Genomic DNA, 120,932 nt, shown 5'->3' with positions numbered 1-120,932 from the left:
GTAGCCCCTTGGTGTAGGTTCACCCACAGTGCCGTTAGGGAGGGAGTTCCAGGATTTTAACCCAGTGACAGTGAAGGAACGGCGATATATTTCCAAGTCAGGTTGGTGACTTGGCAAAGAATTTCCAGATGGTGGTGTTCCCATGTGTCTGCTGCCCTTGACCTTCTAGGTGGTAGAGGTCACGGGTTTGGAATGTGCCTTTGAAGAAGCCTTGGTAAATTGCTGCGGTGCATCTTGTAGATGGTGCGCACTGCTGCCACTGTGTGCTAGTGGTGGAGGAAATGAATGTTTAATGTGGTGGATGAGGTGTCAATCAAGCGGGCTGTTTTGACCTGGATAGCGTTGGGTTTCACTCATGCAGACAAGTGGAGAGTATTCCAGCACACTCCTGACTTGTGGCTTGTAGATGGTGGACAGGCTTTGGGGAGTCAGAAGGTGAGTTACTCGTCGCAGCATTCCTATTCCTGTTTATTAATTTTACACTAGCAAAGGCAGATGAATGGGAGCAATTTGCTGCCTAACCCTCTTGGCTGCAGACTGTGGATAAGGCGGGTGAGGTGTGATCCTATGTGGTAAAGAGGAAGAACATAGTATTAAAAAGTAGCAATACTACCCTTTCCAAAATAAAATCTTGAAAAATTGCATATCATAGTTAATCAATTGTCTACTATAAACACTCCTACTGCTTGTTAATGGGTTTTGATTTATGAAACTGTGCATTTTGCTGCATCTTTTAAGACTGGTGATTTGTAACCAAAGTATTGCATTGAGAAAAGAGACCAGTTTTTTTTATGCAAATAGTCATTTGGTAGTTGAGAACTTGAGCATTGCTGAAAAATGAGACATTTTTTTGTCGAAGTTTTTCATGCTGCACTCATCAGGACAATTCGCAAGAATACCAAATAGAAAGGGAACAATAATTTATACTATGAGAAGTGAGTGCTGATTCATTGGCAAGTAGACTCTGATTAGTAGAGCTTTGCCCATGGCAAATGCACCAGTTGATGGTGACTGACAGTTATCTGCCAAGCATCTCATCTAGCATAATTTGTTGCTGCCTTTACATTTGGTATTCTTACAAATTGTCCTGATGAGTGCAAGATGAAAAGCTTTTACAAAAACTGTCTCTTCTTTATGGAGTTGAAACTTGGAGGTCTACATCAATGGGCTTCTTAGGCTAGTTATCAATCATTCATTTGGACTGCTTTCCAGTGACTTTGCTGAGTCTGTGTAATTTACATTTATTGGATTCTTCCAGACCTGCTTAACTAAGAATACATATTTAATAACTATGGAAGCTCTGAGGCATTTTTGGATTTGGCTGGTCGTCATATTAGAGTACTGATGTTCAAATGGAGATGGTCAAAAGTTCTCCAAAGCTCTCCATCACTGGGGTTTTCCTTGTCCCATGACTGGGTCTGTTCTGGACTAATTGGTACCGATTTTAACCCATTCAAAACCCATCCACAAGCCCAGAGTTAAAATCGGGCCCATTGAGATAGATTGCTGTAGCAAATCCATTAAATGTTGTATCATGTGACTACAAGGATGTTCAGAGGGTGAACGAGATAGGCCTCGGTCTTTTTTCATCTAGCGATGGTCCTATTGGAGTTGATCACCTCAGTTGAAATAAACTTGGTGCCATACTGATGTCAGACTGATGCCTTTCATTAAATGTCACTAGTAGATTTAGTAACTAGTACAAGTCGGGGTGGGCCGCGAGTTGCTTTGCTGTGGTTCACTTTTGGGATAAATGTCACCTCAGGTGCAATCCCCATTATAAATGTGAACACAGGGCTCTTTAGCAGAAGTGTAAAAATACAATGTTAGGATCACAGCCGGTGTTCATTGCTGCGCAAACCAAATCCCAAAGAGAAACTTGGCTTATGGGCCACAATCTTTTTTTTTGTATTCTGATAACGAGAATGATAAGAGGTCCAGTAACACATTTGGGTTTTTAAAAAATTAAAAGTAAAAGTTTTATTAACAAAAGAAAATTTAAGTGCACAAGATTACAGTTACACAATTAAGGTGAGTCTTACAAAACATCCTCCCAAAACACTCTACATGGTCAAACTCACCAGTAAACACTTTCCAGGCAACACTCCCTTGTAGCTATTTAAATATGGAATCCGGTAACATCACACAGGGCAGGCTGCTGTAACTTCAATAAAGGTGCAACATATGACCTGTACCCACTTCCATTTTGCTATGGAATTCACTTCACAATAAAACTGCTCAACTGCAGCCCAAGACTCCTCAACAGCTCCAGCTATCTCCAGCTTAATGACTCGACAAGTATCCAGCTCAATAGCTAAAAACCAGCAATTCACAGTAACACTAATATATCCTTTACCCCTTTCATCTCAGTCCCATTGTTCTCACATCCCTTTGAAACTCAAACCCTCCCAAATAGAAGATATTTTATGTCCCCATCTTGTCTTTGCTTTTGGATCAATAAAATATCATGTCCCCACTACTTGTAAACATTTTCCTTTTTACCTCTGACTCCCCTTTGATATACAAAAAACTCTCAACTTACCAAAAAATGCAAATGTTAGATCTAACATATTTACTTGTACCTCAAACTTAACACCTTTGACCTTTTCATGTTTCCAAACCCCCAGACAACCTGACTCCTATCAACTCTGCCCAGCTTAATTAACTCTCTCTTTCTCACTCACACACACACACATCCATCCGCCTTTACAGAATGACACAATATTCCCCCAAACTATTATTAAAAATCCATTCTCGCAACAACAACTTTCATTTATACAGTGCCTTTGACAAGGTAAAACACCCAAAGTGCTTCACCGGAAATTATTCAAACAGAATTTGGTACTGAAAAGAGATACTGGGACAATTAGCCAAAACCTTCTTCAAAGGGGTAGGTTTGATGGAGTGCCTTAGAGGAGAGAGGTGGAGAGGACTAGGCAGGGAATTCCAGAAGTTAGGGCCCAATGAGCTGGGTCATGATCAACAATGGTGGAGAACTGAAAATTGGGGCTGTCCAAGAGGCCAGAATTGGAGGAGCACAAGGATCTCAGAGGGTTGAAGGGGCTGGAGAGCATAACAGAGAGGGTTAGGTGGGCAAGGTTATGGAGGGATTTGAAAACAGAGATGGGAAAGTACTTCACCCACCCAAAGACTGCATGTGCCCTTGCCACTCTGTGGGTAATTTGAACCTTTGGTGATGATGCGAAATGCACAATGTCAATTGGTTAAATGTTATAGACCTTTCCCAATATTTCTTTCCAATAATTGTGATGAAGTACTTTTTAAGTGTAGTCACTGTTTGAGTGTAAAAGTGTGAAGTAATATATTTTAGTAGGAAAAACAAGGAGAGGCAACACAAAATAAAGGGTCTAATTCTAAAGCGGGTGCAGGAACAGAGAGTCCTGGGGGTATATGTGCCCTAATTGTTGAAGGTGGCAGGACAGGTTGACAAAGTGGTAAAAGAGTGTTATGATCCCTGTGGAGATCAACAAACTAAAAGAACCAAATTTACCGAATGACCCCAACGAGAAAACAAATGGGCAAGATTTCACTTTTTATAACAATCAAACCAAGGTCTTCATAAATTTAACATAACTTAACAGGCAAATTGCAGTCAATATAAACTATAAATTACACATTAAATATCAGCTACAACAAAGACAGATCTCAGGGATTTTCAGGCAGTCCACTCAGCATTTATGGCACCAATTTCAGTCACAAAGTCCTTCAAAGCCCTGATCGCCCTCAGGTAGAATTCCTGTTCCTTTTCTTCAAGGATTTAGCTGCTGTTTCTTATCCGACATCAGCCAGAGTTCACTGGGCACTATCTTCAACAAAATGGCGCACTTCTCCAGAACCTCCTCAGTTCTGTTCATGATGGCCTCGATGGCAGGAATCCACCAGAGTTACCTTTATCCAAACCTTCAGTGACTAACCTACGGACTGTACGGCTGGTTCTGATCGATCAGTTCCTTTAAAATAATGGAAACAGCAACAGCAACCATTTTTTGCTTTTCTCATGCCCGCTCTTGGATCCAGCCTTCATGTTTCTTTTTTTTCCCAATTGTGCCACCACCTCCTCCTCCTCTTGAACCTGGTCACGTGGATCGGTTTTCACACCCCCACCCCGGCTCATGTGGACCCATTTCTGCGCCCCTTTTACTTCTGCACGCAGGTGGACAAGGAGGTATCCTTGAAGGCCCGACCAGGTAAGTCTCGCTGGCCTCCTGCAGGGCCATGACAGCCAAGCTCTAGAAACGTGGGTTGTTCCTGAAGTCCCCAGCGACAGCATCCCCCCCCACCCCCCCTGCCCCCCTGTGGCCATGGTAACAGGCCAGCAGTGGTGCAACTTTTTCACGCTGCCCATAGGCTGGGATTCTCTTGGTGGCTAGCTACTTGAGGCCCCAGACTCTGTAAGCCATGGGCTCCGTCACAAAGGTCATATATGAGCCTGGGGCCTTCTATATAGAGGAATAGAGTATAAGAGCAAGGAGGTTATGATAAACCTTTACAAAACACTGTTTCGGGCTCCAGCTGGAGCATTGTGTCCAGTTCTGGACACCACAATTTAGGAAGGATGTAAAAGGCTTCAGAGATGGTGCAGAAAAGGTCTACAAGAATGGTTCCTGGTATGAAGGACTTCAGCTAAGTGGGTAGATTAAAGAAGGTGGGGTTGTTCTTCTTAAAGAAGATTGGAGAGAGATTTGATAGAGATGTTCAAATTCATGAGGCATCTAGACTGAGTAGATAGAGAGAACGAGAGGACACTGATTTAGGGTGAATGGTATTGGAGCCAAATGCTGTATGAGGAGAATCTTTTTTTTAACGCTGCGAGTGGTTAGGATCTGAACTGCAGTGTCTGAGAGTGTGGCGGAGACAGATTTTTTTTATTCGTTCATGGGATGGGGGCGTCGCTGGCTGGGCCAGCATTTATTGCCCATCCCTAATTGCCCTTGAGAACTGAATGGCTTGCTAGGCCATTTCAGAGGGCATTTAAGAGTCAACCACATTGCTGTGGGTCTGGAGTCAATCCTGATTTCAGAAGTGAGTTGGATAATTATGTGAAGAGGAAAAAAATTGAGTGCTGGGGTAAAGGACAGGGCAGTGGGACAAGCTAAATTGCTTTTGCAGAGAACCAGCATGAAATTGACAGGCTGAATGGCCTTCTTCTGTGCTGCAACCATTCTATGATTCAAGGAAATGCAGCTGCCAATCTCTGAACTGCAAACCCCCACAAACAGCAGTGAGATTATATTCAGATAATCTGTTTTGGTGTTGTCTTCTGTTGACAACATTGACAAAAGTTATCATGGCCCTCAATGTGTACAACACTGCAAATATTGACCGTAAAATAAAATTTGCTGCTCATAAGCTGTGAGTTGGACATTATTTTATTCTAAATAAGAAATTGGAGTATATTTTGCTTCATTGGTTCCATTTGTTTAAATATTGTAATATTGCAGTCTTACCTTTCAGTACAATAGTGTTGAGTTGCAGTATTTTCTCCGACACTGCGATGCTGTTTGGCTTCATGCATTAATATAACGCCCAGTGTCACTCTAGCTGAAAATGAGAAACACATGCAGGAGCCTGCCACCTGGCACTGTCCATCCCAGAAATTCTCACCAGCAGCAAGCAAGGAAAATAATAAACCAAAGACCAGGAACAGCGAATTGCTTTCAAGACTGTCGGCTGTGGTTCTGTGGGTGGCAGCCCTGGCTTTGAACTTGAAAGTTGATGTTTCAACTCCTGTTCCAGAGAATCTAGGCTGACACTCCCAGCTGTAGTGGTGAGGGAGTACTGCACTGTCAGAGGTACAGGCTTGCAAAAAAGATGTTAAATTGTGACCTGTCTATCCTATCAGGAATGGGTGTAAAAGATTACATTGCATTCTGAAGAAGTGCAAAGGAGTTCTTCCTAGCATCATTTATTTTTCATGGAATGTGGTGTCGCTGCAAGGTCAGCATTTGTGGCTCATCCCTAATTGCCCTTGAGAAGGTGATGGTGAGCCACCTTCTTGGACCTCTGCAGTCCATCTGGCGAACTATTTGGAGCCTGGGCCATTATTTATCTTTCAGCCAACATTATGAAAACAGATTATGCGATCATTTATCTCATTGCTTCTGTAACTTTGCTGCATGCAAACTGGCTGTCATGTTTTTGATTAACAGTGACTTATACTTCAAAAAGATTTCATTAGTTGTAAGGCACTTTGGGTCAGCTTGTCATATAAGGCGCTACGGAAATGCTGGTTCTTTCTTTCCCTTTGGTTTCTGTGCTGGACACTTGCACAAGATATTGGAAGTTCCCAGCACCTGGATAATCATTCTCTGCCATGAGTCAATGCATTCCGCTTTATCTATCTCAAAGTGTTAAGGTGCTACTAACTGATAACACACTGCAACCTTCATGAGTACACAGGGTCTGATAGCCTCTTGTATCATCCTGATAAATACTGATATTACTTCATTAATATTGCCTCTTGTGATTTGATTACAGGAACTCGCTCTCCATTGGCATCCAACATGGCACTGGGAAAAGAAATACTTCCTGCAATCTGCACCTTTGATAAAATCAGTCTGAGTGTGTTTGCAGGCAGTCATCAATCTTTGATAAACTGACCAAGCTTTGCTCTCATGGTCTTCATTTATCATCCTCAGCCAGAAATGTGCTACTGCCTTGGAATCCACTCCATCCAGTCTATACATTGTTCAGTGAATATTGATAATGAATGACAGTGATATCGCAGTCAGTGATTCAATAAGCAGTCAACTGACACTATATAAATTCAAGGATCTGACAGCAAACCCAGTGGTTTTACACTGTGCAGATCCAAGGGTTTAACACAAAATTAACCCAAGAATTTCACACTAATTAAATCTAAGGCTTTCACATTATGTAAATCCAACCGCTTTACACTATTTAAATCTAAGGCTTTTGTATGTGAGGGTTTTACATCATAAGAACTTCAGGTTTTATAGCAACTAAAAGCAAGGGTTCTAGTTAAATCCAAAGGTGTGGGTAATTATCAGTAGTTGGAGCATCAGGAGGCAAAGGTGAGGCAAATTGCATTTTGGTACATTTCCTCTGTATACTCAAATCCACATTGTGCTAAGTTTAGCGGGATGAATATTTGCCTCACTGTGAAGTTTCCTCTCAAATATTTTCCTCCTCTCACTGTTCAAGGTGAAATGGAATCTGAGAAGCCCTGCTCACAGTTTTAACTGGTTACTCTTTCATTGTGTTGTGTGTAACATTCCAACCACATTTGCCTGGTGGTAACAGTGACTGTACTTTGAAGTAACTCATTGCTGACGAAACACTTTGGAACGTTTCTGAGAGATAGAGTCATAGAATCGTTGCAGCACAGAAGGAAGTCATTTGGGCCCAATGAGTCCATGCTGGCTCTCCGTAGAGCAATCCAGCCAGTTCCATTCCTCCCGCTCTATCCCTACAGCCCTGCAAGTTTATCTCCTTCAAGTGCCCGTCCAATTTCCTTTTGAAGTCATTCACCAGCTCTGCTTCCATCACCCTCGTAGGCGGCAAGTTCCAGGTCATTACCCACATGCTGTGTAAAATTGTTTTGCTTCACATCCCTCTGGGATAAAGTGCTGCAACTTTTCTCTCGTCCATTGCAGTCAATGAAAGAAAGAAAAGGTTATCGTGGACAGAAAAAAGAGAAAGAACTTTCATTCCTGTAGCACCTTTCATGACTTCACAGATCATGAAGTACTTTGGTACTGTTGTGTTGTAGGAAATGCAGCAGCCAAGTTGTGCAAAGCAAGCTCCCACGACTGCAATCCAATAATGATCAGATAGTCTCTTTTATAGTGATATTGGTTGAGGGGTAAATGTTGGCAAGGACATTAGGAATAACTTCCATGCTGTACTTTGAAACACATCCATAAGCGAGCAGACATGGCCTCTGCTTAATATCTCATCGGAAAGATGGCACATCCAACAGTGCAGCACTGCCTCAGAATTGCAATGGAAATTTCAGCCTCGTTTTTGTCCTCTGGTTCCTGGAGTGGAACTTGAACGCACAGCCTTTCTGACTCAGAAGCAGGAGCGCTACCTACTGAGCTGACACAAAACAAAGAGGACAACACTACAATCATTGGATAACCCACACCCAAAACGATCTGTAGGACTCGAAACATCTAAGTAAGTCTGAAACACATATCATTCATTTTTAAAAATTCATTTATGGGATGTGGGCATCGCTGGCTAGGCCAGCATTTATTGCCCATCCCTAATTACCCTTGTTCAGAGGGCATTTAACAGTCAACCACATTGCTGTGGGTCTGGAGTCACATGTAGACCAGGCCAGGTAAGGATGATGGATTTCCTTCCCTGAAGGACATTAGTGAACCAGATGGGTTTTTACAACAATCGACAACAGTTTCATGGTCATTAGACTTTTAATTCCAGATTTTTTATCAAAATTCAAATTTCACTACCTACCGTGATGGGGTTCAAACCTGGGTCCCCAGAGCATTGCTCTGCGTCTCTAGAATATCAATCTAGCGACAATACCATTATGCCATCACCTCAACCAGCATATAAGCAACCTTATAATGAACGTAACAATAGAGACAGACAGAATCATTTCAAAAAAAACAATACGATGTTGAGGAAGAGTAGTGAAACAATAAAACTCCAAAGAAAATGAAGACCTATTTTCATGTAGCACCATGACCTCGTGACATTCCAAAGTGTTTCGCAGTCAAATGAAGTATTTTTCAATTTAAAACACAAGCTGTTGGAAAAACTGGTCCATCAGAAGAGTTCCGAGGAAGAGTCACATTCAACTGAAAGGTTAATTCTGTTTCTCTCTCCACAGATGCTGCCAGACCTGCTGAGTATTTCTGTTTTTATTTCAGATTTCCAACATCTGCAGTATTTTGCTTTTATTGAAGTATTTTTGAAATTGTTGTAATGTAGGAAACACAGCAGACAATATACATACAGCATGCTCCCACAAATGATGTTGATTGAAGAACAAATATTGGCTAGAATATTGAAGAGAAATCCCCTATTTTCCTTCAACTCATGCAATGGCATGTTTTAAGCCCCACCTGGGAGGTCAGATATGGCCCCTGTTTAATGTGTCATCTGAAAGAAAGTTCCCCCAAACATGCAGCACTCCCTCAGTACTGTATTGGAGTGTCAGCCCAGCCTTTGTGTTCATGTCCCTAGTTTGAGGCTTGAATTGGAAACCTAACTCAGATACAAATATGCTACCCATCGAGCCACAGTTCAGGATATGAGGGCATGATAGTAGACTGAACCAATTGTGGGCCAAGTCTTTTATTACCCACCCAACCAGCAACCCCCCCACCCCCCTTCCCCCCACACTCCCCAACCCACTCCCCCCCTCCCCCCCACCCCCCCAACCTTGCTCTTCTGATGCTAATAAAGCAGGCCAAGGCAGGAGAAAATAAGGGTGACTTATTTTCCCATTCTTTCCATCACCAAATCTCTGGTCTGTATTTAACACTTTATACTTGACAGTATAGCCAGTGATCGAGACATACCTGCTTGGGGAATTGAAGACACACACAAAGATCATGTCACTCAATGACACACAGATTGGAGATCTAGGGTACTGTACTTCTGTGGCATTTTGTATTTAACTGAGAAACTAAATTTGCCTGGTCACCAGTGCTTGAGATGGGCATGTGAAAATAATGCGGGACAAGGAACCAATTTGTGAGTATTGGGCCCTTTTACTCTTGTGTGTGAGCACATTTTACAGGATTAAGACTGCTGCTTAAATTATTTAACCAACCTTCATTAGCAGTACTTAACGGGGGTGAAATTTCTGCAAACATTGCTCAATTATTTTGTTATGTTATTGAGCTGACAACTTTAAGGCTTGTGAGCCTTGCCATAATATCTACCCACTGCCTTAGAAATTAAACATTTAAGACTAGCTTGAGTTCTGAGGCTCCAAATCATTTGAATTTGCCATGGTTAATTCATTTTATGCTTCCTCCATTTTTGTCCCTTCATCTAGTAATCTTTTGAGGTATGGTTCTATTGGTGCAAGCAGTTCCCTGTTATCTCAGGCAAATGCTATTCCTTTTGTGGGAAGACCAATACTTGGGGATCTACTGTGCTTCCCACTGATTTTTTTAATTCATTCATTCATGGGATGTTGGCATCACTGGCTAGGCCAGCATTTATTGCCCACCCCTAACTGCCCTTGTTCAGCAGGCATTTTAGAGTCAACCACATTGCTGTGGTCTGGAGTCACATGTAGGCCAGACCAACAGATTCCTTCCCTAATGTCAGTGAACCTGATGGGTTTTTACAACAATCAGCAATAGTTTCATGGTCATCATCAGTCTTTTAATTCCAGATTTTTTTTTTTATTGAATTCAAATGTCACCATCTGCTGTGGTGAGAGTTGAACCCAGGTCCCCAGAGCATTACCCTGGGTCTCTGGAATACCAGTTTAGTGACAATACTACTCTGCCACCACATTCCCATCATCCCACTGGGATAATGCTATCTGGTTGGGCCTGATGTCCAGTGGAAAGAATCCTAATCCACAGGTATGCCACTCCATTTCCCATTCATGATCCAGGTTCTCTAGCCAATCATCAAAAATACTTCAGGATAATGTGGGTCTCTAGCAAACAACCAGCACAGACATAACAGGGGAATGGCCTCCTGTGCTGTAAACTTTTGTTCAATGGACTTGTTTGGCTTAGTATCTGATTACTGAGTCTTCCATGGAGGGTCAACCCAGTTCTATTCTTCCATTGCCTGGTGAGTCAACTTGGAGGCAATCTGACTCCAAAGAGACTCTGCCCTACCCCAAGGAGGGTGATCACTTTATGGTCTTAAATAACCGACAAGTGTATGCTTGAACCTTCCTAAGTAGGCATCAGTCATCAAGGATTTTCTTAAGAGCCATGCTGAGGAGCACAATACAACATAACATATATGAGTGTATTGCCATGATCCTTCTGAGCAGTGTAGGTAGGTTTCTACAGAGCCTGATGTTATCGCACAAGATTGCCATAAATTGCCAAGGCTAAGGCCAGCTAACTTGATATAAACTGGGGAACTGAATCTATGGCCTTCTGGATTGCATGGCTTAGTCCTACAATGGAACACTGCATTCTTGTATTCAGCCATACAGAGAGCTCTGTTTGTTTATTTCTGGTCTAGACTGCTTGACATAACCTTCCAGCATTTATTGGCCTGTTTTTGGAGGAGAGGACGGGGAGGAAGGATTAAACTGACAAACGTTTTGACCATTTGCCATGCCAGCTGAAGGTGGCTTGTGGAAACGAGCAGCTTGATGATGGACCAATAAAGGCATTGCAGATTGGGGAAAGGATAAAAATGGCAGGAAGGGGAAATGGGGTTGAGGGGGTGGGGACGAGAATGGTTTTAAATTTGTGCCATAAAGTATTTGATCTTCATCTACATGACTGGCTATAAATTAATTCATGGAGAGCCAAATTTCAAGTGGTTAGCTCATTTAATTAGAATTTTGCAGATGTCTTGACAAATGTTAGGAAGCTGCTGTCTGCCTCTTTTACAAGAAAGTCTTGGGAAATAATGACAACTTAGCGGATTTTGCAATCAACTGTTAACAATTCAAATTACTTCATTCCTGCTTCAGCTATTACCCAGCACAACTGGGCCGTAAAGCAGCAATAAATTAAGATGAATTCATTTCAAGCATGGAGTCATAGAGGTCTACAGCACAGAAAAAGGCCCATGGACCCATCGAGTCTGCACCGGTCAAACAAGTACCTAACTATTCTATTCCCATTTTCCAGCACTAGGCCCATAGTCTTGTATGCCATGGCATTGCAAGTGCACATCCAAATACTTCTTAATGTTATGAGGGTTTCTGCCTCTATCACTCTTTCAGTGAGTTCCAGACTCCGACCACCCTCTGGGTGAAACAATTCTTCCTCACATCCCCTTTAAATCTCCTGCCCCTTACCTTAAATCTATGCCCCCTGGTTATTGATCCCTCCACCAAGGGGAAAAGTTCCTTCCTGTCTACCCTAACTATGCCCCTCATAATTTTATACACCTCAAACATGTCCCCCCTCAATTTCCTCTGCTCCGGGGAAAATAGCCCCAGTCTATCCAATCTCTCCTCATAACTAAAACTCTCCAGCCCAGGCAACATCCTGGTAAATCTCCTTTGCACCCTCTCTAGTGCAATCACATCCTTCCTATAATGCGGATTCCAGAACTGCATGCATTACTCTAGCTGTGGCCTAACCAGCATTTTATACAGTCCCAGCATAACCTCCCTGCTCTTATATTCTATGCTGCGGCTAATAAAGGCAAGTATCCCATATGCCTTCTTAACCACCGTATCTACCTGTTCCGCTACCTTAAGGGACCGGAGGACATGCACACTAAGGTCCCTTTGATCCTCGGTACTTCCCAGGGTCCTACTATTCATTGCGTATTCCCGTGCCTTGTCTCTCCTGTCTAAGTGCATCACCTCACACTTACCCACAGCGACCGTGCCTCTTTTTCTGCTTCTGTTCTTTGTTAAAGGAACTTTTAAAAAATTCATTCATGGGATGTGGGCATCGCTGGCTGGGCCAGCATTTATTGTCCATTTCTAATTGCCCTTGAGAAGGTGGTAGTGAGCTGTCTTCTTGAACCGCTGCAGTCCATGTGGTGTAGGTACACCCACAGTGCTGTTAGGGAGGGAGTTCCAGATTTTGATCCAGTGACATTGACAGTGTCATTGCACCATTTTTGGCCATAATAAGAGTCTAAGTGCAGAAGGCAGCGAGGATATTTTTGATTTTGGCCTTGCCACAACAGCGGTGGTATTGAATTAATTGCCTATTTTGTACAGCACCTGATTTTTCCCTTTCCATTGAAATCAATGAAAGGAAAATCGAGTGGGGTTTAAATCAGCCAACCAATCCCATATCCCCCATTTTATATCATTGGCTAAGATTGGATAAATCCCCAGTGAATGGCTGTCAAGGTTTCTCTCCGAATTCATTGAAGCCAAATAGAGAAAGAAGTTTCAGAACAGATTTTTAGGAGTTTGTTGCAATTGACGAAATTCTTTCTTGTCACAGCCCCCCTTTATAACTCCCATTTGGAGTGCAATTCCATGCAGTAATGAGGAAACTACATTGGTTTCTTGCGTCTAACCTTGTGATTAAATATGGGAGCCAGTGGTATAACTGAGTGATTAATAAATGGCAAATGCCATTTGGTTTACTCTTGAGGCTCTCACCATTCCTGATAATTGTCATATTAGTTGACTGCAGAATTGTCTGGAAGTGTGGTGGAGGCAGGTTCAATAAAGGCATCCAAGAGGACATTAGATGATTATTTGATTGAAACAATGTGCGGGGAAAAGGCAGGGCAATGGCACTATGTCATAATGCTCATTTGGAGAGCCGGTGCAGACATGATGGGCCGAATGGTCTCCTTCTGTGCCGTTAAGATTCTGTGATACAGGGGTGAATGCAAAAGCAAAATACTTCGGATGCTGGAAGCCTGAAATAAAAACAGAATATGCTGGAAATACTAAGCTGGCCTAAAATCGTATGTGAAGAAGGAAACACAGTTTCAGGCTAATTACCTTTTATCACCCAGAGGACCAATCTTTGTCAGTCAAACAACGACTGTCAAAGATCAAGCAATGGTGATTTCAGAATAGCACAAAGCAAGGATGCAGCTCGACCCCTGTGGACAGTGAATGTAAAACAAGGACAACTCTTCAACTGCCCGCCCAATATCAAGACCTGGAAGATCCAAAGTTTCCTCCAGCTCAATTTAAGCCAAACCGTGTGGAGGCCCGAACAATCCCCATCCACCACTACTCTCCTCCGTCTGGCTGAACTTGTTCTCACACTGAACAATTTCTCCTTCAACTCCTCTCACTTCCTCCAAATAAAAGGTGTGGCTATGGGTACCTGCATGGGCCCCAGCTATGCCTGTCTCTTTATGGGGTATGCGGAACATTCCTTGTTCCAGTCCTACTCCGGCCCCCTTCCACAACTCTTTCTCCGGTACATCGATGATTACTTCGGTGCAGCTTCATGCTCTCGTCGGGATCTGGAAAAATTTATTAATTTTGCTTCCAATCTCCACCCCTCCATCATTTTCACGTGGTCCATCTCTGACACTTCCCTTCCCTTCCTTGATCTCTCTGTCTCAATCTCTGGTGATAGACTGTCCACCAATATCCATTACAAACCTACCGACTCCCACAGCTACCTCGACTACAGCTCCTCACACCCCGCTTCCTGTAAGGACTCCATCCCATTTTCTCAGTTCCTTCGCCTCCGTCGCATCTGTTCCGATGATGCTACCTTCAAAAACAGTTCCTCTGACATGTCCTCCTTCTTCCTTAACCGAGGTTTTCCACCCACGGTCGTTGACAGGGCCCTCAACCGTGTCCGGCCCATCTCCCGCACATTCGCCCTCACGCCTTCTCCTCCCTCCCAGAAACATGATAGGGTCCCCCTTGTCCTCACTTATCACCCCACCCAGCCTCCGCATTCAAAGGATCATCCTCCGCCATTTCCGCCAACTCCAGCATGATGCCACCAGCAAACACATCTTCCCTTCACCCCCCCCTGTCGGCATTCCATAGGGATCGTTTCCTCCGGGACACCCTGGTCCACTCCTCCATCACCCGCTACTCCTCAACCCCCACCTATGGCACCTCCCCATGCCCACCACCTGCCCCTTCACTTCCTCTCTTCTCACCATCCAAGGGCCCAAACACTCCTTTCAAGTGAAGCAGCATTTCACTTGCATTTCCTCCAACTTAGTCTACTGCATTTGTTGCTCCCAATGCCGTTTCCTCTACATTGGAGAGACCAAACGCAAACTGGGCGACCGCTTTGCAGAACACCTGCGGTTTGTCCGCAAGAAAGCCCCAAACCTCCCTGTCGCTTGCCATTTTAACACTCCACCCTGCTCTCTTGCCCACATGTCTGTCCTTGGCTTGCTGCATTGTTCCAGTGAAGCCCAACGCAAACTGGAGGAACAACACCTCATCTTCCGACTAGGCACTTTACAGCCTTCCGGACTGAATATTGAATTCAACAACTTTAGGTCTTGAGCTCCCTCCTCCATCCCCCACCCCCTTTCTGTTTCTTCCCCCTTCCTTTTGTTATTTATTGGAAAAAACAATTATATAGATTTTTCTTTTCCCACCTATTTCCATTATTTTTAAATCTATTATGCTCCCCCAACCCCCACTTGAGTGCCCTACCATCCATTCTTAATTAGCACATTCGTTTAGATAATATCACCAACTTCAACACCTCTTTGTTCTTTTGTTCTGTTGTCTGTGACATCTTATCTGCTCCAATCACTGCTTGCTTGTCCCTACAACCACACCCCCTCCACTTCTCTCCCCCACCACCCCCCCCCCCTTAAACCAGCTTATATTTCACCCCTTCCTTGGATTCACCTAGTTCTGTTGAAGGGACATGAGGAGTCGAAACCTTAACTCTTTTCTTCTCCGCCGATGCTGCCAGACCTGCTGAGTTTTTCCAGGTAATTCTGTTTTTGTTTTGGTGTGGAGGGAGGACCTGGTGCTCCTCCAGGGCGACAGGGGGCGCTGTGACGGGCCGGCTGCACAATAGTGTTTGTGGTGGGAGGACTGGTTGCCCCTTAAGGGTGGCAGGTGGCGCTGTGACGGGCAGTTTGCGCAATGCGTGTGTGGGGTGGGAGGTCATGTGGCTCCTCCGGGCTGGCAGGTGGCGCTGTGACGGGCAGTCTGCGCAGGCGCACTGACGCCGGTCGTGCTGTGTTTACATTCGAGGTCGCTGCGGGCGCCGCCTCCTGAGGGCAGGTCGCTGGCTGAAGTATAGATGACAACAGGGGACTCCGGAATAACGGGGTTCATGCATCGAATCCGAGCTTCAGCGGAGGAGAGAGATGGACACGAGCGAACTCTTCACCAGCTGCAGGAAAGGGGAACTCTCCAGAGTGCGGTGAGTGAGGCCCAGGCCCAGGCTAAATAGTGAGGCAGATTGACAGGCAGGACAGCAAAAGAGTGGAGTGGGCATGGCGGGATGGAGTGGGGGAAGGAGGGGGTGGAGGTGGGGGGAGAGGGAAGGAAGGAAGGGGGGGAGGGGGAAGGTGGAGGGGGAGGGGGGAGGTGGAGGGTGCGGGGGGAGGGGGGAGGAGGGGAGGGGAAGGCGGGGGCCGGGCGGGAGGAGAGTGAGGGGGGGGGGGTGGTGCTGGGGGAAAGGAGGGGGCGGGTGGGTAAGGGGGGGGGGGGGAAGGGGCAAAGGAGGGGGGCGGAGAGGGAGCAGGGGAGAAGGGGAAGGGGAAGGAGGGGAGTGGGTGGGGGGTGGAGGAAGGAAGGAGAAATGAAGTGGGGGGAGGGGGTGGAGAGGGTAAAGTGGGGGAGGGGCAAAGGAGGGGGGCGGAGAGGGAGCAGGGGGGAAGGGGAAGGAGGGGAGTGGGTGGGGGGTGGAGGAAGGAAGGAGAAATGAAGTGGGGGGAGGGGGTGGAGAGGGTAAAGTGGGGGAGGGGCAAAGGAGGGGGGCGGAGAGGGAGCAGGGGGGAAGGGGAAGGAGGGGAGTGGGTGGGGGGTGGAGGAAGGAAGGAGAAATGAAGTGGGGGGAGGGGGTGGAGAGGGTAAAGTGGGGGAGGGGCAAAGGAGGGGGCGGAGAGGGAGCAGGGGGGAAGGGGAAGGAGGGGAGTGGGTGGGGGGTGGAGGAAGGAAGGAGAAATGAAGTGGGGGGAGGGGGTGGAGAGAGTAAAGTGGGGGAGGGGGAAAGGAGGAGGGGGAGGGGGACTGGGGAGAGGTAAGGGTGGAGAAGGAGAGGGAAAAGAGGAGGGGGAAGGGTGGAGAAGTAGGAGTAAGGGGGGAGGGTGGTAAGGAAAAGGAGGCGTGGGTGGGGCGAGGGGGGGAAAGGAGTGGGTGGAGGGGGAGAGGAGATGAGGTAAGGAGGGGATAGGTGGTGAGGGGAGGGGGAGTGGGATGTAGGGGAGAAGAAGGAGGGAGTGGGATGTAAGGGAGGGAAGCGGGATGGTGGGGCAGTGAGAGGAGGGAAGGCGCATGGTGGAGTGGTGGTAGGAGGGTGGATGGGGAGGAAGGGAGTTGGGAGAGGGTCGGGAGATGATTACATAACCTGATTTAATAATGTTGGTTAAAGGATAAATATTGAGCAAGGCACATTTTTTTTTGAGTGAGGTTCATGACCACATGTGCTGATTCCAAACTGAACTCTGCTGAAAAGCGATTATAGATAAAAGAAAGCTGCATTTTTAAATTAATGTGATTAATCATTTTCAGCTTAGTGTTATAGAAAGTACCGATACAATAATGAGGAAATGGAAGGAATATATGGATATGATTAAGATGCAACTTCTTATTGCAGAGGATTTTAACTGCACCTATTTCAAATTGATGATGCTGTGCACAACCCGCACGTTTCAGATTATGTGCTAATTATCACAATTCCGTCTGTGAGGTATTCTCTGCACAAAGTAGGCCATGGTGTTTCCTACTTCACAACAGTAACTCTGCTTCAAAAGTATATAATTGACTGTAAAGCACCTGGATGTCCTGAGGTTGTGAAAGGCTCTACAGAAATGCAAGTCTTTCTTTTCTGCATTTTAAAAAATGCCAATTGATCTTTACATTAGGGGTTACAATTTGCAGTTCCTTCCTTTTGATGCTCATAAGTGTCAAGCATTAACACAATTCGTGGGGCGGTTAATAGCTCCCTCTTATGTGCACATCCTGGAACTCATTATTATCCTTTTTGATGATTCATCCTTTTTATGGCTCTTTTTTTGTTTGCATTCCCAGTTTCTTCCCAACCCCTCAGTGTACTGACTATGCTAGGATGTAGTTTCGCAGGTACCAGCAACCCTGCAGCACCTTGTTTAGTTAGTGTCAGCAAACTATTTGAGTTTGGGTGGTGTTGCAGCTGAAATTTGATTCCTATATTGCCTGACAATCTCACTCAATGCACATTCGGATATATTATAGAATGATACTACAGCTCAGGAGATGGCCATTTGGCCCATTGTGTCTCTGCCAGCACCTTTGAAAGAGTTATCCAATCAGTCCCGTTCCTCTACTCTTTCCCCATTGCCCTGCAATTTTTTCCTGTAAATTTGCCACCAGCTAGGAGCAGGAAATGTGGCTGAATTGTTTTACTGTTCCTTCCCTGAGGCCCATCATAGCACCTGAATGCTGTTTTCTGTTTCACTCAAAGAACAAAGAAAAGTACAGCACAGGAACAGGCCCTTCAGCCCTTCAAGACTGTGCCGATCACATTGCCCGTCAACTAAAACATTTTGCACTTCCGGGGTCCGTATCCCTCTATTCCCATTCTATTCATGTATTTGTCAAGCTACCTCTTAAACACCACTATCGCACCTGCTTCCACCACCTCCTCTGGCAGCAAATTCCAGACACTCACTACCCTCTGTGTAAAAAAACTTGCTCCGCACATCTCCTTTATAGTTTTCTCCTCTCACCTTAAATTTATGTCCCCTAGTAATTGACTCTTCCACCCTGGGAAAAAACTTCTGACTATACACTCTGTCCATGCCACTCATAATTTTGTAAACTTCTATCAAGTCACCCCTCAATCTCCGTCGCTCTAGTGAGAACAATCCGAGTTTCTCCAACCTCTCATAGTTAATAACCTCTAGACCAGGCAGCATCCTGGTAAACCTCCTCTGCACCCTCTCCAACGCCTCCATATCCTTCTGGTAATGTGGTGACCAGAATTGCATGCAATATTCCAAGTTTGGGCTAACCAAGGTTCTATACAGCTGCAGCACGACTTCCCAGCTTTTATACTCAATACCCCTGCCAATGAAGGCAAGCATGCCTTTTGCCTTCCTGACTACCTTATCCACCTGCGTTGCCACTCTTTCTGGGATGATGGCATGTAATGGTAACTCTAGTTGCAGTGTACTAGATACTTGCGTTTTTGGTGGGAGTGTGCCTGGCATTATGGTCATGTAGTTCTTAATGATGGGAAATCCAGAAGTCAGGAGTTCAGATCTGAATTCTTTTTTTTTTCTGTTTCTAAAAATTCTTGTGAATTTCAGTATTCTGAGTCAATCATTTCTCTGGTGTTGTTGTACCATGGGACTAAAATTTGGAACTGTCATTTTCCCCTCAAAAATCAGAAAATGAATTTGGAACCCTTGCTTCTGCTCACAGTCTTGTTATAATGTCTCTGGTGTTTTCCTTGCTGCGGGTCTTTGCAGCTGTCCATCTAGCGAAGGCATCCTGACTTGAGAAAGTTTGCATGCACCCATGACCCCCAAGTGAAGGACCCTGTGGGAGCATAAGTACTGGTGGGACTTCCCAAAACTAAACAAGTCAAAAGCCAGATGTAAGGCCAGTCTGTCGTCCCTTTCTAGTAGGGCTGAGCAATGTGGGAAAAAAGTCCTCTGGTTATGGAAACAACCCAGAGATCAGATGAGCCTGTTATAGACCTGCAGATATAAACACCAGCTGCAGAGAGCTGTGACCTGTTGAATGTAAGGCAAGATGATCCTCTGGTTGAAGCCAATTACCTCATAGCGGAAAGACTGTGAAGGGGAGAACAGGTTACCTCATGCCTTGAAGAGCAGGAGAATCTAACTACACTAATGGGCTGAGAATTGTGGAAAATGCACACCTGAATTTCTAACGGTATTGCTTAAATTCACTGGTGATCAATGTGAACTTGGAAAATTATTTCGGGTGTGTTGTATCCAAAGTTGTGACTACTTGTAGTGTAAGGACAGTACAAATGACATGAGAGCAACTGACGCGACCACAGCTGCTTAGAAATGATGAGTTAAGAAAATCTAACCTCTTTTGGGTTGATGAGGTGAAAGGTTAAGGGTTGGATGCGTTCCAAAATAATGAAGCAAATTGATAATGGGACAATAGGACAAAGAGGTATTTGCACTGAACATATGTTTAATGAAAGGAAAGACTTGTATTTGTGTTGCGCCATGACTTCAGGATGCCCCAGTGTGCTTCATGGCCAATAAAGTACTTTGAGTGTAGTCACTGTGCAATGATCCCAGCGGATGTTAATACTGGACAAGTCAGATCCCAGAGTGAAACCTGGCTTGATAGATCCTAACTTTTTGGTTTGAAACTGTGAAGGAACGTTACTGAACAAATTCACAGGAGTCTGCTGATGAATTTTTTACACAAAGAATAAAACATGCATTTAAACAAGAACAATGAACTATATTATACTAGACAAAAAGGTCGGAAAGATCTCAATACACACACAAGAAAATGATTCAAATATTCACTATCCCTTCACCCCAGCTATATCTTTACAGGGGCACACACAAATTAGGAAAGATATAACAATTTTCCATATCTATCTTATACTCGGGGTAATGCAATGCATGTGAATTAAGAGGTGAGCTGTAGTCAGACTAACCACATTGCAAAGTAAAAGACAGATGCAATCCTACAGAATCCATGGCTTTCTCAACAACTGTTAGGGGGAAATTAAAAATGCTAAAAGAGAATACAGTAAGAATTAACTGAAAAACCCTTAAAATCTCCAGGCAGACATGGCTGCTAAATATATTAAGAGTTGAAGATTACCAGATTAGCATTGCACAATCTTGAGAGTCAGACTGGAGACAAAAGCTATGACATAAGTTAGATTAGGTGTACTCCCTTCTCACATAGGGAAGGGGCAGATGGTTTTAGCTTAGATATGGGAAGACATACAATGGACAAAGATGAAACACAAACAGTCTTGAGTTATGAGAACCAAGGTCTTTGCGTACGTGTTTTAATTTTGATTGGATAATATAATTATGTTTACATCCTTTAGAATAATTGGTTAGCAAATTTGTGTACTCAATAGGATAGTGTAGCATGGGAATGGTGTGTCAGTTACCGATTGGATGTATTCAAATGTACCCAAATGTATTATGATAAGAAAAAGTACAAAAGTAATGAAATGTAATCAACCCGGGAGCTGGGTCTTCATTCTTAGGAATCATTGTGGCTCCCTTGCATATGCTTGAATAAAACCGGTTAAAGGAAGCCTGAGTCTCTGTGGTCGCTGTGTGATTGGGGATTGTAACAACTTCTCTTCAACTGGTCTGTGTGGTTGTTGCAGGATTGGAGGGAGTACTTTCTTCAGCAACCCATCTAGGATCTTGTCATATTGTGAGCCCACAGGTCTCACTGAACCTCTGACTTTTCCATGAAGGATTCCAATCTCCACATTTGAAGAACTTGCCTCAGAATTCTCTCCAAACGTCGCTCCCACTCAGATGGCTTCAACAAGGATCCACCTCCAGGTTTTCAGTCCCGCCTTCTGAGATTCCTATCCCTTGGATCTCCATGCTCTCCTCAAGCTCCACCTTCCAAACACGATTCAAGATTCTCAGCCATGCCAAGCAGAACACCACTGCTCCAAAGGGTATTTTTTACCCTATGGCCCACATCACAGAGTCACCAACCTTTGGCTACTCTCTTGGACCTTCTGGTCTTCTCTCAAGACCATCTTGCTTCAAGCCTGCTCCTTGTAGCTTTCTCTTCAACTTAGAGACTATTTCTCTGCTCTTTGCTCTCAACTTTACAGAATCTGTTTCTGTTCTTGTCCTTGCCTGGGACCCTCTTGTGGGACTTATTCCTGTCCTACTCCATGGTTTAGGGCCTTCTTCTTGGTTTGGGACTTTCTCCCTGTCCCCCTCCCTGTGTTCTGCTTCTTGGAACGCAATCTGTACAATGGTGCTGCAGTTCAGGTCATCTGGCCTGCAGTTTGACACCATCTCCTGACTGGCGCATGTACAGAAAGCCCCAAGATTGTAAAAAGACATGAACTGTGCATGTGCTATCATGCGCACAAGTCCGGAGGCTTGCCGGGAACTGTATGATTCCCCAGACATCACTATCCCTGGGTATGCTCTATCCCACTAGCAGGCATATCCAGCAGAAGTGGTGGCATGGTGGTATACAGTTGGGAGGGCATTGCCTTGGGGGTTCTTGACATCAACTCTGGACCTCATGTAGCCTCATGGCATCAGTTCAAACATGGGCAAGGAAACCTCCTGCTGATTACCATGTGCCGCCCCACCCTCAACTGATGAATCAGTGCTCCTCCATGTTGAACACCATTTGGAAGAAACACTGAGGGTGGCAAGGGTGCAGAATGTACCCTGGGTGGGGGACTTCAGTGCGTATCATGCCATGAGGCTCCACAAATAACACCATCCTCAATGATGGGGGAGCCTAACACATCAGTGCAAAAGATAAGGATGGAGCATTTGCTATAATCTTCAACCAGAAGTGCCGAGTGGATGATACATCTTGGCCTCCTCCAAAGGTCCTCTGCATCACATATGCCATTCTTCAGCCAATTCGAATCACTCCATGTGATATCAAGAAATGGCTGAAGGCACTGGATACTGCAAAGGCTATGGTGCCTGATAACATTGCAGCAAGAGTAACGAAGACTTGTGCTCCAGAACTTGCTGCACCCCTAGTCAAGCTGTTCCAGTACAGCTACAACACTGGCATCTACCCATATGGGAAATTGCCCAGGTATGTCCTGTACACACAAAGCAGGGCATATCCAACTCAGCCAATTACCACCCCATCAGTCTACTCTTGATCATCAGTAAAGTAATGGAAGGGGTCATCAATAGTGCTATCAAGCAGCACTTGCTTAGCAATAACCTGCCCACAGATTTCCGGTTTGGGTTGTGCCAGGGCCACTCAGCTCCTGACCTCATTACAGCCTTGGTTCAAACATGGGCAAAAGAGCTGAATTCCCAAGGTGAGGTGAGAATTATTGCCCTTGACAATCAAGGCTGCATTTGACCAAATGTGGCTTCAAGGAGCCCGAGCAAAACAGGAGTCAGTGGGAAACTGGGGAAAACTCTCTGCTGGTTGGAGTCATACCTAGCACAAAGGAAGATGGTTGTGGTTGTTGGAGTTCATCATCTGAGTTCCAGGACATCAGGAGTTCCTCAGGGTAGTGACCTCGGCCCAACCATCTTCAGCTGTTTCATCAATGACATTCCTTCCATCATAAGGTCAGAAATGGGGATCTTCTGCTGATGATTGCACAATGTTCAGCACCATTTGTGACTCCTCAGACACTGAAGCAGTCCATGTCCAAATGCAGCAAGACTTGGACAATATCCAGGCTTGGGCTGACAACTGGCAAGTAACTTTCACGTCACACAAGTGCCAGGCAAAGACCATCTCCAACAAGAGAGAATCTAGCCATCATCCCTTGATGTTCAGTGGCATTACCATCACTGAATCCCCCACTATCAACATCCTAGGGGTTACCATTGACCAGAAACTGAACTGGACTAGCCTTATAGATACTGTGACTATGAGAGCAGGTCAGGAATCCTGCGATGAATAACTACCCAAAGCCTGTCCACCATCTGCAAGGCACAAGTCAGGAGCGTGATGGAATGCTCTCTACTTGCCTGGATGAGTGCAGCTCCCACAATACTCAAGAAGCTTGACACCATCCAGGACAAAGCAGTCTGCTTGATTGGCACCACATCCACAAATATTCATTCTCTACACAGCAGTATCAGCAGTGTGTACCAGTGTGCACTGCATGGATTCACCAAGACTCTTAAGACTGCACCTTCCAAACCCACGGCCACTACTATATGGAAACCCAAGGGCAGCAGATACATGGGAACACCACCACTTGGAAATTCCCCTCCAAATCACTCACCATCCTGACTTGGAAATATATTGCCGTTCCTTCACTGTTGCTGAGTCAAAATCCTGGAGCTCCCTTCCTAACAGCACTGTGAACATACCTACACCACATGGACTGCAGCAGTTCCAAGGAGGCAGCTCACCACCACCTTCTTGAGGGCAACAGTGATGGGCAATAACTGCTGGCTCAGCCAACGAAGCCTACATCTCAATTTTTTTGTGTCATTCATTTAGGAGAACCAAGGTAAGCATCGGATTTCTTTACAATTGTATTGTGGGAAATGTAGCAGCCAATTTACATAAAGCAAATTCACAAATGTAGCAATGTGACAATGTCAGGGTCATTTGTTTTTCTATTGATGACGTTTGAAATAATCTATTCACGGAACACCGGGAGAACAGTCCTCCTCAAATAGACCGAATGGATCTTTTACATCCATCTGAGTGGGAAGGCAAGGCCTTGGTTTAACCACTTGTCCAAAAGACTGCACTTCAGACAGTGCAGCGCTCCCTCAGTACTGCATTGGGAATGTCAGCTTGGATTTTGTCCTCAAGCCCCTGGAGTGGGATTTGAACTCTCAACCTTCTGACACCTAGGTTAACAGCTGAGCCAGTGCTGACATGCCATAGCATCGTAGAACAGTTACAGCACAGAAGGAAGTTATTTGGCCATATTCATGTCAGCTTTCTACAGGAGCAGCTCAGCTAGTCCCACTCCACCATTTCTCTGAAGCCCTGCAGACCTTTACTGTTTAGATAATTATTCAATTCCCTTTTGAAGTCCACACTTGAATCTCTCCCCGGCCACACTCTGGATGCATTACAGATCCTAACCACTTGCTGCCTTTTAAAAAGAAGTTTTCCTCATGCAGTCTCTGGTCCTTTTGCCAATCACTGATATTTTCTGATTTGCAACTGTTCCGCGAATGAGAGTAGTTTCTCTCTCTCTACTCTGTCCAGACCCTTCACAATTTTGAATACTTCTGTCAACTTTCTCTTCTCGAAGGAGAGCATTCCTAGTTCCTCCAATATAATACAAAAATAAAAATACCTGGAAAAACTCAGCAGGTCTAGCAGCATCTGCGGAGAGGAACACAGTTAACGTTTCGAGTCCATATGGCTCTTCAACAGAACTAAGTAAAAATAGAAAAGAGGTGAAAAATAAGCTGGTTTAAGGGAGAGGGTGGTGGGATAGGTAGAACTGGATAGAGGGCCAGTGACAGGTGGAGATGGACAAAGAGGTGTTGAAGGTGGTGATATTATCTAAGGAATGTGCTAAATAAGGGTAGAAAGCAGGACTAGCAAGGTACAGATAGCCCTAGTGGGGGTGGGGTTGGGGGGTGTGAAGGGATTGAAATAGGCTAAAAGGTAGAGATAAAATAATGAATGGAAATACATTTAAAAATATTGGAAATAGGTGGGAAAAGAAAAATCTATATAAATTATTGGAAAAAAAAAGGGGATCGGAAAGGGGGTGGGAATGGAGGAGAGAGTTCATGGTCTAAAATTGTTGAACTCAATATTCAGTCTGGAAGGCTGTATAAACTGGATAGACCTCCAATATAATACATTACTGAAGTCTCTCATTCTTGGAACCATCCTTGTAACATTTTCTGCATCTTCTGTAAATCCGTCACTCCTTCCTAAAATGTGTCCAGAACTGTGCACAATACTCCATTTGTGGCCGAACCAGTGTTTTATAAAGGTTCACCATAATCTCATTGCTTCTGTGCCCTATGCCTTTATCGATAAAGTCCAGGACTCTGTTTTATTAACTAATTTCTCAACCTATTCTGCTTCCTTCACTGACTCATGCACATATACCCCAGGTCCTTCTGCTCCTGCACCCACTTCAGAATTGCACCCTTTATTTCATATTGCCTCTCCTCATTCTTCCTATCAAAATATATCACTTTACACTCCTTTGCATTACATTTCATCTACCACCTGGCCACATATTCCGCCAGCTAGTTGGTGTTCTCTTGATGTTTATCATTATCATCCTCTTAGTTCACAATACCTGCAAGTTCTGAAAATTTTGAAATTGTGCCTTGTACTGCCATGTCTCAGTCATTACTGTACATATCAAGAATAGTAGTGGTCCTGGTACTAAACCCTGGGGAACTGCTACTGTATATCTTTGCAAAGATGGTGCAAAACAAACTACTGGCAATATTTACCAGTTTTACCTACTCTGATATACTTCTAATTCAGTACCACTGGCATAGTATCAATGCTGAGGACTACTGGACTTTTTTCATAAAACTGAAGGAAAATTTAAAAATAGTTGTATTTGAATGCTCAGTTTATTCCTTATTTTTAAGCTATGTCCTTGAGTTTTGAAACCCTAATTGACCTGAACACCTTCTTGTAAATTTTGTGAATCTGCTTTATAATTGTGAAAATGTTGCAAAAATTTCTCAATCACACTTTCAAATGACAAACTAATGCAACCTAATCTTTCATAATATGTGAGTGCTTATATGTCGCAATTGTTTATCTAGAATATCTGGCATTTTCAAATATGATATCCTTGAAAATGTTACCCAAGCAGAAGTTTGTGTCACAGTATATACTTAAATCATTGAAGGTGACAGGACAGGATGAAGGAGCAGTTAGTAAAATAAATGGGACCTTGGGTTTTATAATTAGGGGCACAGAGTACACAAGCCAGGAAGTTATCATAAACCTGTATAAAACACTGGTTCAGCCTTAGGGTATTTCATTCAGTTCTGGGCACCACAGTGAGGGCATTAGGAGTGCAGAAAAGATTCACGAGAAAGGTCCCAGGTATGAGGAACTTCAGTTATGTAGAAAGATTGGAGAAGTTGGGACTGTTTTTCTTGGAAAAGAGGAATTGAGTGGAGATTTGATAGAGGCATTCAAAATCAGGAGGGGTCTGGACAGAGTAGATTGGGAGAGACTGTCCCCACTGAGGGAAGTGTTGAGAACCAGAGGACACAGATTTAAGGTGAATGACAAAAGAAGCAACGGTTACACGAAGAAAACTTTTTTTTATGCGGCAAGTGGTCAGAATCTGGAATGCACTGCCTGAGAAAGTGGTAGTGGCAGATTCAGTTGTGGCTTTCAAAAGAGAATTGGATCATTATTTGAAGAGGAAAAATATTGCAGGACTGCAAGGAAAAGGAGGGGCTGTGGAACGAGATGAATTGCTATTGCAGAGCACCTGCTCAGACACGTTGGGCAAATGGCCTCCTCCTGTGCTGTAACTGTTCTGTTCTATGATTCCTCCAGTCCGAGAAGCAACCATTCACCACTGCTCTGTTTCCTGTCACTCAGCCAGTTTTGTATCCATGCTGCCACTGTGTCTGTCTTCCCATAGGCTTTAAGTTTGCTGGCAAGTCTATTATGTGACACTTTATCAAATACTTTTTGGAAGTCCATGTAGCACATCAATTGCGTTAACCTCTTCAAAAAACTCAATCAAGTTAGTTAAGTATGGCTTGTCCTCAACAAGTCTTTGCTGACTCTCCTTAACTAATCCACACTTGTCCAAATGACTGTCAATTTTGTCCTGGATTATTGTTTCTAAAAATTTTCTCAGTAATGAAGTTAAACACATCAACAGGTCAGTCAATTTAATCTTCAGCTTTCGTTTTAAAAAAAATGGTGAAACATTTGCAGTTCCCCTCTCTGGCACTAGCCCTGTATCTAGGGAGGATTGGAAGATTTCCATAATCTTCCAGTGCCTCTGCAATCTTCACCTTTTGCATTCTTCAGGATCCTCGGATGCATCCCAATCATTCGGCTGACTTATCAACTTTAAGTACAATCAGCCTTTCTAATACCTCCTTTTTTTTTATCAATTTTTAGTTCATCCAGTATCTCAACTACTTCCTATTTCACTATGACTTTGACAGCAGCAGTGATGACACACCAAGGCACAGCTGAGCCATAGGTTCCGGAAATCTGTGGGACATAAATGTTGAAATAGAAATTGCTGGACATCCAAGGTGGGTGAGAGCGGAAAGCTAGATCTTGTTATGACACAGTAGTTGGTAAAGGCTGAGTTGTTTAAGTCCCAGACAGAAACTTGAACAACTGTCATAACCTACATTTTCAATTGGCATGTTTAAGATGCAGCTCTGAAATCTGAAATAAAACGACCAAGCCTCCAGAGTTTTTTATATAAACTAGGTTAAACATTTATTAATTTAATAATACTTTTAAACACATATATCTACAAATTACTACCATAATAACTTCTAAACAAATCCCCAAATTACTCACTTCCAGGTAAATCTTCACCAAAGTAACATTAACCCATAGACTTTAAACAGACACCAAGCAAAAATAATTCAAAATGAAGTCCCTTGAGTTTGGTTCCTTTGCAGACACAATTATATGGCTTACAGGCTGCTTAGATCTTACATGCCCCTGAACTGCACACACAAACTCCTCTCGGGTTATACCTAGTTTTCCCTTTGAATGTGAATTCTCATGGTATCCCTAGGTCTTTGAACTTATCCTTTTCTAACAATAAAATCTCTTTTGTAGCACCAATTTTATTAGTAATATAAACACATTGCTTGGTGTCTCCTAGCTAGGTGCAAGATTTTACTCCCTTTTGAATGGTTTATTCAACAAATGCAAATGTACTCTTTACCTTCTAGCCTTCCGTTTATCTAATTAACATCTCAAACTACTATACATCAAAGCACCCAGACTGGCTGGCTTTAATCCAGTTAAGCCACACACAGACCCTACTACAAGTCCAAATTAAAAATAATTTCCAATAACATTATACACATTAATATCACTTCATGACAGTCAACCTTCAGAAGCGATGAAAAATTACACCCAAAGTGTTAACTTGGCTTTCTCTTTTCATATGTACCCAACCTAACACATGTTTCCAGTTTGATTTGGCTGGTACCATTGCTCTCTGACTCAATATTTTAGGCTCTTGTATCCATCAGGACTTGAACAGAGTATGCCAGATGACACTCCAGTGCAGCACCGAAGGATACTGCATTGCATGGGGTGGCTATATTAAAATGAAGCATTAAGGAGTGTGTTTGTTCCGAGGGTTCAGACATAGGTTAAAAGTCCCATGACTCAATTCAGTGACGAACAGAGGGTTCTCCTCGTGTCCTGATCAATGGGCATCACCAAAACAGATTAACTCATCATTTATGTCATTGCTGTATTTGGAAAGCTGTAGATTTGTGGTAGACACTGTTTCAAAATAACTCATTGTATGTGAAACACATTGTAGTGTTACTAAGATTAATTAGGCTTCAATTGTAGCATCTGTGCAAAACATTCTCATTTTGCGGTGATGTACAGGCTTAGAGTAAATATGGTGGCCGTTGCTGATCAGACTCTGGAACAAAGTAGAGATTCATTCTGGATTCAGACCAACACTGGCTCTGGATTTATAATATAGCTTTAGCATTGGTGACAAGTGCAAACTCTTTATGCTGCCTCTGCAATTGCAGGATAAATAATGACACAATTTATAAAAGTGATTTTTATTTTTCCTTCTCTGCTTTTATTTCAGATTTCATGGTCTTTATTGTGTCTCTTACAAAATGCTGTCAGTTGAGGGGTTAATTCCTAATGTAACATATAGTGGGATGAGTAGATGGAGTAACTGTGCAGGAAACATGAAGAATAGCCACCCAAATCTTAAGTCAGAATCCTGATGGAGTGAATTTATAGATCAATTGGCTTTTTCTTGTTTTAATGTTTTATCACTAGAATTTTAGTGAAGTGCGATCAATGGCAATGTGAGATTTTGTCTAAAGCATAATGATTGGCTATGTGAAACTCGCATACCATGAAGCAGATACAGCAATAGGCAATCTTTTTGTGCCCCATCAAACGTGTGTTGTTATCTCCAAAGAAACATCTTAAACTGCATAGACTCTACTTTAATAGAGTCTGTAATTAAGGATAGATTGACTGATCAGCTTAAATTTTCAGCTGATTAGAGAGACTCTGCAAGGATTTGTAAAGAGGAGATCTTGCCTGACAAATCTGATGGAATTTTTTGAAGAAGTGACTAAGATCTAAGTGTATTACAATATTTATATGGATTTTCAGAAAGCATTTGATGCAGTCCCTCATTTGAGATGGTTAGCTAAAGTTGAAGCCCATGGAATTGAAGGCAATTATTGACCAGGTTAGGAAATTGTCTGAGCGGCAGGGACTCTAATTGATTATGTAACTAGCGGTGTCGCACAAGGATCTGCGTTGGTGCCTCAGCTATTCACAATATTTATTCATGACTTAGATGATAGGATAAATAGACATATCTGAGTTTGCCAATGACACAAAGGTAGATGGGATTACAGATAGTTCAGGTAGAAGCATAAAATTATAGAGATGTTAATTGCTTAAGTGCATGGGCAAAACTGTTGCAAATGGATTTCAAGGTAGGCAAATGCTTGGTCATCCTCTTTGGCCTTAAAAAGTATGGAACAGTACTTTCTAAATGGGAAAAGCTAATAACTGTGGAAGTCCAAAGAGAATTTAAGGGGTGTCAAGTACAAAGCCCATTGCAATGTCATGGATAGGTACAGAAAATAATCAAAAAGGCTAATGGAATGCTGGCCTTTATATCTAGGGGGTCAGAATACAAGAGGGCAGAAGTCATTGTTTAGCTAAACAGGGCCCAGTTAGACTACACCTGGAGTTATTGTGAACAGTTCTGGACAACACACCTTGGGAAGAATATATTAACTCTGAAGGGAATTCAGTGTCATGGACTGTCAGTTTGAGCCTAGGGAAGAGGATCAGTGTGAAGGTGCAAAGATTGTTGGTGTAGAGTTGGAGAAAGTGAGTAGTTTCAAGTACCTGGGGTCATTGGTAGCACAAGATGGAAGTATGGCAATGAAACAATGGATTATCTCTGGTTGGAGTAATTGGAAGAAGTACAGTGGAGTCTTAGGTGATAGAAAAGCAAAACTGAAACTAAAAGGAAGTTCTGAGACCAGCCTTGCAAAAACTTGGGCAACGTCAAGAAAAAAGGGACAATGGGTACTAATGAGGGTCGGATGCTGTGATTGATATGTGGAGTAACAATAATGGACAATGAACTACCGCATCAGAGGCTCTGAAGATTGTAGAAAGTAGTTGAGAAGACATTGAAATGGTATGATCATCTGGTGTGGAGAGAGAGGGAGAGAATGTGGTGAGGCAAGTTATGGCAATGGGACTGCCAGGAAGAGGAGGAGGAAGGCCTAAGATCAGGTGGAAGGATATGATGGTGAGAGACTTAAACACAGTAGGAATGGAAGAAGAAAGGTAATTGAAAAAAGAGATCATGGTGAAGGGTGATCAACCAGCAATGTGGCGACCCAAATAAAATGGGAAAAGCCAAAAGAAGACGGACAGCAGCATAGAATAACTGGAATTATACCTGAATTCCAAGGGTTTAAATTATGCAAAGAGATAATGCAGACTAAGCCTCTATTCCTGGAATTTAGAAGTTGGCATGGTTTTTAATCAAAGGTTTCAAGATATATGGGGAAATAGATAGGGTAGATGGAGAGAAAATATTTCTGATGGTTAGGGAGTTTTGGACTAGAGGGCCTAGTCTAAAAGTTAGGACCAGGCTTTCTGAGTGAAGTTAGGAAACACTTCTCCATACAAAGGGTGGTAGACGTTTGGCATTCTCTCCCATATGTAACCATTGCCCCCTGATGTTCAGTGGCATTACCATCACTGAATCCCTCACTATCAATATCCTGGGGGTTACCATTGACCAGAAACTGAACTGGACTAGCCATATAAATACTGTGGCTACAAAAGCAGGTCAGAGGCTAGGAATCTTGCAATGAGTAACCACCTCCTGACTCCCCAAATGTCCACCATTTACAAGGCACAAGTCAGGAGTGTGATGGAATGTTCTCCACTTGCCTGGATGAGTGCAGCTCCCACAACACTCAAGAAGCTTGACACCTTCCAGGACAAAGCAGCCCGCTTGATTGGCACCCCATCCACAAACATTCACTCCCTCCACCACTTGTGCACCGTAGCAGCAGTGTGTACCATCTACAAAATGCATTGCAGGAATTCACCAAGGCTCCTTCAACAGCACCTTCCAAACCCACCACCACTACCATCTAGAAGGACAAGGGCAGCACATAGATGGGAACACCACCACTTGGAAGTTCCTCTCCAGGTCACTCACTATCCTGACTTTAAAATATATCGCTGTTCCTTCGCTGTTGCTGGGTCAAAATCCTGGAATTCCCTTCCTAACAGCACTGTGGGTGTGCCCACACCACATGAACTGCAGCAGTTCAAGAAGGCAGCTCACCACCACCTTCTCGAGGGCAACAAGTGATGGGCAATAAATGCTGGCCCAGCCAGTGAAGCCCACATCCCATGGATGAATATTTAAAAAAAAAAGACAATTGATGTTAAATCAATTGTTTATTTTAAATCTGAGATTGACAGATTTCTGTTAACCAAATGTATTAAGGGATGTAGGGCAAATGTACATGGAATTAGATCATTGCTGATATATTACCTAATTGAATGGTGAAACAGGCTTGAGGAGCTAAATGGCCTCCTCATGTTCGTATTGTGCGAGTTAAAAGAGCTGCTGAAGAGCTACAGGTCTGCCATTGGTAAAGGTGGACCAATTGGAAACGATCAGTTTAAGAGGATCTTACATGAAGAAAGAGAAAAAAATCAGGCATTTAGAGGGAAGGGGCAGCAATCTAGCCTTTTAAAGGGGAGGTAGATAGTCCATTATTTATATAAATCAAAAAGGTTCATATGAATGAGCAGCTAATCTATTTTAATATTCTAGGTTGCAGAAGTACTGTTGACCAAGTAGAATATCAGACGTTTACAACATTGGGTTAAGCACAGTTTTTTGCCTCATACCGTTTTGGCACCAACTTTGTAAATACCCTGAGTGGCCACATGCTCTGTGTTTTGTGGCTGAGTGTTACTAGCTACTGCGTAAGGACTCAAACAATAAGGGAAGGTGTCAGATGTTTCATGTCACATATCAAGCATGCTGCTTGATTATGGTTGTCATAGACCTGCTAATATTTCCATTTTAAGTATTTATCCAATTCCCTTGTGAAATTCTTATTTAATCTGCTTTACCACTGTTTCAGGCAGTGCATTTTTTTAACAAATGTCTGTTCATCTCCTCCCACCCCAGCTTCTTAAATCTGCGTCCACTGGTTATTGATCCTCCTGCGAGTGGAAACAGTTTTTCCTTATTTACTCTATTAAAACCCTGAAAAGTGAGAAGCAGCAACAGGATAATTTATAAAAAATGGCAGATGATTTCAAAATAACCTGGTAGTAATTCTGCGGCTGAGCTTCCAATCCAAAATCCATAAGCCTAGAGATTACTGATGATAATATTGATGGATGGTCATCTAAAGCTTTACTACAGAGTTCCTCTGCCTGATATTTTAGTGGAAAAGATAACCCATTCAAATGTAAAGGTGAATGCTCTGTTTAAAAAGTGGACAGAGAAATGTGATATGAATGCATAGTGTTTTCTTAGGAATATCACCCATAGTAATTCCAGGTCATAGTATTTTGAGTAAAACAGTTGATATTCTTTCAAATGTATTTAATGTTTTGTAATAAGCGTATTGTGTATTACTGCAATTCCTCGGGACTTGTAATATCACCTCTGAGTCAGAAGGTCCATAATATAGCACCTTTTGGCTTACAGCAAAGTATGATTACAGAAAGCAGGGTTGGATACAATTGAACTCATGTTTACTATAGTACAGCACTTCTCAGCTGTAAAACCACTGTCAGCTGTGGCTCAGTGGAGCACTCTCATATCTTAACTTGCTGATTGTCCAACATGCTGGTAGCCTGAAAGCTTCAGGCTGTGGTAACCTGAGCTTATCTCAATCTGTATTCTTTTCTTGTTACAAACTAGAGGCTTTTAAAACCTTGGCTTTGCTGGAAAGGAAGAATTTGTATAGCGCCTTATGTCACCTCAGGATACGACAGCTGCTCTCTGCAGCTGACATTAGCTTTACAGCTGGGAAGTGTTGTATTGTAGTAAGCATGAGCTCAATTGTATTCCAACCCTGCTTTCTGTAATCATAATTTACTGTAAGCTAAGAGGAGTCATACTGTGGAATTTAAGACAACGTTTTCAATTATAAGTTCTGAGGAAATTGCAGCATTACACTATATGTGTATGACAAAGCATTAAATATATTTTTTGAAGAATATCAATAGTATTTTATTCAAAATAGTATGACCTGGAATTACAGTTGGTGACATTCCCAGGAAAATGCTTAATGTGTTCATATCACATTCCTAAAGTGCTTTACAGTTAATGGAATGTCCTTTGAAGAGTAGCTACTGATGTAATATAGTATTTGCGTAAGCAAGCTCCAACAAACAGCAAAGGAATAAATAACCAGATACTCTGTTTTGATGGTTAAATATTAGCCAAGACAGTGGGGGACCCCCCCCCGCCCCTCCGGTTCGTCTTAGAAATAGTGCCATTGGATCTTTTACATTGACGGCACTCCTGACAATGTAACACTCCCTTGGTAAAAACAAAAAAACTGCGGATGCTGGAAATCCAAAACAAAAACAGAATTACCTGGAAAAACTCAGCAGGTCTGGCAGCATCGGCGGAGAAGAAAAGAGTTGACGTTTCGAGTCCTCATGACCCTTCGACAGAACTTGAGTTCGAGTCCAAGAAAGAGTTGAAATATAAGCTGGTTTAAGGTGTGTGTGTGGGGGGCGGAGAGATAGAGAGACAGAGAGGTGGAGGGGGGAGGGGTGGGGGTGGGGGTTTGTTGTTGTAGGGACAAACAAGCAGTGGAATTTCAGTTGAAATCCACGTGGGGTAAGTCGGAAGTTCCACCCATGTTTCGAACCCACCCAGGATTACAGGTATCTCCGGGACATAAAACGTTTCTCGGACTGCTGTTCCCATCACATTCTGAAATCCACTCTCAGTGCCATGCGCCGCCTTATGAACACACTCGACCTCTCCCTCCAGCAGCACCTCCGTACCCTTTTTCAAAGCCGCGCGTGCCCCCAGTTTCATTTTATCCTTCGGCTCATCCGACGCCTCAACAAGAAACTTTTTCTTTTTCTCTTTCTCTCAAGTGCTAAGGAACGCAAGCTCCAACAACTCATCGACACCAACATCCATCTAGGACCCTCCACCCCTGCCTGTCCCTCCGTCCCCACCCCATCTTCCAATCCCAGCCCCAGCTGTGTATTCACTATACCCCCTGACCTTCCCCTCTCCGATGCTGAACGTTCAGTGCTCAGCAAAGGACTTAGTTTCATACCCTTACGCCCTCACCTCAATGAATTTCGGGCTCGGCATGATACTGAACTCTTCTTCCGCCGTCTTCGTCTCCGGGCTCACTTCTTTGGGCAGGAGTCCTCTCCCAGTTCAACGGATCCTTTTACCCATCTCCAATATTCTCCCTCCACCTGGACCCCTCCCTCTGGATTCTTACCTTCTCTCGATCTTTTCATTGAGAACTGTCGGCGCGACATTAGTCGTCTCAATTTCTCTGCTCCTCTCACCCATTCTAACCTGTCTCTCTCTGAACTTACTGCACTCCATTCTCTCAGGTCCAACCCTGACATTGTCATCAAACCCGCTGACAAGGGTGGTGCTGTTGTTGTCTGGCGCACTGACCTCTACCTCGCGGAGGCTGAGCGTCAACTCGCAGACACTTCCTCCTACCTTTCCTTGGACCATGACCCCACCACTGAACATCAAGCCACTGTTTCCAGGACTGTCACTGACCTCATCTCCTCTGGGGATCTCCCTCCCACAGCTTCCAACCTGATAGTCGCCCAACCTCGGACGGCCCGCTTCTATCTCCTACCCAAAATCCACAAACAGAACTGCCCCGGTAGACCGATCGTCTCAGCTTGCTCCTGCCCCACAGAACTCATTTCTCGTTATCTTGACTCCCTTCTCTCTCCCCTTGTCCAGTCCCTTCCCACCTACATCCGTGATTCCTCTGACACCTTACGTCACATCAACAATTTCCAGTTCCCTGGCCCCTACCGCTTCCTCTTCACCATGGACGTCCAATCCCTCTACACCTCCATCCCCCACCGGGATGGTCTGAGGGCCCTTAGCTTCTTCCTCGAACAGAGGCCCGAACAATCCCCATCCACCACTACTCTCCTCCGTCTGGCTGAACTTGTTCTCACGCTGAACAATTTCTCCTTCAACTCCTCTCACTTCCTCCAAATAAAAGGTGTGGCTATGGGTACCCGCATGGGCCCCAGCTATGCCTGTCTCTTTATGGGGTATGTGGAACATTCCTTGTTGCAGTCCTACTCCGGCCCCCTTCCACAACTCTTTCTCCGGTACATCGATGATTACTTCGGTGCCGCTTCATGCTCTCGTCAGGACTTGGAAAAATTTATTAATTTTGCTTCCAATCTCCACCCCTCCATCATTTTCACGTGGTCCATCTCTGACACTTCCCTTCCCTTCCTTGACCTCTCTGTCTCAATTTCTGGTGATAGACTGTCCACCAATATCCATTACAAACCCACCGACTCCCACAGCTATCTCGACTACAGCTCCTCACACCCCGCTTCCTGTAAGGACTCCATCCCATTCTCTCAGTTCCTTCGCCTCCGTCGCATCTGTTCCGATGATGCTACATTCAAAAACAGTTCCTCTGACGTCCTCCTTCTTCCTTAACCGAGGTTTTCCACCCACGGTCGTTGACAGGGCCCTCAACCGTGTCCGGCCCATCTCCCGCGCATCCGCCCTCACGCCTTCTCCTCCCTCCCAGAAACATGATAGGGTCCCCCTTGTCCTCACTTATCACCCCACCAGCCTCCACATTCAAAGGATCATCCTCCGCCATTTCCGCCAACTCCAGCATGATGCCACCACCAAACACATCTTCCCTTCACCCCCCTTATCGGCATTCCGTAGGGATCGCTCCCTCCGGGACACCCTGGTCCACTCCTCCATCACCCCCTACTCCTCAACCCCCTCCTATGGCACAACCCCATGCCCACGCAAAAGATGCAACACCTGCCCCTTCACTTCCTCTCTCCTCACCGTCCAAGGACCCAAACACTCCTTTCAAGTGAAGCAGCATTTCACTTGCATTTCCCCCAACTTAGTCCACTGCATTCGTTGCTCCCAATGTGGTCTCATCTACATTGGAGAGACCAAACGTAAACTGGGCGACCGCTTTGCAGAACACCTGCGGTCTGTCCGCAAGAATGACCCAAACCTCCCTGTCGCTTGCCATTTTAACACTCCACCCTGCTCTCTTGCCCACATGTCTGTCCTTGGCTTGCTGCATTGTTCCAGTGAAGCCCAACGCAAACTGGAGGAACAACACCTCATCTTCCGACTAGGGACTTTACAGCCTTCCGGACTGAATATTGAATTCAACAACTTTAGGTCGTGAGCTCCCTCCCCCATCCCCACCCCCTTTCTGTTTCCCCCTTCCTTTTTTTTCCCAATAAATTATAAAGATTTTCCTTTTCCCACCTATTTCCATTATAAAAAAAAAACCCCACTAGAGCTATACCTTGAGTGCCCTACCATCCATTCTTAATTAGCACATTCGTTTAGATAATATCACCAACTTTAACTTTAACACCTATGTGTTCTTTTGTACTATTGTCGTTGACATCTTTTGATGATCTGCTTCTATCACTGCTTGTTTGTCCCTACAACCACACACCACCCCCCCCCCCTCCACCTCTCTGTCTCTCTATCTCTCCGCCCCCCACACACACACCTTAAACCAGCTTATATTTCAACTCTTTCCTGGACTCGAACTCAAGTTCTGTCGAAGGGTCATGAGGACTCGAAACGTCAACTCTTTTCTTCTCCGCCGATGCTGCCAGACCTGCTGAGTTTTTCCAGGTAATTCTGTTTTTGTTTAACACTCCTTTGGTACTGTGCTGGAGTGTCAGATTATGAGCATTGGTCTCCAAGTGGTACATGAATCCACAACCTTCTGACTTGGAGGCATGAGTGCTACCCACTGAGTTGTAGTTGACACAAATAACTGCTCACACTTTGAGACATAATTTTAAAATTATGCAGATGTTGCTGTTGAAGGTTGATCTATTCAGGATATTTTGAACCATTGTCACAAATACCATTACTTCTAATGTTGAGTTCTCCATCCTTTGAGGAAGGAAGGATGGAGAGAGATGGAGACACCTTGCTATTTTTTTGCCATAACGCTACCCACATCCCATGATGAATTAAAAATAAATAAAAGCAGCAATGTCTCACAATCTTAGTTCTGATAGTAAAGTGCAACCAAAGTGTAACTTTCTTTTTAGGTTTCAGATGAACCTAAGTTTTCTGCTTTTATTTCAGGTGTTCGCTACTTATGTACTTTTAATCTTTGTGCAGGATTCGGTATGGTGGGCTTGTGACATAAAAAGAACTAATGCAATTTTAGATAAGGTTTTAATAGAGTTATATTTTATCTTTTTCAGCTATCTGGTTGAACAGAGGGATGTGGAATTAAATGTAAAAGATAAATGGGATAGTACCCCATTGTAAGTACAATTTATCTATAATGTATTACAAATCCTTTATATGTGCACGCTTCCCAACTACAAAAGCTTGCTTGCTGTTCTATTCATCATGCTTTTGCCAATTTTTCCATTATAAATTCCTATGTACATATTTATAATGGAACCTGTCTATGCAAACTTGTCATACAGTAATTACATCTTTCCAGCGTTGGAGGCACAGTAGTGTCTATTGTCCGCAACACTCTTCAAAGTCCCATGCTCCTCTGTTTCCCAAACTGCTGTTGCTGTACCTTGTTCAATCTAGCTATGAATAACATTGAATATTATTTTATATCAATAATGATGGGATGTATAACTTCAAAATGGGGATTCAGAATTATATCTGCATATGTTAGTTCAATTAAACCACTTGCATTCATGAGAAATATTTCACCTCCCTCACTTTTAAGACTCTCCTTTAAACCTGATCTTTTTGATCAAGCTTTTGGGCATCCCTCCTTAACACTCCAGCAGTTTGTCGTCCCTTATTTCTGATTATGTCTCTTCAGCTGCCTTATGTTTTTCTACCTGAAGGCATTGCATAATTGCAAGTTCTTGCTGTAGAAGGTTATACTTGATCTCGATTTCTCATATATATCGCCAACACGGATTGAATTCCGCATGTATTTATGTAAAAATCCATATTTGTTTTCTCCAGTGCCCGCAGACCTTCTAGTAACACATTCCATGCTAAATCCCGTGAGAATTTTCCTGCTGTTGTGTAGCTGAGATATCCAAGGGAGGGTATTAAAGCTCTTGCCTCTCTCTGCCGTGATGTCACATGCGGTGCAGTGTGCAACTAAGCAGCAAGTTTTTTTAAATTTTTAATATGAAGCTACATGATGTAATTACAATTTATTTTTCCAGACTTTTTCTTCTGATGGTACAGTTCCATGGACAAATGCTGCCCTTCGATATTGTAACCATGTGTGACTCAGTCCAGGATGGTTAGCTCTGAAATCCATTCAATGGCACTTAACAATGGGAGGAGTTCATTGTTCCTGCACCTGCCTCACCTAGCCTCAACCAGTGTTTTGCCCTAATCTTTTACCATCTCTTGCCAGACTGCCATTTTGGGATAGAGTCTGTCAATAAAATGATAATGCCAGAATGCACTTAGTATTAGGCCACAGTGTCAAAATTTTTATTTGAGTGGTTGCTTTTTTAAACTTTATAAAATAACTAGCTATTAATTAGAATGCTGAGCAATCAATCAATTTGTTAGGGAAATCTTTAAACTGAAGCATCCAGTTCCAATTTTTAAACCCACCTTCCAAATCCACGACCACTACCATCTAGAAGGACAAAGGCAGCAGATACACCGCCACCTGGAAGCTCTCCTCCAAGCCACTCACCATCCTGACCTGGAAACTTAACGCCATTCGTTCTTTGTCGCTGGGTCAAAATCCTGGAACTCGCTCCCTAACAGCACTTTGGGTGTACCTACACCACAGGGATTGCAGAGGTTCAAGAAGGCAGCTCACCACCACCTTCTTGAGAACAATTAGGGATGGGCAATAAATGCTGACCTAGCCAGCGATGTCCATATCCCGTAAATGAATGAAAAACAAAATTGATTCCACGATCTTCAGGATATTGGAATCCAAGCTAGAAACATGGAACACAGAAAATTTACAGCATGTAAGGAGGCCATTTGGCCCATCATGCCTGTGCCAAGCAGAAAATTGCTGTCCAGCCTAATCCTGCTTTCCAGTTCTTGGCCTGTGCTCCTCTAAGTTGTAGCACTTGAAGTGCATATCCAAATATTTTTTAAATGAGGTGAGGGTTTCTGTGCTTTTCTTCCTGTAAATTTCAGACTCCAGTTAACGTCTGGGTGAAAAAAAACCTCAATTCTTCTCTAATACTTTATTTCTGTAAAGCAGTAGGACCGGATGAGATACCACTGAAAGAATGGATGTGCCCAGGTGAATATGGGACCCAGGCCCTGAATAGCTACTCAAGTTTGTTATGATAAGAGAGGAAGTTCCAATGGCATGAAGATGAAGCGTTTTGATCTCAATATTTTAAAGGAAAGGGGGACATTCAAGATTGCACAAAAAAACCAAGAAAGTAAACTCCTACGACATAACTTCAAGATTGAGAGAGAGTCATGGATTAGGGACTGAGGGAAATAGTGGAAATCAAAGGAGGTCAATTTGGATTCACGCCTGAAAGAGGCACCACCAATCCCATTTTTTTTTATTGAAGCCAAATCAAGTTACAGCCAAATGCTGAATTGGGGCAAGTTTTTAAATCGATTTTAATTATGAAAATGCGACTAAAAAATAAGAACAACAAAAAAGTTCAAGCAAAAATTCACCAGCAGCATCGCAGCCAACAGCATCACCAGGCAGGTCATTTCCTTGAGATAGTCTATCACTTGAATCACTGCCCTCCATTTGATGCAGAAAGCCTTTCAAACACCTCTTTCCTGAATGCGGCAGTCTTCCTGCTGCATTCTGCACAGACGGTCAAAATCAATAGTCCGCTTGGCAGTGTTTCCACAGACAAGGCATCGGTATCTTTAAAGAATTGGGGAGCCAGTCAGTAGAGTTCATTCAGCTGGAGGCCCCACCCTTTCTTCATCTCAGCTTATGTCTGTTCCTCTAGCTGCCACTGCTGCTGCTTCTCTCCCCCACCAACAGTCCTGGCCCCAAGCTGGGCATTACAGCAGCTTAGTTAGGTTGAGCTTGCTGAGTGAGACATTGCTTCTTGTTCTCCCTTGTCTGAGTCTAGGCACGGTGCTGGTCCATCAATGGAGACTTCGAACCGGATGCACCTGCCAGCCAAGCCCAAGCTGCCCTTGGCTGCTGCCATCATCTCCAGCATCACTGCAAGATGAGCGATGGAGAAATATTGGGAAGACCAGTGCAACGTTAAGACTGTGTTCATTAATCTAATGAAGGCTTATGACTGGGCACTTGGGGAGGAAGTCTGGAGCTGAGTTAGAATTTGTAGAGCCCCTGAGAAGTACATATGACTACCACAGGACATATACAAGGAGTGTCAGACCAGAGTAAGAAACAGTGTGGGGGAGAGTGAGAGCTTTGAAGTCAGCGTTAGATAGCACCAAGGATCGGCACTTCCTCCCTTCCTCTTCCTGATTGTCATGGATGTTCTAACTGAGCAAGTGAGATGGGAAGTGCCATAGTCAATGATGTTTGCAGATGACGTTGAGCTACATGGTGGGAATGATGAGAACATGACTGAGTATCTGGAGAAAAGCACTGGAACGTGTGTAGGAAGGTCAATAGACAAAATGCTGAATATATGGACTGTCAGTTTGAGCCTAGGGAAGAGGGCCAGACCGAAGGTAAAAAAGATTATTGGTGAAGACTTGGGGAAAGTGAGTAGCTTCAAGTACCTGGAGTCAATGATGGCACAAGATGGAAATATAGAAAGAAAATTAAGCAACGGATTAGCTCTGGCTGGAGCAATTGGAAGAAGTGCAGTGGAATGTAATGTGATAGAAAAGAACTGCTGAAACTGAAAGGAAGAATCTCCAAGAGAGACCAGTCTTGTTTATAGTGCAAAAACTTGGGCAACATGAAGGAACGACTGGATACTAATGAGATGGATGTGTGGAGTGACGAGAAATGACAAGATGATCTAGCACATCAGCAGCTCTGAAGATTGTGGAAGTATTGAAGAAAGTAGCTGAGAAGATATTGAAATAGTATGGTGGTCTGTTATGGAGAAAGAGGAAATGAGGTGAGCGATGTAGATAGGACTGCCAGGAAGAAGGAGAAAAGGAAGGCCTAAGATCAGATGGAAGGCTGCAGTTACAAGAGTCATCTTAACACAGCGGGTTGGAAGGAGAATAGATGATTGAAAGAAGGAGAAGGGTAATCAACCAGTATTGTGGAGATCCTAAGTAAAATAGGGGAAGTCAAAGAAGATGATGGCTGTCTGTGGCAAATGCTAGATGGCTTCATTATTTCATTGATACTAGGCGGATGCATATTGCAAGGGACATGATGGGGCAGTGTGTTAACACGTTACACTGAAGAAAGAAGGAAAGATTTAAGCTGCTAAGATTTATCAGGCTGCCTCAGACAGTGCAAGCTACCTTTATTGTTACTGTTTAAGATTTAACAAATAAAGCTGTTGTACACAGTAAGTGGATGAGCAGTTTGCTATTGTGTTGGTGCAAGACTTTTTAAGATGCATTCTCACTGCAATTGTACAGTCTACACGTGAGGTGGTTTTGACATCTCACCAGCACTAAACTTGGAGTGCAGATTTGAAGTCGAGGGACCAAGCTGATTCCAGAGAGAAGCTGGGTGAGAGCCCCTGGAGCAATTTGTCTCATACCATTTCAGTTTGACACTAACTCCAAGTGTGTCAACAGTGTGGCATCAAGCCATGTATGGAAAGGGGATGAATGTAAACATGATGCAGAGCAGCCAAAACCCGACATGCATTAGCAATAGTTAGTTATAATCTGAAGCACCTATCTTATGAAGGCAGGCTCCTTTCAACAGCTTTGTGAATTAAACCGTGTCCCTTTTGTGCAGGATTACAAGAATGTTAAAGTCACAAATAGATTGCACAAATTGGCACTTAAAAATTTTAACTCAATTTCTCTCAACTGTTCGAAGAATTTAATTGTTTTACTCAAATCCGGCAAAAATGTTGTAATTAATTAAAAAAGAAAGCAACTTTTTGAATGACCACATTATTGCCCTTCAAGGAATATGTTCTATCAGAATATTTACAGCATATCACTGACTTCTCACTTTGTTAACAGGTATTATGCTTGTCTATGTGGGCATGAGGACCTTGTTCGCTATCTGCTTGCCAATGGTATGGATGCTTCTAAAACTATTCAGCTTGATTTTTATGATGGTTTGACAGTATTCTGTACCTTTCTACTGCACCCCCCCCACCCCCCCGCCAACCACTACCACCACCCCACCCAACCCTTTTCAAAATTGGGCCACTATTATAATATTAGGCCACAATAATGTGAGCAAAGTTGTTTAAATCTGAGCATTCATGAAGGCTCTTTAACAGCAACAGGATCTGGTTAAAAGCACTTTACTGGGGGTTTGGATGTGGACATTACCCTATTAGATTAGGGTTCAAACCCAGCTGACTGAATGGGATGAAAGCCCCCATCTGCTGGCTTTGAAGATCCTATGATAAGTCATGTTTGGGAGTTTCCATCTACTTCATCTGAGTCTTTGTGGCCCACAGTGCAGAACTTTTGCTAATTGTGGTGCTAAATTGGCAATGCTGTTGAAAGAGACCAGCAGATGGCATGTCACACTAGCATTTCACACTGATGCAGGAGGATATTGCTGTTCTGAAGCTGGGATTGAGGGACAGTTGTCAGTGGTGAGTAAGGCGAACTATTATTCTGCATCGCATCCTACCCTACCTCGATTTTCCTCGTACTTAGAGATGATCCTTTTCCTCATTATATAAATACTTGGTATTTTGTTATGACGTCCTGCACTTGATCACAGAGTGCTTGCCAATGATACTATATTCCAGAAATAGAAAATTTTCCACTCCCCAACACTAATTTCCTGCCACCTGTTGATTGCAAAATTCACATTAAATGTTAAAAGTATAATTTTTATTTACAAATTAACGAGTTTATAATCCTAGTGTGTAATAGAATCTGCAATCATTTTGCCTTGCTCATAGAAAGGAAAGACTTGCATTTCCGTGGCATCTTTCACAAAAATAGGATGTTCCACAGTGCATTATTGTCAATGAAGTACTTGTGAAACGTAATCATTGCTGCAAAGGAGAAAAAGCAGCACCTAATGTAAACATAGCAAAATCCCTCTAACAGGAATATGACAATGACCAAGAGATTTCTTTTGGGTGTTGGTTGAGGGATTATTATTGGCTAGGACATTGGAGAGAACGCCCCTGGCTTTTCAAAGCAATGCCGTGGGATCTTTTACATCCACCTGAGAGAGCAAATGAACCATCAGTTAACTTTTCATCAGAAAGATGGCATACCTGACTGTGCAGCCCTCCCTTATACTGGCATTGGAGTGTTGGCCTGGATTGTGTGCTTAGTTCCCTGGAGTGGGACTTGAAACTAAAACCTGCTGACTCAGACAAAAGTTCACTGAGCCACTGATAACCTCATAGTGAAGGTATCCTTGGGTAGCAGTGATCACAATATGATTGAATTTTACGTTCAGTTTGAGGGAGAGGAGAGTGGGCCCAAGACTAGTATTTTAAACTTAAGGGAAATTATGTGGGAATGAAAGCAGAGCAAAGTGAATTGGCGCATGAGGTTAAGGGATAGGTCAATAGAAATGCGGTGGCAGACATTTAAAGGGATATTTCCAAATATAAGAATAAATATAATCCAACTAGAAAGAAAAATTCCAAGGGAATGACCCACCATCCGTGGTTAATTAAAAATGTTAAAAACAGTATCAGACTTAAAGAAAAAGCATATACTTGTGCAAAGATGGGAGGCAGGTCAGAAGATTGGAAAGAATATAAAGAACAGCAAACATTGACAAAAAGATTAATGAGGGAAAAATTAGAGTGTGAGAGAAAGCCAGCTAGAAATGTAAAGAATTTCTATAGGTACTTAAATAAGAGTTAACAGAGTGAGCGTTGGTCCGACAGAAAGTGAGTCTTATCAATGGAAAATAAAGAGGTGAATTGAACAGGTATTTTGCACCGATCTTCACCATAGAGTATACAAGTAATATCCCATAAATAGCTATGAATCAGGAATTGGAAGGGAGGGAGGAACTCAGGAAAATTACAGTCACCAGAGAAATGGTTCTTAGCAAATTGTTGGAGCTGTGTAGGCTGACAAATCCCCAGATCCTGATGGTATTCATCCTAGGGTCTTAAAAGAAGTTGCTAGTGAGATAGTTGATGCATTGGTTTTAATTTTCGAAAATTCTCTGGTTTCGTGTAAGGTGCCATTAGATTGGGAAATAGCCAAATGTATTTTATTCTTCTGTTTGAAAATAAGACAGAAAGCAGGAAACTACAGGCATGTTAGCTTAACATCTGTCATAGGAAAAATGTTGAAAGATGTTAAACAACAATGGCATCTACCCAGCAATGCGGAAAACTGCCCAGGTATGTCCCGTCCAGACGAAGCAAGACAAATCCAACCTGGACATTACCGTGCCATCAGTTTACTCTCACCAGTAAAGTGACAGAAGTGATCATCAACAGTGCTATCAAGTGGCACTTGCTTAGAATTAACCTGCTCACTAACGCTTGGTTTGGATTCTGCCAGGATCACTTGGCTCCTGACCGCACTACTGCTTTGGTTCAAATATGGCCGAAAGAGCTGAACTCCAGAGGCCAGGTGAGAGTGACTGCCCTTGACATCAAGGCAGCATTTGACTGAGTGTGGCATCAAGAAGCCCTACCTAAACTGGAGTCAGTGGGAATCAGGGGGGAAAAGTCTCTGCTGATTGGAGTCATACCTAGCACAAAGGAAGATGGCTGAGGTGGTTGGACGTCAATCACCTCAGTCCCAGGCCATCATTGCAGGAGTTCCTCAGGGTAGTGTCCTCGGCCCAGTCACCTTCAGCTGCTACATCACTGACCTTCCTTCCATCATAAGGTCAGAAGTGGGGATGTGCAATCATCAGCAATGTTCAGCCCCTTCGCCTCTTCTCAGATACTGAAGCAGCCCATGTCCAAATGCAGCAAGACCTGGACAATATCCTGGCTTAGGCTGACAAGTGGCAGGTAACATTAGTGGCACACAAGTGCCAGGCAGTAACCATCTCCAATAAGAGAAAATCAAACCATTGCACATTTGACATTCACTGGCATTACCATCGCTGAATCCCCCACAATCAACATCCTGGGGGTTATCTCTGACCCGAAACTGAACTCAACTAGCCATATAAATATAGTATGGCTACAAGAGCAGGTCAGAGGATAGAAATCCTGCTGCGAGTAACTCACCCCTTAGCTCCCCAAAGCCTGTCCACTATCTACAAGGTACAAGTGAGGAGTGTGATGGAATACCTGCCACTTGCCTGGATGAGTGTAACTCCAAAAACACTCAAGAAATTTGGCACCATACAGAACAAAGCAGCCTGCTTGATTGCCACCCAATCCAGAAATATTCACTCTTTTCTCCAGTGACACACACTGGCAGCAGTACGCAGCATCTACAAGATGCACTATAGAAACTCACCAGGGGCCCTTAGACAGCACCTTCTAAACCCATGTCTGTTAACCTCTAGAAGGACAAGGGCAGCAGATACATGGTAACACCAACACCTGGAAATTTCCCTCCTAGCTACATACCATCCTGACTTGGAAATATATTGCCGTTCTTTCACTGTCACTGGGCCAAAATCCTGGAACTTTCTCCGTAACAGTACTATGGGTGCACCTGTACAGGGACTGCAGCAGTTCAAGAAGGCAGCTCATCACCATCTTCTCGAGGGCAATTAGGGATGGGCAATAAATGTTGGCCTAGCCAGCGACACCAATGTCTCATGAAGAAATATATAAAATAAATTAAGGCAGGGTACTTAGAAAAATTCAATATAGTCAGGCAAAGTGAGAATGGTTTTGAGAGAGGGAAATATTGTTTAACCAAATTATTGGAGTTCTTTGAAGGAGCCACATATGATGTGGATAAAGGGAGTTAACTCTACTTAGAAGAAGGCATTTAATGTGCCACATTAAAGGTTATTGCGGAAAATAAAAGCTCATGGTGTAGGGGGTAACATATTGGCATGGCTAAAAGATTGGCTAACAAACAGGAAACAGAGTAGCCATTATTGGTTCTTTTTCTGGTTGGCAGGATGTAGCGAATGATGTGGCACAGAGATCAGTGCTGGGGCCTCAGCTTTTCACAATTTTTATTTAAATGACTTGGATGAAGGGACAGAAAGTATGGTTGCTAAATTTGCTGATGATACAAAGATAGATAAGGAAGTAAGTTGTGAAGAGGACATAAGGAGGCTACATAGGGGCATGGATTAAGTGAACGGGCAAAGATCTGGCAAATGGAGTACAATGTGGGAAAATGTGAAATTATCCATTTTGGCAGCAAGAATGAAAAAGAAGCATATTACCTAAATGGTGAGAGGTTGCAGAGCTCTGAGATTCAGAGGGATCTGGGTGTCCTAGTGCATGAATCACAAAAGGCTCGTATGCAGGTACAGCAAGTAATTAGGAAAGCTTATAGAATGTTATTGTTTATTGTGAGGTGAATTGAATATAATAGTAGAGGTTATGCTTCAGTTATACAAGGCACTAATAAGACCACATCTGTTGTACATTTGTTAAAAAAGGTTAAACAGAAAGGTTTTTTACGTTGACACGTATTTTGATACGGTTCTGCAGTAGTGAGGCTGTATTGCAAAGGAGCACTCAATAAACAACATTTAACATAAAGGCAATCACTTCCACACTGTGCAACATTAATTTAATAAAGTAGATTAATTGTCATTGACTCTAGTAGTTTAAATTGTTTGTTTTACCCCAATGATCAATGACTCAGAGCCAAATATTCCCGAGGCCTGGTCTTCTCAAACTGAAACCTATTGTGTTGCAGGAGCAAAATGTGAAGCCAACACGTTTGATGGGGAGCGGTGCTTGTACGGTGCCCTGAATGATTCCATTCGGAGGTTGCTGAAGGACTACAAGCAGATCACTGCTAAGTCTATGCAGAGAGATTATTACGATGACTTTCTGCAAAGGTAGGAAATCAGCAAAAACTTGAGTTTCTGTCGCACTTGTTCAGTCCGAACTCGGCTGCTTATTAGGATGGTCTTGGGGGTTGGTGAAAACATGCTTGAGGAAGGAGGATTGGAAGGGGCTTTATGCATCATAATACTCTGTGCCTTCCCCTCCCCGACCTCCGCCCCCAGAACGCTCTGCTGTTTGAGCTCTGATCTCTTGGGTACTCATTCATCTTCCCTTCACCCTGCCATTGACAGCCATACCTTCATCAATCTAGATTGCTCCTTACAGCTCTCTGCTTTTCCATGTCTCTCTCCTATTACAAATAGGGAGAGAGATGTGGGATAATATCCCCCTTTTTTCACTCTTGGCTGACAGCAGTTAGATATATTTTTTGAGAAGGAGTATTTTAACCTGTTGAGTGCTATGACTTTAAAGAACATATGAAACAGGCTTTCTTGTAAGTTTATTACTTATAACACCTAAAATGTAAATGCAACAAGTGCACACTCCTCTTTCTTTCACACTTACACAGATGATTTCTAAAGATATAGCATGCACTTTATTATCTTAACAGTAAAAAAAAAAGTCACTTCTAATCAGTCCTCAAGATGGTTGAAACATTTCAGGCTTGAAGGGGTCTCTCTTGATGCATTGAAGAAAAATAAGGTTGGAGTTTTCTGGTGATGAGTTTACACTGGTCCAGCCCAAACAACTAGGCTTTCTGGCTTTCCAGTCAAAGTTGGTTCAGTGCTTGCAGAGAAGAACTATAATCTTGCAGCTAAAATGAATAATCCCCAATTCTTTGCCTGAGGTGACTTTTGAGGCAGAGTCCTCACTTGTGCTGGACAAGAGATGGCTTCCCTCTAGTCTTTGGGCTGTCCTTATTGATTATTAAGATATTAGCTATCTCCATCCAGTTTCAGTCATGTAATGATGTTATCAATGTATTTCATTGTCCACAAATTGAGAATGAAAGATATAAATCAGTATTCCAACCTGAATGCCTTTATTTGAAATCCTGTCTTCATGGGGCCAGCAAGTTTAGCAACCATTGTTATTTTAGTTTCTTCAATTGAAATGGAGAGAGTGGCCATCAGACAGCCTGGGAACATTTTACAAAGCAGTTTCCTCGGTTGAGTACAACTGATTTGAAATACGTTTCCAGTGTTGTGTCAGGCCAGGTTTGAAAAATGCTCTTGGAATCTTTTCACCTTGTGGCTGCTTGATAAACTGAAGCAGAATATATTTGGGTGTGCCGTTTACATTTTAGTGACTTTCCAGAGACATGTCCAGACATTAAGCTATTCCCATTTCTGCAGAAAAGAGGTCACCTTACTCTCAAGTCCATTTTGTGATGGTGATTGTCCAAACTTCAGGCTTCCTTTTATAAGTAAAGTTTCCAACTTCCTAATAAAGGCATATGATGTGACCATAACACTCCTGTATCACCCTCTTTTAATACCCGTGTCTGGAACAAGTTTTTTTGGCTTCTTAACCCCCCCCACCACCCCCCCCCCCCCCCCCACCCCACCTTAAACCAGCTTATATTTCACCCCTCTTCTAATATTCAGTCAGTTCTGTTGAAGGGTCATGGGGATTCGAAACGTCAACTCTTCTCCGCCGATGCTGCCAGACCTGCTGAGTTTTTCCAGGTAATTCTGTTTTCGTTTTAAGTTTTTTTTGGCATCCATCCTAATAGCTCCTCTTTTGGCTCAGCATTCTTTTTTATCTGATCACTCCTTTGTGAAGTTCCTTTGTGATGTCTTTCTATGTTATACGTAACCAAAGTTGTTATATAGGAATATGCCACAGCTGCTTTGTGTACAGTAGGAATGGTGACAGTGACAATAATGGAATAACATGAAGGATTTACTGGAAACTGATTCACCGGGTTAGTGCATTTCTTTGAAATTTGATTGGCTGTCACAGAGAGCATTAGCACCTCTTTAAAGATAGCGAGGTCCCTGCTGGTTTCTGAAGGTTAGAAATTCCTCTGGTATGTGTCTTGGCTAGTCAGGGTAAAGCCTTGTCTATTTTTAAAATAAAAATAATTTTATAAAGTAGCCAGGTTGACGTCAGAGATATATAATATTTCCCTTCCTGTCTTCTGGCCAGGACATTTGCAGTGTCCAAGGGTGAGCCCCGCTCTGCTTCCATGGCTGGGAGCTGTTGACCCACCATCGAGCTGCAGCTGATGACCCCAGTGAGGAGGGCAGGCAGGAGTCTGTGCCTGGAACCCTCTGGCTCCAGCTTAGTAAGTGGCACTGAATTACCAGGCAATTAAACTACATAAGACAAAATCTGGTGTCCACAATTATCTATTTAATTCTTTTAATCTTTTTTTCAAAATTCTTACTTTAAAGTACCCTCAATTTCACTGAGAAATCTTTCAATGAATCTCAAGCAAACTGCATGGGAAGTTAAGTTGCTTGTCTTTCTCTGTCCAATGGTTCCATTCTTTAGAAAAGCAGGTCCCCATTGAAAATGGACCCTCTTTCCTAAAGTCAGTCTTTCCGTGATGCCACTTATGCCAACATCTCTTGGAATATGACCAGCCAGGGTTGGGACATGGATTGCAGGACTTAGAAGTAGGCCATTCAGCCCTTCAAGCCTTTTCTGCCATTCAGTAAGATCATTGATCTGGGTTGTGGTCTCAACCCCAGTTTGCCATCTGCCACAAGATAACTCTTGACTCCTTGATTATCAAAGATCTATCCAACTCAGCCTTGAATAAATTCAATTACCCAGCCTCCACTGCTTTCTAGGGAAGAGAATGCCACATACTAAGGACCCTTTGGCAGAGAAAAATTTTCCTCATTCCCGTCTTAAATGGGAGGCCTCTTATTCTTAAACGATATCCCCTGGTTCTAGTCTGTCCCACAAGTGGAAAAATCCTCCTGGTATCTACCTATCAAACCCCCTGAGGACCTTATACGTTTCAATAAGATCACTTCTGATTCTTCTAAACTCCAAAATGAATATAGGCCCGACCAGTTAAACATTTCTTCATAAGATAAGCCCCTCAACTCAGGAATGAGTCGACATTGGGAAGCCTGCCTAACCAGTCCGTGTTGATGTTTACCTGCTATATGCATCAGAGTCAGAACACATCAGACTAGGGCGGGTATGAAATCACAAGTGTCGGTGATAGCGCTATCACTTTTGAGTCAGAAGGTTGTGTGTTTAGGCCCCACACCCAGATACTTGAGTGCATAATTCTAAAAAAAAAGTTTTGTAAACATTGATATTACATCCCTTAATTATGCTGTGCAGAATATTAAATGCATTATTGGACAGCAAACCTTTCCCAACTCTTGAAGCTATTAAGTTCACCCGGCTTTGCATAGTTACAAAGCAGTTTCCTCGGCTGAGTACAACTGTTTTGAAATCCTTTCCAGTGTTGTGTCGGGCCAGGTTTGAAAAATGCTCTTGGAATCTTTTGGACCTTGTGGCTGCTTGATAAGCTGAAGCAGAGTATATTTGTGCGTGTAGCCGTGTCCCGCTCTCCAACTCATTTGAAATTAGCTGGATGCTGGTTGTCCCTTGAACTGGTTGTGCTCCCCACACTCCCTGTGGTGTATGCATGCACATCCAGAGCTCCCCTCTGGCCCACAGAATCCAGTTCTACAGCAATATAAACAGGTAGGTAGCTATGGTATAACATGAACCCAACTTTCATAAATTAGCCTCAGAAAGAAGATTATGATGCATCATGATGATGTGTGAACAATTACAATAACAAAAATCTTGTTTACTATATTAGAAACATAGCATTCCATTGGCATTGCTAATTGCTCTACCCTAACTGATTATAATATTAGCAAAAACCAGTCCGGTCCAGAGAATCATGCCTAACAAATAGTCTGGTCAGTTGCCTTGGTCACTAGTTCCCAGCCTCGCCATGTTCTGTTTGCTTGTGCCACATGTGCTGTGTTGTCCAGTCAGTCTGTGTTATACATGAGCAGTGCCATGTGTTATACCTGAGTGTAGAATGGGTGATGAAATGGGTTAATCATTAACTTTTCGCTCCGGGACCCCTGTTCAAATTCAGCCCAGATTCATATGTTGACTAAATTACATACCTGGTATGAAGTGTTTGGGGGTATGCTGAAGATATAAGAGGCACCAGAATTATGCACATTGTTCTTCATCCTCCTCCTTGCTGTCTAGCAGTATTCTATGGACAATGAGTTTGGGATGTTTCTAACCCTTTCTTGGCCCTGGGGCAGTTAACTGCTCTTAATTTGGCAGTAATTGGCATGGCATAGAATCTACAGCACAGAAACAGGCCATTCAGTCTTACTAGTCTCAGGCATATTTACACCCCACACATCCCTCAGTCTATTCTGAATACCCATTCCCACTCTGCCTCCATATCACTTTATTCCTTTCTCCTTCATATGGTTCAAGCCTCTCCTTAAATATAGCAATGCTATCTGCTTCGTTGCCTCCATGTGTCAGCAAGATGTCCATTTCACCGCTGTTCTGTAAATAAATTCTTCCTAAATTCTTTATTTGGTCCTTGAAGTAGCTATCAAGTTACATCGAATTGTTTTCTATCAATGCGCAATCACAATTGAAAGCAGCAATCTATTTAATGGCTAGTTCATTTTCAGTGTTATTCATGAACTGATTTCCCTGTTGCCTCTTATCATCCATAGAATCCTACGGAACAGTAGGGGACCATTTAGCCCATTGTGCCTTTGCCAGGGCTTTTAGGTGCTAGGCATTGCCACTCTGACAGGTGCAAGGATGGCAGTAAAGGTATGCTTGGGGGGGGGACGATGCACACGATTGGCGCAGCGTGTTTTTTCTGATCCATCTGAGCTTCACTAACCTGGGAGTGACACTGAGGTTCCTCAAAATATTTTTGTTTCCCGACACTGACATCCCTCAACCTGGTGAGCACAAGGGAAACAAATGGATGTGGTTTCTGGCAGGTGTTGTAGCTCATTTTTTTTTTTCCGTTTCCGTGAGCAGATTACTGGAACAGGGGTATTATAGTGACGTTGCCTTCCTGGTTCACGGGCAGACGTTCCGAGCTCACCGCTGTGTGTTAAACGCACGTTCAACTTACTTCGCAGAAATGTTTCAGACAAAGTGGAAGGGGAAAAAAGCGATAGCTCTCAAGCACCCGCTGGTAAGATGCATGTTAGCACCGTAGCATTTTTTTGCAGCACCAAAGGAGACCATTTAACCAATACGTACCTTGTACTGGCTCTCTGAAAGAACCAGATGGACTGCAGCGCTTCAAGAAGCTCACCACCACCTTCTCAAGGATGTTTGGAGATGGGCATTAAATGCTAGCTTTGCCAGCGGCGCTCACATCCATGATAGAGTTTTTAAAAATCTGTGGCGCCATTCTGCAACAATTTTATTTATTTTACAAAATATTAATTGGCTTCCCTTTTGAAAGATTTTTGTGTATTCTGCTCCCACTGCTATTGCTAGTAGTTGTTCGTTCCATGTCCTCTGCCTAAGATAAATTCTCTGAACTTCTACCTTCATTCCTTTTGTGTCGACCTTAAAGCTATGTGCTTGGAAATTCCACAGGGCTGCTCTGATTTGCAGTAAGTTGGGTGGATTCCTTGGATAATTGGCCATTTCTGCCAGACCTCCAAGATTTCCGCTGAAGTCACAGCAGGAGAAAATGCCATGAATTTCTACAGTGCGTTTTCTAGCTACCAACTAGAAATAGATTCCTTTGATCTTGCCTTTATCAAAGTATTTTAGAATTTTGAATATCTCCATCATCTTTGCCTACTTGTTGAGAGACTTCTCTACTCGCTCCTCATAACTGAAACCTTTCAGCCCTAATACCATTCTAATGAATCCCTCCTTACACTCTTTCCAAGATCCTGACATTCTTCCGAGGGCAAAGAGCCCAAAACTGGACCCACTGGTTCAGATTTTACTTCACTAATAATAGCGGAACTGTCACCCCTCACCCTTTATTATTGGATAAAACTAACACCAACTTCTGGCCTCCGCACACGTAGTTAAACATGGAAATTCGGAAGTTGCTGTCAGTGAGACCCTGGCTGATACAGGCTGTGCTGTTGCATGTCTTCACTGTCATGTCATGAACTTAAACTAATATCCACTTTTCTCACTCTTAAATCAGCTGAAAAAGTTTGAGCTTGTTCAATCAGGACTAACTGAGTTTCTGATGGTGTAATAAGCAATAATTCTGGCTGTATAACCTTTCTGGCCCTGAAAAATGAATTTGACAAGCACAGAGCTTCATTCCCTCAAAAGAAAATTTATGATGCTTTCTTATCATTTTTCCTTTTGTTCTTTTATGTATTTCCCTTAACCCCATGTGTTTGTCCCAATCTTTGTTTAGCTTTCTGTAACTCATCTGCTGGCTCCCCAAACACTGTCCATCATCTACAAGGCACAAGTCAGGAGTGTGATGAAATTTTCTCCACTTGCCTGGATGAGTGCAGCTCCCACAAAACTCAAGAAACTTGACACCATCCAGGACAAAGCAGCCCCGCTTGACTAGCACCCCTTCCACAAACATTCACTCCCTCCACCACCACCATACTATGGCAGCAGTGTGTACCATCTACAAGATGCATTACAGAATCTCACCAAGGCTCCTTAGGCAGCACCTTCCAAACCCAAGACCACTATCATCTAGAAGGGCATGAACAGCAGACACATGGGAACGCCACCAACTGGAAGTTCCCCTCCAAGCTACTCACCATCCTAACTTGGAAACATATCGCCGTTCCTTCGCTCTCGCTGGGTCAAAATCCTAGAGCTCCCTCCCTAACAGCACTGTGGGTGTACCCACACCACATGGACTGCAGCAGTTCAAGAACATAGCTCACCAAGACCTTCTCGAGGGCACTTAGGAATGGGCAATAAATGCTGGCCTAGCCAGTGAAGTCTGCATCCTGTAAATGAATTTTTAAGAAGCGATTTAATTGTAATTTATATTTTCTATGTTTTATTTCCTGCTTTGCTGACTCTTGTGTGTTAGTGCGAGTTCTCTAATCTGGTTGAGAACCTTCCATGCTCATAGGGGGCTGCATTCAAACTGATGCCAGATTACTGAACTCTCTGCTGACAAACCTGGTAAAACTGAGTCACTCACACAGTGAATGGCGAAAGTTGTTCCTTTACCGCTCACAGCAAAATCAGGGCCAGTATTCTAACTGCAGCCCAACCATTGATGTGCATAGGTTTAGCCTGATGCCTCTGCATTCCTGTCCATAGAACCTAGGATCCCAAGTGCTTTTTTTAAAAAAAAAATAGTTTCTCAGCTTGTTCTCACTTATGTATCTGAACACCTCAGTCTTGTCTGCTTGTCTGCTCTAATTGCAGCTTCTCCAATTAATAATTGCTTGCAGTTGAATTCTGATTCCTCAGTGTGTCCCTTTTCCCTGATGTCTGACTTTTTTTTTATCATTGTATTCATTAACCAGCAAAAACTCATATTGAAATAAGTTACAGGTATATCTGTTCCTCTCTCCCACTTGCTCATCTCAAGATGCCGGCCTGTACTGGGGTATAATCAAAGGTGTTGGCTGCCCTCTGCTGGCTGCATTTTATATACCAGCCTTAATTTTGAGTGTTGTTAAGCTGTTTGACCTCGAGTGCAGCCATGAAGGAAACACATTCAACTTTATAATGTTTCAGAAAAAACTATTTCAGGACCATGTATGGTATCAGTATAATATATGATTGACAGAATAATTCTGTTATGGCTTCAGAGTACAAATCTGTTTCATGTTGTTTACCTTTTTCCCCCTGTTTGACAGATTAACCCAATGGCTTTCAGGGCAATCCTGCAATATTTCTATACAGGTATGTAACAGGCTGCTTCATCTGTTATGGATTGGAGAAATTGGAATATAGGTGATGGGCTCTATTGGTAGCACTTTCATCTGTAGATTCAAGCCCTGCTCCAGGGAACACAATCTAGACTAACACTTCCAGTGCAGTACTGAGGAAGTGCTGCACAATTGGAGCCGCCATCTTACAGCTGAGACACTAAGCTGAGAACCCCTTGGGTGGATGTAAAAGATCCCTATCAAAGGAGAGGAAGAAAGTTCTCCCCAGAGTCTTAGCCAATGTTAGTCCCTTAGCCAACGTCACTAAGAGCAGGGTGTCCGGTCATTACCATATTGATGTTTCGGGGACCTGGCTGTATACATAAGTCACTGACTGCTGTGTTTCCTACATTACAACAGTGACTACAGTTCAAAATGATTTCATTGTCATGATATGGATGCATGCCTGCATTCAAAGTGGCAGGGAAATGTGTTAAAGAATTACAAGAATTTGCTGCAAAAGCAGGCCAAATAGCTTGTTGTGTCTGTGCTAGGTCCCCTACCTGAACTATCTGCTCATGTCCCTTTTCCCCACATTATTTAGTATTTTTCCTCTTTTAGGTGTTTATCTCTCTTGCATGTTGTTACTTATTTGTCTAAGCCACCGTTAGTGCTTTTGTTGCCTTTCATTTCATTAACGCTGATGGATTATCCAAGGGTCTTTCTTCATTGTTGTACAGCCTGTTGATATTACATAGAATCATACAGCACAGGAGGAGGTAATTTGGCCCATTGTGCCAGTGTCAGCTTTTTGAAAGAGCATCCCAATTAGTTCCACACCCCTGCTCTTTTCCCTCCATAGCTGTGCAAATTTTTCCTATTTAAGTATTTACCTGATATGCCTTTTTTTTTTGGCAGTTTATAACGGAATCTGCTTCCATCACCCTTTCAGGCTGTGCATTCCATATTCATAAATTACTGCATAAACAGCTTCTCCCTACCTACTCCATCAAAGTCCTTTATAATTGTGAACAATTCTACTAAATTAAACCCTTAACATTCTTTGCTCTCAGGAGAATAATCCCAGCTTCTCTAGTCCCTCCATATAAGTGAAGTCTCTTATTCCTGTTACCATTCTGGTAAATCTTCTCTGCCCCCTCTCCAAAGCCTCGATGATTTTCCTAAAGCATGGTGCCCAAAGTTAGACACAACGGATTTAATGGATTAGATCTGGCTGAGATCTAATCAGTGGTTTATAAAGATTCACCATAACTTCCTTGCTTTTATACTCTACCCCTGTATTTATAAAGCCAAGAATTTCTCACGTTTGTTTTAACATCTTTATCACCCTGCCACCTTCAAAGATTTCGTATGTGAACTCCCAATTCTGTTACTGCACCTCCTTTAAAATTGTACCATTTACTTTATATTGCCTTTCACTTTTTCTTCCAAAATGCATAATTTCACACTTCCCACATTAAATTACATCTGCAGTATATCTGCCCATTTTACCAGTCTCTCTCTCTCTCCCCCCCCCCCCCCCCCCCCGCCCCCAGTCTGCTACTGTGCTCCTTTCTATTTACTAGATTTCCAAGCTTTGTGACATTTGCACGCTTTTAAATTGTGTCCCCATTCACAAGTTTAATTAATTGAATATGCGTTGGCAACACCAATCCCTGGGGGAACACCACTGTTTGATTCCATCTGGTCTGAAAAACAGCTGTTCGCCACTACCCTCAGCTTTTTGTGCCTCAGTCTGCCAATGTCTTACCCCTGCTGCCACACTTTCCAGTCCTATAGGCTTAGATTTTGCTAACAAGTGTATTATGTGACACTTTCTGAAAAACCCATTGAAAGTCCATGTACATGATGTTACCTAATTACCCCTCTGCTGTTTCATTAAAGAACTCAATCAAGTTTCTCCTTAGCAAGTCTGTGTTCATTGTCGTCTTTTCCCAAGTGACAGTGAACTTCCTTATAAGGAGAGATTTTACCAATTTTTATGATTATTTCTATTTCCGCAGGCCGCTTGGATATTGAAGTGGAAAATGTTGAAGATTTTAAAATCTTAGCGAAGCAGTGCAAGTTAGAAGAACTCATCAGTGAATTGGAAAGCAAATGCAAAAAAGTGTACGAGTTTGGTAAGTTGTTACAGCATTCTCACTTTCCTAACTTACCAAACCTTTTAAAAAGTAAAATTTTACGTTTTCTTTGACTATCCCTCGCTCTCCCCTTTGGAGCCTCCTGCGTGATCAAACCTAAAAAGAAAGATGCATTTCTCTAGCGCCTTTTACAACTTCAGGGTGTGCCAGAATGCTTCAGAGTCATTTATGTATTTTTGTCACTATTGTAATGGTGGGGAAATGCAGCACCCATTTTGTACACCGCAGAATCCTGTAAAACGCAATGGCCAGATTTCAGTGACCTAGGTTGGAAAATGCAGGTTGCGTGATAAATATTGACCCAGGCCGCCACAGAGACTTCCCCTGCTCTTCTGACCCAGGGTGCCTAAGTGACACAGAAAAAAAGTGAAGAATAATATCCTCTCAAGTCTACTCCAGACTCACAGCAATGTAGTTGACTCTTAAATGCCCTCTAAAATGGCCTAGCAAGCCACTCAGCTGTATCAAACCGCTAAAAACATAAGGAAAGAAACCGCAAACTCAGCCCCGTCGACTCTGCAAAGTCCCCCTAAGTAACATCTGGGGGCTTGTGCCAAAATTGGGAGAGCTGTCTCACAGACTAGTCAAGTAACACCCTGACATATTCATACTCATGGAATCATACTTTACAGACAATGTCCCAGACACCACCATCATCATCCTTGGGTATGTCCTCTCAATCGGCAGGACAGACCCAGCAGAGGTGGCGGTACAGTGGTATACAGTTGGGAGGGAGTTGCCCTGGGAGTCCTCAACATTGACTCCGGACCCTATGAAGTCTCAAGGCATCAGGTCAAACATGGTCAAGGAAACCTCCTGCTGATTACCACGTACCGCCCTCCCTCAGCTCCTCCATGTTGAACACCACTTGCAGAAAGCACTGAGGGTGGCAAGGGTGCAGAATGTAACCTGGGTGGGGGACTTCAATGCCAATCATCAAGAGTGGCTGGATAGCACCACTTCTGACCGAGCTGGCCGTGTCCTAAAAGATATAGCTGTGGCAGGTGGCGAGGGGAAAATGTACTTGACCTCATCCTCACCAACCTGCCTGCCACAGATGCATCGGCCCGTGACAGTTTTGATAGGAGTGACCACTGCACAGACGTTGTGGAGATGAAGTCCTATCTTCACATTGAGGATACCCTCCATCGTGTTATGTGGCACTACCACTGTGCTAAATGGGGTAGATTTCAAACGGATCTAGCAACTCGACTGGGCATCCATGAAGCGCTGTGGGCCATCAGCAGCTGCAGAATTGTACTCGAGCACAATCTGGAACCTCATGGCCTGGCATATTCCGTCTCTACCATTACCAGCAAGTCAGGGGATTAACCCTGGTTCAATGAAGAGTGCAGGAGGGCATGCCAGGAGCAGCATTAGGCATATCTAAAAATGAGGTGTCAACCTGGTGAAACTATAACACAGGACTACTTGCGTGCCAAACAGCATAAGCAGCAAGTGATAGAAAGAGCTAAGCGATCCCACAACCGATGGATCAGATCTAAGCTCTGTTTGATTGGCACCACATCCACAAACATTCACTCTCTCCGCTGCCGACGCACAGTAGCAGCAGTGTGTACCATCTACGAGATGCACTGCAGGAATTCACCAAGGCTCCTTAGACAGCACCTTCCAAAGCCACAATCACAGCCATGTGGAAGGACAAGGGCAGCAGACACATGGAAACACCATCGCCTGGAGGTTCCCCTCCAAGCCACTCACCATTCTTACTTGGAAATATATCGCTGTTCTTTCATTGCTGCTGAGTCAAAATCCTGGAACTCCCTAACAGCACTGTGGGTGTACCTACAGCACATGGACTGTAGCGGTTCAAGGAGACAGCTCACCAACATCACCTTCTCCAGGACAATTAGGGATGGGTAATAAGTGCTGGCCTAGCCAGCGACACTCACATCCCATGAATGAATACAAAAAAAATGATTATTGCTTTTGTTTTTGTATTTGGAAGTGGATAGGAAGTTGTTACATTTCCTGTTTTATTTTTAATGCAGTTTCTTCAAAGCCTGGAACCTGGGTGAAAGTTCTGACGTTGGAACCTGATGAAAACTGCAGGCTGCAGGATGATTTGGCCATACTCGCTGACTGTGCCCTGCCTGCTGAACTACGGGTAAGTTCTAATTTTTAATGATTTTAAGAAAACCAAAATTTACCAAGGACCTCAAAGTTTTTGGATTGGTTTCCCCTTGTGAAAGGCTAAGGTGAAAGGTAATAGTGATGTTCAAAAACAAGAAAATTTTTGATACAGCAAATAAGGAGAAACCCTTCCCAGTGGGGAGGTGATGAGAATTTTCTTTTTTACCCACATAGTTGTTAAGATCTGGATTGCTCTGATTCAAAGGGCGGCGGAAGCAGATTCAATAATAACTTTCAAAAGGGGAATTAGATATATGATTGGAAGAGGAGAATTTTGCATGGCTATGGGAAAAGGCAGAGGTGTGGAACTAATTAGATAGGTCGTTCACAGAGACCTGTTGAGCCGAGTGGCCTCTTTCTGTGCTGTATCATTCTATGATTGGTGAATCAATGATCCATGAATGCCATAGGAATGTATGAGTAATGATTACAATATGCACTGCAATGTTCTCAAAGGCAACTAGGGATGGGCAATAAATGCTGGCTCAGCCAGGGAAGCCCACATCCCGTGAATGAATGAGAAAAATATCTTAAACTACTAAAACAAACGAGCTTAATTTTACATTAAACGTCAACAATCTAAACACTTGCTTGCAATCACTCAGATTGTCACTTTCGTGTCTTCCCCCATCACTCTCCACCTTATTTCTTTCTTTACTTTAACTATAATTTGACTTTTTTTTCCTAACCGATATTGAAGACATAACTTGCATTTATATGGAACCTTCTATAACCTCAGGATCTCCCAAAGTGATTTTACAGCCAACAAATTACTTTTGAAGTGTAGTCATTGTTGTAATGTAAGGAAGTGCAGGAGCCAGTTTGCAAACAGCAAGATTCCACAAACAGGAATGAAGTAAATAACCAGATAATATGTTTTAGTGATATTGGTTAAGAGGTAAATATTGGCCCAGGGAGAACTCCTTTGCTCTACTTTGAATATGCTGTGGAATCTTTTACACCCACCTGAGAGGGCATATGTCGTCTCAGTTTGATGTGCCATCCAAAAAATCAGTGCCTCCTACAGTGCTGCTCTCCCTCAGTTCTGCAATGGGAGTGTCAGCCTAGGTTATTTGAGAGTTTGGTGTGGGACTTGAACCTACAGCCTTCTGACTCAGAGGCAAGAAAACTGCCATCTGAACCAAATATTTTCCACTGCGCCTGTTCTAATATTTTTAAGTCATTTTTTTCTCGTGGTCTGGGTGAATAATGTTGTCTTTAAGAGCTCAATCACATTTGTCCCACTCCAGGTGGTCATCTTGACCTTGGGTGCTTTTGTGCACTTTGTCTTCTCCAGTTCCTCTGTCAGCATTGCTTTTGATGTACATCCAACACAATTCTTCATCACTGTGAAAAGGACAACGTATATGCTGTTTAAATTTGAAAATCTTTCATTCACCTTTCTACCTTCAACCTTTCTGCTTTCATACTCCATTTTGGAGGTGAGAGCTACAATCAAAAAATCCCGAACGGGTTATTTGGTAAAGAAAACTCGGAGTTGAGGAGGGCAGGCATTAGATGCAACTGAGCTAGCACACCTGGGTAAATAACCTTGGCTGTGATTCACTAAAGTTGAGGACAAAGCAGCCCGCTTGACTTACCGATGCACAGTAGCAGCAGCAGCGTGTACCATCTACAAGATGCACTGCAGGAATTCACCAAGGCTCCTTAGACAGCACCTTCCAAACCCACGACCACTACCATCTAGAAGGACAAAGGTAGCAGATAGATGGGAAAACCACCCCCTGGAAATTCCCCTCCAAGTCACTCACCATCCTGGCTTGGAAATATATTGCAGTTCCTTCACTGTCGCTGGGTCAAAATCCTGTAACTCCCTCCCTAACAGCACTGTGGTGCACCTACACCACATGGACTGCAACGGTTCAAGAAGGCAGCTCACCATTGCCTTCTCAAGGGCAAATAAGGATGGGCAATAAATGCTGGCCTAGCCAGCGAAGTCCACATCCCATGAATGAATAAAAAAAAAAATCCACGACCTTCAACATTCACTTCCACCACCACCAACACAGTGGCAGCAGTATGTACCATCTATAAAATGCACTGCAGCAACTCACCAGGGCTCTTTCAACAGCGCTTTCCAAACTTAGACCCTTACCACCTAGAAGGACAAGGATAGTGAATGCCTGGGAACACCACCTCCTGCAAGTTCCCCTCACATCACTCACTACCCTGACTTGGAAAAATATTGTCATTCCTTCAGTTGCTAGGTGAAAATCCTGGAACTCCCTCTCTAACAGCACTCTGGGTGTGCCTACATCACATGGATTGCAGTGGTTCAAGAAGGTGGCTCACCACCTTGATTAGCAAGTGATTAGGAAGGTAAATGCAATGTTGGTATTTATTGCAAGAGGAATGGAATATAAAAGTGGGAAGTTTTACTGCAGCTGTGCAGGGCCTTGGTGAGACCACATCTGGGGCACTGTGTACCGTTTTGGTCTCCCTGTTTGAAAAAAGATATAATTGCTTTAGAAGCAGTTAGAGAAGGTTCACTCGACTCATTCCTGGGATGAAGGGCTTATTTTACGAAGAAAGGTTGAATAGATTGGGCCTACATACATTGGAGTTTAGAAGAATGAGAGATGATCATATGAAACATGAGATCTCAAGGGGACTGGATTGGGTGGATACTCGGAGGATGTTTCCTTTTGTGGGGAAGACTAGAACTCAGGGACACAGTTTAAGAATAAGTGGTCTCCCTTTTAAGACAGATGAGAATTTTTTTTCTCCCAGAGGCTTATTAGGGTATGGAATTCTCTTCCTCAGAAGGTATTGGAGGCCAGGCCTTTAAATACATTCAAGGCTGAGTTCGATAGATTTTTGTTAGACAAGAGAATCGATGGGGGACAGACAAGAAAGTGAAGCTGAGACCATAGCCAGATCAGCAATGATCTTATTGAATGGTGGAGCAGACTCAAAGGGCCGAATGGCCTATTCCTGCTCCTAAGTCCTTTGCTCCACTCTACTGTGTTCTGAAAGGCATTTAGGGGTGGACAATAAATGCTGGCCTAGCCAGCAGCACCCACATCCTGTGAATGAATACATTTTAAAAAAATTAGTTTTAAGAGCTGACTATGAATTATTTTGAGATTCTCTCCCTAATTTTCATCCTACATTTGTAACCAGTACTGGCAAGAAATTTGCAAATGGACCTAGAATGTTTCTATTTGTGCTTCCACACTTGTCTAGTTTAGAATCCTTGGAAAATTTGTTGAAGAATCCATAGTCCATTTCTGCTCTATAACTTTACTGACCTATATAGTTCATGCTAGCTCATTTATTATCGTACCACATATAAAAGATGCTTTAATTTAAAGCCTAAGATGTGGATATGTAAGTGATATCTTCATACATGTTTTTCTGCCCACTGAATGCATGTGTGTGGGTGGGTAGGTGGTAAGAGGTAGTTTAACATGTTCCAAGCAGTAGCTGTGATGTAAGAGCTCAGCTTTATTTGCTGTATCTTATGAAAAGCAGTTCGACATAGCAAGGCAGATTCTGCCAATCTCTTCACTCACCGCACGCCTGCTGCAATATTACATAAGATCAGGAAAGCTTGTGAAAAGGCCATTTCTGAGTGGATCCAAACAAATAACTTACACCAATCTCGTATTATAGTTCTGGGGTTCTTCAGGCTTTCCCATTTTACTGTATGCCTTGGTTTGCTAATTTAAAAATAATTATAACCTACAATTCATCGCTCCCTCCTTTTAAATTCTTTCTTCCTTATGATAGTGTTTGCGATTTGTGTAACCTTGTTTCCTTCTGTTCATTTCTCTCAACATAAAAAGAACATAAGAAATAGGAGCAGGAGTAGGCCATTCGGCCCCTCAAGCCTGCCCCGCTATTCAATAAGATCATGGCTGATCTGCATACTTTTGCTGGTTTGTCGCACAGCCCTAGCTTTCTGATGTGAAAGGGGTGCAATAATGGACTTGTAATGCAAGTGACCAAGGTTAATAATTCAGAGAATGTAAACTTAAATTCTACCATGGCAGAATTTTAATGCAGTTTTTAAAAAGCTTGAAATATAAACGACCAAGTGGTTGTCAGATTGTCGTAAAAGCTCAGCTGGTCCACTCATGCCCCTTTGGTGAAGGAAGCCTGCTGCCCTTGCCTAGTCTGGGCCTGTATGTGACTCCAGTCCCACAGCTTGTGTGGTTGACTCTTATCTGTCCTCTGCTGCAGCCTTGCAAGCAACTCCATTGTTTCCACTGAGCACACGGATTGCTGCAGTTTAACAAGGAGGCCCATGCTGCCTTCCTGAGGCAACTAGCAAAGGGCAATAAATGCCTACATCCCAGACATGAATGTTAAACAGTAGGTCCAGGCTTCTAGTTAGACCAAAGCATAAGTTTGACTGGGGTGGGGAGAGATGGGCGAAGAGTGGTGACAAGGCAAGGAGTGGTCTGAGAAGCCACCCTTGCAGAACGTATTGCGTCCTTTTTTAATACTGTGTTTGCCTGAAATAAAATGCAATTGCCTGTCTTTTTGCTTTTCTTGTAATAAAAGCGATCTTTTCTTTCTCTCTTTCTGTCCCAGGTTGGATTTGGTGAGCTGCCTTTTGACAGCACCGATAACTTTAGCAGTTACCCTGATCTGAGTTTCAGAGTAGAAGGCTACATCTTCCTGTGCCACAAGGTCTGTATGCTAAGCTGAAATTGCCTGTTAATAACAACAGTTTTTTAAAAAAAATCCATTGTTGCGGCTAGAATTTTTCTGACTTCTTTCTAAGAAGTCATTCAAAATTAATTTGGTGTTCGTCCGACATACCAATTTTGGCATGTGGTGTGGCACACTTAAAGGTAATTGCATGTACATTTCTGTGCCACGCTTTAAAAAGAAAAGTTTAAAGGAAGCTATGAGGTGATGTCATTCACGTGGGTTCACTGATCCTAGACAGCCTTGTATTTTCTGAAGTCACCCAGGAGCATATCAGGTAATGTGCTGTCTTCCGAGCTCCATTCAGGAGATTTGCTACAACACTGGGAGCTGGCATCAAGTATTCTCCTAGGTACACATGGAGCTGAGGAAAGATATTCAACACTCTGAAACAAACGATGAGAAATTCCATTATCATCTAGTCCAGAAGTTCTCAACCTTTGTGATTCGGTGGCCCTGCCTCTGGCGTTACAAAGGTTCCACAGAACCACCTATTTTCAGTGTTCTCAATCGCTACTCTCACCGCTGCTGTGGTGGTTGATGTTGCCCTGGCAGCACTGCTTCCTCTGCCAATATCTGACACAACAGCCAGAGGGTGAAGTCAGGGAGAGAAGTGCAGAGCAGGCTGGGCCCCTCGCCATGTTGGCTCAGCTTTAGCGAAGCATCAGAGAAAGAAGCTGGAGTAACATAGCAGTCGCTGGGTAGGAGGCAGCCTGGATCCAGCGAGTGCAGCCTTTGCACACGCTGTAGTGACAGGGACTGCTGCTCCTATTCCTCCTCCACCCACACCTCTCTTGCAGACCGCTTAAAATCTTGCAGTCCATCGATTTGAGAACACACATGTTCAACCCATAAATTGATTCCCTTGCCCAACAAGAATCTAAGGTTATTGGTGTTAGATGGGAATGTGGAAATCGAAACACAAGAAGATCAGCCATGATCTTATTGAATGACGGAGCAGGCTCGAGGGGCCGAATGGTCTACTCCTGTTCCTATTTCTTATGTTCTTAGGTTCTCATGCACTGTTTTCCCCAATAACCTCCAATACTATGGGGAGAGAGCAAGGCAGTGGGAATAGTTTTAGATTCCTCTAGCAAAGAGCAGGTACAGATGTGATGGGATGAATTACCTCTTTTTGTGCTGTAAACACTGAGCGGTCCTGTGGTTGTGTGAGGTTGTTGTTGGTAACTTGTTTTTGTGCTTGCAGGCGTTTTTTTGCAGTCGTAGTGATTATTTCAGAGCATTGCTGCAGGATCATTTCTCTGAAAGTGAGGAACTTCAGAGTCAGCCCAGTATCCCCATGGTGACACTCCACAACATGACAGAGGACATCTTCATCAGAGTCCTTTACTATATCTACAGTGATGATACTGAGGTATGAATGGGTAAAGCAATCAGCAGCATGTTTTCTGGAGTTGAGGGGCAAGGACAAGACCAATGTCTCTAAGATTGTTGGAAAACAGCTGAAGATGAGGTAAACAAGGAATGCTTTTGCAAAATATTTTAGAACGTCCCCTTGAATTATAAAAGAATTTGCTGAGCAGTTTGAGAGATTTTCCCAGACGGTGAAATAAATGTTTTTTCATAATTAAATTACCTTAAATTTTCCTTATCTGGTGCAGGTGAATAGTAATTAAATTAATTCCCCTGATGTGCCATACTTACAAACACACATTTATTTATTTATTTATTTAAGATTAGGGCACACCTGTTCACCATTTGTTTAAGTTTGGGTTTTCATAGTGAAAATCAAGATATGTACAAAAAGAATAAAACCAACTGAATTGTGTCTTTCTTTCTTTCTTTGCAGTCACTTTGTGTGACCAAAAGTTTCTGAGTAATTGTACAAAACTCATTATACACATTTGGAAGGTGGTTTTGAATATTGGCAGTATTTCCAGAGCTTGTCCATACGAACCATTGCTGATTTTGTTTTGAATTCAGACATAACCAAACAGCGTTGGATAGTTCTTCACAAACACGATGGACCGAATAACCTTTCTCAGCCCAGTAAGATCCTATGAAAGCAACATATCTGGTGTAAACATTTAGAATATATTGCAAAAAACACCACTGTTGAAAGAAGGGATTGGGGAAGAGAGGATAAGCATTTACTGGTGGTGGTAGCGGCTGAGAACAGCAAGTTTAACATATCAATTGCCCTTTGTAAAAATATTAAATGGAGCTGTGGTACTGGAGCTACTATACAGGAATATTCTAAAAGCATTTCTAATTCAGAAAATGCTATTGTAAAGATGTTGAATTTTTTTTGTCAATTTTATATTCTAACACCATTATTGAGGAAGTAATGCACGTACAGAGCTGGATGTGGAGTGAAGCTTGTCCTTAAATCTGAGCTCTGTGGCACAGGCACCGACTGGTATGAAGCAAGTGGTGCAAATGGATTGGCAAATTGGAAGCAGTTTTGACTGTTCAGCTTGGCTTAGTTGCTGCCACTTTGTCTGCTAGACAGAAGGTTGTCGTTAGAAGTCCAGCTCCAGGATTTCAGAAAATAATCCAGGGTGAGTCTCTAGTGCCATCTTTTGGATGAGGTTTTAGACCGAATCACCACCTGGCTGCTCAGGTGAAAGTGAAAGATCCCACCATGACATCCTGACCAACATTCCTCCCTCAGTTTGCATCATCAAAACCAAACTAACTAGCCATCCATTAATTTGCTCTTTGTGAGACCTTGCTGTGCATAAGTTTGGCTGCAATGGTTGCTTACGTAAGAGTAAATATGCTTCATGGTAACCCAATGAGAAGTCCTGAGGATGTGGGAGGTGCTGTATAAAGATTTTGTTTTTCTCGTACTTAGAGAGCAATTGATCATTCGCTGTTCTCAGAATTTGCAACAGTTAAAGCAACGCTATTATTAAAAGATCTTCTCTCAATTTGAGCCTGGTTTGGGAATGTCATAATGGCTGCATTGTAGAAAATAGCCATTCAATAGGAGCAGAACACAGGCATAAACCAGTGAGATGGGAAGAAAATAGACAGGTTCAATGTTCCTCATTTACACAGGTACAACTGACTTTACTTTTCCAAAAAAATGGAATTATAGTGCTTTCACCGTGTAGGATTTGAATTTGCCACTAGGTAGCAGTAATGATTTGTGAATTTTGAAAGCAGATTGCAAAGACTCCCAAGTCAGCGTTCAAGTTGACTAACTAGAATGTATTGCCTGACTTATGAGAGTTCTCATTTAATGACAGTGTCAACCACCCAAAAGAAACTGTTATCGCTGTAGAAAATGCTTCATATTAGTTTACAGCGGCAGCATAAAAGCAGGAATTAAATGTAGACCACAGAATGTCCAATCTCTGATACACAGATCCCAGCTTGAAAGCCTACACTGTAACGTGTTATAGGAAAAAGAGGAGTCCATCAACCCATTTGTTCCGCCATTTAGTTAGATCATGGCCGATCTATACCTCCATTCTATTTTCCCACCTTTGCTCCAAATCCCTTGATACCCTTATCTAATTAAAATCTTAGCGATCTCCAATTGACCCCTATCATCATTTGGGGAAGAGAGAATTCCAGTACTCTTTGTGAGGTGGGGTTAAATGTTTTTCCTGATTTTACATTTCTTTTTTGTTCACGGGCGGGTGTCGCTTGCTAGGCCAGCGTTTATTGTCCCATTCATAATTTCCCTTGAGAAGGTGGTGGGGAGCAGCCTTTTTGAACCGCTGCAGTCCATGAGGTGTAGGAAAACCCATAGTGCTCTTAAGGAGAGTCCCAGGAATTTGACCCAGTGACAGTGAAGGACACCTCTATTGATTGATTTCATAGCACCTTCTGCAGCTGTAGGGCAGTACTAATGAAACCCCGGAGGTAGATCTGCAGGTTATCTGCTTAGCTGGGGAAGGTGAGCGCTTGAGGCTGTAGTCAATACGGTGGCGTGCAGAGTAAGTAAAACCAATAATTTTTGGGTGAGGGAATTATATTGCTTGTACTACTCCCAAAAAACACATCACTCATTCTACTCCTTTTTTTCGGCGTGGCTGCTGGAGGGACTTTGGCCAGCACAACATATCACAATGACCACACTAATTCTGTCAGTAATTCTAGGAGGCAGTTGAGAGTGATGGACCATACAAGGTGACCCAAGCCCTTGGAGGACAGCTCTCTTACCAAGATGCAAACAAGTGCATCTTTCTAAAAAAGGATTTTTCAGGCTGCGGGCTTCTTAGTAAAATCAAATGTGTTGCCTCTGTTTAGTTACCCTGAGAAGGTGTGATAGGGGTTGCTTTTACAACTAAAGAAGATAAGTCAACCACTTTTTGGCAATCCAGCTTTCATGATTTTTCCCGGCTAGCTCAAAAATCACTTGGATTTACTAAATTCGGTTTTTCAGTGCTCAACAAATGGAATATAAAGTGTGACTTCTGGTCTTCTAGTGCTTATGACTTCTGTTCTTCAGGTCTAGGGCCATAGCTTCTACACTATCATACACCTACTAAACCAGAAGATGCATTCCCTTCCCCCTAGTGACGTAAAGCCCTCCATGCAACAAAGGTCAGTAAAATTTCAGTGAGATGTGTTAACAGTAGGTAATAAAAGGACGTTTCATGGACCGTGAGAGATGGAGGGCAGTCTGGAGACCCTTTCCTTGGAGCATGAGCTACTCAAAAGACTTGGTAAACATTCCCAGACTATCACCCAGGGCAGAATGGATCTGTAAACTAGAGAGAATGACCACCTGGGCAAAGTACTATTGAACTAACATCATCTGTGGAGCAGTACTCCAGTAGGAAGTTTAAACCTTCATGATAGGAGGAGGAGAGGAGAGAAAAGAGCAAGCAAAAGACAATTAAAAAAGTAATTTAGTTACAGATCCTTGACTAGAGTAAAACGGCCTTTTTATTTTCTCCTGCTTACAGTTATCCCCAGAAAACGTATATGAGGTTCTGTGTGTGGCTGACATGTATCTACTGCCAGGCTTGAAGAGGCTATGTGGAAAGACCTTTGCAACGATGCTGACCGAAGACAACGTAGTCAACATTTGGAAGACAGCAAAGCTTTTCAGGCTTTCCCGACTTGAGGACCAGTGCACGGAATATATGGCTAAAATCATAGAAAAGGTGATTTTTTTTTTTGGGAATTGATGATGTGACAGGTGGGGCTTTTAACTTTAGGTGTTCCCAGGAGGGGCCAGCACCTGACTCGTTGATATAAGCTAATCAGAGTTTCCTTATTCTTTCATGGGATGTGGGTGTCGCTGACGAGGCCAGCATTTGTTGCCCACCCCTAATTGTCCTTGAACTGAGTGCCTTGCTAGGTCATTTCAGAGGGCAGTTAAGAGTCAACCATATTGCTGTGGGTCTGGAGTCAGATGTAGGCCACGCTGGGTAAGGATGGTAGATTTCCTTTCTAAAGGACATTAGTGAATCAGATGGGTTTTTACAACAATCTGTGATAGTTTCATGGTCAGCATTACTGAGACTAGTTTCCAGCTTTATTAAATGAATTCAAATTCCACCAGCTGCTGTGGCTGGATTTGAACCCATGTCCCCAGAGCATTAAGATAAAAGCAAAACACTGCGTATGCTGGATGCTCTGAAGAAGTCATATGGACTTGAAACATTTACTTTGTTTCTCTCTCCACAGATGCTACCAGACCTGCGGAGTTTTTCCAGCATTTTCTGTTTTTATTCCCCAGAACATTAGCCTGGGTTTCTGGATTACTAGTCCAGTGACATTACCACTACACCACTGTCTCCCCTCAAAAGTGACCTACACTGAAGGGTTCATTGGAAGCAAACATGGGACATGAAGGGGCAAGTGGGCTGACATTGGAAGAATTCATAATGTTTAGTAGCTCAAAGCTCAACAATACATGATCAGAAAAAAAAACTGGTTCTAAACTAAACTTTGTTTAAATCCCAAACCAATGTTTTTCTTTTATGTATAAGATTGAAGTATAATGTTCTGGACAGACTGCAACTTTACTGGATGACCAGAACAGCATACTGTTCTGATCACCTAATCATGTGAAGCATTTTGTTGCTCGAGAGTGGCAAATCCTCAAGCTGGTTCTGAGTGTTGGAGGATTTAGTTGTGAGAACAGGTTAAGTAAGTTATGCTTATTTTGTTTTGCATGAAATAACTTCAAGATGACCTTGGCTGAAGCTTATTAAAGCAATTAATCAAATTGCTGCCTGCAAATTGTTCACTGGTGAACGGTTGAAATGCTCAGGGGCACAAGTAAAATATTGGGATGTTAGGAGTGAGAAAATGGGGTCAGGCAGAACTTTTCACCCAAAGGATAATACATTTGTGGAAAAATTAACAAGGAAAGGGCATTAAAGTATAACTAGGTTCAAGAGAGAAATTAAATGCTCATAAAGAGAGAAATTGTCAAAAGTATATGGGCTTGTTGGGATCAAATAGGCTTTTCGTGCTCTTCCTGTGTAAGTTCTTAATCTTGATGGTGTTGGCCCTTCTACTTGAATCACTGCGTTGCTGTGCCAATTGTAATTTCATGACAGCATTGGGTAGGTAATTCCAAGATATTGACCCAGCAACCCTGCAGGAATGATGATCTATGTCCGGCTCAGGATAGTGTGTGACTTGGTGAGGATGGACTCAGGATTTTGATTTATTTATTCAGTTGTGGATCTTACGTTATCACCGAACCAATTGTTTTGCTGAATATTGTTTTGCTGCTTGGTCTGGGAAGATGTTGATTAAGATTTCTATATTGTCAAGAGTTTTCATTAGGAGCGTTAATTAAATTAATTAATGATGTAGTAATATTCTAATTAGATTAGTGACAGTGAAGAAGAAGGGAGAAAAGCTGTGTTAATTAGTTTGGTAGTCTAGTAAGGAAAGTCACGAGATGCATCCAAATGAAGAAAACCACTCAGTACATTTGGTCTCATTCATCCAAATTCCCCACCTTACCCATGAAAGAATCTAACTCTGGGTCTGGTGTCCTGGTCTCAGCTACCCTTCTGGTTCAATCTATTATTTGCCCCCTATGCATGTCATAAATTTGCCCTTCCTAGTTGTGAACCTGTGCCCTCTTAGTCTACTGTTCTGGTACATTCAAATATGTTGCATGTATACTTTCTCTGCCCTATCTTACTTCTGAGATCTCTCTTCGAGGCTCAAGCCAGTTTTAGTGACTTAATTGCTACCCAAGCTGATGAGAGCTAAATTGGCATGGACCATCAAAACCTTGGACTCCCATGAACTGTGTGACTCAGTGCTATGCTAAGTGGTGTCTTTACCCATTTAATCATTCTTTAAGAAGCTGGGAATGTGAGTTTGTGGTCACAATTTCCTCCGCCTACCCTCTCATTCCACCCCCCAACCCCCAAATATGGAGCCTTCCCAAACTTTACACGGCTTTTTATTGGAGGAAAATACATTCTTAAGCTGCATTGACTGGTCAGTGAAAGAGTAGTATTGGCTGAGGCATAGGAAGAGCTTGTTTGCCTTCTCAAAGTAGTCCTGAACCAAAAAAATGTCATTTGGCTCATAAAACCCCATGCCTTCCACAATCCATGCATGAATCATGCCCCGTCACACAAGAACTCAACAGGTACAAGAACTCAACAGGTATTGATTTAATTCCATTTTAAAGTAGCTAGCTGACTTATAATGAGCTTCTTTGTCTTGTAGTCTGTTCCATTCATGCATTTCTAGCCCTGTGCTGTTGTTTATTGATTGCGATTTTATTGCTGTAAGGGCCCCAAACCAAACATTTACCTGGTACTATCACAAGGCAAAATATATTACTGTCCATTTATGCAGCAAAAGGACAGATATTCTTCCAATGTCTAATTTTGCTTGAGGGTTATGAATTTTGCAGTTGTCTCTTTGCTTTTTGTGCTTTCTGTCCTACCTAAAATAGCTTGTTTATTATACTTCTCATTACAAGGCCTGTGACTCTTGAGAAACTGAGGCTAGTTACAGTGACTGAGTTATTGTATGTTAAGACCTCATTATGTTCTGGCACAGCATCAGGCAGTTAGTTAACTGAGTAGGTATATTACGCTTAGCACTAATGCTGCATTTGGAAAGTATTTCAATTATTAAGAGTTCACATGTTAGTGTAATGTTTAAAAATTATTTAATGACAGGCCATGCTAAGAAAATACAATTAACATTATTTTAAAATGAAAAAAATCTTTATTTGAGGACTACTTCTGTAGTGGAAATGTTTTGTTCCCCCCTGCGTACTGTGCAGTTACTTGTGTAACCCCCATCAACCTTTCAATCCGATTATCTGCCAAATAGATTTATAGTAAATCTCCAGTTGTGCCTCACAGAACTGAAACTGTTAAGCGTTTGGATTCAAAATGTACCTTCACACTTAAAGACCTATATTTATAAAGCACTGTTTGTGACCTCTAAGTTCCTAAGTGCCTTACAGCCAATCAGAGCTAGGCCATTCAGGAGTGAAATGGGAAACGTTGAATCTCACAAAATGTAGGGAATATCTGGAACTCCTTCCCTTCTAAAAGATGCAATTGGAATTTTAAAGACTGAGATGGACAAGATTTTTTTTTTAATCTGAGACATTCATCAGAAGTCACTCACCTGGTGGTCTTTGAGCAGCAGCACAGGATCTTTCGCATCCACCTGTGAGAGCAGATGGGGCCTCAGTTTAATACCTCGTCCGAAAGATAGCACCTCAAATGGTGCAGCACTTGCTCCATGTTACACGGAAATGTCAGCCTGGTTTATGTGCTCAAGGGTAGAATTTTCCCCCTGATTGGGGGGGGGACCCGATTGGCACCCCAGATTGGGTCCGCACCACCATTTTACATGAGCGGGCAAATTTAGGCCCGCCCAGCGTGATGCACGCCCGGAAGTGCTGAGTGCACCTTCTGCGGGCAGTGGGGAGAGCGTTTCCTGAGTCGAGGCCTGCGCTCTTGAGGCACAGAGCTGCCTCAGGGAGATTAGTTTAAGTTCCAAAAATTTTAATGAGGAAAAGAAATTTTAAGATGTGTTCCCTCATGTGACAGTGTCACATGAGTTGGGGCATGTCAATGACCTTTAATGAAAAGACTTAATTTATAAATCTTTCATGAAACCTCATCAAGCCCGTGGGTGAGGTTCCATGAAAAATGTGAAGGCTGCATGGGCTCCTCGCCTGCCCACCAACCTTAAGGTTGGACAGGCAGCTTTCTAAATAGGCTTAATTGGTTCATTAATGGTCTTAACAGGCCTTTGAAGGCTGCGTGCCCTCCGAACTGAAAATCTAAATGATGTTCGATGGCGTCACCCCATGTCATTTTACGCCTCGGTGAGCGGGCCCCGCCCCAACTTGCCGAGCTGAAGATTCAGCCCCAAGTCTCTGGAGTGGGGCTTGAGCTTGGCAATGAGGGTGCACTGAGCCAAGGGGGAAGGATAGAATTTGGCTCAACTGTGAAGGAAGGGGGAAGAAAATTTTCAAATATGCCAATTTACTAAGGCATGTGTTAGTTGTTTATTGCTTTTGGTTGGCAGTTCATTATTCTGCCATTCACACCTCCTCTAGACCCATCTTTTGATTCTTTCCTATTGCTACTCCCTTTGGCTTTGCCTCACCAACTCTTTTGTCATTTAATGTCCCCATCTGCTGCCCCATCACCTACTGTCCATTTTATTCTTTTTCCACCCTCCACAATTTCATCGACTTTACATTTCTAACTTTTCCCAGTTTTGATGCTCAAGGTCACTGGACCTGAAACATTAACATTCTCTCTCTCTCTCTCTCTCTCTCTCTCCCCCTTTCTCCACAGATGCAGCCAGACCTGCTGAGTACTTCCAGCATTTCTGTTCTTAATTAAGAAAATTTGCATTTGTTTCAACCGCATTTTGTTTTGTTCATCCTGTTGTAGCTTGTGGAGTCGGAAGAGTTTGCTGAAGTGGTAAAAGAGGATGCTGCAGGTGTCGAGTCCCGACAGGAAACTGACTCCATCCCCCTTGTGGACGATATACGTTTCCATGTCACCAGCAACGTGCAGACTTATAGTGCCATCGAGGAGGCTAACCAGAAACTGAAAGCTCTGGAAGAACTCTTGGCTAGATTGGAACTCGAGTGTTAAGAGAATAATTGCTTTTCCATTGTGACTAGCTACATAGATCATGTTGGAGAGCAGCACTGAGAAGAATGAGCCTTTGCTCAGGCAATATGGTTCATTTGTTGTAAACTTGACTACATCTTAATGCAATAAGAATCAAGGACATTCGGAGACAGTGTCCCATTTTGTTGGCCTGCATTAAATGGAAATTTAAAGCAATAAGATGGAGTTCATGCAAATGTTCTCCATCCTTCTGACATAGTACTTATTCCTTTGTGGTTCTCATTCTGCCCACTTCAGTAGATGTGTCCATTTGGGCAATTTGTGATATCCAGGCTTCAGTTGGCCACAGACACCACAGAAACCACAATGAACTGAAAGAAACCCTCAGAAACAATGCTAAACTGTCACCAAATGTTGGAAAAATAATTCCTGGCATTGTGAAACTAGAATCTTAACTGTAGTTGGAATAGAGAATACTGAGTATTCACATCTTATCGTGGTCCCACACCCGAAATGTTTTATTTTTTGTTTACTTCAGTCTGACTGAGTTTGCAACAATTTTTGGTTTTTAAGTTCCAGCTCCAGTCCTCTGCAGTTTTTGTTTTTACTCCTGTGAAAGTGTTGTACCAATCTGGCCAAGTATATTTGCTTGGCCAACCAAGGGGGTTGCAGGACTTTTGGCAAATGGAGACATCCTGGGAAAGCTGAGTCTCTACTGTCGGGATTTATACCTAACAGCTAATTTTTGGTGGTGTCATGTATTACATGGGACCCATGTGTCTGGAGTCAGTGATGTTCCTATAGGTTAAAAATGCCTAAAGAAATAGATAGCCTTGATTAGCCCTTATGCTCTGACTAATAAGGACTAAACAGTTTTCTAAGAATAATGCTATGTCCTCTCTGTGAATTTACTTTTGAACCCATACCCATTTAGTATAATTGCTTGATAAATGATAATGATGCTTTGATCAGTTTCTTTGCTGCCATTTACATAGGGCCATGAGTAGGCCATTTGGCCCATTGAGCCTGCTCTGCCAGTTTGTTAGTCATGGCATCTCTTCTTTTTAATCCTAATTCTTGTCTCTTCTACTATACTTCTTAATACTCTAGCTTTTCAAGTAAGCATCTGCCTCCCTTTTCAATGCATCAACTGACTTTCATTTCCAGATTACGGGCGATAGAGCTTCCCACATTCTCACCACACCTTTGCATGAAGAGCCTTTTCTGGATCTGTGCTGTAAAAAAAATTGATGGGAAGGTGGATGTGAAAGTAACTTTGGGTAGCTCCTTCCCGTGCCCTCCCTGCCCTACCGTGATGGCGCTGACTTCTAGGGTACCAGCCTAAGCAAGCTTACAAAATGTGAGACTGTTTCTTTTAAAAGAAAATTGAAATTTAGAACTTATTGCAGTGCAGTTTAGTTTTTTGTTTATCCTTCACAAAATGTGAATTCATACTTAAAACCAGAGTTTGAATGCTTTAAGATGGTTATTTGTTATTACAGAACAGCTACAGAGAATATCACTTTTTTATCTCTTATTTAATGTGTATGTATGTATGCATATATATGTTTTATATATATTATATGCATATAAAATTATATGTGGCCCATCTTCTAGCAGCAGATGCAGTTGGAGCTGCTGAAAATATTAGAATGGTTCCTTTGATATAGATAACAGATTATGTATCAGGGCGTTTGTTGCATTTTTCTCATTTAATTATTCAACACTTCCTTCAGGTTCACTTCAACGCAGACTTGTCGCATATGTGGTAGAATTCAAGCAATGAAATTCAGATAAGCCAAGGTGTCTTCACATTTAAAATGTAGTGTGATCTGCTCTCCATGCAAATGAATGTTATAAGTTCAGTTATTTATAAATCACAATATGTTGTTACCAGCATGAACTGTGAAGTATGTGTTCCTGGATGGAGAAACTGCTTTCCTCATTAGGAGGCTATGGTGATCATCTGATGGAATGTGAAGGGACTGAGTGATATAATGGCGTCTGCTTCACTCCAGACCAGTGGGGTCTGCTGGCTGTTAATTGGCTTGTGTAAAATGGGTCCGGGGCCAAATTGGGTAGTCTAATCCATGAAGTTCCTGGTGGGCGCTTTGGGACTAAATTGGCAGTGTCTGTTTGATCCACTCAAATGTCACCATTACCTGTGATGGTTGAAAACTCCCTCACAAACTCCATAGTTTTAGATGGTCGTGGTTTTGGAAACCTTTGCTCAGGGGTAATAGGAAAAAAAATGTTTTCTCGACATACTTAGTACACTGGTGTTGATGCACTAGGAAAGTCACATTTATGCAAATATGCTTCTGTGCTATGGCAAAGTATGACTCTTGTTTGATGCTTTTAATTCATCATACTGAACCCACCTGTCACCACCAGTAATTGCTAGTATTTTATACCTGTGTTCTGCAGCTCCAAACACTCATCAGACAAAATTTTGCACACAGTATGAACATTGTGATCATTCTTTACACTGATAAGCATCTTCTAAATTTCAGTTCTAAATTTGCCTTTCTCATTTCTCCTGGTCCCCCTGTCATCCCACCTGCTGTTATGGTTTATCTTGAAGTATTGTTGTGGATTCCCTAGCTTCCCTGAGCAGATGATGGTGGGACGTCTTTGTGATTCAAGGCTAGTTTTGTTTTGGTCCAAGTGTGTGAATTGCTAGACCACCCCCAAAAAGCAACCAGGAGTCAACTATGTTGGTGTGGTACTGGAGTTGCATGTAGGCCAGACTGGATAGGGACGATTGATTTCTTTCCTAAAGGATGTTGGTTTTTATGACAATGCAACAAGCTCGTGGTTACTTTTGTTGATGCCATCATTTTAAAATTGAATCAAAAATTTGACTCCGTCTTCTGCATTACACATCCAGTAATATAACCACTATCCTGGTGTACCTACATGCAAATGAATGTTATAAGCTCAGTTATTTATAAATCACAACATGCTGTTACCAGCATGAGCTGTGAAGTATGTGTCCCTAGATAGAGAAACTGTTTTTGTCATTGGGAGGTCTTTGGTATTTGTTTAATGGAATGTGAAGGGACTGGTTACATATCACTGAGTTATTGCAGCATACAGACCAGGTGTCTCCCCATTGGATCAGAATTGGAGGTAGAGGGAATTTGACAGTTCTGTAAGAAGAAACACGAATCTGACTAGTTGTATGAATTGAAATGGCACAGCATTTCTACATAGTACCAGAACCGAAAAAGGTCAACATCGCAGTCTTGCCATGATGACAATGCAACTGGTATCACCAACTAATTTGTTTTTGATTCCCACCAATTTTTAAAAAGTATAATTGAATTCAATTTATATATAAAAATTGTAAAGCACTGGGTAATGAATACACCATCTATTTTTAATATAAATTTGATAATTCATTCCTAACATTAGACTTGTGTCACAGTCTAAGCTCAAACTCAAGTCTTACTGCCTGAAACGCCCTCCCTTAACCTCTCTGCCTCTCCACTTCTCTCTCTGCTTTTAAAAGCTTCTTCAAAAACAAACTTTTGTTGCAAAACTTCTGGTCATCTCTTGTCGCCCATCTTGGCTCCTTGACTATTTTATTTTTCCCCTTTCCTCTGTGAAACATGTTGGGATGTTTTCGAAGTTAATATTGCTATATAAATGCAAATTGTTGTGCACTATGTGGTCACCTTTGCTTTGTTGAAGTAAAGTCTATTGAGCACTGACATCCATTCCTAGCCTGGTTACGGTGCTTTGGATGTCCACTTCAGGCCTAAAAGTCCCAGGACTTCTTCCCAATTTGAAGTGAGTTTGCAAACCTTAGCAAGGAAGACAGCAAAGATATTACAATCAGCTGCAGCATCCTTGGGCTAATGAGAGAATAATGTACCAAATTACCATTTTTGAACATTATCCAGTGACTCCTATTGCAAGTTACATGTGTGGACATGGAGTAACAACACACCAGGAAGCTTAGCTATGATGGTCAAGAACAATATGTATTTCTGTGCCTTTTCTAACCTTTGGCCATCCCAAAGCATTTTACAGCCATCAAAGTACTTTTTTGAAGTGTAGCCACTGTTGTAATGTAGAAAACTTGGCAGTAATTTGTGCACAGCAAGCTCCCACAAACTGCAGTGTGATAATGACTAGATAATCATTTTTGTGATGTTGATTAAATATTGGCCAGCACACTGAGGATAAACTCCCGTTGCTCTTGAAAATAATGCCATGGGGCCTTTTTACTTCCACCTGAGACGGTAACATTTCATCCAAAAGTCAGCAGGACCAACACTTAGTTCTGTACTGGAGTGTTAGCCTAGATTGTTGCACTCAAGTCCTGGATCAAAACTTGAGCCCACAAACATCTGACTCAGAGCTGAGAATGCTACCAACTGAGCTACAGTTTACTCCCTAAAGGAGTATAAAGAAATATTAATGGCAGTTGACCAAAAAGGTTTTAAGGAGCACCTTGAGGAGAAGATAGATTTAGGAAAGGAATTGCAAAGCTCAGGACCTATGCCACTCAATACTGTGAAAATAGCTACTACGATGAGCACTAGAGGGCCAAACCATAGAGCCTTCGGCTGAAGAGTGGAAATAAAAGTTCTTTATGCAGAGTGTGGTAAGGATTTGGAATGCACTGCCTTAGAGTGGAGGCAGCTTCAATCGTAATTTTTGAAAGGGAATTGGGTAATTATCGGAATGGAAAACATCTGCAGGGCTCCAGAGAAAGTGCAGATGAATGGGATTTGTGAGCAACTCTTGCAGAAAGTCAGCATGCACACGATGGGCTGAATGGCCTCCTGTGCTGTAACTGTTCTATGATTCTTTGCATTTATGTGAATGTGTGTGTGTATACTGTGTATATATGAATGTTTCTAAGCCTCACAGTTTTAACACCTTCTATGCATTCACCTAATTTCCTTTTTGTATATTGTTGTCCCACCCAAGCTAATGCTGGTTAATTTAGTTGTTTACTCCCAGTGATCAATGTAGGGTATAATATGTTGGCCAGAATGAACAGCGCTTATCACTTTGGACTTGTTTAGCTGAACCTTGGAAATTCAATTTACCAGAACATCAAGAAATAATTGGAAACCGTCAGCAAGCAAAATGAATTGGGCCTGAAAGCTCCCTTCCAATTCTCCATTGACACGAGTGGTAATCAGCGTGCGCCTGATGCTGCATAAGCTTGTTGTGCTGGCAGATAACTTGAGTACCTGAGGAAATTAGTTCTACTCTCCACCCAGTTTCAGAAGTATTTGTTTAGATGGAAAAGACAAATAGGTTTAATGGGTTTCCTTATCCCTGCAATTCTGCACAGCTGTCCTGTTGCAAAGAGAATAGTGTGGTTTATGTTCAACAGTGATTTACATTGCATTGCTCCTTCCTGTCTTACATAATTGTTAATACTCGCTGATGTAAATTGGCAATTGTCATCCAGTACAAATCATTATATACCCGAAAGGCCAGGTTTTGCGTCCTGGGCTGTTCCAAATTAGCTGAATTTGGCTTGAGTGGCAATTATGGAATGCTACAATTGGAGTGGGGAAGAATCAGACACGGTTATTTAACCTGATCAGGAATATGAGGTACAATAATGTAGTAATTATATTACTTGAGGAATAATCCAGAGAATTAATTCAAATTCGACCATGGTAGTTTGAGAAGTTGAATTTGTTTTTCTTTAAACAGCTGGTCAACAGACACAGGAATGGCATGAGAACATTAGCTGTGGACGTGAGGGAATTTTTTTTCTTTTAATTCTTTCTCAGGATTTAGCGGTTGCTGGTCAGGCCAGTATTCATAGCCCAACCATAATTGCCCTTGAGAAAGTGATGAGCTGCCTTCTTGAACTGCTGCAGCCCATGTGGTGTAGGTGACATTGAAGGAATGGTGATATAGTTCCAAGTCAGGATGATGAGTAGCTTGGAGGGGAGCTTGAAGGTGGTGGTGTTTCCATGCACCTGTTGGCCTTGTCCTCCTAGACTCTAGAGGTCATGGATTGGGAAGGTGCTGACCAAGGAGCCTTGGTGAATTGCTGTAGTGCACCTTGGAGATAATACACACTGCTGCTACTGTGCGTCAGTGGTGGAGGGAGTGAATGTTTGTGGATGCGGTGCCAATCAAGTGAGTTGCTTTGTCCTGATTGGTGTTGAGCTTCTTGAGAGTAGTTGGAGCTGCACTCACCCAGACAAGTGGAGCGTATTCCATCACAACTCTGACTTGTGCCATTTGCTGAATTCCCCCACTATCAATATCCTGGGCGTTACCATTGACCAGAAACTGAACTGGACCAGCCATATAATACTGTGGCTACAAGAGCAGGTCAGAGGCTAGAAATCATGCAGCAACTCACCTCCTGACTCCTTAAAGCCTGTCCACCATCTACAAGGCACAAGCCAGGAGTGTGATGGAATATGCTTCACTGGCCTGGATGAGTTGCAGCTCCAACTACACTCAAGATGCTCGACACCAATGAGGACAAAGCAACCTGCTTGACTGGCGCCTCATCCACCACTTTCAACTTCCACTCCCTCCCAGTGGCAGCAGTGTGTACCATATACAAGATACACTGCAGCAACTCACTAAGGCATCTTTGAGGGAAAAGGGCAGCAGTTGCATGGGATGCCACCTGCAAGTTCCCCTCTAAGTCCCACACCGTCCTGACTTGAAACTATATTGCTGTTCCTTTACTGACCCTGGGTCAAATTCTGGAACTCCCTAACGGCACTTGGGTTGTACCTGCACCATGTGGACTGCAGCAGTTCAAGAAGGTGGCTCACCACAAAACTTCTTGAGGGCAATTAGGGATGGGCAATAAAAACTGGCCTTGCCAACAACACCCATACTCTGTGAAAGAATTTTCAAAAAGTTTTAAAATCCCACAAGCGACAAAGACGAATGACCAGTTAGTCGGCTTTTGGTGATGCTGATTGAAGGAGGTCCTGTTTCAATCAGGACAGTAGGATAATACTTGCCTTCAAATATGACCAAGAGCCTTTCATTATTCACCTGACTAAATGGCCTTTATTTTTTGGGCCTGGAATCTGCCTCAATCCAGGGATGTGGCTGGAGCCACAGGTCTGGATCTCTTCATAAAAGCCCTGCAAACTGTATTAAGCAGGCACTTCGGAAATTGAAGAAATGAAGCAATCTACTACCTCCCCCTACCCATAATAAAAGTCACACTGGTGTAGAGAATGTTGTCAGTTGTGGATCAATGGGTGGCATTTTCACCAAGTAGTGGGTTCTGGTCCCAGTCCACAACTTGAGCACAAAAGTCAAAGCCGACCCAATAAAGTACTGAGGGAGTGCTGCAATCTTGGAGGTGCTGTCTTTCAGATGTGATGTTAAGTGGAGGTTCTGTTCATCCTCTCGGGTGAATGTAAAAGATCTCATGAAGAGCGAGTGAGTGTTTGCTGGTATCCTGGGGCCAATATTTATTCCTCAATCAGCATTACCTGTCGTTATCACTTTGCTGTTTGTGGGAGCTTGCTGTGTGACTACACTTCAAAATGTATTTCATTTTCTGTAATGCATTATGGGATGTCTTGTGATTGTGAAAGATGCTATATAACTAAGTCTTTAATTCATTTAAGTGTGAAGTGTTAAGCCCCGACCATTGCAACCTCCCACCATCCCTCCCAACTCTCCTTGGTATAAAGCGACCTCCTCTAAAACATTTTTAACCCTGTAAATAAAATTAGTTATGCAATTAAACAAAAAGCCAGGGCAGACACAATGGACCAATTGGCCTCCTGTGCTCAATGATACTGTGAAAAGTGATCCATCACTTTTGCTAGAGGCTGATTGCAACTGGTTTCAATCATCCTTCCAACAGTTCACTTAGAAGAAAGACTCCCTTATTACTTCATGTGAAAAGTTCACAAATCCATTTATAAAGAGCATGTATATGATTTTGGTTTAAATAGACAGAAACCCCACCCCAGCCCACAAAGGTATCTTGATGAGCTGAGTCAGGGGGCGAAGCATTCAATCTTAATATTTGTGAGTTAAGTGGGGTGATGCAGAAGTAGGATTGACCATTCGAGGAGAAGGTGGTTTGTGCCTTTTGAAGTAGAAAATGATGGCTTAATGTTTTTGGTCAGCTGCACATTTAACCAGGAATCAATGCTTGTAATATCAAGAAATGGCAGAAACACTGCCAGAATATTGGCATTATTTTAATGAGTGCTCAGGAACTTTCCCCCGGCCAGGCACCAAATTCTCCAGCATTTAAATGGATGACGTTATGTTTAGAAAGTGTTCCATCCAAATAATGCATCATGTATGGAAAGATTTGATGAATCCTGGCATATTATGGTCAGGATATCCACAGTGGGGTGGGTGGGTGCGGGAGCAAGGGGTGGGTTTCAAATTCCTAACATTCTCGAGCTTTACTTGCAAATCTGTATTAGAAGCAAAAGGTTGTTGACATTTTTGGCAGGACTCTTAATGGTTGTGTTTATTTACTGAGAATATGGCAAGCAAGCATCTGTTGTCTTAAATTTACTTATCTTCATAAACTGAACTGTAGCAGTGTCATCAAGATAAACTAGGCATTTTATGTGTATTAGTAACCTGCACCTTTAAAATGGTCGATACTTACCACATGATGGTCAAATCTTCTTTCCTAATTGGATAAGTACTTAAATCTGTGCTCTGTGGTGGTCCCATAATGAGAAATTGGGACTCCGTGCATTGGGTTTGAAAACTTGCTGAAACACCTCCTGTTATGCTGAACATCTCAACGACAGCAATTTGTATTTATATTGAGCCTTTAACATAATGAAACATCCGAAGGTGCTTCACAGGAGAATTGTGGAAGAAAATATGAAACCGAGTCACGAGATAGTTAATAAGAGAAAATAAGAACCCATGGGATCATGGCACATTGGATCCAAAATTGGATCAGAGGCAGGAAGCAGAGGGTGACAGGAAGTCTGTTTCCAGTGGGGTTCTGCAGGGCTTGGTGCTAGGGCCCTTGCTGTTTATGGCGTATGTAAATGATTTGGGCTTAAATGTAGGGGGTATGATCATGAAGTTCACAGATGACACAAAAATTGGTAGGGTGATAAATAGTGAGGAGGATAGCTGTAAACTGCAGGAGGATATCAATGGACTGGTTAGGTGGGCAGAGCAGTGGCAAATGGAATTCAACCCAGAAAAGTGAGGGGTAATGCACTTGTGGCGGGCTAACAAGGCAAGGGATTACACTATGAATGGTAGGACCCTGGAAAGTACTGAAGATCAGAGGGACCTTGGTGTACATATCCACAGATCCCTGAAGGGAGGGCAGGTAGATAAGGTGGTTAAGAACGTATATGGGATCCTTGTCTTCATTAGCCGAGGCATAGAATACAGGAGCAGGGAGGTTATGCTGGAACTGTATAAAATGTTGGTTAGACCACAACTGGAGTACTACGTGCAGTTCTGGTCACCACATTATAGGAAGAATGTGATTGCATTGGAGAGGGTGCAGAGGAGATTTATCAGGATGCTGCCTGGGCTGCAGGGTCTGAGCTATGTGGAAAGATTGGATAGGCTGTGGTTGGTTTCCTTGGAGCAGCGAAGGTTCAGAGGGGACCTGATAGAGGTGTGTAAGATTGAGAGGAATAGATAGGGTGGATAGGAAGGCACTTTTTCCATTCGTAGTGGGGCCAATAACCAGGGGGCATAGATTTAAGGTAAGGGGTAGAAGGCTAAGAGGTAAGTTGAGAAATGTTTTCACCCAGAGGGTGGTGGGAGTCTGGAACTCACTGCCTGAAGGTGGTTGAGTCAGAAACTCATAACATTTAAGAAGTGATTAGATATTCACTTGTGTTGCCTTAGGCTGTGGGCCAAGCACTGGAAAATGGGATTAGTGTAGTCAGATCTTTGTTGACTGTCATGGACATGATGGGCTGAATGGCCTTCTGTGCTGTAAACGTCTGAGTCTATTTAGGTCAGATGACCAAAAGCTTAGTGAAAGAGTAGGTTTTAAGGAGTGGATTGAAGGAGGAAAGTGAGGGAGAGAGAGGAGAGGTATAGGGACGGAATTCCAGAATTTGGGCCCTAGGTATTTGAAGGTGCTGTCACTGATTGTGGATAAGTAAAATCGGTGCTTCTCGATGTCAGAATTGGTGGAGCTTGGTTTTCTCGGAATGTTGTGGGGCTGGAGGAGATTACAGAGATTTGGAGGGAGATGAGGCCATGGAGGGATTTGAAAACAAGGATGAGCATTTTAAAATCACAATATTGCTTGACCAGCAGTCAAAGTAGGTCCGCAAGCACAGGGGTGATAGGGGAATGGGGCTTGCTGAGAGTTATAGGCAGCAGAGTTTTGAATGCCCTAAAATTTGCAGAGGGTAGAATGTGGGAGACCAAACAGGACTGTGTTAGAATAGCCGAGTCTAGAGATAACGAAGGCATGAGTGAGGGTTTCAGGAGCTGATGAGCTGAGGCAGGGGTGAAGGGTTCATTGTTAATATTTTTGAGTTAAACGGGATGAAGCAAAAGAAGGACTGACCATTCAAGGAGGAGGTAGTTTGCAGCTTTGAAGTAAAAAATATTTTAATGTTTTTAGTCTGCTGCATATTTAACCAGGAATCAGTGCTTGTAATATCAAGAAATGGGATGGCATTCTTTTCACACCAGCTGCATCTCCAGTGATAGATTAAACAGATTGCATTCTTAATGTCTATCAAGCAGCTCCCAGGAAATCAATACCCCTGACACCGGAATCCTATTTAAAGTCAGGCAGCCTACTGCCACATTACACAGACTGATTAGAAAATAATTTCATAGACATTAAGCTTGTGTAGAATTCAAATGAGAAGTGTTGCAAAGACATTCATGCAATCATTACAGCACATCTCAAAGTAAGATGCTTGGGAATTTCCTTTGCATCGCACTGATACATACAGGAATTAATCATTTAATAAGCTGGCTAAAAGAACAACATTCACTGCGCCTTGCAGCTTTCCTCCCAGTATCATGGGATGCTGAAAGGTGACCGCATGACTGACCAAGCAACGTTGCCTCTCTCACTCACCTGGGCAGCAGGCTACCTCTGCACAAATAGACCTCTTTGTCTCTTCTATGTACATGTGGCAAAATCTGTCCAAGAACTTTGTCCTTGACAGAGAGGGCATTGTCAATCCTTTAAGCCCTACGTCTGACCACAAAGATAATCAGTTTTAGGGAGCTGTGTTATTGACAGTACAGTAATATCCAGAGTGATCATGGATACAAAGCAATATCTACAATCTGTATGAAATTATTTTCTGAGGATTTGGTGGACCCCTTGCAACCTGTTCCTGGTCCCCTAGAGATCAGTGGCCATCCTGTTGAGAATCCCTGCAGTAAATAATTTCCCAGCTTTTACAATGTCATTGAGGAAGTTCAGGACTAATGAAAATATTTAAACCAAAGGGACTCTTTCCCCCTTCATTGTCATCAGCATTGCTCACCTCCAGCAGATTAACTAGTTGCTCAGCCGTAATGATATCACTGATGGTTATAAAAATCAAATATTAGGTGCTGAGGCTACTTCTGTTGATAGCGATTGAGGGAGCTCAGCAGTCTCACATACCAACGTTTGGGCGATATACTCCTACGACAGCTTGGCTGACCAGAGGCTACCGTGTGGATAGTGGGCCTAAGAGATCACCAATGCTTGGATTTGAACCCTTATAACCCTTTATTGCACTCCTAATCTGTACATTGCAGCCTGTAATTATAATCTTGAGGGACTCTGTAATTATGGTGCTGGCCCTTGGCTCAGGTGGGAAGAGATGGCAAACAGCAGACTGGAATTGAAAGATGTTGAGTGAGAACAGAAGTGTGCCTCCACACTCAGGAACAATAGCACATATCATATTTAATCTTGTTTTTGTGCTGTGTGAAAAGTGGCTGAAGAGATGTTTATTTTTCCATGCGATTTTTTTAAAAAAGCTTTTATTTTGTTGATCAGATGGCTTGAAATTTGTTTTACTCCCCTCATCCTCCTTACTCCCAACATATTCAACTCCAATGGAAATGAAACAGGTTGCTTAAACTTTCCAGTTTCACATTTTTTAAGCTGTTAGTAACGGTGGTAGCCTTTGTTCCAGCCACGTATCAATCAAGAACATAACTTCAGCAATAATGTCTGGCAACTCTCTTTGGAGCTCATGATAACAATCAGTGAAGACCTGGAAGAAGAGAGAGATCACGATGACATAGCAACACCAAGGTTTGCATTGAAACAGTGCTTTATCATGCTTCAGAAACCATTCAGTGATGCTCCATATACACTGAATTACTTTCCTTATAATGAAGGCCAAAGCAGAAGCGATTTTGTTTTTTGACCCAGTAAGATCCCCACTACCATGAATAAGATGAATGACCCATTAATCCATTTTCAGAGCTGTTGTTTCAGGAAACCCTGCTCTTCAAAAGGTGCCCTGAAATCTTTAGCACCCCCCCCCCCCCCCCCCCCCCCCCCCCAGAAGCATTAGAACAGATAGACAGGACCTTGATTTAACATCTCAGCCAAAGGACCAGATCTCTGGATCTGCCAAAGAACAAATTCTGGCACACAGCTGTTGAGCCAAATGGCCTATTTCTGTACTGTTCACCCTCTGCATCTCTGATACCTATCAGCCTAGATTATGTGCTTCAATCTCTCTTGTGCATTACAGGTAAAAGTGTTATTAACTGATCCAAGCTTCGTTATGGCTGTACTCAATCTCAAATGGTTTTGTTTTGCATTTTTTAGATTATTTTTTATTCATTCATGGGATGTGAGCATCGCTGGCCAGGCCAGTATTTATTGCCCATCCCTAATTGTCCTTGAGAAGGTGATGGTGAGCTGCTTCCTTGAACTGCGGCAGTCCCTGTGGTGTAGGTACACCCTCAGGGCTGTTAGGGAGGGAGTTCCAGGATTTTGACTCAGCAGCAGTGAAGGAACAGCAATATATTTCCAAGTCAGGATGGTGTGTGACTTGGAGGGGAATCTCCAGGTGGTGGTGTTCCCATCTATCTGCTGCCCTTGTCCTTCTAGATGGTAGCAGCCACGGGTTTGGAAGTTGCTGCCTAAGGAGCCTTGGTGAGATGGTACACATCTTGTAGATGGTACACACTGCAGCAACCGTGCATCAATGGTGGACTGAGTGAATGTTTGTGGGTGGGTTGCCAATCAAGTGGGCTGCTTTGCCCTGGATGGTGTCAAGCTTCTTGAGTGCTGTTGGAGCTGCACTCAATCAAGCACATATTACAGCCTTGGTTCAAAAATGGACAAAAGAGCCAAACTCCCAAGGTGAGGTGAGAGTGAATGTCCTTGACATCAAGGCCACATTTGACTGAGTGTGGCATCAAGGAGCCCTAGCAAAATTGGAGTCAATGGGAATTGGGGAAAACTCTCCACTGGCTGGAGTCATACCTAGCACAAAGGAAGGTGGTTGTGGTTGTTGGAGATGAGTCATCTCAGCTCCTGGATATCACTGCAGGAGTTCCTCAGGGTAGTGTCCTCGGCCCAACCATCTTCAGCTGCTTCATCAATGACCTTCCTTCCATCATAAGGTCAGAAGTGGGGATGTTCGCTGATGATTCCACAATGTTCACCATTCATGATGACGTAGATACTGAAGCAGTCCATGCCCAAATGCAGCAAGACCTGGACAATATCCAGGCTTGGGCTGACAAGTGGCAAGTAACATTTGTGTCACACAAGTGTCAGGCAATGACCATCTCCAACAAGAGAGAATCCAACCATTGCCCCTTCATGTTCAGAGGCATTACCATCACTGAATCCCCCACTATCAACATCCTGGGAATTACCATTGACCAGAAACTGAACTGGACTAGCCATATAAATACTGTGGCTACAAGAACAGGTCAGAGGCTAAGAATCGTGCAACGAGTAACCCACCTCCTGACTTTCCAAAGTTTGTCCACCATCTACAAGATACAAGTCAGGAATGTGATGGAATACTCCCCATTTCCTGGATGAGTGCAGCTCCCATAACACTCAAGAAGCTTAACACTGTCCAGGACAAAGCAACCCGCTTAACTGGCACCACATCCACAAACATTCACTCCCTCCACCAGCTCACAGTGGCAGCAGTGTGTACCATCTACAAGATGCACTGCAGGGATTCACCAAGGCTCCTGAGACAGCACCTTTCAAACCCACGACCACTACTATCTAGAAAGACAAGGGCAGCAAATAGATGGGAACATCACGTTTTTTAAAAATGTATAAAAATAATAGGACGGTTTTATTCATCGCCTAAGGGATGCCACCATCTGGAAGATCCCCTCCAAGTCACTCACCATCCTGACTTGGAAGTATATTGTTGTTCCTTCACTGTCACTGGGTCAAAATCCTGGAACTCCCTCCCTAACAGCACTGTGGGTGTACCTACACCACATGGACTGCAGCGGTTCAAAAAGGCAGCTCACCACCACCTTCTCAAGGGCAATTAGGGATGGGCAATAAATGCTGGCCCAGCCAGCGAAGCCCACATCCCATGAATGAATAAAAAAGAGAGTATTCTATCACACCCCTGACTTATGCCTTGTAGATGGTGGACAGGCTTTGGGCTGGTTACTCACCGTAGGATTCTGAGCCATTGATAAATTAATTGATAAGCCATTCTATTGGAGTAACAAATCCATTGGGATGGATCATGCATACATTGTATAAGTGAACAGTGCCGGTGGAGAGGGTGAGGGGCTGAGGGGATGTTGCAGTTGAGTGAAGGAAAGAAGGGGGTGGGGGTGTCATGCTGACTGGATGCCTGATCCTGGCTATCAGCTGCATACCCTGAAGCTAGACAGCACTGCTCCACTAACACGCACCACCATGTATAATGAGCTGTATGTTTGGGGTGGGGGACTGGACTGTAAGATCCCAATGAAGGACTTCACCTGGAATGGTTGTGATGGAATCCGTGGTTTGAAAGCTTGTAGTTTTTGACATATACCATAATTGAAAAGGGAAACTGAGAAAGGAAACTGAACTTTCCAGTATAAGGAGACTAATACTGAAACTAAGATTGGAAACTTCTGGGAAACCGAATCTTGTTGAACCATATGAAAGGACATATGAGAGTCATCAGAGCTCAGATGATGATGATTCCATAGGTGCAGTACAGGCAGGCTGAGGAAGATGGAGGCTAGATTCAGAAGCTGGGAATAGGCAAATATACAGTTACTGCAGCTGCTTCTGTTACTTGAAAATAACATTGGTGGATCTACACCATCCAGCCCAACATAAGCAGAGTTGAAGAGGTTCTGCAGACATGTGCCATTTTTGGTGAAGACTGTGTCTGTGGACTTGGGTTGGTTGTGTGCTGCTGTCGGCTGGGGGTCAGACTAAATCTGAGAAGAGGGGGAGCTGAAATTCTTTGTGAGGGAGACAGAGTTTTGAATAACTTTGTGACTGAGATCGATGACAAAGCATCTGTGTGAGCCTCTGAGCCAATTCATAAGATCTGGCTTAGTTGCATCTGCCATTTTAATGTGTAATTTATAGTTTATAATCAACCGCAGTTTGACTCTTAGTCTATGTGCTCGATTTTCTGGGTAGACATATTTTCCGTTCCCCACAACAGAAAAGTCGATCTTGAGTCTGCTGACTCAGGAATCGGTTGCCCTGTAGCGATAATACGCTTGGACCAGCCTTAATGGTTTCAAAGTGGGACTTCCACCTCCATTTGGGAGGAAGTCCTGCCCTAGAGAGCTATCAGCCAATCCCAGCAATGCCAAGATCGAACGGCGACCACTGCTATACAGAGTCATGGAGCCTGGGCTAAGAGCCAAGTTCAATATTTTGGGTGAGGTTGGCTGGGAGACCCCAGCGAGGGATCGGGGTAGAGAGGGTTAGCGGGAGAATTAAAGTGGGGGGGGGGGGTGTGTGTGTTAGAAGGGGTGTCTCCAATGGGCACAGGGGAGTCCCTAGAGGTACTCCACTTCCTGTCTGACATCAGCCCACACAGTGAAAGCTGCTGGGCTGTTCACCTGGCCTCCACCTTCCACTGCCGCAAGTAAAATAGCAGCAGAGGTGGAATGAGGCCCTTAATTGGTCAATAACTAGGCCCCAATAGGTTTCCTGACACTTTCCCTGCCGCTGTAATATGGGAGACAGGTCAGGGGTGGGCGCAAAGGCAGTGGGAAGACCGCCTGCTTTATTTTATGAGCACCACCCACTGCACCCCCCCCACATCCACCTTCAAATACACCGGGGGTGGGGAGACACAAAATCCAACCCAGTGTTTAATTGATGCTAATCCTGGGTTTTAGAGTGCAGGTGATTATCTAAGATAATATTTACTTTGTATTTGCTTTGTTTGACTTTTTTTTGGCTAAAAAAAAGTTCTTTTGGTTTAAACTCTGTAATATTCTGCCTTCATTCTTCCAGTAAATAACTGGGACTTTGGATTTTTTTTAAAGTTACTGACCTCTACCAAGGTTGTAACATGGTTAAAATACCAGTAAAATTGGCAGTTCAAGGGTACATGCTGGGAAGGACCACTTACTTCCATCTCTGTAACAGTGGCCCAACTCTGCCTCCTACCTCAGCTCATCTACGGCAGAAACTCTCATCAACGCCTTTGTTACTTCCAGACTTGACTGTTCCAATGCACTCCTGACTGATTTCCAACATTTTACCCTCAGTAAACTTGAGCTCTTCCAAAACTCTTCTGCCCGTGTTCTAACTTGCACCCAGTCTTGTTCATTCATTACAGGTGTTTACTTTTTTTTTCATTCACAGGATGTGGGCTTTGCTGGCTGGGCCAACATTTATTGTCCATCTCTAACTGCCCTTGAGAAGGTGGTAGTGAGCTGCCTTCTAACCTACATCGGCCCTCGGTTAAGCAATGCCTCGATTCTATAATTCTCATGCTTGTTTTCAAGTCCCTCATGGCCTCTCCCTTCCCTTTCTGTGTAAGCTCCTGCAACCTTCTGAGATCTCTACCCTCTTCCAATTCCGGCTTCTTGCACACTCCCTGAACTTAATCGCTCCACCATTGGTGGCCGTGCCTTTAGCTGCTTAAGTCTTAAACTCTGAAACTCCTTCCCTTAACAACTCAACCCCTCTACTTCCACCTCTCTTTCTCCTCCTTAAAACTTATCCCTTTTGACCAAGCTTTTGACCACCTGCCCTAATATCTTATGTGGCTCGGCATCAAATTTTGTTCAATAATCGTTCCTGTGGAGCACCATGTTTAAGGTGCCGTGTAAAAGCAAGTTGCTATTGTTGACAAAATGTCAAAGAATATTCTGTAGATTTTCTGGAAAACTATAGATAAGGGGGCCCTGAGAGACTGTGTGAAACCATCAGAACAGCCGGTTCAGTTGGTGCCACGAATCTGGCGTGATCATGGGAAAGGTTGAAATTTCCTGAAAGTGGATACTTTTTTCGCCAGGAGGCTATAAGTGAGCGTCTGCGGATTTTTAACCTTTCAATGCTCACAAAGTGTGAGGATTGGCCGTATTAAGTTTCATATTGAATTAGAGGCTGCGTGCATCTCTATCTGTAAACCTGCGCAGATTTAATGTTAAAGAAACCATTAGTTGAAAAAGAGTTTAAAGTCTTCATTGACCTCACATATTTGGTCACAAAATTATGCTATAAAATACCACACGAGTTTAACCTGGCTTTTACCTCAGGGGAAAACATGCATCACCTTAAATGTCTTGTCGATGCTGGCCACCTTCATGTACATGAGTTGGGACCCTCGGATGTCGGACAGTTTGTCCATTTCACCATGTAAAATCAGCAACGGCATCGTGATGTAGGGAAGTATTTTCTTCACGTTGCTCAGTGCGGTTAACACCTCAAAAGCAAATTTAACTCTGACGGGTACGTGGCAGTTGAAAGGGTCATTTGTGTAGTCTTTCACCTGCAAAAACCAAAATAATGGACATCTCGTATAAATTAAAGGCAAACGACTGCGGATGCTGGGAACCCGAAATAAAAACAGAAAACGCTGCAAAAACTCAGCTGGTCTGGCAGCACCTGTGGGGGGTGGGGGAGAAACAGGAGTTAACGTTTGGTACCTCTCTTCTTCAGAGCTAAAGAAAAGTAGAAGTGCGATGGATTTTAGTGGATTAATGGACATCTCATGTTGTGACTTCAACAGAGCAGCAATGAAACTCAGCATCCAATCAAATCATTTGAAACTCAAGTGGGAGAGGAATTGTCTGCCGTTTTCGTTTTGAAATTGAGAATCCTTGGCAGCCGACCCAGAGTAGAAGGCAAGGTAAATGTGCTCCACGTTCTATATAATTCTATGTAAACACAGATGCACCAGGCAGCCATGCTTGGGATTTGATTGTGACCGAATTTAAATTGAAGCAGGAGAATCACCTAGACCAGCAGGATAAATGGGAAGGGCATCAGGAATGAAGCAGGTAGAAAACATAGGCAATAGGGCCGCCCCAAAGTAGGAATGGGGGAGGTTGATGCGGAGGAATTGGACAGCAGGAATGGAGAGGCGGTGCACCTCAGTTTTGCTCCCCCAAAAGTTTCACTTTGCTCAGCTTTTGTACCTCAGTGTTGACTCCAATTTTAACTGAGCCGGGACTTCCTCTTCGCTTCAGTACCTTGCTCCACTCTCAGGCACCACTAACTGCATCCTTGCAGCAACTTGGAGATGTCTCTGATCCTGGGCTCTGAACGGAGGCAAGTTGAACTGAACCATACTGATCCTGACGCAGGTATGATACACGCTGCACTTCAGTATAAACCATCCGAGTCTCCCGACACCTCAAATTTAAAATTCTCATCTCCCTTGTGTTGAAATCACTTTGTGCTTTGTTCTTACTCTCTTTATCCTCCAGCTCCACAAATCCCCCTGCCCCAACCCGCCCCACCCCAAGAACTCCCTTTCCCTCCAGTTCTGGTCACTGTACATATCCCCCTTTTCTCCCACTATTGGCTATACTCCTCCCAATACCCCATCTATCTCTCTCTCTCTCTCCTGTGACAAGGCGTTTGACATCCACTGCTTTGGCTTGATGTAACTTTATTCTTGTGTTTATGCTTCAGTGAAACCCTTTGGTGCATACCTCTATGTTAAAGCCACAATGTAAGTACAGGGGTGTAGTTGCACTGTCACTGAACTAGTAGTCCAGAGGCCAATGCTGATCCTCTTGGGGACATGGTGGCATTTAAATTCAATTATTTAATCAATTCAATTAATTAAGAAAAACTGTAATTGAAAGCTAGTCTCAATTGTGACCATGAAACTAAAAACCCATCTGGGTTCACTAGGAAGGAAGGAAATCTGCTATCCCTACTTGGCCTGCCCTACACGTGACTCCAGACCCAAAGCAATGTCGTTGACTCTTATCCACTATGAAGAGCAATTAGGGATGGCCAACAAATGCTGGCCTCGCCGCTTCCAAATCCATGACCTCTACCATCTAGAAGGACAAGGGGCAGCAGGTGCATGGGAACACCACCATCTGCAAGTTCCCCTCCAAGCCAGACACCATCCTGACTTGGAAAAATATTGCCATTCCTTCACCGTTGTTGGGTCAAAATCCTGGAACTCCCTTCCTAACAGCACTGTGGATGTACCTACACCACGTGGACTGCAGTGGTTCAAGAAAGCAGCTCACTACCTTCTCAAGGGCAACTAGGGATGGACAATAAATGCTGGCCTTGCCAGTGACACCCACATGCAAAAAAAATTTTCATTATCATCATCACATCTGGCCCTGATGATAGTTTCAGGCTTCATTTATACTTTAACCAATATGTTGAAAAGCAAACCTACATCAACCCAATGCTACAGTTTAATGTAATTATACCTTTAGATACTCTGGATCATGCTTCAGTGTTGTATATAGTTAATCATTTTAGTGGTGCTGAGAATTAATTGGTTGGGGGTAATCTACAATTATCCCCTCTGTTGTAGTCTGCAAGTTTCCCTCCAAGTCACTCACCTTCCTGACTTGGAACTATGTCGCCGTTCCTTCACTGTCACTGGGTCAAAATTCTGGAGCTCCCTCTCTAACAGCACTGTGGTTTTACCGACACCCCATAGACTGCAGCAGTTCAAGAAGGCAGCTCACTACCGCCTTCTCAAGGGCAATTAAGGAGGGCAATAAATGCTGGCCTAGCCAGTGACATCCACATCCCATGAACAGGTAAAAAAAAATCTTGTATGCATTTTTCTATTTTTACCAATGGTACTACAACCAATGCTTCTCTTGTAACAATCAAGCACCAAATGTTTGAGCCTGCACAGAGGGAGGCTGTGGGTTAATTTTGAATTATGTGAGCATGTTGTGGGGCTTTTTCTTTTTAACCTCATGGAATTATAGGAGTTTGATGATTGTCAGAGCAGGTACAAATTACAATTAAAGCTATGGAGCCACTTGTTGAGATTTTAACAAGGTCCCCAATGAGCTGAGGTCTACAGAATTTGGTGAATGTTACTATTGATGACTAATGCATTTTGTTTAAGCTCACCATTTAAAAGACCTGATCTACCCTTGATGCCACTCACCCAGGATCTGAAAGGTAATCCTTCTGTGTCTTGTAAGCAAAATATTGAAACCCCTGCTAAAATGATTTTTTATTGGAGGATTGTTCCTCAAATCCCTTTTGATATCCTACTCTGAGCTCTATAATGCAGAAGCCTTGACTAATAGATAAGACTCGTAACACATTTTAATATTGTGAGAACATAACTTAAGAAACATGAGTAGCAGTAGTCCCAACAGCCCCTTGAGCTAACTCCACCTTTCAATACAAATCTGGTTGATCTTCTTCTGATCCAATCAACTTTCCCATCTGTTCCCCATATCCCTTGATTCCCTGAGAGATGCAATATCCGTCTATCTGTCTTAAATATACTCGATGGAATATCCACATCCCACTGTGGAGCAAATCATATCACAAAACTCAAGGGCCACAAACATCGACAAAATTGTCGGAAAAAATTTTGAGGGATAGCATTAATTGTCATTTCAAAAGGCATAGATTGCTCGAAGAGAGTCGGTAAGGATTTGTCGACCAAGGGAAAATCACGTCTGGCTAACTTGATTAAATTTTTTTGAGGAAGTAGCAAGGAGGGTCAATAAGGGTAGCACGATTGATGTATTCTACGTGGATTTTAGTAAGGCTTTTGATAAGTTCCCACATGGTCGACTGGACAGAAAAGTAACATCCCATAGGATCCAAGGACATGTGGCAAGTGGGGTCAGTGGCAGAAAACAAGAGGTAGTGGTTGACAAATGTTTTTGTGACTGGAAGCCTGTTTCACGAGAAAGATGCACCGTCTGTAGCTAACTAAAGAAATTACAGATAGTATCAAATTGACAGAAAATGCATACGAAGCTGCGAAGATTAGTGGTAAGCCCAGAAGATTGGCAAAAATTTTAGAAACCTGAAAAGAATGACTACAAAAAAATAGTGAGAAATTAGAATATGGGAATAAACCAGCAAGAAACACGAAAACAGACAGTAAGAGTTTCTACAAGTATATAAAATGGAAGAGAGTAGCTAAAGTCAACATTGGTCCCTTAGAGGATGGGACTAGGGAATTAATAATGAACGACTAGTATTTTGTATCTTCCATCACAGTATAAGACACAAGAATATAGAAAATCAAGGAGCAAAAGGGAGGGAGGAACTTAAAATATTCACTATCAGTAGAGAAAAGGTACTAGAAGAGCAGCAAAATTAGCAAAATATTAAAGCGCCTGTTAAAATGATTTCTGTAGATTCTAGAAAGGTTCCAGTGAATTGGAAAACTGCAAATGTAATACTCCTATTCAAGAAAGGAGGGGGAGACAAAGCAGGAAACTATAGGCCAGTTAGCCTAACATCTATCATTGGGAAAATGCTAGAATCTGTTATTAAGGAGGTAATAGCAGGACATCTAAAAAATCATAATACGATCAGGCAGAGCCAATGTGAATTTGTGTGCAAAGGAAAATTGTGTTTGATAAAGTTATTCGAGTTCTTTGAGGATGTGACAATCAGGGTGGATAAAGGGGAATCAGTAGATGCAGTGTGTTTGGATTTCCAAAAGACATTCGATTTGGTGTCACGTAAAAGGTTACTGCACAAAATAAGAGATTTTGGTGTTGGGGTGATCTATTAGCATGGACAGACGATTGGCTACCTAACAGGTAACAGAGAGCTGGGATTAATGGGTAATTTTCAGGTTGTCAAACTAACTAGTGGAATGCAACAGGGATCAGTGTTGGGGCCTCAACTATTTACAATCTATATACTTGGATGAAAAGACAGAGTGTATTGTAGCCAAATTTTCTGACAATACAATGACAGGCAGGAAAGCAAGTTGTGAGGAATCTGCAAAGGGATGTAGGTAGGTCAAGCGAGTGGAAAAAATTGGCAGAAGGCGTATAATGTAGGGAAAAAAAGAAAATTAGGAGTATGAGAGGTGATCTTACTGAAGCATATAAGATTCTGAGGAGATTTGACAGAGTAGATGCTGAGAGGATGTTTCTCTTAGTGGGGAGTCTAGAACTAGGGAACACAGTTTCAAAATAAGGGGTGCCGTTTAAGACACAGACGAGGAGGGATTTCTTCTCTCAGCGAGTCATTCATCTTTGGAGTTCTCTACCCCAGAGAACAGTGGAGGCTGGGTCATTGAATATAATAAAAGGCTGAGTTAGACAGACTTTTGATCGACAAGGGAGTCAAAGGTTATGGGGGACGGGCGGGAAGGTGGAGTTAAGGCCACAGTCAGATCAGCCTAGACCTTATGGAATGGTGGAGCAGGCCCAAGGACCGAATAGCCTACTATTTCTTATGTTCTTTTGCTTCCAGTGGAGTTTAGCAGGGCTCATGACTGAGTCCTTGCTTCTTGTGTTATATATCAATGATTTAGAATGAAGTGTCAGGGGCACATTTAAAAAGTTTACAGATGATACAAAAATTGGCTGTGCGATTGAGAGAGGGGAAGAAAGCGGTAGACCCAAGGAAGATATCAATGAAGTCGTGCAGAAAATGGAATTCAATCTGGAGAATTGAGCTGGGTGAGTGATGGGAGCGTTGTGCATTGATTACGTGAGGAGTTGGTTGTGGGTAGGAGATGTCATGTGAAGATGCATATGCTGACCTTGACCACCCACGTGAGGTCATTAAACTCCTTGCAGCACTGCTGCCTGGTGCTTGTGGTGAGACTTGGGAATGTACCTCCATGGCCACCTACCCCCAGTCACTTCAGTGCATGTTCCTTGAGGGCCTCTTAGTTCCCTGCAGAAATATGGACTTTTGTCTCCAGTCAATCTCCTGGATCAAGGCCTTCAGCACCGCATCAGAGAACTTAGGCACCCTTTCTCTTCCTCATGGCTCCATTTGGGGTTCTTCTCCTGATAGCCAGTTCCCTCTGAAATAGTCAGCTGCCGCTTCCTTCCAATAACTACTGCTCCCTTTTAAGAGGGACAGGCTGCCTTTAAGAGCTGGAACACATGCCTGCCATGCACTCCGATGGTCCTGTTGTTTATCATTCAGCCAGCCAATAGCGCAGGTCGCACTTGGCTGAACCAAATTTACACGCTGCCGACTGCAATGGAATTGAGCATGAACTGATCGTGAATCATGTCTCCTGTACCTGAAAACAGGAGCAGACTAACCTTTAGCCCAAGAGACATTGTGTGTGGCAATGATGTTTTTGTACTTGAACATTGGAACACATGGATATTGGCAGATGTTTTGCTTGGCCTTTTTGCAAGACGTTATGCAGTTGGGTGGTGTCACATTAGAGAACAAAACATATAAGATAACTTTTACAACTTTAAATTAGGGCCCACTATTTTGTTTTGGCCTCCATTGTTTTCTGCCTCAGTACCACTTGTTGACAAAGAGTGCCCAAGGTCATGAAGGCTTTTATGAACCCTCAAGCTGATATTGTTAGCAGATTTAGTAATAAGAAGGGGCGGAATTTTATGGCCCCACTTGCTGGTGGGATTTTCTCGTTCTGCTGAAGTCATTGACCTTTGAACAGCTTGCCGCATTTTATGGCTCTGGCCCCACCATGGCAGGGCCATAAGATTCCACCCAAGGACTTAATTCGCCTTTCGCGATCTCAGAAAGCCCGAAGGTGCTTCTCAGCCAGTTAGGTACTTTTGAAGTGTAGTCACTATCGTAAGCAGGTAATCTGTTTTAGTGCCGATGGTGAGGGATAAGTTTTGGCCAGGACACCAGGGAGAATTCCCCTGTTCTTCTTCCTTATATGGATCCTTGACGTTCACTTGGGAGTGTAGACAGAACCACTGTTGCTCAGTTCCGCTTACAACCCTTAACTACTCATTTATCAAACTGGATTGCAACAACCAGGGCAACTTTTAGTGAGCACTTGTACAAAAATGTCCCAAGGCGCTGCCTAAAAGTGCAATAAAAAAAATGCCATCTCGGTGCAATATTTGAATGAATTTCTTTCTGAAGTGGGTTTCAGCGATGAACCAAGCAAATATACCTCATTTACCTATCTGAGAAAGACAAGCAGTGCATTTTTATGCTTTTTTCATATTACATTTAATCCCCTTGGAAAAGGGATTTTGTAATATTCTTTCACCGCCTGATGTAGCTTGGCATTACTCTCAACTGAAGATTGATGGTTCTCACCTCAGGACTTGGGCATATGATCTAAACTAACATTCTACTGCAGTACTGAGGGAGTGCTTCATTGTTGGATTATCAAAGGCATTATCCTTTGAATAGCACAGTATTCCAGGATGGCTCCCTGTTCATATGAATGCTTAACTTCCTAAGGTACCTTCCAAAGATAAAACAGAGCTGGCTGTGAAAAAATGCAGCTTACTGCGCCAGAAAGCTAGAGCTGCACAGTCAATTGAAATGGTTAAGGTTCTCCCTCCATCATTTTCATATGGTCCATCTCTGACACTTCCCTTCCCCTCCTTGACCTCTCTGTCTCAATTTCTGGTGATAGACTGTCCACCAATATCCATTACAAGCCTATCGACTCCCACAGCTGCCTCGACTACAGCTCCTCACACCTGGCTTCCTGTAAGGACTCCATCCCGTTCTCTCAGTTCCTTCGCCTCCGTCACATCTGTTTTGATGAAGCCACTTTCAAAAACAGTTCCTCTGACATGTCGATAAAAACAAAAAATTGTGGATGCAACTGGGAAGTTCTGTGGAAGGGTCATGAGGACGCGAAACATCAACTCTTTTCTTCTCCGCCGATGCTGCCAGACCTGCTGAGTTTTTCCAGGTAATTCTGTTTTTGTTTTCCTCTGACATGTCTTCCTTCTTCCTTAGCCGAGGTTTCCACCCACGGTACTTGACAGGGCCCTCAACCGTGTCTGGCCCATCTCCCATGCATCCATCCTCACACCTTCCTCTCCCTGCTAGAACCATGATAGGGTCCCTCTTGTCCTTATTTATCACCCCACCAGCCTCCGCATTCAAAGGATCATCCTCCGCCATTTCCACCAACTCCAGCATGATGCCACCACCAAACACATCTTCCCTTCACCCCCCACCCCGGCGGCATTCCGCAGGGATCGTTCCCTCTGGGACACCCTGGTCCACTCCTCCACCACCCCCTACGCCTCAACCCCCTCCCACGGCACCTTCCCATGCAACTGCAGAAGGTGCGACACCTGCCCCTTTGCTTCCCCTCTCCTCACCGTCCAAGGGCCCAAACACTTCTTTCAAGTGAAGCAGCATTTCACTTGCACTTCCCTCAATTTAGTCCACTGCATTCATTGCTCCCAATGCGGTTTCCTCTACATTGGAGAGACCAAACGCAGACCGGGTGACCGCTTTGCAGAACATCTTTGGTCTGTCCGCAAGCATGACCCAGACCTCTCTGTCGCTTACCATTTCAATACTCCACCCTGCTCTCATGCCCACATGTCCGTCCTTGGCCTGCTGCATTGTTCCAGTGAAGCTCAATGCAAACTGGAGGAACAGCACCTCATCTTCTGACTAAGCACTTTACAGCCTTCCGGACTGAATATTGAGTTCAACAATTTTAGATCATGAACTCTCTCCTCCATCCCCACCCCCTTTCCGATCCCCCCTTTTTCCCCAATAATTTATATAAATTTTTCTTTTCCCACCTATTTCCATTATTTTTAAATGTATTTCCATCCATTGTTTTATCTCTACCTTTTAGCCTATTTCGATCCCTTCCCTTCACCCCACCCCACCCCCACTAGGGCTATCTGTACCTTGCTTGTCCTGCTTTCTACCCTTAATTAGCACATTCCTTAGATAATATCACCACCTTCAACACCTCTTTGTCCTTTTGTCTATGACATCTTTTGGCTAATTCCACCTATCACTGGCCCTCTATTCTACCTGTCCCCCCGCTCCCCCAAACCAGCTTATATTTCACCTCTTTTCTATTTTTACTTCTGTTGAAGAGTCATACGGACTCGAAACGTTAACTGTGTTCCTCTCCGCAGATGCTGCCAGACCTGCTGAGTTTTTCCAGGTATTTATATTTTCGTTTTGGTTAAGGTTCTTGCTTGGTAAGGAAGGATACTAGGTAATGTGGAGACAAGGCAGGAAATTGTGATTACAAAAGCTAAGAGCTTCCACAGCCAAGAAAACGGCAGTGCAGGCTGGATGGGCTTTGCACGTAACTTGGAAAGTTTCATTACATTAAGGCAAAATGTCGTTGTTGCTGCTGGGAGAAAATGCACCTCTGCTTAATAGACCTAATGTAATGGATTAACTGAGGGATGTGGTCTAGGCTCATTGCTGTTCTGGTGAAGAGTTGATGAACTTAACTGAATCTGAAAGTAAGATCTAATAAATTCTTTATTCAAATGCAAGAAGAAAAGGAATTCACTGCAAACCCACCTGTGCTTCATCTCTTGATGTCAAACGGGGATCAATGTATCCCAGAGGTGCATTTGGTAGCAAGTGACACACCATTTTGGAAAAGAGCATCTAAGTGGAAAAAGCAAAGCAAGTCTGGGTAAGTCAAATTCTTTATTTGGATGCTTTTGTCCTTGAGAGGGTGGAGACATAAGAATCAAAATGACAAGCGAAGGGGATATCTACAAATTAATGCTGTTAGGTCAGTGCATGTGTCAAGAACGCAGGTCACTGACCCTCACACTGGGACAAAAAACTCTTGAGGCAGGGAGTGGGAGATGTGTGTGGTCAGGGGGACGGTGGAGAATCTTCAGCTCCACTGAAACTGTGACCTTGGTGGGAAAATTCCTGGTGGGAATAACTAGTTCAAAGACTGGAATGGCCTATCCCTGCCACTGACATTTCTTAACACTGTTATGAGTTAGGAGTTTAACTTATGAAGAAAAGTTAATGAAGGTGGGAGCTTTTCCTTTTGCAGAGAGGAGAGGTTGAGTTTACAAAGGCAACTGATAAAGCCAACGTGAGCAAACTGATTCAGTTACCAGGTTCACGTATTAAAAATGAAATAGTTCGGAGTGTGAAGGGAAATCTGGCAGAGTCCGTCCATCCAAAGGGACATGTATGTGTGGAATAGCTTGGCAGGGTAGATCAATGTGGTAACTAGGCTCAGTTGGTGGTCAAGCCAACACTGACAGCACACTAAGATTGTTGATTCAAACTTCACTTTAGAACTTTGGCACATGATTGTGGCTGACACTCCTCGTGTCTTACTGAGCGAGTTGATGAAGCACAGAACTGAGACGCAGTCTGCTCAGTGGATGTTTAATGTCTCTAGCTGCAAACTGGAAGAAGAGGAATTTTCTCCCAGTGTCCCAACCAACAGTCAAACATTATTACCCCCTCTAAATAAAAACATATTAATTGGCCATTTGTTTTATTGCTGTTTGTGAGAACTTGCTTGAATGGCTGAACTAGCAATCTGGAGGCCTGAAGTAATAATCCAGAAAACACAAGTTCAGTTTTCACAGTGACAATCTGAAGACTTGAATTGAGTTTATGGAAAACTTGAAATAAGAAAGAGTTGCATTTCTATAGCACCTTCCACACTCTCAGGATGTCCCAAAGTGCTTAACAACCAACGAAGCATTACTGAAATGTAGTCATATCATTTAGGAAACTGGTCGATACTGGTGTCTATGCCCTACATGAGCCTCCTTCGGTTCTCCTTCATCTCTACATATCCCTCAGTTCCTCTTTCCCTCATGAGCTTATCTGGCTTCCCTTCAAATGTATATGTACCATTCATCTTAACTGCTCCCTACAAGCTAGTTCAGCATTTTGACAGCATTCCCCAAACCCATGATCTCCACTACCTGCAAGTACAATGGCAGCAGGTGCTTGCACACACACACACACCATCTGTTTTTTGGTTAATAGAATGGATGTTCCTTCATCATCATTGGGTCGAAGTCCTGGAACTCTCAACCTAAGATAAGAGCACTCACCTTTGAGAGCGACATCAAGAATGGCTGAAAACTATCCGAGGCAGGTGAAATTCTTTTAATGAAGTGTTCGGGGTGTTTTTACCTTCGAAGGCGTTGCTGACTCAGGATTCATTATCACCAAGGGCGCTATAAAAATCAACCCAGCAATGTCGTCAGGTCTCTCATACACAACATAGGTTGCGATCAACGCCCCCTGAAATGCAAGATAAGGCAGAGTTACAACAGCAACACAATCAGGCAAAGCCATTGAGGTGCTCAGGTGAGTAAATGATAGCTCAGTGGGTGTAGGTGCTTCTCACTGTGGTGCATTGCCACACGGATGTGAAGGGTCCGGCTGTGATTCCTGGGGCTGAATTCTATGTGCCCCTGGCAGGTGTGTTTCCTGTGTGGGAGGGCTCATAAAATGGGGCGGGTGCCAATCTCACCACATTCCCATCCATCCCCGAGTTCATCCCCCACCCCCCCATGTGGGGGGTGGGGGATGGGGGCGGGCTGCTGATTTTGGCGTATTTGAATGAATAATTATGGGCCAATTAGGCTTGTTTTTAAGCCAAACGACCTTGATGACACGCTGCTCACACCATAAAATGAAAGGTGGGGGGGGTGTCTCTTTTCGGGGCTGATTGTGGGACGGTCCTCCCTTAAACTCACCCTCTCACTCGCCCACTGCCCCTCTCCCTAACCTACCCAAACCCTCACCCGGCCCAAGACCCCAGACTTACCTGCTCCAGGGATCCAAGGCCTTGGAGTCCTTTCTTCACCAGCAGTCCCAGCATCGGCCACTTACGCCCCCTGGCGCTGCTAGATTGATGGATTTGCCAGCCAATTAGTTTGGCCAATAAGGGGCGGAAGTCCCATTTGGTCCTCATTAGTTCACCCTACAGCGCGGGGTGGGTGGGTGGGCTCACGTCGATGTTGTTTCCAGGGTAGGGGAGGTGCCATCCGCACCCCCTTATTATTAAAGCCCTGGTCTACTGGGATATCATCCAGGGCAGCAATTTGATTCAGCAGTGGGTGAAATTTGCCTGGATGTCAGCAGGAATTGGACAATGGAGAACCAACAGCCCAGATTAACACCCCTCATGGTTATCTTCTCCTCTTAACAACAACTTGCACTTTTATAACACCTTTAACATGTGCATAATCGAATAAAACTTGACACTGAGTTTCATATGGAGATGTTAGAACATATGACCCAAAGCTTGGTCAGAGGAAGTTTTTAAGGAGGTGAGAGAGTTAGAGAGACACAGAGGCTCAAGGGGGGCATTTGAGAACATGGGGCGCAGGGCAGCTGGAAGCGCAGCCACCAATGGTGGGGTGAAGGAAGTGGGGAATGGACAAGAGGCCAGAATTGGTGGAATGCAGAGTTCTCAGAGGATTGTAGGGCTGGAGGAGGTCACAGAGAGTGGCTCTTAAGTCAATGGAAAAGCCAATGTGCTGCCACTCATTTGGTTCATTTCACTCACACTGACGCAGGTTAGAATCAAGTTGGCAGCAACTCTTGCAGGTGGATTTCTGGTGAGGCTTGAATTGGCCTTGGCTGAGACAGTGTCCAGGATCAGGTGTGAATGAGAATCTGAGGGACACTGACCATGTGTAACACCCCTGGTCGGCACCTGCAAGAGAGGAAGGCTCATCACCACCTTCTCGAGGACAACTAGGGATGGTCATCCAGCCATTTCACACCCCAACCCCACCTCCAACCCACCAAAGGAGTCAAATATTCATGTCAAATACTTATGAATTTTTGGAATTCTCTACCCCAGAGAGCTGTGGATGCTCAGTTGTTGAGTATATTCAAGCCAGGTTGGTAGACATCTAGAGAATAAGCGATATAGGGTTAGTGCAGGAAGGTGGAGTTGAGATAGACAGTCAGTTGATTGTGGAGCAGACTCGACGAAGCTGCACTTTGCCAACAATTGGAAAGTGTTCACTGGATGATGGGAGTTGTTGAGGAGGGTTACAGGCAATTGAGAAAAGATAAGGGAGAAAGGCTAATCAGCTGGAATATTGTGTCCAATTCTGGGCATTGCACGTTAGGACGGATGTCTAGGCAAAAAGAGGGTGCAGAAAAGATTTATGAGAATCGGTCTAGGGATGAGGAACTTCAGTTAAGTGGTTTGATTGGAGAAGCTGGTGTTGTTCTCCTTAGAAAAGAGAAGGTTGAGAGAAGATTTGATGGAGGTGTTCAAAATCATGAGGGGCCTGGGCAGAGTAGAAAGGGAGAATCTGTTCCCATTGTTGGAAGGATCAAGAACCAGAGGACACTAATTTAAGGTGTTTGGCAAAAGAACCAAAGGCAACATGAGGAAAAGTTTTTTTTATGCAGCGAGTGGCTTGATCTGGAATGCACAATCTCAGGGTTTTATGGAAGCAATTTCAAATAGCTTTCAAAAGAATAAGCACCTGAAGGTAAAAAAAAATTACAGTGCTGTGGGGAAAGAGCAGGGTAGTGGAACTAGGCAAATTACTCTTGCAGAGAGTGATTCTATGGTTTATTCCAGGTCCTATTTCTTTTGTTCTTTTGGATACTAGAAGATGCAAGGTTTAACCCCTGGATCATAGTCATTTTAAGAACAAAAGAAATAGGAGCAGGAGTAGGTGCCCATTCAGCCCTTCAAGCATGCTTCACCATTCAATGAGATCATAGCTGATCTTCGACTTCAACAGCATTTTCCTGCACTACCTCTGTATCCCTTGATGTTTTTAACATGTAGCAATCTATCAATCTCTGTCTTGGACATACTCAATGACTGAGCCTCCACAGCCCTCTGGGAATTCCAAAGATTCGCCATCCTCTGAGTGAAGAAATTCCTCCTCATCTCAGACCTAAATGACCTGCCTCTTATTCTGAGACTCTGTTCCCTGGTTCTAGACCCTGCAGCCAGGGGGAACATCCTTCCTGCATCTACCCTGTCACACCCTGTAAGAATTTTGTATGTTTGAATGGGGTCACTTCTCATTCTTCTAAACTCCAGAGAATAAAGGCCCAGTCTTTTTCCTCACAGGACAACCCCTCCATCCCAGGAATTAATTTAGTGAACCTTTGTTGCACTCCCCCCCCCCATAGCAAGTATATCTTTCTTTAGGTGATTAAAACTGTACACAATACTCCAGGTGTGGTCTCACCAAGGCTTTATATAATTGCAGTAGAATATCTTTATCCAATTTTCAAATCCTCTTGCATGAAGGCCAAAATATCATTTGCCTTCTTAATTGCTTGCTGTGCCTACATGTTAGCTTTCAGTGACTCATGAACGAGGAAACCCGAGATCCTTTGAAGTTCAACACTTCTCATCCTCTCACCATTTAAGAAATACTCTGAGTTTCTGCTTTTCCTACCAAAGTGGATAACCTCAATTTCTTCACATTGTATTCCATCTGCCAAATTTTTGCCCACTCACTTAGCATCTCCAAATACCCATGGAACGTTTTTGCATCCTCCTCACAACTCACACTTTCGCCTGGTTTCATGTCATCAGGAAATATGGAAATATTACCTTTAATCCCCACTTCCAAATCATCGATATAGATTGTGAACAGCTGGGGCCCCAGCACTAGTCACAACCTGCCAACCTGAAAATGACCCATTTATTCTTACTCTGTTTTCTGTCAGTAAACCAGTTCTCAATCCATGCCAGTATACTGCCCCCAATTCCTCAGGGTAGTCCTTGGTACAACCATCTTTAGCTACTTCATCAATGACCTTCCTTTCATCATAAGGTCAGATGTGGGAAATGGTCGCTAATGACTGAACCATGTTCAGCACCATCTGCAACTCCTCAGATACTGAAGCAGTCCATGTCCAAATGTAGCAAGACCTGGACAATATCCAGGCTTGGGCTGACAAGTGGCAAGTAACATTTGTGCCAGACAATGACCATCTCCTACAAGAGAGAATCTGACCATTGCTCCTTGATTTTCAATGGCATTACCATTGCTGAATCCCCCACTATCAACATCCTGGGGTTTACCATTGACCAGAAACTGAACTGGGCTAGCCATATAAATACTGTGGCTACAAGAGCAGGTCAGAGGCTAGGAATCCTGAGATGAGTAACCACCTCCTGACTCCCCAAATGTCCACCATCTACAAGGCACAAGTCAGGAGTGTGATGGAATACTCCCCACTTGCCTGGATGAGTGCAGCTCCCACAACACTCAAGAAGCTTGACACCATCCAGGACAAAGCAGCCTGCTTGATTGGCACCCCATCCACAAACATTCACTCCCTCCACCACCGATGATCAGTAGCAGCAGTGTGTCTGCAAGACGCACTGCAGGAATTCACGAAGTCTCCTTAGACAGCACCTTCCAAGCCCATGACCACTACCACCTAGAGGGACAAGGGTAGCAGACACATGGGAAAACCATCTCTCCTTCAAGCCACTCACCATTCTGACGGAAATATATCGCTGTTCCTTCACTGTCACTGGGTCAAAATCCTGGAACTCCCTCCCTAACAGCACTGTGGGTGTACCTACACCACATGGACTGCAGCAGTTCAGGAAGGCACTCAGCATCACCTTCTCAAGGACAATTAGGGATTGAATCCTGGCCTAGCCAGTGCTGCCTACATCCCATGGATGAATTTAAAAAATATTCCAGGTGCTCCAGTTTTGTTTACCAATCTCTTGTGTGGGACCTTATCAAAAGCTTTCTGAAATCTAAGTGTACCACATCCACCAGTTCCCCCTTATCTATTCTGCTAGTTACATCCCCAAAAAACTCTTAACAGGTTTGTTAAACATGATTTCCCTTTCATAAATCCAGGTTGACTCTGCCCAATCATATCATTATTTCCAAGTGTCCTGTTATCACATCCTTTGTTATAGGTTCTAGCATTTTCCTACCACTGCTGTCAGGGCTAACAGGTCTGTAGTTCCCTGTTCCCTCTCTCCCTCCTTTTTTAAATAGTGGGGTTACATTTGCCACCTTCCAATCTGCAAGAACCATTCCAAAGTTTTGCTGCTAGTTGCTGTGAGGTGTTAATGTAAGTCTCAGCACTCGGACAACCCTGAGGGACGGAGTTGGGGGTGAGGACTGGGCAGCTGCACCCAAGATACTTTTCCCTGCCGAAATTTAACATCTTCAGTAGATGAGGAAAGAAAAGTGAGGGAAAATTCTGACAAAAAAAAATCTAAGGTTTTGATCCAACAGGATCTAAATACAACACTGTAACACAACCATGTCAGCTGACTTGGAGGCAAAGAGGTCAGCTAAGGTCAGTTGCGGTTTTTGTTCTTAAAGTGGCTTTGCCACCACCCGTTAGGTAAATATTTTGCCTGCACCTTGCAATGCTATCGTTCACATCGATGGACATTTTGTAGCGTTTGCCTGTGACAATATTAGAAGGTTTCCCATTTGGTACTTGCGCCTGCTTAGAATAGAGTAATGACTGCGCTGAGAGAGTGCTACACTGTTGGAGATGCTGTTTGTGCCTGGTTCAGGTGGGCAGTAAGGATCCTGTAGTAGAATTTGAAGATAAGCAGTGGGTGCCCTGTCCAACATGCCTCCTTCAATTGTTGCAAGCAGAAAAGATGTAAAAATACAGGTCACGGAGCCTCTGCTGCTGCCAGTGGGATCCTGCTATGCACAACATGGCCTCCTTATCTACCTACATACTAGTTGCTGCACTTCAAAATCATCCACTGGGCCAAAAAAAACACTTTGTTTCACCAGTTCCCTCATAAATTTCCCACAATATAAATACATCTCTTGCTTAAATTGTTTGCAGAAGGAATTGGATCTTCACTTGCCTCCTTCCTTCCCCAAAGCTGGTGCCAAGAACCTTTTCCCTTTAAGGATTACATAAGATTTTCTAGCAAAGAACATATGAACAGATGAATTAGGAGCAGGAGTAGGCCACTCGGCCCCTCAAGCCTGCTCCACCATTCAATGAGATCGTGGCTGAGCTGATTGTAACCTCAGCTCCTCTTTCCTGCATACCCCCAATAACCTTTCACTCCCTTGCTTATCAACAATCTAGTTAACTCTGCCTTAAAAGTACCTCTGCTTCCACTACCTTTCAAGAAAGAGAATTCCAAATGCTGACAGCCCTGTGAGAGAAAAAATTCTTCTCATCTCTGTCTTAATTGGGTGATCACTTATTTTCAAATAGTGACCCCTAGTTCTAGATTATTCCACAAGGGGAACCATCCTCTCCACATCTGCCCTCTCAAGACCCCTCAGGATCTTACATATTTCAATCAAGTCACCTCTCACTCTTCTAAACTCCACTGGATACAAGCCTAGCCTGTCCAGTCTTTCCTCATAAGACAACTCACCCATTCCAAGTATGACTCTAGTAACCCTTCTCTGAACTGCTTCCGATGCATTTACATCCTTCCTTAAATATGGAGATCAGTGCTTTAAAAAAAACAGGCCAGTCAGCTCAACAGGAATATGCTGGTGCTTATGCTCTATTGAGCCTCCATGCCCCCACTTTTCATCCATTTCTACCATCATAATTCACAATTATACCAAAATAAAGCATCAATTCCATGAGGGTTAACACACAAAGTACAACATTGAGGGAGCTTTACTCTGTATATAACCCCGTGCTGTACCTGTCCTGGGAGTGTTTGATGGGGACGGTGTAGAGGGAGCTTCACTCTGTATCTAACCCCGTGCTGGACCTGTCCTGGGAGTGTTTGATGGGGACAGTGTAGAGGGAGCTTTACTCTGTATCTAACCCATGCTTTAACTGCCCTGGGAGTGTTTGATGCTGACATTTACTGATGAAATTGTTAAGTGTTCCATTTCAGAGAGCTAAAAACTAACATCTTGATGAACACAAAACTTATTTGACAAAACTGACACCATCAATTGGAGTGAAAAATAATTAACAGTTTGAGCTCATGTGTAAATTCAAAGTGGAATGTGGGTGTAACCTGGGAATGAAACCAACCCTCCTCTCCCAAGAAACCTTGTTCACTCTCCAGTCTTCTCACTCTTTTAACCAAATGCATCCTTTCAGTAATTGAGATTCCTGCTAAGTCTGCATTGTATAGTTTTACATTGATTTTCTCTTCCTTCCTCAGAGATTAAACGCTGTTCTTCAAAGTGAACGAGTCGGGCATCCCAAACAGGATTCCCGTCTGCATGCAGCCACCAGCTGATTTTATACTGTCCGCACTGTGAAAGCTCTCTGTCTTTGGAAAGTGATTTCTTTATGACACGCATTCCCCTTTCCCTTACAGTCAGACACTAGACACAAGAAAACCACAAATGGGACCAAGAGAAAACCACACGGCCCATTGAGTGTGCTCCACCATTCAATATGATCATGGCTGATCTTGGGCTTCAAGTCAACTCCCCACCTGCTCCCCACATCCCTTGATTCCCTGAGGGACCAAAAGTCTGTCTATCCCAGCCTTAAATATATTCAACAATGGCTCACCCACAATGCTCTGGTTTAGAGAATTCCAAAGATTCTCAGCCATTTGAGTGAAGTAATTTCCCCTCATCTCAGTCCTAAATGGCTGGTCCCTTACCCTGATACTGTGCCCCCGTGTTTTAGATTCCCTGACCAGCAGAAACCATCTCTCAGCCTCCACCCCATCAAGCCCCTTCAGAATTTTGTAGGTTTCAATGAGCACCCTTCATTCTTCTAAACTCCAGAGAATATAGGTCTAATTTACTCAGCCTCTCATCAGAGGACAAGCCCCTCATCCCAGGGAGCAATTTAGTGAACCTTTGCTGTACTGCCTCCAATGCAAGTGTATCCTTTCTTAAATGTGGAGACTGAAACTGCACACAGTATTCCAGATGTGGTCTCATCAAAACCCTGTACAATCGCAGCAATCAAGGCCAACTTGCCATTTGCCTTTGACCCTTTGAGCACCACTTGTGCTCCTTGTGATAATCAAGTTTGAAAAGCTTGAGTCTACATTACCGTTTCTCGCTAATTGTTTGTCCAAAGGGCCACCTTTGCAGTACAGCATTCTACACCAGGGTCACTGCCTGTAATGATGAACAAGTCTGGGTCTGCAATTCCCCCAAGAACTCAGTTCCTAATTTTAGCTGCACCCCACTGAATTAAAGAAAGACTCGCATTTATATAGCACCTTTCACAACCTCAGGATATCACAAGACGTTTTGCAGCCAATGGGCTACTTTTGAAGTGTAGCCAGTGTTCTAAGTGTGGCAGTCAATTTGAGCAAAGCAAGATCCCACAATCAGCAGGGTGATAATGACCTGATAATCTGTTTTTAGTGATCCTGGTTGAAGGATAAATGTTACATATCACAGAATCACAGTGCAGAAGAGGCCCTTCGGCCCATCAAGTCTGTACCGACACATGAGAAACACCTGACCTAAATACCTGATCCCATTTACCAGCACTTGGCCCATAGCCTTGAATGTTATGATGTGCCTAGTGCTCATCCAGGTACTTTTTAAAGGATGTGAGGTAACCCGCTTCCACCACCCTCCCAGGCAGTGCATTCCAAACCGTCACCACCTTCTAGGTAAAAAAGTTTTTCCTCACATTCCCCCTAAACCTCCTGCTCCTCACCTTGAACTTATGCCCCCCTGTGACTGACCCTTCAACTAAGGGGAACAGCTGCTCCCTATCCACCCTGTCCATGCCCCTCATAATCTTGTACACCTCAATCAGGTCGCCCTTCAGTCTTCTCTGCTCCAAGGAAAACAACCCATGTCTATCCAACCTCTCTTCATAATTTAAATGTTTCATCCCAGGCAACATCCTGGTGAATCTCCTCTGCACCCCCTCCAGTGCAATCACATCCTTCCTATAATGTGGCAACCAGAACTGCACACAGTACTCCAGCCGTGGCCTCACCAAGGTTCTATACAACTCCAACATGACCTCCCTACTTTTGTAATCTATGCCTCGATTGATAAAGGCAAGTGTCCCATTTGCCTTTTTCACCACCCCACTAACATGCCCCTCCATCTTCAGAGATCTATGGACACACACGCCAAGGTCCCTTTGTTCCTCAGAAACATAGCCAGGAGATTGGGGAGACCTTTCCTGTTCTCCTTTTAACTAGTCTTGTGGGATCTTTTATGTGCACCTGAAGCCTCAGTTCAACGTGCCATCCAAAAATGGCACCTCCAACACTTCCAGACTCCCTCGGTACTGCACTGAGAGTGTCAGCCTAAGTTACAAGTCACAAAGAACAAAGAAAAGTACAGCACAGCAACAGGCCCTTTGGCCCTCCAAAGCCTGCGCCGATCATATTGCCCGTCAACTAAAATATTTTGCACTTCCGGGGTCCGTATCCCTCTATTCCCATCCTATTCATGTATTTGTCAAGCTGCCTCTTAAACACCACTGTCGTACCTGCTTCCACCACCTCCTCTGGCAGCAAATTCCAGACACACACTACCCTCTGCGTAAAAAAACTTGCTCTGCACATCTCCTCTATAGCTTTCTCCTCTCACCTTAAATCTATGTCCCCTAGTAATTGACCCAGAATCATTCGGGCAGGGATTACTTAAGTTCAAGCAGGATCAAGGTTTGAACCTGGGATCTTTCTCTAACCTTTTGCTGTTCACTGAAAAACCTTCATTAATATTGTGCCCCAGGTATTGCCTCAGTTTTTCCCCCAAATCTAGTTTTGGAGTTGAATGAAGGAGGCAGCTCAGCACCACCTTCTCAAGGGCAACTAGGGATGGGTGGTAAATGTTGGCCCAGCCAATGATCCCATGAGTGAATAAAAAAATGTACTGGTTACTGAGGAAAGTTTAGAAGCTGGGGTGGGGAGGAGGGGAGGGGCGGGAAGGTAGATATGGGGGAGGGGGTTGTGTGGTTGGAGTGAAGGGGTGATGAGGTGAAGGAAAGGGGAAGGGAATTCCAGAGTATGCTGAACTTTTACTCCCAAAAACAGGTGGATTGGGGTCAGCTGCAAGCTGTTAAAATTTTTAAAATCTGAATTGCGACTCCACCCATCTATCTCCTGATTTTAATGGGGGGGGGGGGGCAGGAAAAGGGCCAGGCAGCCAATCCAAACACAGGAGGCAGGTTAGTAATTTAAATATTTAAATGAAGCTGGCAGATATTAAAATGAGGAGCCAGGAAACCCAGGTAAACCAGTTACAAGTTCAGCTTCAAGGGGAAGGTAAGTGCCTTGATGGCAGAGCTTATGGGCCAGGAGAAGCAGGAGTGCTCCCCCCTCAGCCCCAGGAAACATACCCCCTGAAATATGACATACCCCTGGGAATTGGACACCCCTCCACACGAGATCAGGGACCCTGCTTTAGACTCTGCTCCCTCACCTGACCAGAGACCAAACCTATCAACATGGCTGACCTCTGAATGGGAGTTGGTAGGAGTGGGGCTGGTGGTGATGGGGATGGAGGGGGCGGTCAGAGGGGTTGGGGGCGGAAGTGGTCATGTGCAAAAGATGCACCGTAGGCAAGGACATCCGGGTGTGCTGTCCAATACTCCACCTCCTGCCTACGTAACCCACCCCTGTTAATATTCAGGCTAAGGTATGTGGAGGTGAAGTCTCTGCCACTGATTTTGGAGTGGAGGGTGGAGGGTGGAAGGTGGGTGGGTACACGAGGGGTGATGGAAAGGTGGTGGGAATGGAATCTGAAAAGCAATTTTTGCAGAACCTGATGTAGTCGCACTGTAAATGGAGTATTGGAGACAGGTATGCTGATAGAGATAGAAAAGGTAGCAAAATTAATAACAAACAAATTATTGGGGAGATGGTGATGTGGTGGTAATATCACTGGACTAGCTCTGGGGACATGGGTTCAAATCCCACTGCTGCAGCAGTTAATAAGGTTAATAAAGTCTGGAGTTGAACGCTGCTCTCAATAATGGTGACTGTGAAACTATCACCAATTGTTGTAAAAACCCATCTGGCTCACTGATGCCCTTCAGGGGATGAAATCTGCCATCCTTAACTGGTCTGGCCTACATGTGACTCCAGACCCACAGTAATGTGGTTGACTCTTAACTGGTCTCTGCAATGGCCTAGCACGCAATTCAGTTCAAGGGCAATTAGGGATGGGTAACAAATGGTGGCCTTGCCAGTAACAGCCACATCCCATAAAAGAATGAAGAAAAGTAATTTCCATTTCCTTTCAATGGACCACTTACCATGGAAACTGCAAATACGTAAACCTTTAGGAGCGGGAACTTTTTCTTCATCATGTCAAGGTGCTGAACACAATCCCGGACATAGATTCTGAAATCATCCACATATAGGCGCTCCCCTTCACTCTGTCCATGGCCGACTACATAGAGGAGAAAGAAAGAATGGTTCAGAGGCATTGAACATTTGAGTGGAGAGCTCCCTCAAAGATTCAATGAAGTGTACAGCGCGGGACAGTGCTCAGGTCACTCTTTTCAGCTGGGGGAGTGGCGGCCACTTAGCTGAGTTGGCTAGACTGTGGTGCAGAATAACACCATTGGCATGGGTTCAATTCCCATACAGGCTGGGCAATTCCTGGAGGTCTGCCTCCTTACCTTGGACCGTGCTGGATGTGGAGTGGTGCCCCTCAAACTGTATATAACCAATTGTCTCTCTCCCTCCAATAGAAAAAGATGCCCACAGTCCTTTGGGGGCTATGCCTAATTACATACCTAGTGTTGGGGGGGTGGTTACATTCAGGACAAAGCAGCCCTCTTGATTGGCACCCCTTCCACCACCTTCAACATCCAATCCCTCCGCCAGTGATGCACAGTGGCAGCAGTGTGTACCATCTACAAGATGCACTGCAGGAATTCACCAAGGGTCCTTCAACAGCACCTTCCAAACCCACGATCTCTACCACCAAGGGCAGCAGACACATGGGGAATACTGCCAAATGCAAGTTCCCCTCCAAGCCACTGACCATCGTGACTTAGAAATATATCGCCGTTCCTTCACTGTCGCTGTGTCACTAACCTGGAACTCCCTCCCTAACAGCACTGTGGGTGTACCTACATCTCAGGGACTGCAGCGGCTCAAGAAGGCTGCTCACCACCCCCTTTTCAAATGCAATTAGGGATGGGCGATAGATGCTGGCCCAGCCAGCGACACCCACAACCCGTGAAAGAATTTTAAAAAAGGGATGGGGATGAACTTTTATACTCCTGTGTTCAGACAGGGTTGATCCATTAGCTAGTTTTAAAGCAGTTAGAGTCAATGGCATACTTTTAGAAGTGTAGACTGGGATTTTCTGGCCCCGGCACAGCGGGTCCCCATTGTGGCAGATGCGGCAAACCAGCCAAAAGTCCACTGATTCCGGCAGGACCGGAAGACCCTGCTGGTGGGGGCTGGGTCGGAAAATCCCACCTGTAGTCACTGCTGTGAAATGTGGCTTGTAATTTGTACATTGCAAGCTCCCACAAAAAGCAATGTCATAATGAGTGCAGAGATCTTGTCATGGGCAGTCATGGAGCTGGATGATGTTACAGAAATAGAGGGCAAGGTTTGATGGCTTGAGAGGATTTGAAAATAGGGATACGAATTTTAAAGTTGAGGCATTGTTGCATCAGGAGCCAGTGTAGATCAGTGAGCACAGAGGTTGAAACTCTCATAACATTTAAGAAGTATTTGGATGTGCATTTGTGATGCCATGGCATACAAAACTATGAGCCTAGTGCTGGAAAATGGGATTAGAACAGTTAGGTACTTGTTTGACTGGAGCAGACTCGATGGGCCGAAGGGCCTTTTTCTGTGCTGTAGACCACCTATGAATCTATGATTCTAGGTTGATAGGTGATAGGTACTCCCCCACCCCCATAGGCTCTCTTAGGAGCCCTGGAGTCTCCAGAAATTAACATCTGATCTCCAGAAACTTCTGCTAACAGAAATCTGGGAGAAAAAGAAAGCATAGGGATAATTAAAAAAAAACGCTTGCTTTTAATTTGCGTTGAACATTTTTGTTTATTAGTTGCCAAAACATCCGACTTGGGAAAAAGGGCAGTTGACTGACAAGCATCATCCAATGTAGAGCCTATTGTGATTGGTGCAGGAAGGCAATGTGTCACAAAGGTGGGTGTGTCGAGTGACCAATGGTAGGAATGTGGGGGGGGGGGGCAAGGCAAATGGAGGTCATGTAATGAGGCAGGAACATGGCCAACCAGCGTTGTCAACTCTATCTATACACGCATTGGAGGAGTCGGCAGACAGAGAAGGCGGACAAATTCATACCCCTGTATTTCTAACCCTTTTCCAATCACGCAACATGACTTCAGAAAATTATCAGCGCTTAACTTCCCAAGTTCATTGATGACATCAGTTCAAAGCCTCAGAATATTGTTACTCTTGCTAAGAGATTAATTCCTTGTCAGAATTAGTTCCACTGCCTTTTACTGGGACCAGGAAATTTTGGCTCCCTAGCGCTGCCATGCTTCCCAACTGTCCAGATCACTGAGCCAAACAGCCGTCCTGGCTGATCTAATGCACATATTCCAAACTTGGACTGTGCTAGTTCACTCAGAGCATTTGCCTTTCCCCAAAGAACATGTGTTCAGCTGCTTGGTGTCAAGCCTCTTGAATGTAGTTGGAGCTGCACTCATCCGGTCAAGTGGGGAGTATTCCATCACACTCCTGACTTGTGCCTTGTAGATGGTGGACAGGCTTTGGGGAGTCAGGAGGTGAGTTACTCATGGCAGGATTCCTAGACTCTGGCCTGCTCTTGTAGCCACAGTATTTATATGGCTAGTCCAGTTCAGTTTCTGGTTCAGGGTAACCCCCCCAGGATGTTGATTGTGGGAGATTCAGCGATGGTAATGCCATTAAACATCAAGGGGCGATGGTTGGATTCTCTCTTGTTGGAGATGGTCATTGCCTGACACTTGTGTAGCCTGAATGTTACTGGCCACTTGTCAGCCCAAGCCTGCATATTGTCCAGGTCTTACTGCATTTGGACATGGACTGCTTCAGTCTCTGAGGAGTAGCAAATGGTGCTGAACATTATGCAATCATCAGCAAAACATCCCCACATCTGATCTTATGCTGGAAGGAAGGTCATTGATGAAGCAGCTGAAGATGGTTGGGCCATTAGTCTGTCATGTAACTCTTTCGAGTACAAACCCGTTTCCATCTGTTCCTATTCAGGTGAAGTTACATTGTTTCATAGTTTGCCATTGTGAGATTTGAACCCTTGATCTTGGGGTTACAAGCCCAGTACCATAACCACTTGGCTATTTAGGCCAAGCCCTAGTCTGTCATGTATACTCATTAAAACATATGGCCTCCAGATTAAATTGTACCTTTGCAGTTAAGTCAGCAGCAAATGAGAAACAAGTGCCTTCAGATTCAAGACTGGTTAAAGGTGATGAGCAGCAGGCAAGGTTGTTTGCCTGGTGACCTTATAGAAGCTGCTTTTCTTGTATGGGGAACTCTGCTGGACCAGGGCAGAGGAGGCTGAGCTGTTGCCTTGGGCTTGGGTGGTAGCTTTGCAGGGAGGTTGGGGTATGGCTGTCCAGGGAGTGAGGTTGGGATATGTCTGTCCAGGGAGCGAGGTCAGGGTATGGCATTCCAGGGAGCGAGGTCAGGGTATGGCTGTCCAGGGAGCGAGGTCAGGGTATGGCTGTCCAGGGAGCGAGGTCAGGGTATGTCTGTCCAGGGAGCGAGGTCAGGGTATGTCTGTCCAGGGAGCGAGGTCAGGGTATGTCTGTCCAGGGAGCAAGGTCAGGGTATGTCTGTCCAGGGAGCGGGGTTGGGCTGTGATTGCCTTAGGAAAGATCATGAGATACTGGGGCTGGATAACAGAGGGGAGGTCAATCTCTCCCGAAAGCAACTCAAGCATGATTGAAGGGGAATCAAGGGTGGGTGAGGTTGGGAGAGTTGAGGGTAACTGAGGGAAGGTCAAGGGTGATAGAGGGAAGGTCAAAGATGACAGTTGGCAGGTTGACAGTGAGGTGGAGTGGGGGGGTTGTTGGGACATCCAGGTTGCTGGGAGGCAGCTTCATGATGACGGGAGGCTGGGGGACAACTCTAGGTTCACAGACACATGATCATGTATGATGGTGGGTGTCCCGAGGGTCACAGAAGGCAGGGCAAGGATATTGGAGGGAGGGTTGAGGGTGACAGAGGGCATGTCAAAGGTGACTGAGGAAGGGTGCAGGATGATGGATTGCAGCTTCATTCTCAGAGTGAGAGTCTCAAGTGACATTACTGTGACAGATGGAAGAGGTACATGGAGAGCATGTCGAGGAGGAAATTGGCCACAGTTGGGTGGATGGACAACAGGGTGTAGCCCATGCACAGCAATAGGCTCCCCATTGGTCCATACTCATCAAGCCAGGAAGGAGGACCATATAGAATGTGCTGAGCAGACCTTCCCTGGCCTCCTGTCTGCTGTTCATTTCAGGCAGACAGGATGAGTCTCATGTTCCCAGTACTCCTTGATGCAGCAGAGGAGGAGAGGTAGCGGCAGAGGATTTGCCAGAAGGACAACAAGGGCATCAGTGGCGGGTCAGGCAGTTCAGATGCTGGTAACCAGGAACCAGTGTGACGCCAAGCAATGGTGCGTAACCGAATATACCACATGTGGAGCAACTACTGTAAATGTCAGGATGGCTGAGGATGTCAAGGCAGCCAGTCACTGACCCACGTTAGCACCTGCAAGAAGACCTACAGCCATGTGGAATGGGAGACAATGTCATACCAATAGCCTTAAAAGTTGAATTTCTACAGCACCGGATTGTTCTGGGACTCGATGGAGGCATCTGTGGTATCTTGCAGTCAGACACACATGCACACACACACACACACACACACACACACATATGCATTAGGGAGTTCACCAATGGCATCTTCAAAAGGGCCGATGATTTTGTGAGATTCACCACAGCCCCTGAGAGTCAGGCTGTTGGAAACGGCTCCATTGGTGACTTTCCCCAGCTGGCTGCACCACACTCTATCAGCACATGCTGCTAGGCCTCATACTTGAGCACTCAGCCAGCCAATAGCACAGGCCCCACTGGTGCCGAACCTACAATCATGTAAACAAGGAGGCAGCACCTTGTTTATGTGCTGCCTGCCTCAACAGGAAGAGGTGAGGGTAGGTCACAAATCCTGACCCTCCTCATCTGAGAGCAGCCTTAATGAACTTCAGCCTGGATATATATTTATGTCCTCTTGCGAGGGAAGTCATACACCAGAAAATTGAGGAAAATATCCAGGCTGACACTTCAGTACTGTGCTGAGGAGGTGAGTGGATCTAAAAGACTAACTCTCAGGTGGACCGTGGTGACTATGGCACTATTTCAGAGAAGAGCCAGGAGGGTTATCCCTGTTGTCCTGGCCAATATTTATCCCTCAATCAATGTCACCCAAAAATCAGATTATTTGGTCATTAACACATTGCTGTTTGCTGGAGCTTGCTGTGCACAAATTGACCACAATTCAAAAGTAGTTCATAAGTTGTAAAACACTCTAGGATGTTGGGTGGTTGTGAAAAGTGCTATATAAATGTACGCCTTTCTTTTCTTTCTTTCTATTGGACTCAAAATATTAACTCTGTTTCTCTTTCCATTGATGCTGCTTGACCTGCTGATCTTTTCCAGTGTGTTTTGCTTTATCCCAGACTAATCAATCTCTCCTCAGAGCTAAAATTTTCCATTCCTTGCAACATCCTTGCACGTCTCCTCTGTCCCCTCTTCTAGTATGATCACATCCTTCCAGCAAAGCAAGGAACATGGGGAGAAAGCAGTCTGGAGCGAATAATAATGGCAGGACAGGCTTGATGGGATGAACACACAGAAACAAATTCATGTGCTGCTGAAACATCGCCAGAGCTGGGATCCATGCTATGTTTTTGGGAAAGATCCAGTTCATGGGCAAGTTGGCGGTGGCCCTGATGATGAACTGGAAAGCTGGGGGGAAACCCTGCCTCGGCTGTTTGGGGAAGCACGGCCAGATCTCATACTCATCGTCTAGCTCACGAGGACCTGTTGAACCTGCTGTACCTTTTAAAGACGAGAGCCTGCCCCCAAAAGCAGCCTAACCAATTGGAGGGCCAGCATCTTTTCAATCCCAGCAGTGCCTCAAGAGGAAAGGTTGGACAGGTTGGGTCTGTATCCATTGGAATTTAGAAGAATCAGAGGTGATCTTATTGAAACATGTAAGATTGTTGCGGTTGGGAGAGAGAGAGAAACTGAGATTTTCTAAGCTCTCCTCGTCTGTCTGTAAGCAAAGGTGTTTTTGAATTATTTTCAAAGTAGGCTGTGGTGTGTTTCCCCAAACACTTGGTTTGTGTGATCCAATTTAGTAATCGCTTGCAGCAAACTCACATTATTATTAACCCAGAAGGTTAGTTTATTCTTGTTCAAACCCTAAGGGGTGGGGGCAGTGTTCGCTACTTCACTCTCAAACACACACATACAGTAACATGGAATAAAAATGAGAAAGTTTTACAACTATGGGCAACAACAGTAAAAGAACCACAGAAATGAATATTAGTTCATGTGATTTCCAAAGTCGAGGAGTCAAAGTCCAGAGGGCGTTTCTTTCAGGCAGAGTTCAGACCAGATAGGTTTCTGGTTGGAGACAACACAAGAGTCTTGGAAACACGTGACTTGCAGCAACATGATTAGGGGAGATGGTGGTATAGTTGTAATGTCACTGGACTAGTAATCCAGAGACTCCAGGCTAATGTCCTGGGGACAGGGGTTCAAATCCTGCCATGGCAGCTATTTAAATTTAAGTAATAATCTGGCATTGAAAAGCTAGCCTCAGTAATGGTGACCATGAAACCATTGTCAATTGTTGTAAAAACCCATCTGGTTCACTAATGACCTTTAGGGAAAGAAACCTGCCATCCTTACCTGGTCTTGCCTACATGTGACTCCAGACCCACAGCAATGTGGTTGACTCTTAACTGTCTTCTGAGATTGTGTGGCAAGCCACTCAGTTCAAGGGCAATTAGGATTAGGTAACAAATTCTGGCCTTGCCAGTGACACCCACATCCCATGAAAGAATAAATTAAAAAAAAGATGGAGTTTCTGTGCTTGGCAGGCTCAGCAATGAT

The 120,932-nt window shown here is 43.6% G+C and overlaps 1 protein-coding gene across 4 annotated transcripts; it reads left to right on the top strand.

Moving 5' to 3' along the window:
- The first annotated feature begins 15,755 nt into the window (after window positions 1–15,755).
- abtb1 (ankyrin repeat and BTB (POZ) domain containing 1) lies at window positions 15,756–76,570 on the top strand. Of its 4 annotated transcripts, XM_041191077.1 has the most exons (13): window positions 15,757–15,968; window positions 27,515–27,654; window positions 38,126–38,188; window positions 42,957–43,012; window positions 47,736–47,880; window positions 52,847–53,006; window positions 55,639–55,684; window positions 57,675–57,791; window positions 59,825–59,940; window positions 64,527–64,625; window positions 65,854–66,021; window positions 69,533–69,733; window positions 74,486–76,570. In XM_041191077.1, exons 5-13 carry the CDS (start codon window positions 47,846–47,848, stop codon window positions 74,690–74,692), a joined length of 1,149 nt encoding a protein of 382 aa, XP_041047011.1. In that variant the 5' UTR covers window positions 15,757–15,968; window positions 27,515–27,654; window positions 38,126–38,188; window positions 42,957–43,012; window positions 47,736–47,845; the 3' UTR covers window positions 74,693–76,570. The 4 variants fall into 4 exon arrangements, with proteins under 4 accessions (XP_041047010.1, XP_041047011.1, XP_041047012.1 ...); XM_041191076.1 differs by lacking the exon at window positions 27,515–27,654 and having other exon boundaries at window positions 15,756–15,968; XM_041191078.1 differs by lacking the exon at window positions 42,957–43,012 and having other exon boundaries at window positions 15,765–15,968.
- Window positions 76,571–120,932: the final 44,362 nt, after the last annotated feature.

The sequence above is a fragment of the Carcharodon carcharias genome, chromosome 7, assembly GCF_017639515.1.
Source record: "Carcharodon carcharias isolate sCarCar2 chromosome 7, sCarCar2.pri, whole genome shotgun sequence".
In the NCBI taxonomy this organism is placed as follows: Eukaryota; Metazoa; Chordata; class Chondrichthyes; order Lamniformes; family Lamnidae; genus Carcharodon; species Carcharodon carcharias.
Note: the sequence above shows the minus strand (reverse complement) of the source record. Positions and strands in the feature narration are given on the sequence as shown.

Excerpts from the sequence above, each read along its gene's own strand:
- abtb1 (XM_041191076.1), top strand. The coding sequence starts at position 15,913 with ATGGACACGAGCGAACTCTTCACCAGCTGCAGGAAAGGGGAACTCTCC. Across the intron at positions 15,969-38,125 it reads GGGGAACTCTCCAGAGTGCG|CTATCTGGTTGAACAGAGGG; the intron begins GTGAGTGAGGCC and ends TATCTTTTTCAG. Across the intron at positions 47,881-52,846 it reads TACGATGACTTTCTGCAAAG|ATTACTGGAACAGGGGTATT; the intron begins GTAGGAAATCAG and ends TTCCGTGAGCAG.